Source organism: Nannobrachium achirus (assembly GCF_963921795.1).
Source record: "Nannobrachium achirus genome assembly, chromosome: 11".
Lineage (NCBI taxonomy): Eukaryota > Metazoa > Chordata > Actinopteri > Myctophiformes > Myctophidae > Nannobrachium > Nannobrachium achirus.
The window spans coordinates 66,132,822-66,277,000 of record NC_137820.1 but is presented as its reverse complement, the minus strand read 5'-3'; the positions used below and the strand labels follow the sequence as shown (position 1 = coordinate 66,277,000).

General features: G+C 41.6%; 1 pseudogene across 1 annotated transcript; it reads right to left on the bottom strand.

Moving 5' to 3' along the window:
- Positions 1 to 43,265: 43,265 nt before the first annotated feature.
- On the bottom strand, positions 43,266 to 121,271 carry LOC308294540 (interferon-induced very large GTPase 1-like; annotated as a pseudogene). The gene is made up of 7 exons: positions 121,195 to 121,271; positions 120,749 to 120,945; positions 59,942 to 59,979; positions 57,839 to 57,952; positions 54,353 to 54,479; positions 47,951 to 47,988; positions 43,266 to 47,855 (listed from the first exon to the last, which is right to left on the bottom strand). The product of its transcript is annotated as an interferon-induced very large GTPase 1-like (transcript).
- Between the last annotated feature and the right edge of the window lie 22,908 nt (positions 121,272 to 144,179).

The following is a 144,179-nucleotide window of genomic DNA, read 5'->3' as shown; positions in this document are numbered from 1 at the left end:
GAAGGCCACTGAATTTAGGCAGTTTTTATTGTACACCGGACCAGTGGTCCTAAAAGGTCGCCTACCTGCACGCTTGTACAAAAACTTCATGGTTTTGTCTATAGCAATGAGAATTCTTCTCAGTCCAGCTCTGTGTTCTGACTATTGTGACTATGCTGACAAACTATTAAAATGTTATGTGCAGAACTTTGCTAAGTTATATGGACCCGAGCAGGTAGTTTATAACACACATTCTCTTATACATCTGGCTGATGACGCACGGAGGTTTGGTGCATTAGACAATGTTTCATGTTTCCCGTTTGAAAATCATCTCGGGACATTAAGTAAGTTAGTAAGAAGACCACAAGGCCCTGTTCAACAACTGGTAAGACGTGTGGGTGAAAAAAACAGGCCTTTCTCTCGAGAGGAAAGAAAGAATGGGCCACAAGGACCACATTTATGTGGTCCTACTCTCCCACATGTACTGGCTCGAAAGCAGTACAAGAAGTACAGGCAAAACGGACAAATGATTTCCTGCTCACATGGTAGCAACAGTTATAGAGTTGATGGAAAAGTAGCTGTTGTGAAGAACATCATCGAGGTCTCAACAGGAGATATCTACGCTGTGTGCCAGTTTTTCGAGAAACAAGAGTGCTTTTACAGATACCCTTTAGATTGCTCTCTTGTAGGGATTTCTATGGTGTCAAAACTGTCTGAAGAGCTTCGTGGAGTGGCCATGACGGACTTGACCGAAAAACTTGTACTTCTTCCTGTGCAAGAGGGAAATGTGGCATTCAGTCAGTTGCATGACCTGTGAACTTTGCACTGCAGCATGTTCTACGTTGTTGAATTCCCCGAGGAACGTGCGAAGGATGGGACGCCGCTTGTCGACATCATCCCTTCTTGCTGGTTTCGAGACAAGGAGCAAAAAGAGTGCTATTGGCCGATGACTGGATCCGTGAGCAAGGCGGTGAAGTGCCAAACGAAACCAGATCCTTCATCTTCATCATGGAGGTTATGCCGAGTTCGTGTTCTTGGCATGTCAGGTAAGAAAAGGGTAGAATTATTTAATGCTTTAACTATTGAAACATAGCAGATATACAAGGAGCCGCGCTGCAAGCTTGTAGATCTGCTATTTTTTGAAAAATCGATATATTTTTTTTGCAAGTCTTTGAATATATCTATTTAAAAGTCCCAAATATTTGCTTTTGGGGGGTCCCTGGAACAACATATATTGAGATGGGCGTCCGCGGCCAAATGCATGTAATTTTGGGGGTCCTCGACATGAAAAAGAATCCATAGAATCGGGTCAAAAATATTCAAAGACTTGCACAAATGTTCACGATTTTTCAAAGCAGCTCACAGTGAGCTTGTATATCTGCTATTTTTCAAAAGTTTGTGAAAATGTGTGCAAATATTTAAATATATATTTTTCAACGCAAACCTTTATAACTCAAATCTCTGCTTCTGGAAGGTCCCTGAAACAACACATTTTGAGATGGTGGTCTGGCCAAATACCTGTAATTTTGGGGGTCCTTGACATGAAAAAGTTTAAGAACCACTGATTTAGAGGAAGGACAAGTCTGGTCAAGTCTTGCACACATTTTAGCGATTTCTCAAAAATAGCAGATCTACAAGCTTGCAGCGCGCTGTGAGCTTGTAGCACGGCACTCGGTGCCACGCTGTGAGCTTGTAGATCTGCTATTTTTCAAAAGTTAAAACATACAATAATGGTTAAAGTGGTTTAAATCTAACGCAACACACCAACGTGTTCCAGGTATTTTAAATTTGAAAAATTGCTTTAATTTTCCCATCCCCTGTTTTTGTGTTTTTTTCTTTTGAAGAGACATTGGCAGAGGCACAAAAGAAGCGCAAAAAAACAGAGGGTACATCAGATATCCAGACGGATCCTGAATGTTCCACAAAGCGAGATAGGAGGTAATGCTGTAATATTAGCTGTTAAAGAGTATGTGTGTGTTGGTTGACATGCATTCTAGACTGCACTATGCACAACGGAATGTTCAATCAATCAATCAATCAATCAATCTTTATTTATATAGCACATTTCATACAGCGAGTGCAGCCCAATGCGCTTCACAGATCAAAATACATTTAAAAGCAATAAGGAAAGGAGAAGAAAAAGAAAAACTATTTCACATAAATACCTATAAATACATATATGGCATATAAACATATACATATATATAAATATATATAAACATATGAATATAAAACAGATACAAATACAGACATGAGAATAGAAACATTAAAAAAAAAAGAAATATATGAGAGCGAAATAAAAAGTAAAGTAAAACCTATGTAAATGTTGACTAACCCTGACCCTAAATTATAGATGGATCAATTAATTTCATTTCTTGTTTCTGTAGCTTGGATTTGTTATTCATAATTATATTGTTGCCGTCCGAGAGAAACCTTTAATTGACACAATTCCACTTTGAATGAAAATAGCCAATCTACAAGCCTCCCCAGCTTTGTGAGCATCTAGAGTAGCAATTTTAAAATAGTTGATTTATATGGTTAAACTGATTCTGATATTTATGCTAAAATGTGTGTTTTAACTGCATGTAGGGCATCGCAAAAAATCATGGAGCAGCAGGAAGCAGCGACTTTCATGAGTGATGAATCGGATGAATCGGATGAGAATGAAGTCCCACCTTCACCTCCCCATCAACTGCTGGAGATGAGAGGCCGCCCAAAACTCAGAAAATCCACCCCGACTAAGAAACAGAGGAAGAGCAGTGCCGCACCCAATCGGTCTCTTGAAGATCTATCTATGAGTATGTAAAGTATGGAATTTTAGTGTATTATTTCTTACAAAATTAGAAAAATGTACAGAGAATTTACTTTCTTGAATTGTAAAATTATGTGTAGGAACTCCGAGTCCGAGAAGCACCCCCAGTCCCATACACGAGGACAGACAGAGTTCCAGCCTTCCAAACGAAACCCCGATATACTCCGCCTCTGAAAACGTCAGACCCAGTGGCGTCCCGCATCTGGACAGACAGAGTTCTTGCCGCTCAACTGCAGCCCTGATCAGCCCAATCTCTGAAACCCTGAGTCCACAGACCCCGAGTGGAAGTGGGGCACCAAGACAGATGCACCTCACTGCCCAGATGACTGAAACCCCGAGCCGAGCCACTTCAACCCCGATCAGAGCCACTTCAGCCCAGAGTCGACCCACTTCAACCCAGAGCAGTGCAGCGCCACAGGGGATAGGCCTAGGACAACACGCACAGTTGTTGAAACTCCTGGAGGAGCTCAAAGACACCCAGAGAGTCCATACTAGTATGTTGAACCACCTCCTGAAGCAGAAAGACGGTGTGCCTGGCCTGAACGTGCCTGAAGGAGCAGTGTTCCCGCTCAACACAGCTGAAGATGTTGTGTCCATGGAAACCAAGCTGCGCGACTCAAAGTTCAAAGCTGAAGTTGTAAGTTCAAATCCCTTATTCACTTCAAAATGCACTTGAATTTTCTAAATCTATTATTTTATAATTACATTGGTAGAATGTTAAAGGATATTGCCCTTTGAGTTACGGTTAGGGTTATGTCCATCAATATCTAAGCTGTTCACTTAACACTTATGTTGCAATGATTTTTTCTCTTCAATGTCTCGCGTTGCCATGGTTACCATAGACTTCCATGTAATTGTGCAAGTGTGTAAAAAGTGCACGCCCATGCCTAGATGATGCACCACGTGTGTAGATGCTGTTCACAGCTTTCAAACAAAAAAATCGGCTTGGAAATCCGTTCAGGCATTCATGATTTATCAGCCATTATGTTTTCTACAGATGTAAACAAACATGGCTGCCATGTTTGAAAGAATGGGTTGGTATGGGGGTTAAACATGCAATTTCGCGATCGCGATCATGCCTAATACATTTCTGGAGGTCCAAAAAAAAAAAAAAAAAAAAACGGCCCAAACTCGGGAAACTTGGGGTTGGCACAGCACTAGTACCAATACAAACTCGGGAAACTCGGGGTTGGCACCATATGTGTTAACACCTTCTAAGCCTGGCCGCACTCCCTCGGACTTCCTACTGGGTCCCATCAGCCAATCGTCTATTCCCGTACTTCGCCGTAATTTATGAAATTAATCATAATTTTTTGAAAAATACAGTCGCAGGTCGTGCTCTGTCTCTTTAAGAGATGTTGTGCAATCGGATCACGTCAGAAACGTGATGACGTCATCGGCTGGCTCTGCCACTGGCTCCACGAGCGGCCATTACGTTCCCCTTCACTGTGTGTGCTGCAGCCTGGTTTAGCCCATCCCCTCGTGTTTTTCGACCAGACGACAGGCGAAATCCAGGCTTCGGAATGAGTGGAATACATGGAATTAGATCGATGTGCGTGCGACGAGGACGTAATGTACTTTCGAACGCTGTTTTTTCTCGCGGATTACCCCATCTCGCTCCATGCAAATGAACGGCAGAAATACAGCCAGCAGCAGCTTCTAAGTAAGTGGCCGCCCAAACACGTAGTGTGTGCACGTCCTGCTGGCTTGCACTGAACGACCCGCGCGCGTTGTTTATCATTTGGTGTGTTTGTTTTTTAAAATATGTTTATAAATAAAACGCTGATTGCACGGCAGTACCGGGGTTCAGGGGGTTCTGCCGCGGCTTAGAAGGTGTTTTAAGGACTAATGTTTACATTATAGGAGCTATAGACAACTTTTTCTTGAAAAACAGATGCTAAAATAAAAATGTTTCGAAAATATGTTATAAAAAAGAAGCTTCATACATGTGTTTCTATTCAAAAATGACCACAAAAAGTGTAAAATAATGATAAAATAATCACAGTCACTTTGTTTCTAGTCTTGTTAGACTAGGATGTAAACAAAGTGTTGGCCCGACTGGCCAAAAAGATTATTTTATCAATATTTTATGCTTTTGTGGTCATTTTTGAACTGAAACACATGTATGAAGCTTATTCTTTTATAAAATATTTTCGAAACATTTTTATTCTATCATCCGTTTTTCAAGAAAAAGTTGACTAGCTCCTTTAAGCTGGCACTACTGTTTGCACTTTATTTCCAGTTATTGCATATATATTGTTTTACTTGTTTTATTTTTATTTTTGCACTATACAGTATGTTAACAGTTCCAGCAGACTTTATTTTTCTCAGTTTAACTTTGGACACACTAACTTTGCCACCCCGAGTGCCAAATTTAAAGGGATATTCCACTTTCAAAAAAATGTTTGGTCATTTTATCGTCTAATCAGGCTTTTATGAACACCCTGAACAGATTTTAATTAGCTTGATTCAATATTTAGATAATAGATGTAAATGTTATCAGGCCCTACAGGCTCAGAGCCTCTCCACATAAGCATCCATTGTAACTTCAAACTCATGGTTAAAATGGAGTTTGAAGTTACAATGGGTGTGTGTGGGGAGAGGCCCTGGAGAGGAGGGCAGGATAACATTTACATCAAATATCTAAATATTGAATCAAACAAATTAAAATCTGTTTAGGGTGTTCATAAAAGCCTGATTAGACGATAAAATGACCAAAAGTTTTTTTTTGAAAGTGAAATATCCCTTAAATCTGTTTTGTGGGTTATACAAACAGGGTTTCCTGCAGCACTTTATTGGTTAAATAAAATAAAATCTGATTAAAATCTTTAAATTTTAAAATTAAGTAGAATCTTGGCACGCACACCAGAGCCCCCCTAGCCTACCACCTGGCCAAGCCTTTTTAATGCAGGAAACCCTGAAAATTACACTTAATTTAATTTAGAGATATATTTGTTTTTTTTTTCTTCTTTTAAACAATTTTTTTTGTAAACACAATTTGGTGTATACATTCTTTAGTTTCACACATTTTAACCCATTTTACAGTCCGAGTTTAATAAAAGTTATTAATTTTGTTACATTGTCTGAAATTGTTTTTTCAATCTTGTTCAAACTAATTTTTTTCTACAATGGTTAAATTGAAATTTGCTAAACTTAAGTCACCTTTTGCATCTTAATGGAATGTATTGTTGTTGTAATTATCTTAACTAAAGCCTAAAGCAAGTAGCCCCCATTAGCAGCAATGAAGAGAATAACACCGATTTAGAAATAAGAGCCACGGAGGGAATATCCAGTGATTACCGATGCTGCCAGGGGCCCAGGGCTGGAGAGCCAGCCGCACTTTGGCACTCGCCCCTCCTGGAGAGTCTTCACTCAGTTCACTGCAACCAGCATGCGTCCATCAAGGAACTTCATCCCTATGGAAGGAATAGGCCTACTGTGAGTAGCAGCTGTCTACACTCATTGGTAAGTGTTGGAATTTAGCTGGCATTTGTTTTCCTGCTGTTTTAATTTGTCATGTCTGAGACAGATGCGTAGGCTATTTTAGGCTATAGGCTTAATTTATTTTTCTATTTGTATCAATGTAGAAGTCAACAGAATGATGGTGAAGTTGGTGAAGTTAAGCTTGAGAGTGAGTGAATGGCAAGAGAGCTGTGTGACCCACCTAGCTGTGACAATAGAGCGCATCTAATTAGTTTTCCCCAGACAGGATTTTTTAATGTTGATTGATTGATGTTGTTTAAACTACTCTGTTGTAGTCTGGTGGCATTAGTTGGCAAACTTGGCATTTAAAAGTCAGGGGACGGAACATTGCATTCAGATGACAGTAGCCGCACACTGCTGCCAGTGTTGCCAGGTCTGCTTATAATAAGTGACTTTGCATAGTTGTGGGTTGCTTTTTAGTTTGTTTCTGAAGTGTACTTGCTTATTTGGACTTGCTTTCAAGATTCTTTTTTTTTTAATAGCTGATGTAATAGAGCGGTGGTGAAAATGGATGCTTCTTTTGGGCTTTTTTCATAGACCTGTTTGCTTGTTTTACTCACAGAATATAAATGTGGCAACACTCAGTGATATAAAACAAACACATTGCATATTTTGCTTTTTGATTGGTTGGTTGATTTACTTTATTCAGTTTGCAGATTTTACAATTTAGTTAAATCTATTTAAACGGCAGTAACGGCAGCTATTGTGTTCAGTTTTGTCTAGTTTATTCAACTGCGGGTACACAGCACAGGAGATGTTCATATGAATGCATGGTGCTGCTGGTACTGTTCGAGAGCAGTGGTTCTCAACCTGTGGGTCAGGACCCCCAGGGGGGTCACCAAATTATTTTGGGGGGTCCCCAGATGGTTAACTTAATGTGCAACACTGTTTTATCACTGTTGCTCAACAGTGAAAATGTAAAGACTTTAGTACCTTTTTAAATTGTGAAAATAGCAGATCTACACTGTGAGGCGTTGCATGTGAGCATATAGATCAGCTATTTTCAGAATAGAACCGTGTTATAAAAAATGTAATGCCTCATTGTGCTCATCAGGCTGGGGGGGGGGTTCCCAGTTAAAATATGATTATTTTTGGGGTTGCTGCCTGAAAAGGTTGAACCACTGCTCTAGTGTGCATGCTCAAGAACTGTAGCTTCACTACAGGCTGCACACTGCCTTTCTCTTGTCGACCTTTAGCCCATATAGGCTTATTTGGGTTTCTAACTGGGCCTAATGTGGGGTCTACACAAGAAATCTCACGTCGTAACCACATATGTGCCACCTGTGTTTGCATATATGGGCTTGAACTGGGATCTGAATAGGCCTTACGTGGGTTCCAGCTGGGAAACCACTTGGAGCCCTTAATGGGCTATCACAAGTGTGGCCTACATGGGGCACATATATTTTGCCCAGCTGGAACCCACTTAAGGCACACTCAGATCCCAGTTCGGGTCCATATAGGCAAACATAGTTGGTGCCCACATGGGTCCCAGATACAATTCCCCATTTGGAACCCACCTGAGACCCAGTCAAAAACCCAGGTAAGCCCATATGGGCTAACCCATGCGTGCCCCTCGCAGCAAAACCAGATGGAACCCAAAATGGGCAAACCCAAGTGTGGCCTACATGGGGCACTTATAGTTTGCCCAGCTGGAACCCACTTAAGGCCCACTCAGATCCCAGTTCGGGTCCATATAGGCAAACACAGTTGGTGCCCACATGGTTCCCAGATACAATTTCCCGTTTGGAACCCACCTGAGACCCAGTCAAAAACCCAGGTACGCCCATATGGGCTAACCCAGGTGTGCCCCTCGCAGCAAAACCAGATGGAACCCAAAATGGGCAAACCCAAGTGTGGCCTACATGGGGCACTTATAGTTTGCCCAGCTGGAACCCACTTAAGGCCCACTCAGATCCCAGTTCGGGTCCATATAGGCAAACACAGTTGGTGCCCACATGGTTCCCAGATACAATTTCCCGTTTGGAACCCACCTGAGACCCAGTCAAAAACCCAGGTACGCCCATATGGGCTAACCCAGGTGTGCCCTTCGCAGCAAAACCAGATGGAACCCAAAATGGGCAAACCCAAGTGTGGCCTACATGGAGCAAATATAGTTTGCCCAGCTGGAACCCACTTAAGGCCCACTCAGATCCCAGTCCGGGCCCATATAGGCAAACACAGGTGGAGCCCACATGTTTCCCACATAGAATTGCCCATTTGGAACCCACCTGAGACCCAGTCAAAAACCCAGGTAAGCCCATATGGGCTACCCAGGTGTGCCCCTAGCAGCACCCAGGAGCAAAACCAGATGGAACCCAGAACCCGTGAACCTGTGTAAATGGGCGAACCCAAGTGTGGCCCTCATGGGGTACCTATAGTTTGCCCAGCTGGAACCCACTTAAGGCCCACTCAGATCCCAGTTCGGGCCCATATTGGCAAACACAGGTGGTGCCCACATGGCTCCCGCATAAAATTGCCCATTTGGAACCCACCCGAGACCCAGTCAAAAACCCAGGTAAGCCCATATGGGCTACCCAGGTGTGCCCCTAGCAGCACCCAGGAGCAAAACCAGATGGAACCCAGAACCTGTGAACCCGTGTAAATGGGCTAACCCAAGTGTGGCCCTCATGGGGCACCTATAGTTTGCCCAGCTGGAACCCACTTAAGGCCCACTCAGATCCCAGTTCGGGCCCATATAGGCAAACACAGGTGGTGCCCACATGGCTCCCGCATAAAATTGCCCATTTGGAACCCACCCGAGACCCAGTCAAAAACCCAGGTAAGCCCATATGGGCTACCCAGGTGTGCCCCTAGCAGCACCCAGGAGCAAAACCAGATGGAACCCAGAACCCGTGAACCCGTGTAAATGGGCGAACCCAAGTGTGGCCCTCATGGGGCACCTATAGTTTGCCCAGCTGGAACCCACTTAAGGCCCACTCAGATCCCACTTCGGGCCCATATAGGCAAACACAGGTGGTGACCACATGGTTCCCGCATAAAATTGCCCATTTGGAACCCACCTGAGCCCAGTCAAAAACCCAGGTAAGCCCATATGGGCTACCCAGGTGTGCCCCTAGCAGCACCCAGGAGCAAAACCAGATAGATCCCATGCCCAGATGCCATGTAAATAACATATCGGGCCGAGATGGCAATGTTGGCTGGGTGGCCCAGAGGAGATTGCTCAGTTGTGGCAGAATCATTATTATGAGCTGTTCAATTGTGTGCAAAGCAACTCCTTCATTGTGGGCAACATTGCTGAGAATGAGAACGTGACAGTCTCCCCACAAGAAATCTATGATGCAGTCAGGATGCTCAAAGATAATAAGGCGTGTGGCTTGGACAAGATATCTGCTGAGCATCTAAAATATGCAGGTAGAAAACTCTGTCCATTACTTGCCATCTGCTTTACTGGGTTTTTAACTCATGGCATTTTACCAAATTCTATTTTATCAGTGGTTCTAGTGCAGATTATAAAGGATAAATCTGGAAAACTGAATAGCTCGGATAACTACAGACCAATAGCCCTGGCCAGTATCTTATCTAAGGTTTTGGAGAGGACTATACTGAACAGATTGGAAAAGTTTGTCCTTATCTCGGACAACCAGTTTGGTTTTAAACCTAAACATGGTACAGATATGTGTATATTTGCCTTAAAGGAAATTTTAGATTTATATAATGGGCATAATACAACCATTTTTTCATGTTTTATTGATCTATCTAAAGCCTTTGACCGTGTCAATCACGAGAAATTGTTCCAAAAACTATATAACAGAGGGGTTCCTACAGTTCTAATAAGAATCCTGGCTTTTTGGTACGCACATCAGACAATGTGTGTTAGATGGGGTAACTGTGTGTCTGCACATTTCACTGTAAACAATGGCGTTAGACAGGGAAGTATTTTATCCCCTATGCTATTCAATTTATATATGGATGATTTATCTAAGAAGCTGAACAGCTGTGATACAGGGTGTCGGGTTGGTAATACTATTATCAACCACCTGATGTATGCGGATGATTTGGTTATCCTCTGTCCATATAGTGCTGGCCTTCAACAGCTACTGAGGGTCTGCTCTCAATATGGTTTAGATTGTGACATAATGTACAATGCAAAGAAGAGTAATATTATGATTATAAGAAGTAAGGAAGACAGTAAACTGTCATTTCCTGTCTTCTCTCTGTCTGGTACTGCCCTCAAGGTCTGTGATGAGGTCAAGTACTTAGGCCATTATCTAACAAATGACCTGATGATAGGGACATCTACAGGCAACGTAGAATGTTATATGCACAAGCTAACATGATTGTTCGTAAGTTTAGCATGTGTTCAGCTTCTGTGAAGTCTACACTGTTTAAAGCTTTTTGTACACCTATGTATACTGCCCACTTGTGGCGGCGCTACAGAAAGAGCAGTATGCATAAACTCAATGTAGCCTATAATGATGGCATGCGACTGCTGCTTAGAGTACCACGATGCAGCAGTGCAAGTGAAATGTTTGTAAATATTGGTGTACCCACCTGCTCCGCTGTGTTGCGGAACCTCATGTACAAATGTATGTGTAGGCTGTCTGACTCTGCTAACAGTGTAATTTTAACCTTGACAAACCCTTTACTGAGCTCGGTCAGGTTTGTTTCTAAATTGTGGAACCATTGGCGTGTAAGCTTGTATAATCATTTATGATTTTATGTGGACTATGTCCACCCTTGTTTGTATTTGTATGTTATTTTTATGTTTTTATGTTGCTATGGATCAAGTGTCCTTAATAAAGTTTGATTGATTGATTGGTGGCATGCACTTGGGCCATTTGTGTGTCATAGACCACATCACTGTAGTAGAAATACAATATTTCTAATGTTATTGTAAGGCAACAACTGATTTCTGATTAAGATATTTGTTTTTTCCATCGCACACTTGAGCATTTGGTATTGGGCCAAGGAATGAATGAGGCTTCACCAGGGACGTGCAGAGTATGTTAGAGGGGCAGGGGCTGAAATTTCTAAAAGGGCACTTTTTGTGAAAATATCGAAAATACTAAGCATAATCAAGTCAATACTGGAGATGTGACATAACGGCATGGATTTCTACACAGAGAGGGCTATTCTTTAATAAGATGCTGCATTCAATTTGGAGAGTTGGGACAAGGCAATTCTCTTGAATGCTGCCTTCAGATATGGCATGGAAAGAGGGCATTTGTGTTTCTTTCACCATAGTAACAACTGAATTCATGGTCTGGAGAGGGCAGGGGTTCAAGCCCCTTTTGATGTCTGTGTCATTGTGTGCACGTGTCTGGGCTTCACGGTCATGGATTTTATCAGTGACACATAATAACCCAGGCCTGATGGCACTACATGTCAGAGGGCTCTCATCAGCTGGAGTTGCTGCTGCTGCTGCTGCCAAACAAGATCTGCCTGCAGGGACAGGCAATAGCAGGCTAATGAGGATTGAGTGAGGACAGGTGAGATTGGGGGTTGAGAGTGATTGACAGCAGAGAGGAGTGGAGCCGATCCAATGGGAATAGGCTAGGGCACACATGGGGCAACATACGGCCCTTTTACCGTCTCAATCCGGCCCACCAAGATGCATTCCTGTACTCAAATGTTTATAATATAACAGTGAAACAGTCAACCTTGAGTCCATATTTATAACTTAATGCAATGTGTTAACAGTGACCTATGAAGTGGTGCATATCCCATTAGATACTGTGTGAATGTATAGGCTCATTTAATAGTTGATACGGCATTGAAGTGGATTGTTTTATGCAAGTAATCTTTTTATCGTATAAGGCCAGAGTACGCCAGAATGATACAGTACAGCTGTAAAGTAGTCTGGCATGTCTGTCTTTAACATAATAGAGGGTATATGAACATGACATCATCATCATACCAGGAAGTTATGCGAGAACGCCTACTGAGTGGCAAAACAATACTTTCTGGCCTTGACAGACCATACATCCAAACAGAAAGGTCCTATCTGATTGCATTAAACAACATTAAACTCACTTTGCCACTCGATTTCACATACTTATATACGCATATGCATGCGTATATATCCTCTATTCAGCGTTCATTCAGCGTTCATGTGTTTCAAGTTTCAATTCAAGTGTACAATGTGTGGCCCTTCACTCATGGCCCTCTGTAAATAAACCTTGCCCACCCCTGGGCGAGGGGGAGGGCTGCTGTTACCCTAGATGTTGGTCTGCTAAACAGAACCCAGATCAGTATCACACAGAAATCTGACCTTGAATATTTGGGTATCAACTATTGCAATAAACTCAATTCAGAGACATAGACCTATGCTTTTGCTCAATTTAACCACTTAAACCCTAGTCTAGACTTGTCTTTGCCTTAAATAGCCGATCTACAAGCTCACCAAAAATAGCTGATCTACAAGCTCACAATGTGTTGTATTGTGAAGTGTAGATTTGCTATTTTGTGTCTAATGTGCCCCTAGGCCTAGCTAGACAAAGGACTTTGGGTTCAAGTGTGTGGCTTGTATGTTGTTAAACTACATTCTCCCAGTGTAGCTTTTCCATAGTTAAAACCATTTCCAGGGTCTAAAAAGGGACTAAAAAGGAAATAAAACCCTTACAGTGGGAGTAAATACTGTAGCCTAACCCACCGCAGTCAAGAAAAGATTGGTCAGTTTAAATGGGTCACTCAACAGACATTAGTCCATTGTTGTGTCATTCCTTAATCAATCAAGTTTGTCATGACTTAAAGGGCATTTCACTTTCAAACATGTTTGGGTCATTCAGGCTTTTTTTAAGTTGCATGATTCCGTATTTGGATATCTGATATTGCCTGCCCACAACAAAAACATGTGCAGGTAAAAGGAGTTGTCTTTGTTCTTAAACAACACTTAGTCAAATGTCTTCAGAGCTTGCTTGAGTCTCACACACAACTTGGCAAACTGAACAGAGAGGAAGCTGTGGCTTAAATAAGGCTGGCCTGATTACAGGTGATGGTCTCCAGGTGTGTTTGCTCTGGCAGGCAGAAGCTCCAGCCACACCCACACACAAAACCAGCGGTGTAAAGTAACTAAGTAGATTTACTTAAGTACTGTTATTAAGTATTTTTGAGGTATAAGTACTTTACTTGAGTATTTCCAATGTTCAATACTTTAACTTCTACTCCACTGCATCCAAATATTGTACTTTTACTGCACTATATTTATTTGAAAACTTTAGTTACTTGTTACTTTGCATACATACCGTAAGTGATTATATTATAGATCATACATTAATCCACTTTAGCTTATTTCATACCTAGGCTATTTGAAAATAGCCGATCTACAAGCTCACAACATGTTGCATCGTGAAGCATTGTGAGCTTGAAGATCTGCTATTAAAAAAATAAAAAATAAAAAAATAAAACTTTTGAGTACATTTTGATGCCAACACTTTCGTACTTTTACTATAGTAAGTTTTTGAGTTATGGACTTTTACTTGTAATGGAGTATTTCTATATTGGAGTAATGATACTTTTACGCAGGGGCGCTGGAAGTGGGGTGCTGAGGGAGCTGCAGCTCCCCTGGTGGTGGAAAAAAAATAAGCCTATATATACACACACACAGAGCTATATTAAAACAATAATGTATTTGACTTTGGGGAATAAAATATGTTGGAAAAAAGGTATTTGATTATCACATGGTGACCTAATCACATGGTCACCTTGCCACTTCCGGTCAGAAGGGAAGTCAAATTTAAATCCCGCTTTGATGGCACACCATCTCATTGTTGCAAACTAACACCGTTGTATATGGGGAATAAAAAACAGTAGAAAACTGTTACAAAAATAATACCCGATTTTGTAGTCTGTGCGTGAGTGACTGTGTGTGTGCATGCATGCTGTGTGTTGCACTGTGTGCTAAAATAACTAGTAACTATATATCTCCTTGTTACACCATTGTGCGGGGAGTAAGCACCCGGGGAATAATTGTGTTGTGTACAGTTGTTTCCCTACGCTTCAGCTCAGCAACGTTTCTGTGAGGCTAGAGAGAAAAAGCAAGGTGTTTGTTTGAGCTGATATTTCAATTAGGCCTCTTCAGTTTATACCACAGGCTTGCAATAGCGTATGTGTTTTAAGCAGTTTATTCACAAGTATTATGGAACTATTTACCTTTATATAATTACACATGTATGTAAACAAATAGTTGACAGTATATACATTATGTTTTTATTTGTGATTTAGCCAATATATTTAGTCAGGCAGCTTAGCAGATGCGGCTGACAAAAGCGACAAAAGTTTTCCACATGCTTTCCATCACCATACGTTTCATTTTGGAAGAGGGGCCACGTCATCAAGATGGCAGAGGGCGGCCATCTTGGACTTCAGATATGGCCACCATGTAAAGCCCTTTGCACACAGGACAGTTGCTTTTTTTTCGTTTGCGGCATGAATAAAACGCATTGGATTTGGTGTGCAGGGCTGTGCGGAATCGGCGCTGCGGATCCAGAAAGGAGTCATAAAAGGAGTGATGAGTTTTTTACCGCATGCGACAAGACGCACGAATCGAACTGGTTTCGATCGAGAAAAAAACGCACGGCGGCAGCCACTCGTCGCACGGCTAATTCGGAGCCGGTGTGCATGAGGTCATAAAGAATCATTGTTTTCTTTTTCAAAAAATTATATTGTCCGTTTTATCCGTGCGGTTAAACGCGCCTGTGTGCAAAGGGCTTTATATCCCCACTGAAAGAAATGATCCTGATGTCCAGTAGATGTAATAATTAAATATTTTAAAAGTTACAATAACAAATCAAGTTTGTTCGTATTATATGAAATATCACTTGTTGAAAATACAAGAAAAAGTGCATTTATTCCTCAAAAAGCTTTATTTACTTAAAACCAACCAATCTTGTTCAGTACACAAATTCAACTAATACAATCATGTAATATCTACAGCCAAACTCAACAATCAAAACGTAGTAATTTCTACAGCCAATGAACATCTGTAAAATTTACGTGATCTGCAACTAGCAAGAAGTACACGCCCCTTCCAAAAAGTTTGAACTGAGAAGAAGCGAGAAGAAGCAGGTCGCCGGCGTCGCCATTACAGAGCCTCGGACAAAGCTGTGTTTTATAACTTCAAGGTAAGGATTAAATTAAAAAAAGCTTTGCATTTGATTGAGGTTCAGTTCCGCAAGTGTTTTTAGGATTGTTTCTTAAAACAGCGGTGGCATGTTCTAGCTATTTAGAAGAAAAACCAAAGCAAGCGTGGCAGTAGCTCTGGTCCATGGACCAGAGCTAGCGTGGCAGTAGCTTGTATAGTCGAGTCAAATATTTTCACGGGCCTGGGCTCGCGCCGCGGCTGGAGGAACGGTCGCCCCGGCGCCTCCCCGTCCCCGTTGAATCCTTCTAAGGTTTTTTGAAAAACCTATGTTTCTATGTCAGCAATCTGGCCAGCCAACGTCAAAGAAAAGTCCTTTTAACTTAAATGGAGCTCAGTTAGTCTGTTCTTGAGAGACTACTATGTTAGTGGTGCTCAAACCTTTTCATTTGAAGCCCGCCTAGTTTAGTGCACCCTTTTCTCACCCTTGTGCTCAACTCTTTGCGCAGAATGGAAAGTCATGAGGTTTAATGAAGTATGTATGATTTTACTCTATTCACCGAGATTGCTGACGCCCACCCAATCGGTCCCCGTGGTCCCCGCAGAGACAGGACACCACCACCCAAGCCAGTCGGTCTCCGTGGTCCCCATACAGGTAGAACAGAAGCCTAGCACACACTAACACAACCGTTTGACTTTAATGTAGGGCTGTCACGATTATGACATTTTACATGACGATTAATTGTCACTCAAATAATTGTGATTAACAATTTAATTGTTTTTGTCGTTGACAATTACATCTGTTTGGCTTTTAGGCTTTGAAGTTGCACATAACCTAAATATAAAAAGAAATTACTGACATATTTGACAACTTCAAAAAGAACATTGATAGTGGAAATGGCTGATCTACAAGCCAGCTTGAAGAAAAAGTCAAGCTCTCCTCTTAACGCTGACTGCTGACTCTGTTCTAATGGAACCAAAGGGACCTTTTAGGGTTCATTTGGTTCCATTTGAACACTGTCAGAGTTACAGACTTGCATGGAACAATTTAGACCCCCTAAAGGAACCCACAGAGTCCTCAGTTGGAATCCTCTTTGAGAACCAATTATTGTGTTCAACTCTTTGCCCAATTGTCATGAGGTTTAATGAAGTATGTATGATTTTACTCTATTCACCCAGATTGCTGACGCCCACCCAATCGGTCCCTGCGGTCCCCGCAGAGACAGGACACCACCACCCAAGCCAGTCGGTCTCCGTGGTCCCCATACAGGTAGAACAGAAGCCTAGCACACACTAACACAACCGTTTGACTTTAATGTAGGGCTGTCACGATTATGACATTTTACATGACGATTAATTGTCACTCAAATAATTGCGATTAACAATTTAATTGTTTTTGTCGTTGACAATTACATCTGTTTGGCTTTTAGGCTTTGAAGTTGCACATAACCTAAATATAAAAAGAAATTACTGACATATTTGACAACTTCAAAAAGAACATTGATAGTGGAATTGGCTGATCTAAAAGCGAGCTTGAAGAAAAAGTCAAGCTCTCCTCTTAAAGCTGACTGCTGACTCTGTTCTAATGGAACCAAATGGACCTTTTAGGGTTCATTTGGTTCCATTTGAACACTGTCAGAGTTACAGACTTGTATGGAACAATTTAGACCCCCTGAGGAACCCACAGAGTCCTCAGTTGGAATCCTCTTTGAGAACCACTTATTGTGTTCAACGCTTTGCCCAAATGTCACGAGGTTTAATGAAGTATGTATGATTTTACTCTATTCACCCAGATTGCTGACACCACCACTCCACCCAGTCGGTCTCCCTGTGGTCTCCAGAGACAGGACACCACTACCCAACCCAGTCGGTCTCCCGTGGTCCCCAGAGACAGGACACCACTACCCCACCCAAACGATCAGTCGTCAACAAGTAAACAAGTCAACTACCGAAGGCATTTGTTTCAAGTGTGAACTTTGCAGTTCTACTCCTTCCAACGAGAAGGATTATTTCCAACATCTTGGAGTTCATCTTGAGAAAAAGGAAACTGTGCGCTGTGTCTTCAAAGACTGTCATTATGAGACAACTGTTAAAGGAACCTTTGCATCACATAGGTCTAGAAATCACACAGCACATTCTTCAATTGACTTCCGTGATGAAATTGTGCACAAGTATCAGTCAAATATTACAGATGACATTGAAGAAGCACAATACAGTGCAGAACTCTGCTTCATTAAAGCATTCATATTACACACGCTTGCTCCTGTATGTCTTTCTTGTTTAATACCTGTGACAATGAATCAAGAATGGGAACATACTGAAAGGTTCGACTACCGTTCATGTCTAGGTTGTATTCAACAGGCTGAACTACATTAAAATTTTCCTTAAAAAACTCCTGTCTTTTGTAAGACGTTGCAAGACGACCATCAGCTCTTAAAGCTCTACTAATGGGGTTTGACTCATTAAACTCGTTGACTAAATCAGAAATGACATGTTTCCTCAAGCATAAGTTTATACTCTCTGGACCTGACACGGAAGAAGATATAAACTGGAGCTCCGAAAGTTCACTAATGCACCTGCTTGGCACGTTATCAATGCTTTCCAATTTCAATAAAAGATGGCCTAATTAAGTGTGCCTGCCATGCAAAGCAATGGCAAAACACTTATTGTAATCCGCCATACTTAAGTCAGTCAGTAAGTAATGTTCTTGCAAATTTCGGCACGTAATAAGTGCCGCACGATTTACGCCACCGCCGCAATATATACATCAAAACGTGCGGCTCGGCCGGGAATGGTGTGCTATTACTTTTCTTTCCGATCCGCGTTACCATTGCGACGTAATTCGCAAAAAACGACGCCAAAAAACCCCATTGACTTAGAATGGGGGACTCCGAAAAAAACCCAGAAACTTTGGCGCCACATAACTCTGCCATACTTTTGCCTAGCAACGTCATTTAAAATGTAAAATGCTCACAAAACTTTGGTCTTTTTCCGACCAATAGGGATGAGCTGTAATTGATTAAGCCCCGCCCCCTCTATAACAGGAAGTGCCCTTCACCAAACAGGAAGTGCCTCTATAACTCATGAACCGTTTGTCGTACAGACTCGCGGCTGGTGTCATACTTTTTTTTTTTTCTCAAACATTTTTTTTTTCTCAAAAAAAAGTTTTTTCTCATTTTTTTTTTCTCAAAAATTTTTTTTTCTCAATTTTTTTTTCTCAATTTTTTTTTCTCAAATTTTTTTTCTCAAAAATGTTTTTTTCTCAATTTTTTTGTGACGTGGGTAGAGCTGCGAGGGCCCGGTCATCGCTGCTTGCAGCTTTAATTCATTAATTGTCCATGACCTTAATTGGGACCTATTTCGCCAAACAGGAAGTGCCCCTCACCAAATAGGAAGTGACCCTTGATCTTGTGAACCGTTTGTCATACAGACACGCGGGTTGCGTCAAATGACAAGATTAAGAGTCCTTAAACTTAATTGGGGCCTATTTCGCCAAACAGGAAGTGCCCCTCACCAAACAGGAAGTGACCCGTTTTCTCGTGAACCGTTTGTCGTACAGACATGTGGGTGGTGTCATATGAAGAACAATAATGTTAAAGCTTATGCAAAAAATGCTAATGTTAATAACGCTAATGCTAACACCAACCGCTACACAAGGTTGTACAGACTTAGCGAGCTGCAGGCACACTTAAAATTTCTTAGAAATTTTCTTTTCTAGTTTAAGCTCAATTTCATCTTTTAATATTTCAATGACATCCTCTCGTAAACTGTCATCTGGCAGTGCCACCGAAGCTGTCCTGATGGTTCATGGTGAAAAAATGTTATTAACTCATACCCTGCCAAGCCCGAGGAACCCGAGAATTTTGGGATGTCCCTCCCTGCCACGCCCGAGGAACCCGAGAATGGCCGCCATTTTGATTTTTTTTTTTTTTTTTCATTTTTTTTTTTTTTTTTTTTTTTTTGGACCCCAAAAACGTTAGTAGGCATGATAGCGATCGCGAAATTGCTTGTTTAACCCCCATACAACCCCCATACAACTCAGGTAGCAGACCTCCAAGCTCACAACAGTGTAAAACATAGTGGCTGCTATCTCATGAATGCCTGAACGGATTTCCATTCGGATTCTTTTGTTTGAAAGCTGTGAGCAATGTGGACACACGTGGTGCATTATCTAGGCATGGGTGTGCATGATCCGTGCACTATGAATTACATGGAGGTCTATGGAGACAGTTTGGCAGGATTGGAGTACGAAGGTATTGTTAAATGGCAGCAAATGAGTTAAACCTGACTCATGCTGGTGGTGTTCATAGGACAATATAAGCATTTACAGTATTTTCAGAAATGGCATATAATTACAATTTAAAAAATAAGTTATTCTTTAAAATGTATATTAATATTTATTAAATTAATTCATTTTATTATACTTGTAGAGTTTACTGGACAATTCTTGTAGATTTTACGAATGCAAGACTTTACTTAAAATTTCTTGTATATTTTACTGTGACAAACATTGTAGAATTTACTTGACAATTCTAATAGATTTTACGGCCTTAGATTTACTGCCGTATATTTTACTGGAGAAGATAAGTTGACTACTTAAACAAATTAAGTATTTGATACAAGACATATTCTAGTATAATTTACATAATTCAGTGATGCAATTGGTTGCATGGATTTTCTTTTTTGTAAATGGGAAGATACATTTTTCTCAGTGCCTAAGTGCCGATATCTCAGCTTCCAAGCCACTTAGAAAGTCAATCTTGGTGTCAAAATATAAATGTTCTGAATTAAGAATCACAATAAAGCCATTGAGAATACCAATAGATGTTTTATTTGTGCCAAGATGAAATAAATAGGGTCATTCTGGCAACATATTTAAATCTTTCAACTCTGTTAGCAGTCAGACACATGGAGCACAAATGAACTGCAGTTTAGGAAGGATATCAATGATAACATTCAAATTATTTGTCACATTGGCAACTGCAAAGTTCCGCACAATCCCAGTGTGCCTTCTTGCAGGAGCACCTTGCACCACAACCACTTCTACAACCACATTTTATCAGTTCATTGCTCCACACAGGAAGCCAGACCCGGTTGTGGACATCCAGTGTCCATCCCCATTCTTCTGGACTGGGTGTCGGCTGCTGGGCCAGTTCAGACGTGGCTCAGATCCCAGACTGGTAGGCAACTCACTTCACTGTCTTTGCCAAGACATGAGCCGCTGTCACACACTGTGATGCACGCACAGGATCTGGAGGTTTTTATAGTAAATGTGAATACTAAATGCAAATACTATAGGCTAATACTATTATTATAATATTTTTTTTCTGACATTAAAATAATCTTTGTTTTGGTCTGTAGCAAAAGTGTATTATTTCGTTTTTTACTTAAGTCGAGAGACTGCGCTACCGGCCATATGAAATAAAAGCCTGAAGAGTCACTTAGTGTTAAGGAGAACTCCTAATGCTATGGACCAGAGCTATACTCTCTCCTATTTCCCATAAGGTTCCTTCTGTTTCTCACCCACTTGTCCTTGAATTTGATAAATGTACCTTCCTTTCTCCATCCCAACATTACTGCCATTCTTTTATACATTCCATATTATGGCTTTTGCCCAATTTCCGTTCCATCACTCCACTGCCATTTAAATGGTAAATGGAAAATGTATATAGCACCTTTGTCCAAGGTGCTTGATTTGTGCACTACATTCACCCATGGCAGAGGAAACCATGCAAGGCACCAACCTGCTCACCAGGAGCAGCTAGGGGTTCAGAGTCCTGCTCAAGGACTCTTCAACACCAACTCTGGGGGAGCCTCTGTGTTCTAATGATGGTTTCTCTCCCCCTGAGCCACTGCCGCCCCCCCACTTATCGGTCGGTTGGGCCCACATATGGAACTATCCCATATATGGGCATGTTCATACGTGGACATAGTGGATCCGATTTATAGTTCTGGACAACTGGATCTCCAGGCATATTGGTCGATTACGTGGTTAATGACAGCCGCCTATCTGACTACTCCATGCCGGAGTTTGAAGTTGGTCGGACTGATGGACGGTACTTGACATATGTGAACTGCAGAAACTGAAAAAAAAAAAAGAAAAAAAAAAATGGAGATCCCCCCAAAAAAGCATAAATAACATGCCCAATTCGAGACATTGCATGAATTCCAATTGCTCCAACTGAGCAAATTGGCTATTTGATATGTACTAGAAGCTCGGCCGCCCGGAGCGTCTAGTCGGCACCCTGGGCAACTCGGGAACAATGTAAATAGGGGATGAATGCCCCGCCCTTTAATGCAAACCCCATTATACCTGTTGTCATAGGATCTGTTTTGACCATCTGTTTGCGTGTGTCCATTTATGCCCATATATGGGGATATCTATCTGTCTACGTCCATTTTATGTCCATATATGGAGATCTCTGTAGGACCCGTTTTGACCATCTGTTTGCCTGTGTCCATTTATGCCCATATATGGAGTTATCTGTCTGTCTGCGTCCATTTTATGCCCATATATGGAGATCTCTGTAGGACCTGTATTGACCATCTGTTTGCTTGTATCCATTTATGCTCATATATGGAGATATCTGTATATGTCTGTCTGCATCCATTTCATGCCCATATATGGAGATCTCTGTATCTGTTTGTCTGTGTCCCTTTATGCCCGTTATGGAGATCTCTGTATCTGTCTGTGCCTCCGACTGTGTTGCAGACACAGTGCTGGTTCCCCCTTTAATGCAAACCCCATTATACCTGTTGTCATAGGACCCGTTTTGACCATCTGTTTGCCTGTGTCCATTTATGCCCATATATGGAGATATCTGTATCTGTCTTTTTGCGTCCATTTTATGCCCATATATGGAGATCTTTGACCATCTGTTTGCCTGTGTCCATTTATGCTCATATATGGAGATATCCGTATCTGTCTGTCTGCATCCATTTTATGCCCATAAATGGAGATCTATGCAGACACAGTGCCGGTTCCGGAACTGCGGCGGGGAACGCGCGTGCCGAATTTGAAATAGGGAATGAATGCCCCACCCTTTAATGCAAACCCCATTATACCTGTTGTCATAAGAGCCGTTTTGACCATATGTTTGCCTGTGTCCTTTTATGCCCATATAGGAACATCAGAATACGTAACCATGGCATTTTTTGTTGACTCATGTGGCGTACGTGATCTCAGAGCCTTTTATGATGTGATGTCACAATGAGTCAGCGCTTGCGCCGATTTCATCCGGAACAGCCTGATGTCAACAATCAGCCCCGCATAAGGAGATTCCGAACGTTTCGCGCCGTTTTGGGAAAACCGCGCGTCGGGTCGAGGCACTGCACTCCGCGCCGCGGCGGGGAACGCGCGTGCCGAATCTGAAGCCGGTGGGACGAACGGTTCTCGAGATACGCGGATTACAGACAGACACGCAGAGACTTCTCGCATTTATAGATAGATGGTTAGTGACGTCAGACTAGAGCTAATTGGCCTATATAATGTGGGGACATGATCTCAACCTTTCAATGAATTAGAGGACTAAATGATGATATTGTTGTTGTGAGGGACTTCTCAGACCTCCAACATAGAAGAAGACAAAGAGGGCTACAAAGACAGAGAGACAGTGAGTGCAGAGAGAGATACAGAAAGGGAAAGAGATAAGACTAAAGACTGAACAACGGTCAGAGAAGGAAAGGGGAAGAGAGACAAAAGGGTAGAGACAGGGAGAAAGAGAGAGTCATTAAGAGACAAAGGCCCACACAATGTTCCCATCACAGTCCATGTATAGCAGAAGCTTTGACGATGAACCACCACTCCCAGAAGGAGTCAAGTCCCAGTCTTCACAGACTCAGGTCTCCAGTAGTTCTCAGTGTCCAATGCCTTCACATCTCAGAGGAGCCACAATGACCTCCACTGGCAAATGCTGAAGAATGGACAGATCCCCTCAGCGGCCTGTCATCATATAACCAGCTCTGTAACCAGCCAGAAACAAGGAGACACACGATCTTGCAGTGAGCAACAGACCAAGACGTTACCTCGACCAGGAGTGGAAACACATCAAAGGGATTACACATGGAAGAAACCCCACATAATTATGTAACCAGTGTGACAAGAGTTTCAGTAGGTTAAGTAATCTGAACAGACACCAGCACATACACACTGGAGAAAAGCCTTTCCAATGTAAAGAGTGTGGCAAGAGTTTCAGTTGGTTAGATAACCTGAAAGCACACTGGCACCTTCACACTGGAGAAAAACCTTTCCACTGTAAACATTGTGACAAAAGGTTCAGTCGGTTAGATTATCTAAAGGCACACCGGCGCCTTCACACTGGAGAAAAACCTTATCACTGTAAACAGTAAGACAAAACGTTCAATGAGTCAGGCGATCTGCAGTTACACCAGCGTATTCATACTGGAGAAAAACCATATCACTGTAGAGATTGTGACACGTGTTTCAGTGATATAAGTAACTATACGAGACACAGGCGTATTCACACCGGAGACAGACCCTATCTCTGTAAAGAGTGTGGCAGGAGTTTCAATCAGTCAGGTGACCTGAAGACACACCTACGTATCCACACTAGGGACAGATAGATGGAATTCACAGAGGGCTATGATATCCGTTAGACTGATGACAGGTTCATGGTTTACCTGTGATCCTTCTTTCTTGAGGCACTACAGTGTCTCTCTGCGTTTTTATTATACAGTTACTTTGCTCATTTGTCTCTATGTTTTTTTCTACAGGTAAAAACGTTTGCGTAGTTTTTATGTAAATCCCTACTTTGTCTTACAAAGTTTTGCACACTAATAATATATACAGTCATAACATAGCCAATCTACAACTTGTAGATAGGCAATATGCCTATTCACTATTGTTTATACATACGTGGTCAAACAAATAGTGGCACAGTGTTCTTGTTGTTCCTTTGACTAGATTATTATGTTGGCATATCTTTTGGAATTGTTGTTTAGGCTACATTGTAACTTAATAAACATTGTTTTTCTTACATTCCTGGCCATGTATTCATTAAATGACATAGGTTGTTTAATTGTAACAGTACCCCTGTGAAATGAAGTAGGACTTACTTGATATTATCATCATATTTACAAAACATTTTTTTTTTAACTTCTATGTTGGATGCTCTACACAGGAAAACATTGGTGACTGACACGCAATAACAGGCTGTACACAGCTTTTAGTTGATCACACATGAAATAATGCTCATCAAAAACAGGCACATGTTTAGGCACCATTAACACCAGTATTCTTTCACAAGTTAGTTGTTACTTGTGGGTGAGTGTGACACTTTGTCATTGATTGGTCCAAGGTTTTACCATTCACATGTCATTCATTCAAAGTAATGTGTAAGGATGGTGTTCCACTGTTATTAAATGTCAACCATTGTCATTGCTTTGTCTGAAGAGAACAGTAGTGTGTAATGATGATGGCTCTTTTTTTTACTCTCTTTTTAACATGACCATGTAAGGTGTTGTCCTTCCTCTGTGTGGTGTTTCACTCAAAGCCATTTACCTTTCAAGTCCCTGTAGAGACATTTTCATATGAGTGAAAGGAATGTGTGAAACCCAGTGAATCAAATGATTGAGGTGGAGCACTGCATATTAGCAGTGCACCAGGTGTTGAGTTTTAGAACTACTTCTCTAGAATTAATCAAATCTGCTGATCATATAGGCCTATATATATCATCTCATATACAGACAGCACCGAACACGAACAGCACTGATCGCAGCTCTTGCACACTCTGCAGTCTAGTTGAGTTCATTGTGAGCTCACTTAGTCGTCCTGTCCCCATTTTTTGGCACCTGCAACTAGTCTTCTTTTTTCAGCTACGAATTCCATTAAAACTTCAACTTGTTCAGCTTTACACAGTTATCTTTGCTTGTAGTTTTCTCTTTACCAATTGTTTAACTTTATTGAGATTTTGGAGAAGAAAAACAAACAAACATGGGAAATGAATTTTATCTTGCCATTTATATTACTGCCATATACATTATTACTTGCACCTGCGTAGCGTGAAAGTACTGTGTTGTATCTGTATCTCTCTTTGCTTACGTCATCCGATGGGTTCAGACCACCGTGTCCGTGTCCCGTCCTGCACCTGTCACGCATTGTTGAATTCCCCCATGATGCAACGGGTGCAAGCGGCACGGAAGCAATGGCGGCGCGCAGCAACAGCAGCGCGCCCGGCGCGTTTATCTTAATACGCTGCTCTTATTAGTTATAGTTTATGCCTCAAAATGTGCGCGTGAATACAGCCTGACCAAGCTGGAGAACGGTTACTGGAATATCTCGCCAAAACTCCACTCTATGGACCGGGATACAACAGCAGCCACCAACAAACAGTTCGGCTACGGTTCCATGGCTACATTCATCCACCTTTTGCGTTGTGCGTGGCGACCGATCATCGCAAAAGGAAACGGCGGAGATTACTGTGGTAAAATCATCACTATATGCCTCCTGCTGTCGGGCGACGTCCACCCATGCCCAGGTCCTACACCGGGGCCCCTCTTCACTGTGGCTAGCGAGGCTAACGTGGCTAACGAGGCTAACAATGTGGCTAACAACAACAACAGCCACCGGCAAACGCCGCCAGCTCGGCTCCAGACGCCCCTGCAATCACAACAAGCGGCCACCGAGCTGTTAGCTTGGCTCCATCTACCTCCACCAGTGTTCCGAAGGCTGCTCGGTCTCGACCTGATGACAACAACGGCGACAAGCGGTCCAACGTTACCACCGGCTCCCGAGGATGTGGCCACCGAGCCTAGAAGTCTCATAAAAGGAGCTAGACCGCTGGACATCGGCCCCGCTATACCACCAACGCCTGGAGCTGTGGCCACCGTGCCTAGAGGCCCCGGGCAGCGGGACACCGGCCCGAGGACATCGCAGGCTCCCGAGGCTGACTACACCGAGCCCAGAAGTCTCTTGGAAGGAGCTGGGCCGCTGGACATCGGCCCCGCTATACCACCAACACCTGGGGCTGTGGCCACCGTGCCTAGAGGCCCCGGGCAGCGGGACACCGGCCCGAGGACATCGCAGGCTCCTGAGGCTGACTACACCGAGCCCAGAAGTCTCTTGGAAGGAGCTGGGCCGCTGGACATCGGCCCCGCTATACCACCAACACCTGGGGCTGTGGCCGCCGTGCCTAGAGGCCCCGGGAAGCGGGACAGAGGCCCAAGGACATCGCAGGCTCCCGAGGCTGTGGCCGTCGTGCCTAGAAGTCTCATTAAAGGAGCTGGGCCGTCATCTGGGACATCATCATCATCATCATCATCATCATCAGCTGGGGTGGCCACCGTGTCTAGAAGTCTCTGCACCGGAGCTAGGCCGGTGGTCACCAGCAAGAATAATTCAGCTCTGGACAATGACACAACACGGTCCCCCCCTCACCCGCAACCCCCAAAGCCACCTATGGCTAAGGTAAAATACAGAAACCCAGTTTTTAAAAAACACAGAAAATGTAAATTTTTTAAAACACTAAACCAAGCTAAAATTGTATGGGACCCCCTATGTAACCCAAAGGTTTGTTCTGTGGCCATCTAAACATCCAAAGTATGGTAAACTAGAAGAGAAAATTTCTAAGAAATTTTAAGTGTGCCTGCAGCTCGCTAAGTCTGTGCAACCTTGTGTAGCGGTTGGTGTTAGCATTAGCGTTATTTCATTTGACGCAACCCGCGTGTCTGTATGACAAACGGTTCACGAGATCAAGGGTCACTTCCTGTTTGGTGAGGGGCACTTCCTGTTTGGCGAAATAGGCCCCAATTAAGGTCATGGACGATTAATGAATTAAAGCTGCAAGCAGCGATGACCAGGCCCTCGCAGCTCTACCCACGTCACAAGGCCAGCAGCCAATCAGAAACCAAACAGGAAGTCAGCCATTTCGACTAATTAGTGGCGTTTTGGAGCATTTTTGGCCGTTATCACGGGTCGCACTTTAACGACAGTTTTTTGAGAAAAAATTGTTTTGTGAGAAAAAAAAATTGAGAAAAAAACTTTTTTGAGAAAAAGAAATTTTGAAAAAAAAATTGTGAGAAAAAAAAATCTTGAGAAAAAAAAATGTGAGAAAAAAAAATGTTGAGAAAAAAATAATTTTGAGAAAACAATTTTGAGAAAAAAAATTTTTGAGAAAAAAAAAATTTTGAGAAAAAAAAAATTGAGAAAAAATTTTTTTGAGAAAAAAAAAAATTGAGAAAAAAATGTTGAGAAAAAACATTTTTTGAGAAAAAAAAATTTTTGAGAAAAAAATTTTGAGAAAAAAAAATTTGAGAAAAAAAAAATTTTGAGAAAAAAAAAATTTGAGAAAAAAAATTTGAGAAAAAAAAAATTTGAGAAAAAAAAAATTGAGAAAAAAAAATTGAGAAAAAAAAAATTTGAGAAAAAAAAATTTGAGAAAAAAAAAATTGAGAAAAAAAAAATTGAGAAAAAAAAAATTGAGAAAAAAAGAAAAGGTATGACACCAGCCGCAAGTCTGTACGACAAACGGTTCATGAGTTATAGAGGCACTTCCTGTTTGGTGAAGGGCACTTCCTGTTAAAGAGGGGGCGAGGCTTAATCAATTACAGCTCATCCCTATTGGTCGGAAAAAGACCAAAGTTGTGTGAGCATTTTACATTTTAAATGACGTTGCTAGGCAAAAGTATGGCAGAGTTATGTGGCGCCAAAGTTTCTGGGTTTTTTTCGGAGTCCCCCATTCAAAGTCAATGGAGTTTTTGGGCGTTGTTTTTTGCGAATTACATCGCAATCGGAAAGCGGATCGGAAAGAAAAGTAATAGCACACCATTCCCGGCCGAGCCGCACATTTTGATGTATATATTGCGGGGGTGGCGTAAATCGTGCGGCAGTTATTACGTGCCGAAGTTTCCCCCATTCTAAGTCAATATGGTTTTTGGGCGTCGTTTTTTGCGAATTACGTCGCAATGGTAACGCGGATCGGAAAGAAAAGTAATAGCACACCATTCCCGGCCGAGCCGCACGTTTTGATGTATATATTGCGGCGGTGGCGTAAATTGTGCGGCAGTTATTACGTGCAGAAATTCGTGGCGAAAGACTTAATGACTTAAGTATGGCGGTTTACAATAAGTGTTTTGCTATTGCATAGCAGGCACACTTAATAAGCACAGTGAACTAGAAAATCTGCTTGTAAACTCTAACATTGACTGCTTAGGACTGACGGAAACATGGTTAAAGCGGTCATCCCCAGATGCCTTAGTGAGCATGCCTGGTTACAAGGTGTTCAGAAGGGAAGGGTGGGGGGGCCTTGCTTTATATCAAGAACACCTTACAATGTAAGCAAATTGTATGGCCCACTGAGATCCAGGCCGAATGTGTAGGTGTAGAAATTACACTATCCACAGAGATGAAGTTCACTCTAATTAAGTGTGCCTGCTATGCAATAGCAGAACACTTATTGTAATCCGCCATACTTAATGATAATAATGATCCCACAAATTTCGGCACGTAATAACTGCCGCACAATTTACGCCACCGCCGCAATATATACATCAAAACGTGCGGCTCGGCCGGGAATGGTGTGCTATTACTTTTCTTTCCGATCCGCGTTACCATTGCGACGTAATTCGCAAAAAACGACGCCCAAAAACCCCATTGACTTAGAATGGGGGAAACTTCAGCACGTAATAACTGCCGCACAATTTACGCCACCGCCGCAATATATACATCAAAACGTGCGGCTCGACCGGGAATGGTGTGCTATTACTTTTCTTTCTGATCCGCGTTACCATTGCGACGTAATTCGCAAAAAACGACGCCCAAAAACTCCATTGACTTTGAATGGGGGACTCCGAAAAAAAAAACCAGAAACTTTGGCGCCAAATAACTCTGCCATACTTTTGCCTAGCAACGTCATTTAAAATGTAAAATGCTCACACAACTTTGGTCTTTTTCCGACCAATAGGGATGAGCTGTAATTGATTAAGCCCCGCCCCCTCTATAACAGGAAGTGCCCTTCACCAAACAGGAAGTGCCTCTATAATTCATGAACCGTTTGTCGTACAGACTCGCGGCTGGTGTCATACATTTTTTTTTCCTCAAAATTTTTTTTTCTCAAAGATTTTTTTTTCTCAATTTTTTTTCCTCAATTTTTTTTTCTCAAAAATATTTTTTCTCAAATTTTTTTTTTCTCAAATTTTTTTTTCTCAAAAATTTATTTTTCTCAATTTTTTTTTTTAAATTTTTTTTTTCCTCAAAAAACTTTTTTTTTTCTCAAAAAACTTTTTTTTCTCACAAAACTGTCGTTAAAGTGCGACCCGCTGCTGTTGACCGGGATACAACAGCAGCCACCAACAAACAGTTCGGCTACGGTTCCATGGCTACATTCATCCACCTTTTGCGTTGTGCGTGGCGACCGATCATCGCAAAAGGAAACGGCGGAGATTACTGTGGTAAAATCATCACTATATGCCTCCTGCTGTCGGGCGACGTCCACCCATGCCCAGGTCCTACACCGGGGCCCCTCTTCACTGTGGCTAGCGAGGCTAACGTGGCTAACGAGGCTAACAATGTGGCTAACAACAACAACAGCCACCGGCAAACGCCGCCAGCTCGGCTCCAGACGCCCCTGCAATCACAACAAGCGGCCACCGAGCTGTTAGCTTGGCTCCATCTACCTCCACCAGTGTTCCGAAGGCTGCTCGGTCTCGACCTGATGACAACAACGGCGACAAGCGGTCCAACGTTACCACCAGCTCCCGAGGCTGTGGCCACCGAGCCTAGAAGTCTCATAAAAGGAGCTAGACCGCTGGACATCGGCCCCGCTATACCACCAACGCCTGGAGCTGTGGCCACCGTGCCTAGAGGCCCCGGGCAGCGGGACACCGGCCCGAGGACATCGCAGGCTCCCGAGGCTGACTACACCGAGCCCAGAAGTCTCTTGGAAGGAGCTGGGCCGCTGGACATCGGCCCCGCTATACCACCAACACCTGGGGCTGTGGCCACCGTGCCTAGAGGCCCCGGGCAGCGGGACACCGGCCCGAGGACATCGCAGGCTCCTGAGGCTGACTACACCGAGCTCAGAAGTCTCTTGGAAGGAGCTGGGCCGCTGGACATCGGCCCCGCTATACCACCAACACCTGGGGCTGTGGCCGCCGTGCCTAGAGGCCCCGGGAAGCGGGACAGAGGCCCAAGGACATCGCAGGCTCCCGAGGCTGTGGCCGTCGTGCCTAGAAGTCTCATTAAAGGAGCTGGGCCGTCATCTGGGACATCATCATCATCATCATCATCATCATCAGCTGGGGTGGCCACCGTGTCTAGAAGTCTCTGCACCGGAGCTAGGCCGGTGGTCACCAGCAAGAATAATTCAGCTCTGGACAATGACACAACACGGTCCCCCCCTCACCCGCAACCCCCAAAGCCACCTATGGCTAAGGTAAAATACAGAAACCCAGTTTTTAAAAAACACAGAAAATGTAAATTTTTTAAAACACTAAACCAAGCTAAAATTGTATGGGACCCCCTATGTAAACCCAAAGGTTTGTTCTGTGGCCATCTAAACATCCAAAGTATGGTAAACTAGAAAAGAAAATTTCTAAGAAATTTTAAGTGTGCCTGCAGCTCGCTAAGTGTGTGCAACCTTGTATGTGTTAACATTAGCATATTTGTTAGCATTAGCATGTGTTAGCATTAGCATGTGTTAGCGTTAGCATTTGGTGCCAGTCGGATCCTGCGTTCCTGAAGTAAGGATATGGTTTCTTGTTTTTAAGAAATAGGCTCCTCCCACAAGTTCCGCAAGGCGATTACGTTGTCCCGTCGCTCCCGAGATCGTTTGTGTTTTGTTTGGAGAGGGTCGTTCCCCCTGAAAAACACGTTTTGGCATGAAACGGTTACGTTTTGCACGTTTGTGGTGCCCCCTATGGGTCGAAGTGGAAATGCTTTTGGGTATATGTTCAGTATAGCACCCCCCACTTGTGGTTAAAATTTGGTGTTGATTGGATGTTTCGTTTGTGATTTATGGCTACTTCTTACAAAACGGGCTCCTCCCGCTAAATTTGGAACCCTGTTACGGAAGAACGGTATGGACTATCAAAATATCGTTTGAATATGTTTATCGCATGAGTCCATAGATCGTGTGTATCGATTTTTGTGACATTTGGAGAAAATATGTAGGAAAAGGAGCAAAAAGTGTGTTTTGAAGAAAATTCAAAATGGCGGAAAATCTATCCTGACGAAAATGGGCGTGGCCTATATGAGGAGATGCGTCATGACCCAAGGAATCCAGGGAAAAAGGAATTTTAATTTTCCGACCCACGGTTCAAGAGTTACAGGCCGAAAGGTAAAGTGGACTGTTATAGCGCCACCATGAGGCCAACTGACGAAATAATTTTTTATTTAATCCTTGATATCATTATAAATCTCCTCTCCAAGTTTTGAAACTGTAGCCCCTATGGTTTGCGAGAAAAAAAATATTGAATGTGAGTTTTTGCGATTCCCATTATAAGTCAATGGGTAAAATTAATTCACTAATAAATTAATATCAATTAAACGATACAACTTTTCTCTTAGAAAAGTAATAGCACACCATTCCCGGCCGAGCCGCACGTTTTGATGTATATATTGCGGCGGTGGCGTAAATTGTGTGGCAGTTATTAGCGCACCAAATTTGCAAGAACGTTACTTACTTAAGTATGGGGGAGTACAATAAGTGTTTTGCCATTGCATGGCAGGCACACTTAATAATAAGTTAACATGTGTACAATTTATGAATGAAGCTGCACAAATCATAAAGTGGTTCCATATTGACACAGATTGCTTGTGGGAATATTGACTATAGCCTATAGGCCCATTTCTCGTTTACAAACATTGAGACACAGGTGACTATCATGTAATCAATTCCCACCAATCTCCAAACCTGTTGTTTTGGGGAGTGCTAGTTTCATTGGCTCATTAAGTGTGCCTGCCATGCAATGCAATGGCAAAACACTTATTGTAATCCGCCATACTTAAGTAAGTCATTAAGTCATTAAGTAACGTTCTTGCAAATTTGGAGCCGTAATAACTGCCGCACAATTTACGCCACCGCCGCAATATATACATCAAAACGTGCGGCTCAGCCGGGAATGGTGTGCTATTACTTTTCTTTCCGATCCGCGTTACGATTGCGACGTAATTCGCAAAAAACGACGCCAAAAAACCCCATTGACTTAGAATGGGGGAAACTTCGGCTCGTAATAACTGCCGCACGATTTACGCCACCCCCGCAATATATACATCAAAATGTGCGGCTCGGCCGGGAATGGTGTGCTATTACTTTTCTTTCCGATCCGCGTTACCATTGCGACGTAATTCGCAAAAAACTACGCCCAAAAACTCCATTGACTTTGAATGGGGGACTCCGAAAAAAACCCAGAAACTTTGGCGCCACATAACTTTTTTTTTCTCAAATTTTTTTTCTTTTCTCAAAATTTTTTTTCTCAATTTTTTTTTCTCAACATTTTTTTTTTCTCAAATTTTTTTTCTCAACATTTTTTTTCTCAAAAATTTTTTTTTCTCAAAAATTTTTTCTCAAATTTTTTTTTCCTCAAAAAACTTTTTTTTTTTTCTCAAAAAACCGTCGTTAAAGTGCGACCCGTGATAACGGCCAAAAATGCGCCAAAACGCCACTAATTAGTCGAAATGGCTGACTTCCTGTTTGGTTTCTGATTGGCTGCTGGCCTTGTGACGTGGGTAGAGCTGCGAGGGCCCGGTCATCGCTGCTTGCAGCTTTAATTCATTAATCGTCCATGACCTTAATTGGGGCCTATTTCGCCAAACAGGAAGTGCCCCTCACCAAACAGGAAGTGACCCTTGATCTCGTGAACCGTTTGTCATACAGACACGCGGGTTGCGTCAAATGACAAGATTAAGAGTCCTTAAACTTAATTGGGGCCTATTTCGCCAAACAGGAAGTGCCCCTCACCAAACAGGAAGTGACCCGTTTTCTCGTGAACCGTTTGTCGTACAGACATGTGGGTGGTGTCATATGAAGAACAATAATGTTAAAGTTTATGCAAAAAATGCTAATGTTAATAACGCTAATGCTAACACCAACCGCTACACAAGGTTGCACAGACTTAGCGAGCTGCAGGCACACTTAAAATTTCTTAGAAATTTTCTTTTCTAGTTTTGGTATACCGACCTGCGCGCGCATCTAGTTCTTATCAGTGTATATGTGGACCAGAAATGCATATATACTGCACTAATGTCTCATTTGGCTGAAATAATATTATGAAATAGTGATCTTTATAAACACACAAATCAACACAGCTTAAAAAACAATAATGTTCTCTGAAATGAATATTTCATACATATATGGATGCTCTTCATACACACCATTATGTAATCACTTTCCCTGCAAGCCAAATGACATCATGATGACGTCCTCTGGTGAAATCCAGGTCTGTAGTCCTGGACGCCCACCATAACCACACCCATAGTTTATTTGGAATTGCTGCTATCCCACTGTTGCCAATGTTTACAAGACTAGTATAGAGCAACAGGTTAACGTTCAGAATAAATTGCATGTCTGATATAAATATATGATTCTTGTACAACTTGTTTACACTGTAATTGCAAAAGGTCCACACAGTATAGTAGTCCTGACATCACTCGTTCATGACCTGGTTCCTGGAAGTGATTTCTATATGGAGATGCAGTGTTAACTTTTAGAAGAAGGCTGATTGCACATCTCAAAGGTTGGTGACAGGTGCGTAGGACAACCAAAAAGGTGAAAATGTTCAGAAGGGGGATCTCTGATTAAAAGAAAAGAAAAAAGAAAAATAAATAACATGACGATGATGGGAGTGTCTTTGGGGTTTGGCATTGCTGGTGCAGGCTAAGGGCTGAATGTCCAATGACCTACACTGTGGTGTAACCCAGGACTTTATTTATTTGTATAAATTTAACCACTTGAACCCTAACATCCCTATGATGAGAAGAACATTCACTGAAAGTAGCAAAAGTAGTTGTTCAATGGAACGTGTAGGTCTGCAAATTTTGGGAAGGGTATAGTTTCAAATGTTTTTTTTTTCTTGTTTTTTTTTTTCATTTTAGCAAATGACATTAAGTCAGAAATATACAAAGGGAAAGATATTTAGCGTCCTTGGGAATCCGGTCAACTATGGGTTTAAGTGGTCAATATCCAACACAATGATATACAAAACACTGTATGTAGAAGGGGTCCCTGCTTCATCTCTCTCAGCTGAGAATCTTTTTGAAAAACGTGTTCACCCAGAAGAATTAGTACTTTTGAATGAGAGCTGTGCATGAAAGGAATCTGACTGCTCCCCAGACATATCACACAAGAAAACAGTCATGTTATATTCCAAAGTTTATTAAAAAGAGAATCTCTTTCAGGGCTCTCAGGTGGCACAGATGGTGGCTGCCCATCACTGTGGAGGTTGAGGGCTCCTCACTGGCAGCTGAGTCAGATACAACAGCAGAGACAATACACACTGTGTGTGTGTGTGTGTGTGTGGGTGGGGGGGGGGGGGGGGGGGGGGAGGATATATTGCCATAACTACTACTATAAATTGGGGAGGAAAAAAATCATAATAATTTGATTAAGAATTAATTAGTCGAGTTTTATCATTGCTGTCGGGTAGACAGTTTGTATCTCCATATTTAAAAGTTAAATTATTTTAATCAGTTCACAAGGCCTCACATTATGATGTGTTGTGAAGTGTGTGTTTGTGCCGTCTAAATATTTAACCAAAATCAAGTATTGTAATTAAATTACATTTGATAAAATGACATTTCCTGAAAAGCTTCCACCAGACAGTGATACAGTATAACGTTTCATCAGTGGGTTTGAGGAATGTAAAATGAGTATACCTGTACTGAATTTACATTATAGTAAGTTGGACCCCATATTGTTCTTAAAAATCAAACCTCGGTTCGAAGTGAAGCAGTGAATTTTTATTCTGTGTTCTAGAGCTATGAAATCTGTGTTCTAGATCTATACATTCTGTGTTCTAGATCTATACTTTTTATGTGCTTTAGTTCTATATTTTTATGAATTCTGAATGAATGAATGATTTTGTCTGGAGGGCCAAATTGTCATGTGAAGCTTGACCAATCAAGTCAAGCTTGATTGGTCATGTACGGGACATGTACGGGACAGACAAAGCCACTCCTTGAGAATCTATGGGAATCCTCAAAAAAACATGTACGGGACAGACAAAGCCACTCCTTGGAAGCTCCTTTCACCGCTTCAAAAATAGAAAATACACGTCATAAATCTTCCTCCAGGTTGTGGATTGACCTCAGCTGGGATGCAGATGATCCTCGTTTCCATGACGATGATGATGGAGCCTGAAAATAGCAGATCTACACAGTGCGACTCGTTGGGAGCTTACAGATCTGTTCTTCTCAATGCACATTACAAGTATGAAGTATAATTGAGGCGTAAGTAAGTAGGTGATGGATTCAAGCTGGAGTTTTGCCCCAAGAAAAGCGGTGATACTGTATCATTCTATCATTAATTAGTGTGGTTGCCCTATATGGTAACCAGACTTTAGTACTTGTCCGACTTTATTTCAGGATCAACTTTATTTTGCCAATCTACTCCTCCCACAGTTTTGGGGCCATGCACTTGGGCCGTATGTCAAATTGACCGGCTTCATCGGGACACGTCTGCTTGCAAACATTACATAGTTTAATTTATATATTAATGTATTTGTGAATTATTTTTCTCCATTGACTTGAATGGGAAAATGAAAATAAATAAATAAATAAAAATAACTAATTACCAAATGTGGAGATGACTGACATGATGTCTGACGTCATAGACAACATGAGAGTGACACAATAATTATGTCCATAAATGGACATTCCAAGACATGGGCTTAATATTGATGACATCAGGGATCTCCATATATGGTCATAAAAGTGACAAGTTACTTTTGTCTTTCTGCTTCATTAAAATGAAGATGAATGAAGACATGAACCCTATTGTCCCTAACATGTCTGGGAGGACATTCAGTGAAAATAGACAATCTAGAAGCTCACAAAATGTCACAACACCAAGCTTTCTGAGCATGCACTGTTTTTGGAAAAGAGGTATGGTGTAGAGCAGGGGTTCCCACTCTCAGGGCACCCCATGAATATTGAAACCATGTATGTCCAGAACCGTTCGTTTTGTATTTCTCATCTATAAAATGTACTAAACTAGTGTAAACAGCAGATCTACAAGCACACAACGCCGGCGTTGTGTGCTTGTAGATCGGCTGATTTCACTAGTTTTGTGCGACGGTCTTGTATGATGAAGCAGGGCAAAAGACGTACAGATTTGAAACTTGGAGATACAAGGTTTCTACCCGACAGTGACAATATTATAGCCATTTTGGTTAGAACTGACTGAAAATAACTTTGTACTTCAAGTTTAAAAATTATACAAAATAATATTTTTGTGTCCAAATAAATTCCAAATATTATCAAATGATCTCACGGCACCCCTGGACTAGCCTGGATCCAGCCTGTTTGCTCCGTTCCACATTTTGTATACAAAATGTGGAACGGAGCAAACAGGCTGGATCCAGGCTACCCCTGGACAGCTGTCATGGCACCCCAGGTGCCCTGTCACCCACATTGAAAACCCCTGGTGTAGACTGGAGAAAAAAAGGGGGCCAAGTACAGACCCCTATTAACTAATAGTCCAGTCATTTTAGGGTTAGACCTAGAACAAATTGCAATAGTAGCAAACTCAACTGATTTTGTATCCTCATTATGTCCTTAGTGAGGGAAAAAAAGTCCCAAGGAATCCCATCGGGGCAAAGTTTTGAAAACGACCTATCTACCTTCAATTACTATACATTACAATATAACGGAAAAAATGACTGAAAAAAATCTGCTTTAAGTGGGATATGAGGGGTCAAACTAGGGGTTTTTAATTATTCTGAATCCATTGCAATCATTTGTTTTGCATGAAAAACATTCCTTGGGCTAAAAACGGACCCCAAAAGACTGAAAATTGATGAAAATTGATGAAAATTGACGTTTTGAGTGGCCATTTCTGGCCCAAGGAATGTTTTTCGTGCAAAACAAATGATTGCAATGGATTCAGAATAATTAAAAACCCCTAGTTTGACCCCTCACATCCCACTTAAAGCAGATTTTTTTTCAGTCATTTTTTCCTTTATATTGTAGTGTATAGTAAGTGAAGGTAGATAGGTCGTTTTCAAAACTTTGCCCCGATGGGATTCCTTGGGACTTTTTTTCCCTCACTAAGGACATATTGAGGATACAAAATCAGTTGAGTTTGCTACTATTGCAATTTGTTCCAGGTTTGGCCTAATTTTGGCCTAAAATGACTGGACTATAAGTACACATTGTTAAAGCAGAGCTTACTGTTGCAGAGGAATAACCATATGTCATGGCATCATCAGTTACATCAGACTTAAACACAACTATAGATGTTACTATATTGTCACTGTCGGGCAGAAACCTTGTATCGCCAAGTTTCAAATTTGTAATTTTTTTCGCAAAGCAAAGCCCTGCTTCATCATACAAGGCCGTCGCACAAAAGTCGTGAAAACAGCCGATCTACAAGCACACAATGCCTCGCGGTTGTAAACCAGTTTAAATCATTTTTAAAATGATAAATACAAAACAAACGGTTTTGGACATACAAGGTTTCCACCCGACAACAACAATATGTTACATTACTGAAACGCCTCATTACTGTGTAATTTTAACAGTAATGATCATTTAAATGTTTTTCATACCCTTTATAATGATTCTATAATACAGCTTGTCAAATATGTGTTCTACTGTACTACTAAAGATGCACTAGAATGTGAAAGGTTCAGTATTGTCAACTGACCATTAAAGCTGCAAACATTTGTATGAATACAACTTTATTTGAATCATTCTGTAAGGTATGAGTATGTTAATACGATCTAAATAGTGCATCTGAGTACTAAAGCATGTTAATAGAATATAACTAGTATGGCAGAGTGTTAGAGCAGGGGTTCCCAAACTTTTTTTTCTCAGGGCACCCCATGAATATTTGTTTAATCCAAGGCACCCCTACATTATAATTTTCACTCCCAGCACCTTATATTTATAGCATATCGTCGTTGTCGGGTGGAAACCTTGTATGTCCAAAACAGTTATCATCTATAAAATGTACTAAACTAGTGAAAAAAGCAGATCTACATGCACACAACACCTTACGATGTGCTTGTAGATCGCCTGTTTTCACTAGTTTTGTGCAACAGTCTTGTATGATGAAGCAGGGCCTTGCTTTACCGACAGTGATTTTGTTTTGCGAGGAAAACGTTGAGATAATAGCCATTTTGGTTAGAAGTAGAACGGACTGAAAATAACTTTGTACTTCAAGTTTAAAATGATACTAAATATTTTGTGTACTTATAAGTGTCCAAATAAATTCCAAATATTATCAAATAATCTCGCAGCACCCCTGGACTGCAGTCACGGCAACCCAGGGTGCCCCGTCACCCACTTTGAAAACCCCTGTGTTAGAGTATGCTAAAACGATATCTACCTGTGTGGTAGAGCAAGTTAACACAATATAACTTGTACATCTGTATGCTAGAGTATGTTATTACAATGTGACTAGACAATTTAGTACATCTATAAGATAGAGTATGTTAATACAATATAACTAGAACATCTATACGGTAGACTCTACTGGGTGTTAATGAAATAAACATTAAAAACGTTAACATTAACTAGTAGGCCTACTACTGAGGTGGTTAGAGCTGATCTCTCAACTCTTCCATTGAGCTACACACACACACACACACACACACACACACACACACACACACACACACACACACACACACACACACACACACACACACACAGACAGACAGACAGACAGACAGACAGACAGACAGACAGACAGACAGACAGACAGACAAATGAATAATCCATTCATAACTGAACACACAATGTTTATTTGAAGATTATTCCATGTAAATTACATCAAATGCTGATAAAGTTATTAGGGCTGGGACTTAACTGATTAATTGCGATTAATTAATTACATTTTAATCGCACTTAGTTTTTGCACCACAGAACCTTCAGGTTCATGCATAACGATCATAGCGATGCACCAACCAAGAGACAACAAACGCAAAGGGAGACATAGCCGATCAGAGCGCTTTGCTTGGCCCAGTGGATGCGAAATTTAGATTTAAAACTCACTCGTTGATTCACTCGTACAACAAAATGTGTTTTACTTGAAAAAAAATGCTTCTCTGGTCAAATATTAACACCTTCTAAGCCTGGCCGTACTCCCTCGGACTTCCTACTGGGTCCCATCAGCCACGCCGTCTATTCCCGGACTTTTGATATAAATTATAATAAAAAAAAAAAAAACATCGGAAATTCTTCTCTGTGTCTTTTTGGAGCGATCTGAAAGGGTTAATATGCTCTGACAGTCATTTTCTGGTGCTGGGTGTGATACTCCTAATATCCAGCAGGCCACGCCGTTGACTCACATTCTGGATGGATGGCTGGCCAGGAGGAGCCTCATCCTCTCCCCAGTGTTGAAACTCAGCAAGAAGCTCAAACAAGATGGCTGGTCTTTGTCTCTGTTCGTGGATCGCGGTTTCAATCACGTTCGGGCGCCGCTTCTCTATCGCTCCTTTCCCTGCTTCGCCGCACGTAAACGAATGGAATTGATCTCCCCTCCGCCTCGCCAAAGTAAGATCGCCGACCTCTGCAGGATGAATATGTACGCTGTGTCGAGCACTCCAGTACGTGTTGTTATCATGTGGGCTTTGTTTTTTTAAAACATGTTTGTAAATAAATGGCTTATTTCTTCGGCGCTACCTCTGTTCAGAGGGTTCTGCCGCGGCTTGCAACGTGTTAACATGCGATTAAAATGCGATTAATTAATTACAAAGCCTGTAATTAATTTGATTATTTTTTGTAATCGCATCCCAGCCCTAAAAGTTATAAATGTGTTCAATTGTTACAATGTCTTTCATTCACAATATGTACTGTATAATAGATTCTCAATTTTGATATGAAATCTTCTCAAATGTAGATGTTACACATTTTTCAGTTCAATGTCATTGATCAGGAAACATGACACAAAGCTAACTAAACAGAAAATGACAAATGTTATATACTGTAGATACGATTGTAGATAGATAGATTTGATTTATTCTACAGTGTCAGTGCATTTTTTTGCTCGTTTCCATAAATGAAAAGAATAAAAATGGAAATGTGTTGCTTCATCATCTTGTTTACAACCAAAATGAGGTTATTTTGTTCCTTACATATCCTTGTGCCCAATGATTATAAAAAAGAAAATAAATTACTCTCTTATTATTAATTTAATCTTAATTGTTTTGGGATAACACATTAGCCATAACTTAGGGGGGAAATGCTTTATTGCGACCGTTAGGTCGCAAGTTACTACTATTCTTATACTATCCAAACCTGCACCGGCCGTCAGTCCGTCAGTCATGTCACACGTCACACTTTTCCCCTACTCATATCTCCGCCGCCGTTTCCCTGATCCATGCCAAACTTTGCACACACACTCCTCGCCTACCAAAGCACAACCCCCACCCCTCATTTTTTCACATGGCCCTTTTCTAGCGCCACCATGAGGCCGATTCTTGCAAGACACATTTTTGGACACTGCTCCCACAGATTTTGCCCTAAATTCACGCAAACCGGTACACAGTATCTCTACAGTCATGTCATCAAAATGCATCTGTCCCATCTAGCGCCACCATCCTCTGGACACTGCTCCTACAGATTTTGCCCTAAAATCACGCAAACCGGTACACAGTATCTCTACAGTCATGTAATCAAAACGCATTTGTCCTATCTAGCGCCACCATCTGGACGATTTCTGAAAAACACATTTTTGGCCTATTTGTGTATTCAAATAGATAAGTGTCGCTTATCTCCCGATTAGGGAGTCTTACTGGTACCAGTACCTTGCTTGAATGGACTGTAATAGTTGGAAATCTTGTTTGCTTTTAAAAAATGTAAATGATTTAATGTATGCTTTTTCCATGCTTCAGGAATTTCTCCCCAGCCCCCAAATTTCTGTCCGTAATGATCCTCCAGCTTCTTCTGAAAGTGACATCAGTTTTGATTCATCAGGGGTAATTCTCCAGTTAGCACAGTATGGATCTTTTCGATATTCTTTGGATGGAATGCTCTCCTCTGAACTTTCTGTAGGGAAGAACCTACGATCACTTGCAACCAGCGTTGTGCAGAAATCAATGACAAATTTCACTGTACCATAGGAGCCTCCAGAAACGGCTCTTGTGCGATGAAAAGGGACACTGTGATCGTCTGGACTGTGACCCAAGAGGGTGTTGGTACAAATGGCGCTACAGAAAGGACACTATTATTGCTGTTCCCAGCAATAGTTTGCACAGTTGGTCAATAAGAATTGTGTCAGTCTTCAACAGTACATTTTCCTGGTTGGTTAAAATCTGCCTTCATGGACTTGGAGGTGTTTCTCAATCTCCTCTTTAAGAAAGTCAAAATCATCTATGTCATTAACATGATCATAGCAGTTGGTGACAACACGTAGTTTACTTTTTTACAACACGTAGGTCATCTTTTAACTGATCAGAGAACTGCCTCAACCACGTGCTGGTGTCTCCACTGTATTTTGAGTTTTTTTCTGTTGCGTCATGCACTGCTTGATTCAGAAGATGGTCAATATCCTCCAATTTTTTGGAGGATACAGATCCTCTCTCAAAAGATCTTAAGATCTGTCTCAAAAGATCTTTTGATAAAAAGCTCTACATGTTTCCTTGGATGTCTGATATAGGTCACATAACTGTCAAAGTCCTCTTCTTCAGCCAGTGATTGTAAAACATGTTTCTCCAAGTTCAGCCTATTCCCACTGAAGGGAGGGTGGCTACATTTCATCTCTCCAGCCAAGTCGAGGGCAGTCTTGTCATTGTTGTCATGACAGGCTGAATTGCAGATTCCTTCAGTTTGCGTCAAAGTAGTTCACCAAGCACAGCGGCAGAGGAGTAACCTTCAAAAAAGGTTTTGAATGCTTTATTTTTCCAAATATGCACGAGCATCATTGTTCTTCTGGAATTATTTGTGAGCATTTTGAAAACATGCCTTTGCAATTGTACAGGCATTAAGCAATAGATCAAGTTTAAACTCCTTGAGAGCGATGAGGGATTCAAAATCTTTCACTAGTTTTTCCACATGTTTTGCTACATCATGCATTTGACCAATATGGTAGCTTTCTGTGTTAACAGGTTTCTTCTTAATTAAGACATTGGTTTGTTTCTCAACTTTGGCAATGAGGGCCAAATCTCAATTTGCGATTTTTGCAAAGTTTGCAACACAAACTAATTAGTTTTGGTATTTGGTATAGAACAGGGGTCCTCAAATACACATCTTGAAGGTCCACAAATATTTTTTTGAAACAGGCAAGGGTCCGGAGGAATACAACATAAATTATATAGATATATATATAATGCTGTCCAACACATGATTTGTGTAGTTAATCGCAAGATTAATCGCATAATAAAAAATAAATAATAAAGTATTTGGCGCATTATTTATAATTATACTATACTTTTATTATGTATCCAAGAATAAATTATAAACTCAATGTTATTTATTTAATTATCTTATTAATTATAACCCCTCTGCTGTACATAATTTAAGACAGTGGTTTTCAACTAGTGGTCCAGCTAAATGACGGAGAGTTGGTAACCAAGACCTTGCAGTTCAGTGGAGGTGTGTCTTATGAGCCTGCACACACACACACACACACACACACACACACACACACACACACACACACACAGTCAGTCCATACGTTCAGAGCGCAGCAAATGTTACAACTGTGAATGGAGATTTTATCGGAGGTATACCGCAGTCCGGTCGGAGGTGGTCCGCGGTCCGGACCTGGACCGCGGCCCGCCTAATTGAGGACCCCTGGTATAGCATGTTGTGGTTGTTTGTGAGCCATTCAAAGACTACATGTTCTCCAAGCTTTTGATAGCATCATCTTTTGTATGCGCTTTCCATGCTTTAGGAATCTCTCCGTCGCCCTCAAATTTTTTTCCGTAATGAGCCTCCAGTTGCTTTTGAAAGTGACATACAAACCATTTCCAGTATATCAGTTTTGATTCATCAGGGGTAATTCTCCAGTCATCATACACTCTTCGATACTGTTTGAATGGAATTGATTGAATTGAAGTATTTTTGTACTTTTATAGGAGCCTCCAGAAACTGCTTTTGAGCGATGAAAAGGGACACTGTGGTCGTTTGGACTGTGATCCTTAAGGGTGTTGTTACAAATGGCTTTACAGAAAGGACACTTTTCCCAGCAACAGTTGCACAGTTGGTCGACAAGAATATGTTCAGTCTTCAACCGGACTTCCTCCTGGTTGGTTAAGAAGCTGTTCAAATCTGCCTTCATGGATTTAAGGTGCTTCTCAATCTCATCTTTAAGAAAGCCAAAGTCGTCTATGTCATTAACATGATCATAGCAGTTGGTGACAACACGTAGGTCATCTTTTAACTGATGGGAGAACTCCTTCAACCACATAATGGTGTCTCCACTCATTGTTTTGACTTTTTCTGTTGTGTCATGCACTGCTTGATTCAGAAGCCTGACAATATCCTCCACATTTTTCTTTGTGATACTGAGTACCTTGTTCTGATTGGTGGATATGTATTTCTCAACAGAGTTTTCAATAAATAGCTCTAGTTGTTCCCTTGGATCTATGATGTATTTCATGTAACTCTCAAAGTCATCTTCTTCTGCCAGAGATTGTAAAACATGTTTCTCCAAGTTAACCCTATTCCCACTGAAGGGAGGGTGATTACATTTCATCACACCAGCTAAGTCAATGGCCGTCTTGTCATGGACAGGCTGAATTGCAGCCTCCTTCAGTTTGCTGCAAAGTAGTTCACCAAGCACAGCGGCAGAGGTGTTACCTTTACAAAAGCTACGGAATACATTATAGAATTGTCCCTTTTGGTTTTCCAAATATGTGCGTGCATCATTGTTCTTCTGAAATTCATTGTGAGACTTTTGAAGACAATCCTTTGCAATTGTACAGGCATTAAGTAGTAGATCGACTTTAAACTCCTTCTTGAGAGTGTATGCCATTTTCTTTGATTCAATTTCTTTTTCAAATTCTTTCACTAGTTCATCCACATATTTTGCTACTTCATGCATGTAACAATTATGGTAGCCTTCTGTCTTAACAGGTTTCTTCTTAATTAAATCATCGGTTTGTTTCTCGACTTTGGCAATGAGGGTCCTTATCAGATCATCATAATTAAGTTCAGTTGTTGTTGAACTAAACCTAAAAGCTTCCATGACAGCCTTTGTGACAACTTCAGCTGGGTTCAATTCTTTTCCCTTAACAGCCATATAATCAGAATAATTCCCTCTCTTAGAGATGTCTTTGTAGAAACAACACTCTTTGCGGTCTTGTATGAGAGGCCACCTAAAGCGCATTTCAAGTATATTATCCACATCACTTTGAATGTTTATTTCCGCAAAGGGAGGAACACCTGCAGTGAGCTCAGTAACCCAACTTATCCAAAGACAGTTGAACTCCTTTTCAAGTTCCGTTTCATCCCTTGCCTTGTCGTTTAGCTTGCTGGCAAGCTCTTTGCTCTTCAGTAGAAGCTCGTTCTCATAAACTGTCCTCTTATCATCCATCTTTTTTCGAGCACTCCACTGCTGAATAATTTCTTCTAGCTTCCGTTTGGCTCCTCTCACCAGTTCATCACGGAAATCCTTTATTTTGGTTTCAAATCGTGATTTCCACTGAACCAGTACATCTTTATCGTTATCTTCATCAAAGTAATTTTTCACAGCTTTTTCCACTTCTTCCCAAGTCTTGTTCATTTCTTTGATCAGATCACTGTCCTTAATCTCGTGAAGTTTTCCATTTTCAATTCTATTGTGAAGTTGGTTTTCAATTGTCAACATATCTTGCCTTAGAGCCCAGGTCCATTTTGTATACTCTTCTTCAAGTTTTCTGTACAATGAAATTTCCTGTGTGTTTTTGAAACTGAAAACAAAGTTTTCATTCAGCAGGGCATTCCAAAGATCTTTAACGGTGCTGTTGAATTCTGAAAGTGTCATTCCTTTAGAATTATTTGCTTTTGAGAGTATCAGGTTCTTCAGCTCTTGGATGTTTTCACTATAACCCGGGTTGGGAGGGGCCATGGGTGGACCACCTTCCCAGAGCTGGGAAATGTATGTCACATCTTTTTCTAGATCAAATGTAATGACATCACTGAAGAACTCAGCATCAAACTCCTCCTCTTTGGCAGCCAGCTTGGTCATATCATCAAGGTTTTCTTGTAGGCGTCTCTTTCCCACCTTGTTTTTGTCCCCAGCTTCAATAGCTGCAACATTCTGATGAACAAACACACAACTCGGAGACAGGTTAACCCTCTTCATGCGCATGAAGGCCTGAACAGCAATATGAAGAACGTCTTGCATCTCAGATGGATTCTCTCCAAAGATGTTGATCAAAGTCATGTTTCCCAGACCAATGACAAATGTTGCCAATTCATTGTCGTGGTGATAGGTGTTCTGCCCTGCCAGCTCAGGAGCAGTCCTTCAGTGTCCACAACCAGGATATAGTCAAACTTGAACTCTTTCCGGAACTCTTCTGACACTTTCACTAGCTGCATGAAGGCCCCTCTAGTGCACCTGCCAGCACTCACTGCAAACTGCAGTCCAAACATTGCATTCAGCATGGTAGATTTTCCACTACTCTGGATGCCTAAAACGGATAAAACAAAAACTCTCTTCTCGTCTGCGAGTATGTTTTTCACCTCATCTAGAACACTAGTGATCCATGTTAAAGGCACATGAGCTGCATCTCCATCCATCAGCTCCATTGGCTGTCCTGCTATCATAAGCTCTCTTTAATGTCTTCCAACTCCTTTTGCTTCTTCTTCAGCAGCTGTGATGTGTCCTGCTCTTTAATGCATTTTCTTTTCTTTTTTAAAGCTTCTTTTTCAGACCACTTTTCATCATATGCCTGGTTGATTTCAGAAAGTGTATATGTGAAAACATTATCCAGAAAGAATCCAATCCATTTTATGAAGTAGAGTCTTTGATTCAAACTTGGAGACTTCAGGTTTTCAACAAACATTTCCATCAGCTCACTGGATGGTTTGTCACATTGTTCCTCTCTTATTTTTCTCATTCTTTTTTCTTTTTCACATTTGTGCTTCTCAATGTGTCCGCTGAGGCGGTACTTCTCTTTATTCACTCTGCACCACTCTTGCCACAAATGCCCATGACATGGTAGAAATGTGTCTTTGATCTTTGAAAGATCAGTTCTATCAAGCAAATCCACAATCTTCGCAGCAGCAGATTTCCCTGTTTGGCATTCATGGTCGTCTTCATCTGTTTTGATTCCAGAAACATTTCCCATGCTTTCAAGTTGGAAGGAAGTTTTTGATGTTGACAATATGTTTCTAATGATTACTTTCAATTCTTCAGCCACATCTGACTGACTTCTATCCTTCACACCCATTGTATACTTTCCTGGTTTTATCTGTTTTGCAACAGAGTCATTCTCAGCAAGAAGAAAAATGAGAGGTTTTGGACCCTTAAAAAGAACTGACGCCACTGTCATACTTTTGTCACCTCTTCCCAGAGTAGGTAAGAGAACAACATTGACTGAAGCCTTATCGATCAATATGTTACGCTGTTTATCATGTGATAGAGCATCTCCATGAAGATTACAGAACGCAACACAATCTGAGAAAACATCATTTTGTTTTCCAGCAGGGAGGTACCAGGCAATCTCTGCCATGCCATCTATCAGGCAGTGAGATTTGGTGGCACCTGGACAATTCCTATGAAAGAATGTGCTGTGACGGTCATTGATTAAGGTATTCATTAGCTGAGATTTAGATGATGACACTGAACCAAGTCTGAAAAATGACACCATAGGTGTCTCAGCTTGACAAATGGCCATGTTCCTACATGTGATGGCACCTGAACTATCAGTTACCTTCCAACATTTTCTTATTTGCCTAAATGTCCACAAAGGACACTGAATGTCCCCTGTGACTGGATCAGGCACAAGCAAAGGTAAGGCATACTGACACTGTGAAAGTTTGGTAATCATGTTCTGCCTCAGAAATCTATCTGAGCAGTGAAAAACAGCCATCTGAACTTCCATTGGATGGACAGGACATTGCTTAATACTCTGATCACTGTATACATTGGCCATGCATAGCATATCAAATAAACTTTCTTCTGTGGTGGCCATGTCAGAATCTGTAGTGACTTTTAATTGGTCTTCTTCTGTATTTTCTACGATTACTGGTATGTACCTGGCTCTATGGTCTAGCATCAACAACTTCTGAAGGAATGCATGAGCTACATCTCTCTCAGTTATCTCATGAGCCTGCTTTATGGAAGGACTTATTTTCAGAAAGTCAGCATTTGACAACTTATTTTCATAGTTCTCTTTGAGGTTAAGTCTGAAAAGCAATTTATCAAATTCTGTTTGACATTGGTCCTCTGGGCTGATTTCTTGAGAATTCTTCACAGATGTATCTCCTTTGACAACCTTAAGAATTAACAAAACAATCCAAAATTGTAATTGTCTACTAATAACATCAGATATTGAGCACAAAACATGTAAAACCAACATAGTTGTCTTACCTCATTCTTTTTCTTGTTGCTGTCTTCATCTAGGGAACCTACAATAGTTGTGTCATTAATATACATGTTAAACATTGCAGTAAGCATCTCAATGCTTCTTTATTTAAATGCATGTCATGAAAGCCCATATATTAGGCCAACTGAAAGTCAACTTGAATTATTCTAAATTCTTCCAATATTACTTTTACATATTTACGTTTTATTATGCAATCAGTATGTTCAGTTCTGTTGATTTATTGTGTTGGAACAACAGCATGGTGGGTGGGTTGTGGTGATGAGTACCCGGTGTCCATAACTTCTGGAACATTCAAGTAGTGAATTTTACAGGTTTTGCCTGTCTCACCTGGATCTGCAACAGTACTGCTGGTATCTGAAGACTTGATGTCATCTTCTCCGATCTCTGAGCTTCCAGCATCAACAGCTTTGGGTTGACTCTAAGAAAATGGATACATTTCACATCTGATCTACAGTACAAGTAACTTTGTCGTGTTTTATAAAAAAGTATAATGGCTGTCAATCTGACAATCTTACAAAGAACTCAACACCAGTACTTGAGTAAAGTATAGTGGTCAAATATTACTCAATTAAAAGTGAAAGTCGTTCACTTAAAATTTTACTTAAAAGTACTGGAGTACTTGCTTTTAAAAATACTTAAGTATTCAAAAGTACATGCTGCGATGCGAGTGTGTGGTCTAGCCAACACCAACTCAGGACTCCTTGATCGCTGCCCTCCACACTCTCCTATCTAAAATCAGGGTCTGCAGTGCTGTTAGCTAAGCTGTCATGTCACAGTGCATCTATGTAGGTGGTGCGCTTCTTGCCTTTCCCGGCTTTGCCCATGCTAAAAATACTTAGTATTCAAAAGAGCAAATGGCTGTGTACATACTTTTTATATCCAAAAACACACAAACAATACGTTTCTGACATTTTCTGTTTTAATAGAGTTATCTGCATGATGAATTAATCATGTAGATACATTTTGGGTCCCGAGGGTTCCTACCTACCTAGAAATGTTGTGGAGTCAAAATTGCAATAATTATTCTTTTAAGTGTAGAGCAGTTAAAGTTAAAGGTGGATTTTAGGATATGGACCTTAGTACTTGCTTAATTATATTTAGCTTACACATGTGCCTTGACTCAAGAGCACATCTGTCTCTTTGTCCAGTAAGCTCCGCCCCTTAGATTTTCTGGTCTTAAGAGTCTTACTGGTCTTTGAAGTGTAAGGGGGTTAAAGCATAGACTGTGTAAAAGATATGGACAAAGCGAATCCATTGGTTTCTATGCAGCGTTTTTAATGCAGGGCCTTGCAGGCTGCTACTCCAGGAAGTCATGTGATCAAAGATGGCCGCGGTGTGAATATGGTCTATGGGTCCTTGGCATGGGTGTTGCCATCATAGATTGTAAAGGCATCAGAGGATGCTATTGGCTGCCAGCGGTCACGTGCAACTGCAGGGATACATGGGAGAATGTGGTCGGAGCCTCCCGAAATACAGCACACGAAGAAGAACACAGCCGTCTGCATAGATATATTAGTTGGCCACGCCCCCCCCACCCCCCAACTTTATCATCAATTTTAAAATAAATGGGACCTTATTTTCAAAAAACGCATATCATCGTGATTGAAAGGCAATTTTTAACTAGCGATAGGAACCATAAAGTATGTATGAAAGTGTTAATTAAGGTTAGAAAACGAAAGGGGAAAATGAATGGGGTCCAATGGAGAACAATTCTTTTTGTGATCGGCCGGGGGGGAAAACAGCGTAACTAGCAGCCAATCATAGGAAGTTTTAGTTCCGTATTGGAGTCATTTTAAATCGGCGGAACTATGCCCCTGGGTTAAAGCCATGAGATGGATTGTATGAATGATGGGCCTCTATATTTGCATGTTTGAAATGTGAACATGCTTCATCATAATTATGCTGTTAAAGTGCCCATTGCAATAACATTTTATATATCTTGTAAAAAATGAAAGGACGAGAGGAATTTATGCCCTAGGAACGGTTTTGAGCTTAAATTGAAAAATGGCTTTGAACTTAAATAATGAATTGAACACAAGGTTTGCATGGGTTCATGCCACTAAATACAATTTCTTACCTTATCCTTGTTCTCAGTGCTACCTTCAGTGGAACCTATAGATACAGATTAAACATGTGCTGTAAGATTTACTTCATTTAAACATCAATGTTTTGTTTTACTGGAAATCAGTGTAATAATAGTTGAGATGTTTCATTTCGGGCGGCCGAGCGTCTAGTCGGAATGAATGCCCCCGCCCTTTAATGCAAACCTCATTATACCTGTTGTCATAGGATCTGTTTTGACCATCTGTTTGCGTGTGTCCATTTATGCCCATGTATGGAGCTATCTGTCTGTCTACGTCCATTTTATGCCCATCTATGGAGATCTCTGTATGACCCGTATTGACGATCTGTTTGCCTGTGTCCATTTATGCTCATATATGCGGCCGAGTGTCTAGTCGGCGACCTGGCCAACTCGGGAACGATGTAAATAGGGAATGAATGTCCCGCCCTTTAATGCAAACACCATTATACCTGTTGTCATAGGATCCGTTTTGACCATCTATTTGCCTGTGTCCATTTATGCCCATATATGGAGATATCTGTCAATGTCCATTATATGACCATATATGGAGATCTCTGTAGGACCCGTTTTGACCATCTGTTTGCCTGTGTCTATTTATGCCCATATATGGAGTTATCTGTCTGTTTGCCTGTGTCCACTTATGCCCATATATGGAGATCTCTGCAGACACTGTGCCGGTTCCGGAAAACTCAGACATCAGCTCCACATATGGGCGTCCATTTTATGCCCATACAGTCTATGGAGATCTCTGTGAATGCCCTACCCTTTAATGCAAACCCCATTATACCTGTTGCCCGGTATGAACATATGTTTGCCTGTGTCCATTTATGCCCTAGGAACATCAAAACATGTCATACTGATGACATTCAATACGTAACCATGGCATTTTGTGTTGACTCATGTGGCGTACGTGATGTCAGAGCCTTTTATGAAGTGATGTCACAATGAGTCAGCGCTTGAGTCAGCGCTTGAGTCAGCGCTTGAGTCAGCGCTTGCGCCGATTTCCTCCGGAACAGCCAGGAGATTCCGAACGTTTCGCCCCGGTTAGGGAAAACCGCGCGTCGGGTCGGGTCGAGGCCGGGCACTGCACTCTGTGCCGCGGCGGGGAACGCGCGTGCCGAATCTGAAGCCGGTGGGACGAACGGTTCTCGAGATACGCAGATTACAGACAGACAGACAGACACACACGCAGACATGCAGAGACTTTTCGCATTTATAGATAGATTAACACCCAATATGTTCAGTAGTAAAAATTTGTAGTGTGTTTTAAACTTCTGGAACATCCAAATGCAGGTGTTTACCTGTCTCACTTGGAGCAGGAACAGTGCTGCTGGGATCTGATGACTTGTGTTCAGGTGTTGTGTTGTCATCTTCTCCAACACTAACTGTCATCTCTGAGCTTCCAGCATCTAAATCTTCGAGATCACTCTAAGAAAACCGGATGTTGTCTTTAAACATTTGTACTGTACCTAAGCTTTGTAAAGTGGTTGATAGTCACATTTGTGTCATAACTATTAGTAATAAACAGGAATGCTTGCCATTGACCCTCCAATATAAGGTAACAAACTGTAAACCACTTCCTTCTAACACAATTGTAGGGTTGCATATCCTAGAAAAAAATAATATGTTTTTTTTACACAATTCACTAATATCTCACTAGTATTTTTAATGGAATTTATCTATGTGATTAATTTGTAATATTTTGTTTCATTTCTTCTCCCTGTTTTCAGCAACAGCTGGTGTAGCACTGTTTTCTCTCACTGAAGCTAATGTTTGTTTGTATGTGTTTATTTAATTCTATGCTATTGCCTGTTTGTATAGTCAGGGATTTTTTATAAAACCTTGGGAATAAATTCCTTACCAAACTATTTCTTCATCAATGTGTTCGTAAAGGTGTCTGAAGAAATTGTTTGGTAAGGAATTTATTCCCAGATTTGACAGGTATTCTGCTAATTTTCCCTGACTAGTACTACTGTTTGTACTGAAAAAAAGTAATGACTCATCACTTTTAGCAGATTTGTTTTCTTTTTTTAATATTTCTAGTGGAGTCAATGGGACAGTGAATTCTGTGGGCCTTTACTCATCGGGTGCCCACGATGAATGCAAGGGTTAATTTAATGGTGCCCATGGCAACCAGCCATTTTGCCTACCTTCGAGGTCCTGGCGTAAAAAGTAATCTGAGTAAATGTAATCCAAGCATGTCCTGTTTATTTCGCAAAAATATTTTCTTTCAGTCAGGACCGTTTTTTAACAATCCTGCGCAACAGCGTTTGTGTAACGGCAGGTAGAAAAGGCCGCGTTTTGAATTTGAAAGTGATTTAAAGCCTGGATTAGGCATGCATGTTTGCGCAGCAGCTTTGCATGCATATCTATTAGCGAGACAGCACTTCCCAGTCATGTGATCCCGCGCTGCATTTTGGGAAATGGAGTTGTTTTCGTCACGGCGGTTGTACAGTACAGGTGCTACAGTACAGTATACAATGGGCACATGTAGACATCAAAGAGATTGACGAGTTGACATCTTGTGGGCATCCGATGAGTTAATGACCTAACTAATAGATAAAACAGAAATAAAAAGTACGGCAGAACATCACAGGTCCTCTCCCATTTTGGTTTCTGGGTCCCCGGCTAATTGTACATTTTTATTTTTTGTGTAAGTCATAGATGGATTATACCGGTAGGTATGGGCAATGGGCCACTATATTTGCATGTTTGAAATGTTAAAATTGCTTCATCATATTATGCTGTTCAAGTGCCCATTGCAATAACATTAATAATATTGTGTTAAAAATGAAAGGAAAAGATGAAGCAGTAAAATCGTTTTGAGCTTAAATAATGCATTGGAGTGATTGGACACAAGGTTTGCACGGGTTCATGCCACTAAATACAAATGATCTTACCTTATGCTTGTTCTCAGCGATACCTTCAGTGGAACCTATAGATACAGATTAAACATGTACTGTAAGTACCTCAATTTAGCTTCATTTAAACATACTGTAAGTGTTTTGTTTTGACTGTAAATCAGAGTAATAATCATTGAGGTGTTCAGTGTTCTGTTATTATAGATTGAGTTAACTACTGTTACAGTAGTTAACTCAGTACTGTATGTTCAGTATAATGTAGGTCAGTCAATCTAAGAGAAAATATGGCTTAACCCCCCAAAAAATTATACAAATGGTTTTTCAATGGATTCTGGTAGTAATACTCAAAATCTACCAAAATCTACTATACCTCCCAGAAAGCCGCCATTGTCAAGATGGCATCCCAGATGCTTGCGTGGAGCTTAAAATGGCTATATCTCAAATGGAAAAGATTTTGCAAATATTTTGTCAACTGATTCTGGTACCTCTGGACATGCTTTAGAGCATACTAAAAATAGAGGAAAATATTCCTTACGGAAAGGCTTCATTTTCAAGATGGCGCGTGACTGGCGTCCACGTTGGCTGCCGGGAGCTTAAAATGCCTATAAACTGGGATTTAATATGTAAAAAGTCAACAACAACTATGCACTCGGTGACACGTTTTTGACTTTTGGCATGGTGTTGGGTATGGACTTAAGGTTTTCAAAAAACATTGGCAACAAGTTGGGCTTGCCCCCTAGTGGTCTGTTTGAAATTAATCCATTATTAAATAAGTCTGTACATAGTTGAAACCCCAAATAATTGATGGAAGAGATTTTCCAATGGATTCTGTTACTATTAGGTATGCTAAATAACATCCTAAAAGCTTAGGAGAAACAAACCACTGAAAAGGCATCATTTTCACGATCATTGCAAACAGACCACTAGGGGGTGAGCCCAACTTTGTTTGCTATGTTTTTCGAAGACCTTATGCCCATACCTAACACCATGCCGGAAATCTAAAACTAGTCACCAAGTGCATATTTTTTTACATATAAATCCCAGGTTAAAGGCATTTTAAGCTCCCAGCGGCCATCATGGACGCGCCATCTTGAAAATGAAGCCTTTCTGGAAGGTGTATTTTCCTAAATCTTTAGTATGTTCTCAAGCATGTCCAGAGGTACCAGAATCAGTTGAAAAAGCATTTGCAAAAAAAATTCCATTCGAGATATAGCCATTTTAAGCTCCCCGCAACCATCTGGGACGCCATTTTGAAAATGGCGGCTTTGAGTATGTTATTTAGCACACCCAATACTACCAGAATCCATTGAAAAACCTTTTGTATCAATTTTTTGGGGGTTAAGCCATATTTTCTCTTAGATTGACTGACCTAATGAGAATGTGTAGTGTGTTGATAACTTTTGTATCATCCAAGCAGTGAATTATTGAATGCAGGTGTTTACCTGTCTCACTTGGAGCAGGAACAGTGCTGCTGGGATCTGAAGACTTGTGTTCAGGTGTTGTGTTGTCATCTTCTCCATCACTACCTGTCATCTCTGAGCTTCCAGCAACAACATCTTCGAGGTCACGCTAAGAAAACAGGACTGTCTTTAAAACTTTGTATTGAACTTAAAGCCATACTGTGTAAGATGCCCAACTAGTGGTCATTAGCCCTATAGCAAACCGCGGTCGCGTCCGCGTCTTTCGGACGTTTTTCGTACCTTCAGACCCCCGCGTCTGCCTCCACCTCGCTGAGATCTATCTTTTAAGGGGTCCCTTGTTCCTGTGCGTTCAGTAATTCCAGAGATACGGACTCCTTCACCCTGCCTGGTAGGCGAAATTACCTAGAGAAGGGATGGTACAAACGGGCGACAACAAATATGGCTGCCATAGCGACCCCACTTCAAGATGCGCTGTGATTGGCCGGCAGTTGTATAACCCTCGCTGTGATTGGCCGGTAGTGTGATGACGCAATTTTGGCGCGAGATCCGGTCCACGGCAAGGATCTCAGTTTACATACAGAGAAGGCTTTACAGGCTGAAATTCACGGCGCGGATCTTCTAAAACTTTTGTGATTTAATAGTTAGGAGAATTTTAAGATTTGTTTTATAAAAAAAGTTACATAGTACAACTTTAAGCTTTGTATTGTGGCTGATAATACTATTTTGTCTCAACTATTAGTAATAAACAGGAATGTTCACCATTGACCCTCCAATATAAGGTAACAAACTGTAAACCACTTCCTTCTGACAGAATTGTAGGGTAGAATATCCCAATTAAAAATTGACTGGCAGGTGGACGGGTGGGTGGCTAGACGGCCAGGTGCCAGCTGGGTGGATGGATGGACGGACGGACGGACGGACGGACGGACGGACGGACGGGTCAAATATAACATCCAGACCTGCGATCTGTACCAAGTTTGGCACCAACACTGGGGTATGCCATCAGAATAGCCACAACAGGCAACATTGCCACGCCTCCTCTAGGTTCCTATTGGCTGGGCTTTAAATAGCCATAACTCCAGTTCCCAGCATGCTAAAAGCTCTTAAACGGCCAATAAGGACATACTGCAATTGCTGAAGCCTCAACCCCTCTGCTGTCCTATTGGCTTGGTTTACAGCCAAGCCAATACAGGTTTGTAATGCAGGCTGCCACCCAATAGAGACACACGGGCGCCTACAAATTCACGCCCACAATTGAAACAGCGGCCCCGCTTCGGGTAAGGGAGAACGGTGCACTGCAAGCCAGCCCATAGAAAGTCATTGCAATTCAACTGTGGTTAGCCTAATATTAAAATATTCCTACACGAACTGAAGACTATATTGATTTAAATAAAAATATGTTTTCAAATGTATGGCCTGACCCTGACAACACATCTTCTTGTTTGCTAAATACCGGTACATGATATGTGTCACGTTTAATTTGCCACTTGAATGGATTACCCATAATGTTAACAGAGAAGAGGGGAAACGGCAGACAGAAAACCTGTCGATTTTCAGTGACATCACTGTCTTTACTGCTGTGCGTTTATGAGCGCCGACTTTGAAGATCCCGACCTTTTCAACTACAGAGTGAATTCTCCAGGTTAGTTTTAACCAAAAAATAACCTGCAATACTCCGTTTGGAAGAAGCAATATGCCACAATGTCCCAAAAATAAACAGCCTAATTATACATGAGAGACAAGCGTATCTGGGTATTGAAAACCTCAAGGGATGCGTCCATGACGTGTGTACCATGCGACCACTTAAACTTAAGATTTCCAATGCTAGCACTTTTGACTCACTGATGAAGTATATTGTAGGTAGTGTATCAAGATGACAGATATGCCACTTTAAAAAGGCAAAATTAAACTCATGGGACACTTTATTAGAACACAATAAAAATCGCTACGGCCTCAGTAGTCAACCACTGAAATTATGATATTTCACGATGCCTCTCATTGGGATTACATTGGCAGCTGCAGTGCACCGTTCTTCCTTACCCGAAGTGGGATCGCTATCACAATATTTGTAGGCGCCCGTGTGTCTCTATGTGGTCATGTGATCCAACAGCCATAACTCAAGTTCCCAGCATGCTACAGGCTCCAAACTTGGTGGGTGGTCCCATCAAAGCCCAATTTCATTTAAAACAATGACCAATTCCACTTTTCCTCCTAAATATGTTTTATTTATTTTGAATTGCCCTATTTGTGGGTACAAGAAATGCAGCAGCTAAGACCAGAAGTCGACGGCGTTAGTAGCACTAAGCTCGCCCCAATGCACCACATAGCCTACTCGGCTGCTCTAATCTGTGGTGGCAGAGATTTATAGATTGCCAAATATATGTCACCAAACTCATTTGAAGTGGTTCTCACAGTGCATGTGCTAATTCAACTCACTACAGCTGTCAATCTAACAGCTGAGTTGTCTCCCCCATGCAGCAAATCTGTATGTATGTAACAATTTTTATGTTGCCATTATCTTTAATTCAGATCTTTATAAGACCATGTTTAGAATCGCATCTCTGTTAGAATGAGAGTATAAAAGCTGTATGAAAATGAGGAAAATGTGCCCCTTCAGAGGGCTGTCAGGAGGAGGCCAGAATGCCTGGCTCCTCAAAGATCTATAATGCTGATAAGAATACATCTTTGTCAATTCTTCATTCTTGTGGAACATTAATTAATTTCCATCATACCCTGCCTCCTCAAAACCTCTGGAATAAATCAGGACCCAACTTTGCTTTTTCCCCTCTTTTGCCAATTAGTCGGGGATCCACATGCCCAAAAGCTCAAGGAATAGGGTTGAACCTGTGATGTTCTGCCGCACTTTTTATTTCTGTTTTATCTATTAGTTTGGTCGTTAAGGTCCACAGAATGAGAGGCCTGCTCTGCCGGAAACATCGCGAAAAAAAGTTATGGCCATTTGTATATTCACTGTCCCATTGACTCCACTAGAAATATATTTTAAAAATAAATGAAAAATCTGCTTTAAGTAGCATGTGAGGGGTCAGACTAGGGGTTCTTCGTCATTCTGAATCCATTGGAAGCATTTGTTTTGCATGAAAAACATTCCTTGGGCAAAATATTGGCCCCCAAAAAGTGATGAGTCATCACTTTTTTCCCCACTTTTCACAGTGGGACTGTGAATATACAAATGGCCATAACCTTTTTTCGCGATGTTTCGGGTAGAGCAGGCCTCTCATTCTGTGGACCTTAATGACCAAACTGATAGATAAAACAGAAATAAAATGTGCGGCAGAACATCACAGGTCCTCTCCCATTTTGAGGGACTGGATCCCCGGCTAAATCTACAAGCTTGCAACGCAACACGTTTAAGCGTGTAGATTGTTGCCTTATTGTTTTCCCCCGGCCCTGGCATAGAATATAGAAACTGGGGTTCTAGTGTAGTCGTTCATAATCAGAGTCAGATTATCCTTATATCTTTAATGCGTCAAGTTAAGGGAAACACACCTGGCGGGGAGGCGGCGCGGAGGCAGCGCGGACGCAGCGCGTCAAAACAAACGCCCCCATTATTTTCAATGAATGAACCCACACCGGCGGCGTCAGAGGCACGTAGGTGCGGGTCTGCCACACCGCCCGCCACGCATATACCCCACTGTTCTATTTTTCCAGCGCTGCCGCACGGTGAAAATGTTCTCCCCACCGGGCGATATGTTCTCCCCGCCGGGGGAAATGGATGAGTTGCGTGGCACCTCGCCGTATCCAGTTGGTGTTACCATGCCGCAACGCTGCACAGATGCCCGCGTCCGGTGTGTGCTCCACTTTACACAAGCAGTCAAGCACTGAGATCGGAGATCTGTTTCTCTCCATCTACTCTCTACTCCCTCTCCCTCTGTTACAGAAACATGTTTACATATGCACAGTGTTCAATCGCCTGATAGAGACACTATTTGTTGTGATCAATTAAACGTACCACAACAAAAAAAACAGCCATTAAGTCATTAATAATGTTATAGAACATGACGTCCTCGAGAATAGCAGTTTACCGAGGAAAGAAGCCTATTGTTTGGCAAAGTCCCATGTGCTATAATATCATGTAGGATTTAGCCTACTGGATTAGGCTATAGACCTTATTCACACTGCGGCCATCTTGGATCACATAACCGCATACAGTAGGGTGGCAGCCTGCATTACAAATAGACCAACATATAGACCAAGCCCCTACCGTCATGTTCTCGTGTTACATGGGTTTCAGCAAAGCGACTTATTTAGCCCCCTACAACTACACCAACATTCAGATTTCACAAAGTGCTTATAAAGTCTTGCACCTGTCTAAACATAAATACGGTACGGCATTCTATAATTACCCGTTTCCTCTGTGTTCTTTAATAAGAAGCCTTTTTATCCGATCGCTTTCTGTTTTCCCATGTATTTCCTGGCGTTCCCCATGCGCACCAACCCCACTGAGATAAACAGAAAGCGATCGGATAAAAAAGCTTCTCATTAAAGTACACAGAGGATACAGAATGCCGTATCGTATTTAGACAGGTGTGAGACTTTATTAAGCACTTTGTTTGTGAAATCTGAATGTTGATGTAGTTGTAGGGGGCTAAATAATTCGCTCTGCCCCAACCCATGTAAACACAGGAACATGACAATTGGGGCTTGGTCTCTATGACCATGCGTGAGCTACGATGGGCTTACGATGGGCTAAAATCGCTTTGGGAAACCCGGCCATAGCATTACCGTGAATTTAATGAATCCAGTTACTGTAGCCATTCCAGGCCCTTTTAATCCTTTTGGGGATGTTGATGTTGTCATCTGCCCATTTGTCAATTTGGTCAAAAGAAATTGGTTGAACAGAACTCATATTTTGGGAACATTGCTCCATTGTATACAATGGTTTATGATGCAGGCTGCCACCCGATGTGGTCTTGTGATCCAAAATGGCTGCGGTGTGAATAAGGTCTATATGGTTTGCCTGCGCTGTGTGTAAATCCCTGCATGATAAATTGATAATACACTTGCACATATGGCGTCCTCCTGTCTCCTGCTAGCCTGGCGGTGCCAGCCTCTATCACACACTACCGCCAGGGGGTGGTGTTGTGCGGTCTGGTTTATTAACCAGGCTAGTTTCCTGCTGCCTCGGAATTCACTAAAACATGTTCCTTAAACATCATTGATGAATAAGACTTTTGTTTTTTTAATATTGTGATAAGTTTAATTGATCATATCAATAGAAAATGTAATAGTGTCTCTTACCAGGTGATTAAATCATATAACTACAGTAGGCCTATGTTTTGGATGATCCGACCAGTCCTTATAATAATATAAGGACAATAATATTAATCCCGATGCTCTTTACGTTTTTTAAAGCATTGTTTTTTTGTGCATTGGCAACCAAGGAATCAATGTAAGACATTGTAATGAATTAGCCTAAAACTAAATGAATTTAGCAACTTAGTAAGTTATTCTTTCCCCCATGGGCCGGAGTCCCCCAGCTATGACGTGCTGATATCACTACGCTGTGTGGATTATTGATAGAGATATGATTGAATCAGATATGAAAAAATATATATACTAATCTTGTGACACCATATACGGTTATCTTACCTCATCCTTGTTCTTGTTGCTATCTTCATCCATGGAACCTGCAGTACAGTAATTACAACAATATACAGGTTAAACATTTACAGTAATCATTTTTAATGCGGCTTTTTTAAGATTAGGATTTGTATAACTGAAAGACATTTGACTCATTAAGTGTGCCTGCCATGCAAAGCAATGGCAAAACACTTATTGTAATCCGCCATACTTAAGTAAATACACTAGAAGAGAAAATTTCTAAGAAATTTTAAGTGTGCCTGCAGCTCGCTAAGTCTGTGCAACCTTGTGTAGCGGTTGGTGTTAGCATTAGCGTTATTTCATTTGACGCAACCCGCGTGTCTGTATGACAAACGGTTCACGAGATCAAGGGTCACTTCCTGTTTGGTGAGGGGCACTTCCTGTTTGGCGAAATAGGCCCCAATTAAGGTCATGGACGATTAATGAATTAAAGCTGCAAGCAGCGATGACCAGGCCCTCGCAGCTCTACCCACGTCACAAGGCCAGCAGCCAATCAGAAACCAAACAGGAAGTCAGCCATTTCGACTAATTAGTGGCGTTTTGGAGCATTTTTGGCCGTTATCACGGGTCGCACTTTAACGACAGTTTTTTGAGAAAAAATTGTTTTGTGAGAAAAAAAAAATCTTGAGAAAAAAACTTTTTTGAGAAAAAGAAATTTTGAAAAAAAAATTGTGAGAAAAAAAAATCTTGAGAAAAAAAAATGTGAGAAAAAAAAATGTTGAGAAAAAAATAATTTTGAGAAAACAATTTTGAGAAAAACATTTTTTGAGAAAAAAATAATTTTGAGAAAAAAAAATTGAGAAAAAAATTTTTTGAGAAAAAAAATTTGAGAAAAAAATTGAGAAAAAAAATTTTTTGAGAAAAAAAATTTTGAGAAAAAAATTGAGAAAAAAAATTGAGAAAAAAAAATTGAGAAAAAAAAATTTTTGAGAAAAAAAAATGTTGAGAAAAAAAAAATGTTGAGAAAAAAAATTTTTGAGAAAAAAAAAATTTGAGAAAAAAAATTTGAGAAAAAAAAATTTGAGAAAAAAAAATTTGAGAAAAAAAAAATTTGAGAAAAAAAAATTGAGAAAAAAAGAAAAGGTATGACACCAGCCGCAAGTCTGTACGACAAACGGTTCATGAGTTATAGAGGCACTTCCTGTTTGGTGAAGGGCACTTCCTGTTAAAGAGGGGGCGAGGCTTAATCAATTACAGCTCATCCCTATTGGTCGGAAAAAGACCAAAGTTGTGTGAGCATTTTACATTTTAAATGACGTTGCTAGGCAAAAGTATGGCAGAGTTATGTGGCGCCAAAGTTTCTGGGTTTTTTTCGGAGTCCCCCATTCAAAGTCAATGGAGTTTTTGGGCGTTGTTTTTTGCGAATTACATCGCAATCGTAAAGCGGATCGGAAAGAAAAGTAATAGCACACCATTCCCGGCCGAGCCGCACATTTTGATGTATATATTGCGGGGGTGGCGTAAATCGTGCGGCAGTTATTACGTGCCGAAGTTTCCCCCATTCTAAGTCAATGGGGTTTTTTGGCGTCGTTTTTTGCGAATTACGTCGCAATGGTAACGCGGATCGGAAAGAAAAGTAATAGCACACCATTCCCGGCCGAGCCGCACGTTTTGATGTATATATTGCGGCGGTGGCGTAAATTGTGCGGCAGTTATTACGTGCAGAAATTCGTGGCGAAAGACTTAACTAGAAGAGAAAATTTCTAAGAAATTTTAAGTGTGCCTGCAGCTCGCTAAGTCTGTGCAACCTTGTGTAGCGGTTGGTGTTAGCATTAGCGTTATTTCATTTGACGCAACCCGCGTGTCTGTATGACAAACGGTTCACGAGATCAAGGGTCACTTCCTGTTTGGTGAGGGGCACTTCCTGTTTGGCGAAATAGGCCCCAATTAAGGTCATGGACGATTAATGAATTAAAGCTGCAAGCAGCGATGACCAGGCCCTCGCAGCTCTACCCACGTCACAAGGCCAGCAGCCAATCAGAAACCAAACAGGAAGTCAGCCATTTCGACTAATTAGTGGCGTTTTGGAGCATTTTTGGCCGTTATCACGGGTCGCACTTTAACGACAGTTTTTTGAGAAAAAATTGTTTTGTGAGAAAAAAAATTTGAGAAAAAAACTTTTTTGAGAAAAATAAATTTTGAAAAAAAAAATTGTGAGAAAAAAAAATGTTGAGAAAAAAAAATGTGAGAAAAAAAAATGTTGAGAAAAAAATAATTTTGAGAAAACAATTTTGAGAAAAACATTTTTTGAGAAAAAAATAATTTTGAGAAAAAAAAAAATTGAGAAAAAAATTTTTTGAGAAAAAAAATTTGAGAAAAAAATTGAGAAAAAAATTTTTTTCAGAAAAAAAAATTTTGAGAAAAAAATTGAGAAAAAAAAATTGAGAAAAAAAAATTGAGAAAAAAAAAATTTTGAGAAAAAAAAATGTTGAGAAAAAAAAAATGTTGAGAAAAAAATTTTTTGAGAAAAAAAAATTTGAGAAAAAAAAAATTGAGAAAAAAAATTTTTGAGAAAAAAAAAATTTGAGAAAAAAAATTTGAGAAAATAAAATTTGAGAAAAAAAAAATTGAGAAAAAAAAAATTGAGAAAAAAAAATTGAGAAAAAAAGAAAAGGTATGACACCAGCCGCAAGTCTGTACGACAAACGGTTCATGAGTTATAGAGGCACTTCCTGTTTGGTGAAGGGCACTTCCTGTTAAAGAGGGGGCGAGGCTTAATCAATTACAGCTCATCCCTATTGGTCGGAAAAAGACCAAAGTTGTGTGAGCATTTTACATTTTAAATGACGTTGCTAGGCAAAAGTATGGCAGAGTTATGTGGCGCCAAAGTTTCTGGGTTTTTTTCGGAGTCCCCCATTCAAAGTCAATGGAGTTTTTGGGCGTTGTTTTTTGCGAATTACATCGCAATCGTAAAGCGGATCGGAAAGAAAAGTAATAGCACACCATTCCCGGCCGAGCCGCACATTTTGATGTATATATTGCGGGGGTGGCGTAAATCGTGCGGCAGTTATTACGTGCCGAAGTTTCCCCCATTCTAAGTCAATGGGGTTTTTTGGCGTCGTTTTTTGCGAATTACGTCGCAATGGTAACGCGGATCGGAAAGAAAAGTAATAGCACACCATTCCCGGCCGAGCCGCACGTTTTGATGTATATATTGCGGCGGTGGCGTAAATTGTGCGGCAGTTATTACGTGCAGAAATTCGTGGCGAAAGACTTAATTAATTAAGTATGGCGGATTACAATAAGTGTTTTGCTATTGCATAGCAGGCACACTTAATTAATTAAGTATGGCGGATTACAATAAGTGTTTTGCTATTGCATAGCAGGCACACTTAATAAGCACAGTGAACTAGAAAATCTGCTTGTAAACTCTAACATTGACTGCTTAGGACTGACGGAAACATGGTTAAAGCGGTCATCCCCAGATGCCTTAGTGAGCATGCCTGGTTACAAGGTGTTCAGAAGGGAAGGGTGGGGGGGCCTTGCTTTATATCAAGAACACCTTACAATGTAAGCAAATTGTATGGCCCACTGAGATCCAGGCCGAATGTGTAGGTGTAGAAATTACACTATCCACAGAGATGAAGTTCACTCTAATTAAGTGTGCCTGCTATGCAATAGCAGAACACTTATTGTAATCCGCCATACTTAATGATAATAATGATCCCACAAATTTCGGCACGTAATAACTGCCGCACAATTTACGCCACCGCCGCAATATATACATCAAAACGTGCGGCTCGGCCGGGAATGGTGTGCTATTACTTTTCTTTCCGATCCGCGTTACCATTGCGACGTAATTCGCAAAAAACGACGCCCAAAAACCCCATTGACTTAGAATGGGGGAAACTTCAGCACGTAATAACTGCCGCACAATTTACGCCACCGCCGCAATATATACATCAAAACGTGCGGCTCGACCGGGAATGGTGTGCTATTACTTTTCTTTCTGATCCGCGTTACCATTGCGACGTAATTCGCAAAAAACGACGCCCAAAAACTCCATTGACTTTGAATGGGGGACTCCGAAAAAAAACCAGAAACTTTGGCGCCAAATAACTCTGCCATACTTTTGCCTAGCAACGTCATTTAAAATGTAAAATGCTCACACAACTTTGGTCTTTTTCCGACCAATAGGGATGAGCTGTAATTGATTAAGCCCCGCCCCCTCTATAACAGGAAGTGCCCTTCACCAAACAGGAAGTGCCTCTATAATTCATGAACCGTTTGTCGTACAGACTCGCGGCTGGTGTCATACATTTTTTTTTCCTCAAAATTTTTTTTTCTCAAAGATTTTTTTTTCTAAATTTTTTTTCCTCAATTTTTTTTTCTCAAAAATATTTTTTCTCAAATTTTTTTTTCTCAAATTTTTTTTTCTCAAAAATGTTTTTTTTCTCAAAATTTTTTTTTTCTCAAATTTTTTTTTTCTCAATTTTTTTTTCTCAAATTTTTTTTTTCTCAAATTTTTTTTTCTCAAATTTTTTTTTCTCGAAAATTTTTTTTTTCTCAAATTTTTTTTTCTCAAAGTGTTTTTTCCTCAAAAATTTATTTTTCTCAATTTTTTTTTTTCAATTTTTTTTTTCCTCAAAACTTTTTTTTTTCTCAAAAAACTTTTTTTTTCTCACAAAACTGTCGTTAAAGTGCGACCCGTGATAACGGCCAAAAATGCGCCAAAACGCCACTAATTAGTCGAAATGGCTGACTTCCTGTTTGGTTTCTGATTGGCTGCTGGCCTTGTGACGTGGGTAGAGCTGCGAGGGCCCGGTCATCGCTGCTTGCAGCTTTAATTCATTAATCGTCCATGACCTTAATTGGGGCCTATTTCGCCAAACAGGAAGTGCCCCTCACCAAACAGGAAGTGACCCTTGATCTCGTGAACCGTTTGTCATACAGACACGCGGGTTGCGTCAAATGACAAGATTAAGAGTCCTTAAACTTAATTGGGGCCTATTTCGCCAAACAGGAAGTGCCCCTCACCAAACAGGAAGTGACCTGTTTTCTCGTGAACCGTTTGTCGTACAGACATGTGGGTGGTGTCATATGAAGAACAATAATGTTAAAGTTTATGCAAAAAAATTCTAATGTTAATAACGCTAATGCTAACACCAACCGCTACACAAGGTTGCACAGACTTAGCGAGCTGCAGGCACACTTAAAATTTCTTAGAAATTTTCTTTTCTAGTTTGCTTATACCGTCAGCCATCAGCTAAAGTAGAAGTATACGACCAGCTAAAGACCATCCTCACGGCGTGTGATTTTAATCAAGAAGTAATACTAATTGGTGATACAAATGTTAACTGGGACGATAAAAAAATAAGAAAAAATCTTAAACTGGTAACAGACCACTATAATTTGACCCAATTAATAGAGCAACCTACAAGAATAACCAGTCACTCAGCAACCAAGATAGATTTACTGTTTACAGGGAAATACTATAAGCAGGATAATAACAACTTAGAACTTAAAATAGATAATGTCCTGGTGAAAGATCCCCACACGCTTGCTAGCAACCTAATGCTGTTTTTTCTAAACTCTGTGTATGAAATCACACAATTGTTCAGACCCTCTAAGTTTGTTCCACGCCCTGTTCAAAATGATCTCCCCATTTTTAATTTGGAGGAAGTCACAGAAAACGAGGTGACAAACATTGTCAGATCACTGAAAGCATCCAAAGCTAAAGATGCACATGGGCTTGACACAAACTTTCTTAAAACAAATATTGACTCTCTGGTGGCACCAATCACACATCTGGTAAATATGTCCATAAGAAAATGCACTGTCCCAACTCAGTGGAAAGTTGCTGTTATAACACCTATATTCAAATCTGGCTCAAAAACGGACATATCAAACTATAGACCCATAAGCATCTTACCTGTTATATCAAAAGTGGCTGAAAAGTGGATTGTAAAGTCTATTGTTAAACATCTAGACAAAGGCTACACCCCTCTGCATCCTATGCAGTTTGGGTTTCGAGCCTTCCACTCCACTGAGTCAGCAAATTGCTTATTCATTGAAAAGTTAAAGTGTGCTTTGAACAAAGCCCCATGCGCAATGGCAGTATTTTTGGATTTCAAGAAAGCATTTGACTCTGTCAGCCATCAGGTCCTCTTGTCCAAACTAACACATTTCAACTTGTCCCCAGAGGCCATCAAATGGTCAGCAAGAGCCGTTGGCCGCCGCGTCCACGTCCATGGACGCGGCCGTGGACGCGTCCATGGACGCGGACGCGAAAAAAACGTCCGTGGACGCGGACGCAAACGGCCGGCCGTCCCGGCCGTGGACGAGGCCGTGGATGCAGACGGCCGGGGACGCGGCCGTGGACGAGGCCGCGGACGTGGACGCAAACGGCCGGCCGTGGACGAGTCCATGGACGAGGCCGCGAAAAAAAGGCAGCAAAAAAAAAAAAAAAGTGTCTATTGTATGTATTTTTTGATGGAGAATTCAAATATGACCTTCTTTTTTGCATAGGACAACTCTAACCTGCATCAATTGGTATTTTATAATTGCCAATTGTACCCTATCCATCTCAAAAACAAATTGGATGTCTATTGTATGTATTTTTTGATGGGGAATTCAAATGTTACCTTCTTTTTTAGATAGGACAACTCTAACCTGCATCAATTGGTATTTTATAATTGCCAATTGTACCCTATCCATCTCAAAAACAAATTGGATGTCTATTGTATGTATTTTTTGATGGGGAATTCAAATGTTACCTTCTTTTTTAGATAGGACAACTCTAACCTGCATCAATTGGTGCATCAACCTACTAACTATCTATCTATCTATCTATCTATCTATCTATCTATCTATCCATCTATCCATCTATCTATCCATCTATTTATTTATACTTCACCTTTAGTCCAGAAGAGAGTTCAGCATCAGGAACTTGCACACATGGAACTGTGTCATGACTGTGTCATGGAGCTAAAACAGGGCTATGTTAAATACTCAAAATGACTCTGATGGACCAATCAGGGTGGTGGTGGGGGGAGGGATCAACAATAGACAGAAACTGGATAATGCTTTGTTAACTGTCCCACCTAAGTCCCTGCTAGTCTGAACAAACATCACCTTCCCTCTCATAACACTACTACTACTACATTTATATAAAGCTGCTCTTGCATTTGAATTCAAGTCTGACACAAGTTAAGGTTAATTAGGTAGTATTTCATTTTGCTGGCTTTTAGGGTATGTGTGTGAGTGTGTAGGCTCACAAATTATTATAATTGTCATTAAGTGACTATCTATCTATCTATCTATCTATCCATCTATCCATCTATCTATCTATCTATCTATCTATCCATCTATTTATTTATACTTACTGTTTACATTTTCTATAAATATTTATTTCTATATAAAACTCAGTTGTGTGGAGTTATTGTGTGCCTTTTCTTGTAGCTAAAGAGTCCATTTGTTCACTAGACATTAAGTCAAGGTTACTATTTTGAGTTGAAGCTAAGTGTTTTATTGCTTTGTGGTTTAACATGATTTAAAAGGGAAATTCATTGTTATGCTTACTTTAGAAGACTGCTTTTGCATCCATGAGTTAAAAAGAGAGCCAAGCTAATTCAAAGAGTTAAGTTAAAGGAACACAAAACATGACCTAACTCGCTGCCATTGGACAGACAGTTACAACATAGGCCTACTCTTATCTTTCACCGAACAGACAATTATCATTTGTTTTATCTATTTGAGACTATGTAGCTGCTCTATGGGAAATAGAGCATTATATCAGCCTATTCAATTGATAATGACCAATGGGTGCCAGTTTCTAAGTAGTTAACCATATTAACATAACAATATATGTGGCCTAGACATGGATATTGCCCAATCAACTCGTAATCTACAGAAATGTCCACCACATCACACAGTATAAGACTTAGTAGGCTCAGTGGATTCACCTATGTTAAATCATGTCAGGTTAGTTTGGTTCAAGGTTCAAGTGTAATAATTTATGAGACAAAAATGTAAACAGCACAAATGTACAATCACATCTCGGCTAGAATGATAACATAAAGTCCTGACTACTCCTTGTTATTGTGGTCCTAAATACTACAATGATTAGTTTGGATGCATTGCTTCTATCATGTCCAATTAAAAATAAATACATTACATACATACAGAAATCTGCCTTCTCCTGTATTGTATTAGTGACATTCATTATAAATAGTAAAATAACAGGACAGAGCAAAAAAGGCCTCTGTTGTGTCTTTATCTGATCACATGCAATCAGACACTCACACTGCACAGCAATATATAAACTTTATTACAGGCTCAAGGCCCACAGGGTAAGAAGACAATACATTACAAAGATAATAATTAAAAAAAACAACAACAGAGAGTCTACCGTCTACAGAGAGTCTACCGTTAGTGTCCTCTAACGGTAGACGTGTACCTGACAGAGCTTTCCCCACATTGGTCACAGCAATAAGGTTTCTCTCCAGTGTGATTTTTCTGGTGTGCTTTGAGATGATGCATATCACTGAACCTTTTCTCACACTGGACACAGCAGTATATGGCTTCTCACCAGTGTGGATTTTCAGGTGTCTTTTCAGAGCCGTCTTCAGAGTGAACCTTTTCCCACATTGGTGACAGCAGTAAGGTCTCTCTCAAGTGTGAATCTTCTTGTGTTGTACGAGGCTAGATTTTACAGTGAAACGTTTGCTTTTCTTCGGTGTGAAATCTCTGGTGTACTTTCAGAGCAGCCATTAAACTGAACTTTTCCCCACATTGGACACAGCTGTATGGTTTCTCTCCTGTGTGAATTCGTTCATGTATTTTGAGATAAGACAATCGAGTAAAGCTTTTCCCACACTGGTCACAGCAATAGGGCTTCTCTCTAGTGTGAATTCTCTGGTGTTCTTTTAAAATCCCCTTTTGAACAAATCTTTTCCCACACTGGTCACAACAATAAGGTTTCTCTCCAGTATGTGAACGCTTATGATCTTTTAATTGTCCAGACCGAGCAAAATACTTCCCACATTGTTCACAGCTGAATGGCTTCACTCCGGTATGAATTCTCTGGTCTACTTTGAGATAATAAATTGAGCTGAAGGCTTTTTCCACATTGGTCACAACAGCACTGTCTTGGTTTAACTGAGGACAGCACAGGACAGGGAGAGAAAACACACACCTGATAAGAGCCAGATTCACACATTGATCAGCATTTAAGTAACATCATCATTATTATTGTTGAGTCTGAAAAGAACAATACAATGTGATAGATCTTTACACATCTGACCCATAACATGATTAGCAATTCACATGGTTACTATAATAGGTGAGTCTTCTAGCTTTTTAAAAATGTAATATTTCATTAATTCTTTCTCTTACTAAGTGTAACATCCCACTTCTTAATTGTATATTATTTGGAAAGGGTTGAGTAGCAAAATGTTTGCCATAAATTCAATGCTGAGTTGCATTTGTTTTCCTACATTTTCCCCTTCAATGTATTATTACAATGTATTTACTATTTCTTACTTAGGTCTACTTAACTTTGTATTTTTACATTATTATATTGATCAACATTAACATATAGTGTGTGTTAGTTTAGGTTAGTTGCAGAGTGTCCACAACTGTCCAGAATACACTGTACATAATAGACTCCAGACTTCAAGTGAAGATGAAATCTCTAGACGGCACCAGCGGCAATTCTGATGAACGGGTGGAACCCAAAGACCATCAAGATCTCTGTAAGTCACAGACTGAGTAAGTCTCCAGATAAACTCACACACATCAAAGTGTTTAAACATTACTTTTATCATTCATGACATAATATCATGTTACTGTTACCTACATGCCTTTATATGGGGAGAACCAAGCAACTTTGACCCGGTTATGATTTTGCTTTTAATAGAAAGGAATCCCTTACATTGTTGTATGTTAAATTACTTTCTGGTCTGTTTGTGTTCATTATAACAGCCACAGGAAAGATACATTGTTTCAGATTGTTCCAGAGACTGATGACAGACCCTGGATGTAGCTCTGTCAGGTACACGTCTACCATTAGTGGACACTGGCATGAGTGGCATGAGTGCCTCTTTAGCTCCGGTGGGGCTTTGTGAATGTACTCTCTGTTGTTGTTTTTTTTAATTATTATCTTTGTAATGTATTGGCTTCTTACCCTGTGGGCCTTGAGCCTGTAATAAAGTTTATATATTGCTGTGCAGTGTGAGTGTCTGATTGCATGTGATCAGATAAAGACACAACAGAGGCCTTTTTTGCTCTGTCCTGTTATTTTACTATTTATAATGAATGTCACTAATACAATACAGGAGAAGGCAGATTTCTGTATGTATGTAATGTATTTATTTTTAATTGGACATGATAGAAGCAATGCATCCAAACTAATTATTGTAGTATTTAGGACCACAATAACAAGGAGTAGTCAGGACTTTATGTTATCATTCTAGCCGAGATGTGATTGTACATTTGTGCTGTTTACATTTTTGTCTCATAAATTATTATACTTGAACCTTGAACCAAACTAACCTGACATGATTTAACATATGTGAATCCACTGAGCCTACTAAGTTTTATACTGTGTGATGTGGTGGACATTTCTGTAGATTACGAGTTGATTGGGCAATATCCATGTCTAGGCCACATATATTGTTATGTTAATATGGTTAACTACTTAGAAACTGGCACCTATTGGTCATTATCAATTGAATAGGCTGATATAATGCTCTATTTCCCATAGAGCAGCTACATAGTCTCAAATAGATAAAACAAATGATAATTGTCTGTTCTGTGAAAGATAAGAGTAGGCCTATGTTGTAACTGTCTGTCCAATGGCAGCGAGTTAGGTCATGTTTTGTGTTCCTTTAACTTAACTCTTTGAATTAGCTTGGCTCTCTTTTTAACTCATGAATGCAAAAGCAGTCTTCTAAAGTAAGCATAACAATGAATTTGCCTTTTAAATCATGTTAAACCACAAAGCAATTAAACACTTAGCTTCAACTCAAAATAGTAACCTTGACTTAATGTCTAGTGAACAAATGGACTCTTTAGCTACAAGAAAAGGCACACAATAACTCCACACAACTGAGTTTTATATAGAAATAAATATTTATAGAAAATGTAAACAGTAAGTATAAATAAATAGATGGATAGATAGATAGATAGATAGATAGATAGATAGATAGATAGACAGATAGATAGATAGAGTCACTTAATGACAATTATAATAATTTGTGAGCCTACACACTCACACACAGACCCTAAAAGCCAGCAAAATGAAATACTACCTAAGTTAACCTTAACTTGTGTCAGACTTGAATTCAAATGCCAAGAGCAGCTTTATATAAATGTAGTAGTAGTAGTGTTATGAGAGGGAAGGTGATGTTTGTTCAGACTAGCAGGGACTTAGGTGGGACAGTTAACAAAGCATTATCCAGTTTCTGTCTATTGTTGATCCCTCCCCCCACCAAGACCCTGATTGGTCCATCAGAGTCATTTTGAGTATTTAACATAGCCCTGTTTTAGCTCCATGACACAGTCATGACACAGTTCCATGTGTGCAAGTTCCTGATGCTGAACTCTCTTCTGGACTAAAGGTGAAGTATAAATAAATAGATGGATAGATAGATGGATAGATGGATAGATGGATAGATAGATAGATAGATAGATAGATAGATAGATAGATAGATAGATAGTAGGTTGATGCACCAATTGATGCAGGTTAGAGTTGTCCTATCTAAAAAAGAAGGTAACATTTGAATTCCCCATCAAAAAATACATACAATAGACATCCAATTTGTTTTTGAGATGGATAGGGTACAATTGGCAATTATAAAATACCAATTGATGCAGGTTAGAGTTGTCCTATCCCAAAAAGAAGGTAATATTTGAATTCTCCATCAAAAAATACATACAATAGACATCCAATTTGTTTTTCAGATGGATAGGGTACAATTGGCAATTATAAAATACCAATTGATGCAGGTTAGAGTTGTCCTATGCAAAAAAGAAGGTCATATTTGAATTCTCCATCAAAAAATACATACAATAGACACTTTTTTTTTTTTTTTTCGCTGCCTTTTTTTCGCGTCCTCGTCCATGGACTCGTCCACGGCCGGCCGTTTGCGTCCACGTCCGCGGCCTCGTCCACGGCCGCGTCCCCGGCCGTCTGCGTCCACGGCCTCGTCCACGGCCGGGACGGCCGGCCGTTTGCGTCCGTGGACGCGGCCTCGCGACCACGGACGTTTTTTTCGCGTCCGCGTCCATGGACGCGTCCACGGCCGCGTCCATGGACGTGGACGCGGCGGCCAGTTTACATCATACCTATCAAATAGAGAACAGTGTGTTAGTATAAATGGCATCAAGTCTCCTTATCACACTTGCTCGGTTGGTGTCCCCCAGGGATCAATAGTAGGACCAATTCTGTTTTCTCTGTTTATAAACGATCTACCTGATGTATGTAAAGATGTACATATTCAGATGTACGCAGATGATGCTGTTATACTGACTCATGGAAAGAGCTATGCAGAGGTGTCAACGGTTTTAACTTCTGTTCTGACCAGCGTTCAGGACTGGCTTACAGACTCATGCCTACTCCTGAATGCAAAAAAGACGGTCTGCATGGCTTTTTCCAAAAGACCAGTTGTGATGGAATCATCAAATGTGTTTCTGGGTGGAGAGGAACTTGAACTTGTGTCAGAGTTCAAGTACCTCGGGGTCATGTTAGACTCAACCCTAACCTTTAAAAAACATGTAAAAAAGGTTACAAACACAATCAAGTTCAACCTTCAGAACTTTAAACAAATCAGACCTTTTTTGGCAGTTAGTGCTGCTAAATCGTATCTCCAATGCATGATCCTATCACACATTGAGTACTGTTTCACAAACTGGTCTTGCACAGGTATAACGACTCTCAAACCCATTGAACAGCTATATAAGAGTGCGCTTAAGGTATTCGATAGGAAACCCCACTCATATCACCATTGTAATATTCTTCAGAGGTACCGCTTTTTGAGTTTCGCTAATTTTAAGGTATTTAAACAGGTCAGTATCATATATAAGACCCTAAATGGTCTATGCCCACCTCCCCTAAAGGAATTCATAAAAAGGAAGCCTGATAGAGGACTCAATACTAGAGCAATCACTAGAGGGGATTGCGAAGTACCGTACCGGGTAACCGCTTTTGGAAAAAACACCCTTTCAGTGCAGGGATGTTCAATCTGGAATGACCTACCTCTAACAATAAGAGACTGTTTGTCATTTCCATCCTTCAAGTTCAATCTAAAAAAATGGTTAGTTGACAATCAAACCTGTGACCATGTATAGTTCTAAGAGTACAGCTCATGCCATGTACGTATATTTTTAACAATCCTTTTTTAATGTAGGGTACTGTTAGTAATATGTGTTGTTTTTGTTGTTTTTCTTTTTCTTGGTTCAGGAAAAATAGTATTTGTATGTATGTTCTTAGGCGCCCTCTCCTAATGTAGGGTTACTGTTTGTTGGTATGTATTGTTTTGTCTTCATGTGGGGACTACGGATGAAATTTAGCATTCTTGCTAATTCCGGCTTATTTACATTGCATTCATGTAGTGTTCATTAATATGCATTGTCCCGTCTAAATAAACAAATAAAGTAAAGTAAGTAAAGTAAAAGTGATGAGTTGGACCCCTCTGATTCTTAAATGGTAGAATGCTATATTCTACAGCTGTGCATGTTGTCACAGAATGTGGATGTGTACTTTTTGTTCTGCCCATAATATACTTTCTGGGTGTTTTCTGTGAGCCCACACAGTATGGAGTTTATCATCATAACAGTAGCCTAAACAATGATGAGCGAACCAAGACAGACAGACAGCGATTGGAGTTCCCTTCAGCTGTGAAATGCTGGATATGTGCTTCGCCGTATGACGGTGTGTGTCGAGCATAGCAGACATGCAAGCTCACAAAGCTGTAAGTTCCGACATGTTGTGAGCTTGCAGCTCTGATATTTTCAATGCGCGACACCATCGTATGACAAATACAACTGCACAAAACAGCAGAGGCAGAAAGCAGCAGCAGCAACAAGCTGTCGTGACAGATCATGATACGATTTTAAATGATTATGATTGGTTTTAAAGGTTGTTCTACTTTATCCAAATAATAATAGACCTATTAATAATAGGCTTAATAGGCTTTTCCGACGGTGTGCAGGGTGCAGGGGGATCAACTATGGAGTGAAAATGGAGTGCGATGCCATTGGAAGAACGCACGCATGGCTGTAGGCTATTTACTTCACTGCATGTAATCACGGGTAACGGGGCGGGCGACGGGTACATTTTTTGACGGGCGCGGGCGGGTCTGGTTTAGATTTTTTTTAAATGACAGGTAGCGGGCGGTCCACGGATCTGATTAATGACGGGCGGGGCGGGCACGGGTTGTCAAAATTGGACCCGTGCAGGGCTCTGAGCTGAATAGGTCTTAATCAGATCCCAATATAGCCATAACATTTGTTTTAGCCTTTCATTAACAAGCATGCCATAGACCTTATTCACACCGCGGCCATCTTGGATCAAATGACAGACAATCAGCTCAAACTCATTGTAATTGAAGGTGTGATTTACATGGCTTTGTCTTTATGGAACAGCAGTGTGTAATGATGGTGGGTCATTTGCAATTACTTGCTATGTTGTGTCGATACCAATCATCACAATAATGTCCCTAATTAGCATACTGCTCCACAACCTTATGCATAACTTGGGCACAGAGAGGAAGTCCAAGTCTGTGGACCTCAGTTTCTGTGACTGAGTAGGTTTATGCATAATATTTAGTTGTCTGTGTGTGAGGTGAATAGTGTAAATGGCAGGAAAACATGCAAAATTCTGTTTTATCTGCGTCAAGGGGAATACCAGAAGAGTCGCTGGAAAGAAACTGGCCTGGGCTGATGGTTTATGCCTTTTGATTGATTGATTGATTGATTGATTGATTGACGTATTTATTAGAAGTTTTGGATAGGAAAAGGTACAGTTTCATGACAGTAAACTTCACTGATACAATGTCAACTAAAAGGAAACTCGGGTAAGGCAAGGCTTATTTGCTATTTTACATTGAGATCCTTAATATCCTTATATACCTCTGGACCTTATTCCTAAACTTAACCTCAGTAAAAGGGTGCCAAAACCTAACCCTATACCTAATCTTAACCTCAGAAAGATATGTGTAATCCTAAAGTTATTTCTAACCTTATTCTCAGTAAAACAAATACAAGAATAAAAAGCGACTTTACGGGTTACCATCAAGGGTGGCTGCTACATTAAGACAATGTGTTTGAATGACAAAACACAGTATGACGGCCCATCAGGCCGACGGCCTGGTTTCGGGGAAACCTTTAAAAAGACTGATGCCCCCCCCCCACATGCAACCTCTTTGAATATAAGGCAAGGCTTTCTTTAGTTTGGTGCCATCACTTGGATCTGGGTTTGAGCTGGTGACGAGCTAAACATCTCTCCTCTTGACTATAGTCAGAGTTATCCACACTCAGCTATAGATTTTGGGTCGGTTCGCCTTCTGTATCGAGCTAGCTTTGAGACATGCCTTCACTACAAGCACTGAAGTCGCTGGTCAACAAGCGTATCAACAAGTGTCTCTCTGCAGCTGATGCTGAAGAGATATTTGAGATTGTTGGAAAAATCGTAACAGAGTACGAGGACCAAGCTTTCTGTTCCAAGCAGGAAATAGACAGGCAACGCAGACTACTGGATATGGTTTTAAAACCACACATCAAATTGCACAGATCAGGTTGGTAATCCGCAACAAACTGTTAAATATTTGCATTGATTTAGTAAAGCATTGAAGCTAAATGTCCTTGTTGTAAAAGTATTGATTTTTATATCAATACTTCATCCAGTATATCAATACTGGATGAATTATATCAAAAATATATAATAGTAGTAGAAAAAACTAATTGGAAAGGTTGCACTTGGTAACTAACTGAATGTCTTTGGACAAAACAGTTATTGATGCAAAAAAATCATGTACAAATGAGCAAACAAATGACTCTCTTGTCCTCTCTTGTCTAGATTCCTTCCATCTCTCTGTGTTAAAACAAGAGGTTTCCACTGAACAGCAGGAGTGGAGCTCCAGTCTGGTGCAGGAGGAACCAGAGCCTCCACAGATTAAAGAGGAACAGGAGGACGTACATCAAAGAACAGAGGGTACTGATGGGTCAACACATACATTACTAGCAGTACAAAGTGAAGATGATGATGAAAACATCTCCAGAGAGGCAGAGCCTCTAGCCAGCACATCATTTGATTACATGAAAAGACAAGCTGATTTAGGGAACAGGGGAGAATTCCAGCCATCCACTGATGTAAATGTACTTTCTTCACATTGTTCTGAATCTGACACTGAAGACAGTGATGAGTGGGAGGAGAATAGGGAAGACCAGTCTGATTTATACACACTGAATCCACACAAAACACACGTGGAAGAAGAACGATTACATTTGAGCCACGGTCCGTCAAATAAATGGACAAAACAAACAACATCCACAAGGACTCAAAATGGGGAGGATCCCTGTTGTTGTAAAGTGTGTGGTAAGGACTTTAATTGTAATAGTAGGTTGAATAGTCACATGATGTTTCATGCAGCGGAAAAGCCATATAGCTGCACAGTTTGCAGCAATGGCTTTGTTCAAATGAATGATCTGAAGAAACACATGATGATTCATACAGGGGACAGGCCATACATTTGCAAAGTTTGTGGTAAAGCCTTTGTTCGTAATGCACATCTGAAGGTACACATGATGAGTCACGAAGGGGAAACACCATATAGTTGCAGAGTTTGCAGCAAAGGCTTTGTTCAACAGAATGATCTGAAGAGACACATTCTGATTCATACAGGAGAGAAGCCCTATAGTTGCAACATTTGTGGCAAAGCCTTTAATCTTAATGGAAATCTGAAACGACACAAGGTGATTCACACATAGTTATGGCCCTTTAGTTGTAGAGTCTGTGAAAAAGACTTTCATTTTAATAGGCAGCTTAAAACACACATGGTGAACCATACAGGGTAAAAGATCTACAGTTGTATATTCTGTGGTAAATGCTTTTTGTGACATGACTGTTATATTAAGAAACACAAGCTTTTTTTTCTTCAAAAGAATGGTCTTAAGAAACACGTTTTGATTTATAACCCTATAGTTGCACAGTTGGCAGCAAATATTTTATTCAAATGTGTCACCTAAAAAGGTGCATGATGATTCATACAAGGCGCCTTTAGTTGCGACCGAAGGTCGCATATACTCTGAAGAATCGTGTCGCTTGAGTGTCCGAAGCCTCGTGACCGTCCTTCCGAAGCCTCTGTGATGTCAGTGTGATGTCAGCGAGTTGTGACATCACTTCCTGTACAGGGCAGCTACACGAAATGTGGATAACACTATCATGTCATATGGGACTACCGTCATAGAAAGTAGCCATTGTTAGGCCGGAGTCAATGGCTGTCTGTCTGACTGCCAAGTCTGCCATTGACTTGCAGCGCATGAACGCCGCACTGGAGCGTGAAAACCAACAGGCCTGATGGAAAATGATACATGGCCGCAGGCTTTGTGACGTCCCACATCTTATGTGCTGGGCATACTACTAACCGACGCCAAGGACCTCCAGAGGCCATACAAAGAGTATCTAACCCGAGGCCCCTTACTAAGTAGCATACATTTACAACATACCTTCTCCAAAAACATCAATATTGAACTCCATATGTATATGGATACATACATGTATTTTTATTAATAAAGGATAAAATAAAATAAAAATGCCATAGATGGGCATTCCCAAAAGCAAAATCCCTTTATGCCCATATATGGGGATTTCTGATGTCATCAATCTCTGACCCTAACTAGCTCAAAAGCCTGCTTTACTCTGATTTACACCCTACCTTTCCAGATGATGACCTATTGGGTACACACTTATGTCCAAATATAGAAATCCCAAGGCATCAAACCTAAGCTTGGCTTTACTAATTAACATATGTTTCATGCCCATATATGGAGATCCCTGTCCCAATGTTATCAATATTAAGGACATATCTGGAAATGCCCATATTTGGTAATGTCCACATATGGGCATGTTTTGACATAACATAGTCAGGGAACTCCATGTATGGGCATAACATTGATTCTGTGAGTGTGCCATGATTCTGTGAGTGTGCTGAGCTCCTAGGGTTGATACCCTCACAAAAACATGAACAAACTCCCCCCAGAATGACAACAACTAGAATCGTCAGAGAAACTCTGTGGTTGGCCAGATTGTCAAGAATTGGCGCGACCTCGCCCTTTAGGGCGAGGTTGCATGTCACCCTGAGGTCGCATTCCACCCTTGGGTGTCTTACTAGTAAGTAAATACACATGCCTTCTATTTCACCATTGTTTGACCCAAGTCACCCTGATTCGTTGTTACGGGGTTGTGACACCTTATGTTTTGGTCTATAGCTTCGCTATTCAGACTCAATTTAATTGAAGTTATGATTTATATGGTTTTGTCTGTATGGAACAGTAGTTTGTAATGTTGGTGGGTCATTTGCAATCGAGATGCATGCAGTAGGGTGAGATGTTAAGTCACCAGAGAAAGACCTGGAGTAGAACCCCTGCTTCTACACTTGGAATGGAGTCAGCTTAGGTGGGTTGGGCATCTAGTATGGATGATTTTGTTATTAAATAATACCAAAGCTGGACTTTATGCTGGTTGCCCTGTAAGCAACCACACAAACTAGGTATGCAGTCTGTAAAATAAATGCTTACTTCCATCATGTAATAATAATTAAAGCACAAGATGTGCAGGCTGTAAAATGAAGCAGTGATTGCATTGTATTATTGTATATCCCGATTATGTAATGATAAAGCACACACACGACCGAGACACAAGAGACTATGAATGAGGGCTTGTTTACAAATGGGTACAAACCCACAGCTCCGAGAACATACAACCACAAACGCAGAGACCACAGGGTTACAGAAGACCCCACCAGAGGGCTACCAGTCCTATCTCCTCCTCTTCAATTGACACCGACGCATCCGGCTCCAACCAAGCCCTACGAGATCCTTTTTTGGACCTGGGCCGACGTCCAGTCTACGGAAACTCCCGACCCGTCGAGGAAGAAGACACAAGAGAGCCACACGGGACCCGCAGCAGGAGCCAGTGGAATTGAACGTAATTAATTTATCAAGTAAGCCCATCTCCAGTGCATGCCTTTCTGCACTCAATTATGGCTTGTCGTTTTGTTCTACGACTCATTGTAAAGACTTTAATGTTTTCATTGATCTGCAAGTTCTTTCGTTCTGTACACCTTAGATTCTTCTCACCTAATCAGAGACTTGATATTCACTCTTCAGAAACTCCATCTACTGCCCCCACTGAGGAGGCCACAGAGACTGTGAGAAATCCTGAGACTACACCCCACACCTCCTCCCCTTCAACCACGACCAAAACCAGAATGATGTTCAGAGGTAAATCAACATTCATTCCTCCAAAACATAGAAACTCGTCGGTCGACACCTATTGTAGATTGGTCGAAAAGGATATTACAGACATATTGGGTAAAAAGAGAGAATACAAGATCCAACACAATCTCACAAAAGCTGAACTTGTCAGTCTACAAAAAGACAATTCAATTGTCATACAGAGTGCAGATAAAGGTGGAGCACTGGTAATTCTGGACAGAGAGGCCTACAACCAATAGATTCAGAATCAACTTAGAAATGAAACCTTCTATCGCAAATTACCTGGCAACCCCACTGCAGCGCTCACTACCAAAGTACATGCCGTGCTAAATGATCTACTTGAAAGAGGAGAGATCACAAAAAATGAGCACAACTTCATGTTGGTTAAGTCCCCTATTTTACCTGTTTTTACACTCTACCGAAAATTCACAAAACGTATACTGATATCCCACCAGGGTGACCTATTGTGGCTGCTATAGGCTCTTTAACAGAAAATATATCAGCCTTTGTTGACCACTCTCTCTCAATCCATAGTTACCACTTTGCCCGCATATACAAAAGACTATGGATTTTATTAAAACACTACAAACTGTGCAACTGTGTGATGATAAGGCTTTGCTTGTCACCATGGACATAGAATCCCTGTATACCAATGTCCCCATTCAAGGGGGGTTAAGGGCAGCTGGGTTTTTTCTGTACGCACGCGAACAGAGTATTTTGCAGCCTCATTCACCTAGTATAGTGTGTTTATATGAGCTGATGGAGTTGGTATTGACCAATACTTATTTCATGTTTGGAAAATATTTTTTTCTTCAGGTGTCTGGAGTCAGTATGGGATCCAAAATGTCCCCCAGTTTTGCCTCCATGTATGTCGGACAGCTGGAGCATGACATTATTCTGAACCCTAGTAAGAATCCTTTCTTTGAACATATTGTGAATTATAAGAGGTACATTGATGACATAGCCTATTCTTCATTTGGACCTCTACTGAGGCCAGATTACATGAGTTCCATACCTTTGTGAATACACGTAATGTTCATTTTAAGTTCACAATGGCTTTTGATGCATTAAAAATGAATTTTCTGGACATTAACATTATCCATGAACGAGGTTCCCTGAGCACCAGTCTGTATAGAAAACCCACTGACAGAAATTCACTGTTACATGGAGACTCTTATCATCCGACTCCCTTAAAGAGAAGTCTTCCCATCTCTCAACTGAATCGTATACGTAGAATATGTAGTTCTGACCCTGATTTTCATGTACATAGAGCTGATCTAGAACAACGTTTTCTGCAGAGAAATCATAAAAAAGAATGGGTTACACAAGCTTCTGAACGTTTCCAAAATATCACGCAATCTGAGTGTCTTAACAAAATTAGCACCAAGAGCAGTGACAAGAGAATTACATGTGCCATTCAATACTCTCCTCTATCTAAAGAGATGTCCAATATAGTCAATAAACATTGGCATATTTTATCACCCTCAGACAGGCAAAGTACTCAAGATAAGGTATAGAGGTATAATTTCATGCAAAACAAACAATGTGATTTATATGCTCAAATGCCCTTGCGGGCTGGCATATATTGGAAAAACCTCTAGAGCCCTCAGAACTAGGATCACTGAACATAGGAGTAACATCAGAAACCATGATCAAAAGAGTCCTGTCGCTCTACATTTCAGTGTGTTTAAACACAGTGTTTCCTCTTTAAGTTATGTTGGCATCGAACATGTTCAACTCCCACAACGTGGTGGTGACATTAATGCTTTGCTCTTAAAACGTGAACTTTACTGGATACATGCTCTAAACACCATGTCACCCAAGGGCCTCAATGAAGAAATGGACATCCGCCCATTTCTATGACAGTTCCTGGTCATTATTATTTTTGTGGTCCCCCATTTCCTTGGTCTCTGGGTTCTTATAGTTCGCTTTGTATATATTGTACAAATGTGTAGAATAATGGAGGTGCTTAAGAGGTACACACTTTATGACAGCTCTTCAGCCCGATGTCGGTGTTGTTCACCTATGGATTTATACTCCTTATTTCAACTGTTTTTATTGTATTAGTAGTGGTCCTTGGTGTTAGGGGTCTATATATTTAGTTTTTTTGTACTTAAATACACAGCCGGATCTACAATATGGGCACCTTGGGCACGTGCCCAGGGGCCCTTGGCATCAGGAAAAGAAAGAAAACCCCCAGCCATTACTTGTTATCTAAAAGTTTTTAGTTTTATATAAAAATAAACAACACAAAATCCCTTGACTCGTACAACCGGAGCTTTCTGTTGCTCCAAAAGTGAGGCATGCAAGCACACGCAAAGTTTCTCTGTTATCGCCCACAAAGAGTGAGCTCACTTTTCAGTGAGCTCATACTTCCCTCTGATGTCCTGTGTGAGGGGACACACAGCATACTGTTCATTTTGTATACCAGTCTCACATTGACGAACGCTGCGCCTGTGGTATGCGACTCCACTTTCCCATTTCCACACGCAGTCTGAGAGGACAACTGAAACCGTGTAAATGTTATCCTCCATGTAAGGTGTACTGCTGGTGCTTGTATAGAGTGGATAAACAGATACATCTGGGCTGATGGCTTTGTATGTCCTATAATGTGTTCACCTCTTTGGATTGCAATTTATGAATCAAGTCCCTTCGGTCACTCTCAATATGACCTTGTTTTTCAGATATTTGAGAATAAATGACTTCCTTCCGGTTGAAGAACATACCACAAGGGGTCATCAAGCATGCCATGCACTGCTGTATTTTGGTGAGCAACCTGGCTTGGTTTTCTCTCACTAAGGCTTGCAATGAAGGCAGCCCTGCTTCCAACATACATTCAGCCAGACAATTAGCTCAAACTCATTGTAATTGAAGGTGTGATTTACATGGCTTTGTCTGTATGGAACAGCAGTGTGTAATGATGGTGGCTCATTGGTCAGTGATTGGTCTATAGCTTTTACATTCACACTTATTGCAGTCAATGAACATAACAAAGGGACATCAAGTAGGTTAATTAGGCCCTAATAAATAACAGACAGGAGTATACTGTATCTTAATTCAACAATGTTTATTAAGTTCAAGCAGAAAAAAAACAACTTTATTTTGTTCACAAAATTCCAGTCCAGTCGATGTAACACAATTAACATTGTTTCTTTGCATGTTTGTTCCAACAATTAAAATGACAAATTAAGAATTTAGCTGACACTCTTAATCCAGAGCGACTTAGCAAGGTAAAACATCACACTACATGTCAGCGGTCAACAACAGCCATAATAATAATCAAACTCAGAGTACAGAGAAACCCAACATTTAGGTCAAATTAGATGACTTGTCGATTGATTCAAGGTGAAAATGATCATTTATATTTGCATATGGATTTCTCAGCATACTCTGACTCCACTGACCTCCAGTTATCATTTAAAGTAAAAAGGATGGGTTCGCCCAGCAGACTCAAAGAGAATAAGGGGAAAAAACAGAGGGGATAAACTACTAGAAGAAGAACATACAGCTACTGAAACTCTTGTCACACTCTTCACATATGATATGCTTTGTCTGTCATATGTGTGTGTGCGCATGACGAAGAAGATTGATGAAGTAAAACCTCTTTCACTTTGACTTCAAGGGCAAGGGTTTAAACCCTGTGTGCACTAGCGTATGGCTATTTAAATGAGCTGATTGACTAAAAGTCTTTCCACACTGGTCACACTGATATGGTTTAATTCCTGTGTGAATTTGTTTGTGCGCTTTAAGGTTGGACATGTGAGTGAAGTGTTTCCCACACTGATCACACCCATAGGGTTTCTCTCCAGTGTGAATTGTCTGATAAATGAACATACAAAGGACATACAAAGCCATCAGCCCAGATGTATCTGTTTATCCACTCTATACAAGCACCAGCAGTACACCTTACATTGAGGATAACATTTACACGGTTTCAGTTGTCCTCTCAGACTGCGTGTGGAAATGGGAAAGTGGAGTCGCATACCACAGGCGCAGCGTTCGTCAATGTGAGACTGGTATACAAAATGAACAGTATGCTGTGTGTCCCCTCACACAGGACATCAGAGGGAAGTATGAGCTCACTGAAAAGTGAGCTCACTCTTTGTGGGCGATAACAGAGAAACTTTGCGTGTGCTTGCATGCCTCACTTTTGGAGCAACAGAAAGCTCCGGTTGTACGAGTCAAGGGATTTTGTGTTGTTTATTTTTATATAAAACTAAAAACTTTTAGATAACAAGTAATGGCTGGGGGTTTTCTTTCTTTTCCTGATGCCAAGGGCCCCTGGGCACATGCCCAAGGTGCCCATATTGTAGATCCGGCTGTGTATTTAAGTACAAAAAAACTAAATATATAGACCCCTAACACCAAGGACCACTACTAATACAATAAAAACAGTTGAAATAAGGAGTATAAATCCATAGGTGAACAACACCGACATCGGGCTGAAGAGCTGTCATAAAGTGTGTACCTCTTAAGCACCTCCATTATTCTACACATTTGTACAATATATACAAAGCGAACTATAAGAACCCAGAGACCAAGGAAATGGGGGACCACAAAAATAATAATGACCAGGAACTGTCATAGAAATGGGCGGATGTCCATTTCTTCATTGAGGCCCTTGGGTGACATGGTGTTTAGAGCATGTATCCAGTAAAGTTCACGTTTTAAGAGCAAAGCATTAATGTCACCACCACGTTGTGGGAGTTGAACATGTTCGATGCCAACATAACTTAAAGAGGAAACACTGTGTTTAAACACACTGAAATGTAGAGCGACAGGACTCTTTTGATCATGGTTTCTGATGTTACTCCTATGTTCAGTGATCCTAGTTCTGAGGGCTCTAGAGGTTTTTCCAATATATGCCAGCCCGCAAGGGCATTTGAGCATATAAATCACATTGTTTGTTTTGCATGAAATTATACCTCTATACCTTATCTTGAGTACTTTGCCTGTCTGAGGGTGATAAAATATGCCAATGTTTATTGACTATATTGGACATCTCTTTAGATAGAGGAGAGTATTGAATGGCACATGTAATTCTCTTGTCACTGCTCTTGGTGCTAATTTTGTTAAGACACTCAGATTGCGTGATATTTTGGAAACGTTCAGAAGCTTGTGTAACCCATTCTTTTTTATGATTTCTCTGCAGAAAACGTTGTTCTAGATCAGCTCTATGTACATGAAAATCAGGGTCAGAACTACATATTCTACGTATACGATTCAGTTGAGAGATGGGAAGACTTCTCTTTAAGGGAATTACATGTGAATGTAAAAGCTATAGACCAATCACTGACCAATGAGCCATCATCATTACACACTGTCGATGTAACACAATTAACATTGTTTCTTTGCATGTTTGTTCCAACAATTAAAATGACAAATTAAGAATTTAGCTGACACTCTTAATCCAGAGCGATTTAGCAAGGTAAAACATCACACTACATGTCAGCGGTCAACAACAGCCATAATAATAATCAAACTCAGAGTACAGAGAAACCCAACATTTAGGTCAAATTAGATGACTTGTCGATTGATTCAAGGTGAAAATGATCATTTATATTTGCATATGGATTTCAGCATACTCTGACTCCACTGACCTCCAGTTATCATTTAAAGTAAAAAGGATGGGTTCGCCCAGCAGACTCAAAGAGAATAAGGGGAAAAAACAGAGGGGATAAACTACTAGAAGAAGAACTTACAGCTACTGAAACTCTTGTCACACTCTTCACATATGATATGCTTTGTCTGTCATATGTGTGTGTGCGCATGACGAAGAAGATTGATGAAGTAAAACCTCTTTCACTTTGACTTCAAGGGCAAGGGTTTAAACCCTGTGTGCACTAGCGTATGGCTATTTAAATGAGCTGATTGACTAAAAGTCTTTCCACACTGGTCACACTGATATGGTTTAATTCCTGTGTGAATTTGTTTGTGCGCTTTAAGGTTGGACATGTGAGTGAAGTGTTTCCCACACTGATCACACCCATAGGGTTTCTCTCCAGTGTGAATTGTCTGATGCTGTAATAATTCATCGTTCCTCTTAAACTTGCTCCCACACTGGTCACAGTGGTATGGTTTTTCTCCAGTGTGAATTCTCTGGTGTGTTTTAAGGTTGCCGTTTGTAGTGAAGTGTTTCCCACACTGCTCACAGTGGTATGGTTTTTCTCCAGTGTGAATTCTCTGGTGTGTTTTAAGCTTGCCGTTTGTAGTGAAGTGTTTCCCACACTGCTCACAGTGGTATGGTTTTTCTCCAGTGTGAATTCTCTGGTGTATTTTAAGGTGGTCCCTTCGAGTGAAGTTCTTTCCACACTGGTCACAGCTGTGGTGTTTATGTTTAGCCAAGCTGCTTCGTTCATTTACTGCTGGTAGGACAGGGAAGCTAGAAGGAGGATGCAACACTGGATTTGGAAACAAAAGACAAATGGAAGATAGTTGTTATGTTGAAAAAAATTAATGGTAAAACAGTTTACTTAAAAAGTAATGCATTATAAAGTTTTTACAGGACATTATAACACTTGTTATAAATGTTTATAAGCATGCATGCCAACTTATAACTAATACGTTTTCATGCATTATAACCTCAGTGGAACCGCAAATTATGATCACCGTAACTTAGCTATGTATAGCTAAGTTATAAGTAAGTATCTTATTGTAAGTTTTTAACAATACTTATACATACTCATGTTGTCATACTCATGTTATCAAACAGTATACGTGCTTTATAATTATTAATGCAATACAATAGAAATGATGGAGTGATACTAAAAGCACTTGGATTTTAAAATGATGCAACATGTGTGATATAAAAAAAAAGCATAACTTACCAGGGTATTGTTGGTCTTTGGGTTCTTCCTGTGCATCAGAATTGTTCCTGGTGCAGTCTAGAGAGTTCATCTTCACCTGAAGTCTGGAGTCCACAGTCAGTTCTCGTTGAAATGATTGATATCCTGGAGGAGTTGTGGAGACATTACAACTACATACTCTTCTTATACTAGAGAGCCTGAGGTGGAGCCACAAACTGCTTCAATGATTGGCCAAAGAGGAGAACAATAGAACCATCTGTCCACCAATCACCTCGCTCACTCTAGGTTCAGTCTTACCTTCAACACTGCTTGAATTTCATTATCAAGTGTGGACATTGGTAAAAATACAATTGTAAAAAATACGTTAAGTAGACAAAGTAGGACTAAATGCACAGTATTAGCATTGACATCGAACTAAAGTTTAAATTAAGGTAAACATGTTGATGCTTATCTCATTCATAACACTATACGATTATACAGAATGTTCTCGAAACAAAAATAAGGATACATTTTTATCTTTACATTGTTGTTAATGTACTTGTTTTTGGACTTCAAATGACAAAAGGATTGTTGGAATGGATTGATCTAGTAACTTTAGTAGAGGGTCATTTGAGCTGTGAACTGTATGACAAACTGATGTAATTTAATTGTATTTTTCATATATTAAGACAGTATGTGAAATGATGGACAACATTGTACTTGCTATATCATATTTAGATACCCAAAGTTCAGACTTTTAGGTGAATTATAAGCAAGATTGTGATTCACACCATAAATTATCCTCATGGTTTCACACTAATTAACCTGATTCATTGTTGGGTGGATGTGAGATTTTGTCATTGATTGGTCTATAGCTTTACCATTCACATGGAATTCAGTCATTAGGATGGTGTTCCATTGTCATCAAAGGTCAGTCATTGTCATTGTTTTGTGTGAAGAGAACAGCAGTGTGTAATGATGATGGCTCATTGGTCAGTGATTGGTCTATAGCTTTTACATTCACATGTAATTCAGTAGTGCACAGTGAAGGATCATTCAATGTCACTGTGTTGTCACTATAAGAAGCTTTGACCATAATAGCTGTGCTCCCTCTGTTTTAACGTGTACAGTACTTGTAACTTGTAACTGTACAAGTTACGCTTTCAAAGTAACTTCCCCAACACTGGTGAAAGACATCAGCCAGATATTTTTTGGAAGCACATTTTAATGTAACCGGGGTAAAAAAAGGTTTGACCAGGTTGAAAAAATAAAAAAACTAATGTGTCTTTTGACAAAGTTTATTGAACATTGAACTGTGCTTGCCTCTGGGTTTAAATTGTATACACTTAGTAACTGACAGTATAGCATACACTAAGTCCAATATTATTGCTGGTCTGTTGGATCGGAACAAAATTGCAAAATTTAATTTAATTAAAAAATTACATTTCTTTGTAGCCCTATTCGAGTTAAGCAACACAAAGGATGCCAAAGACCTGTATTCAACATTTTAAACTAACATCACAGTTACATGGATAGCTGCAGGATCATGGCTGTGTGCACAATTAATAAATACACTATGCACAACACTTCACACAAAAGCTAGAAACCATCTCAACAAGGTAGATGAATGGAAACTTATGGATACAAAGTTGACTCTGAGAGTAGAGAAAATGTACAGACGTGGGAGAAGTAACAATTATATGTATCTTGTAGACCAGACATACATCCAGCAAAACATGCACTGATCAATGCCCATGTGCGTCCTTGCGATGTCATTTGGTGGTCGGGACCTCATTGTGGATTTGCGAGCTATCGCGTCAGTCCATGGATGCCCTAATGAGGATTCTGCCACCAAAGTACAGTGCCCACAAGGCTGGTCACATGAGGTGCATGCATTGCTGACTGTATACTGGTTGTTGGCACACAGCCTGTCATACAGTGTGGTGTCCAGAGCCTTTCAGTCTGTCACTGCTGACCGCTGGGAGAAGTACCTGGCCAAGAAATGTCTAATCCGTCGGGTGGTTTGGATTACATCAGATTAGAAATGTCAGCCCCTGCCTCTCTAACATTCTTTGGCAAAAGCTTGTGCCATGGCGTATTTAGGCGAGTGAAACTGCCAGGCCCCTGCCCTTTTACCTGTCTGTAAAAAGTGCCCTCTCCAGACCCCTGCCCTCCTATGGTGAAAGAAATTGATTATATAAAAAAAAAAATAGCAGACCTCCAAGCTCAGAACGCCCAAGGACCCCTTAGCTGAGAGAGAGATGAAGCAGAGACCTCCACTACGTATTGTATAAAATTATGTTCATAGATTTCTTAGACAGCTTAGACATGTTTGACAGCACTGTCATCATATTGGAGTAATGTGTATTGTCAGACATTTAACCACTTGAACCGTCAAATACTTTAGTCTGCTCTTCTTTTCCCTCTACAAACCTCTTTGCCAAAAATAGCCGATCTACAAGCTTACAACGTTGTAAGCTTGTAGATCTGCTATTTTTGGCTAATGTTCCACTCAGAATAGGGATGCTAGGGTTAATGTAAAAAACATGATCCTATCACACAAAGATTTGGCGGCCCCCCTGTAGTAACTCTGAGGACCTCCTAGGGGTCCCGCGGGCCCACTGACGAAGACCCCTGGTGTAGACTGAAAAAAACCTGGCCAAGTACAGAGCCAACTCAGGTCCAGTTTACCAAGTCTAGAGCAGTGGTCCTTGAAGGGATTCCATGGTGGTCCCCTGCTGAATGATTGAACGGTGCGGTGGTAACCAAATGGACCCTTAACGGTCCATTTTACGCTCTCCAGAGTTACATTAAGCATTACTTAATTTACACAACTGAGAATAAATCAATAAAAAAGCATGGTTAGCCTGTTATTTCCTATATCCACATAAATACAGCGTGTGGAATTCAAAATCTTAACCCACAAAAACATAAGCACATTTCTATTGTATTGCATTAATAATTATAAACCTGTATATGACTAGAGGGTTTAACTGGTTAATAGTGGAGGCTCTAAGCCCGAAAAATAAGCTGTTAACTTCAAGTCATGATGCAAAGGTCCCCTTTGGTATGGAAGTACCTTAGGGCCATAGGAAAGAATTTATCCAAAGAGACAAGATAGATCACCCTTCATTTTCTATTTATAGCCATTTTAAAAATGGCCGCAGACAATAATCCCCAATACACCAGACCCCATATCTTTGCTTCTGTTAGAGCTATAATAATAATATTGGTGTCAAAGTGTACATTTTTGGGGTCTAGGAACTCAACTAAACAGGTGTCAATGCAAAAAAAACAATACTTCACTAATTAACATGAACAGCGGGGGGTAAAATATGCAAATTTCATGAAAAAATAATACGTTTGAACAGGTTAACTTACCCCCCCACCCCTCCCCCTAAACTTTGATTCAATTTTCCTTTGGTATGGAAGTACCTTGTGGCCATAGGAAACAATTTATCCAAAGAGACAATTTAGATCACCCTTCATTTTCTATCTATATCCATTTTAAAAATGGCCGCCAACAATAAACCACTATTACACCAGACCCCAACTTTGCTTCTGTTAGAGCTATAATAATAATATTGGTGTCAAAGTGTACATTTTTGGGGTCTAGGAATTCAACTAAACAGGTTTCAATGCAAAAAACCCAATACTTCACTAATTAACATGACAGCGGGGGGTAAAATATGCAAATTTCATAAAAAAGAATACATTTTAACAGGGTAACTTACCCCCCCACCCCTCCCCCTAAACTTTGATTCAATTTTCCTTTGGTATGGAAGTATCTTGTGGCCATAGGAAACAATGTATCCAAAGAGACAATTTAGATCACCCTTCATTTTCTATCTATAGCCATTTTAAAAATGGCCGCCAACAATAAACCACTATTACACCAGACCCCAACTTTGCTTCTGTTAGAGCTATAATAATAATATTGGTGTCAAAGTGTACATTTTTGGGGTCTAGGAATTCAACTAAACAGGTTTCAATGAGTAGGAGTAAAATTTGCAAAGAAAAATGAGTTTTAACAGGGTAATGTTCCTTTTTCTCCCCCTTTGGCAATGAAGTAGGCTACCTTAGGGTAATAGGAAAGAAATTATCCAAAGAGATTAGATCACCCTTCATTTCTGAATACACGTTTTTTTTAAATGGCAGCCATCATTTACACTTACAGCAATACAACACATCCTATATCTTTGCTTCTGATAGAGATATCATTTCTGGGGTAAAATAATCCGATTAAATTGGTTTCAAGACAACAAAAAAACAATAGTTTTCTCATTACCTTCAAAATGGAGGTGAAATAATTAATCACATTTCATTAATAGTTAACAAATCATTTACTGATGCAAACTTGGACACATCATCAGTGTTGTTTCCTGGAGTCACTGGGTGTTTTGGGTCCTGCAAGAGTCAGCCTCCTCATGCGACCCGACTGAAGCTGATCAGACCTCGTTATGTATCCAAGTGGCATGCTTCTGTCCCCACTGCTCTCCCCTCTTAATCTGGAGTCTTTTTCTGCTGCATCCCCAATGTTGCCTATGGCTCTTCTTTGTTGGCAACTGTTATGCACAGTGGCGTAGCTGTGCTTAGGGAGTGACTGGCAAATTCCAGACTGCTAGATGTCAGGTCTCAATCTGGACAGGGAGATGTGTAGTGGAATTTTCAGCTGCCTCTCCAGGTCAACTGTCATCACTCAGTCTCGGGCTGTGGAGAGCAAACCAGCAGAGCAGTTCTTTGGTGTTTTCTCTGACCTTTTCCCTTCCTTGACACAGTGAATGGACTTAGCTGTGGCTTGGGAGTATTGGATGCCCTTGATGCCCTTGCTGATTGCTTAAAGGACCAGGTCACCTCTGGGACAACCAGATCTTATTTTATTGTTGTGTGGGACACGATCAACACAATCCTGAATTATTTTTTGTGTTCAATCTGTGTTTTTAGATATGTTAGTATTTCAGCATGCTACAACTGGTCATATGATGCATTTTGCATGACCAGTTGTAGCATGCTGAAATCGGCTGAAATACTAAAATATCTAAAAACACAGATTGAACACAAAAAATAACTCAGGATTGTGTTGATCGTGTCCCACACAACAATAAAATAAGATCTGGTTGTCCCAGAGGTGACCTGGTCCTTTAAGCGATGGATTTCAGGACCTGGTCGTTCCTCAATAGAAACCGGCCCTCAGGCCTCACCCAGCGCCTTGGAGCAGCTGCTCAGGATATGTTCAGGATATGTACGGTACCTGGGTGCTCAGGATGTGTACTGCAGATATTCCCGTGCCCGTGCCACAAACTCCTCCCTGACTGAGCTGAAACAGAGCCTGAGTTTATTGGTCTTCCTGTACAGCCTGACTTTGCTTAGGCTGCGGCCACAGCCATCTTCATTCAGCCATCATAGATGAGTAGAGGCCAGAGGATTTTTGGGTGCATTTCATGCTGGTAAACACAGGCCTTGAATCTTCCAGGGAGCCCCCTCCAGGTCAGCACTGGTTGCCTTGATGGAATCTCTGTCATTCAGAGTGCGGTTGAAGACATTTCCAAGGCTCATCACCCCTTCTTTTGGATAATTTTTCCCTTACCAGGTATATTCCAGCACATGCCATTGCTCACAGTCTTGGACCATCCAAGGCAATGGCACTGCCAGCATTCCATGCTTTAATGGGGAGTAACACAGCCTTTGGCAAGGGCAAGAAGACAGTCCGTGCGGCAGTCCTTGCCTGAACTCACCTTACCTCTTCAGCTGCTCTCTGGCCCTAGCCCCACAACTGAGATGATCTCCACCCACACACCCATTCTCCAGAAATCTCTCCAGAAGCTGTATGGTGTTTCCGGGGGGAGAGTGTTTTCTGCTGGTGTTTCAGTCCGAGCGTATCAAAGGGTGCGTTCGGAAATGCGCACCGGGTGTGTGCTCAGTGTAGTGAGTGCCTAAACCCAACCGTAATCCTAACCTCAGTAAAACTATGCCTAAACCCAACCCTAACCCTAACCCTAACCTCAGTAAAACTATGCCTAAAACTAACCCTAACCCTAACCAGACCCAGTGCACATTTCCGAACGCACCCTTTGATACACTCAGACTGAAACACCAGCAGAAAACACTCTCCCGTTTCCGGGGATGACATTAGGACTGTGTCCTAATGCTCGACTCTCCCTCTTCCTTCACAAAGGAAGCTACTTTGATCACATGCCACCAAGCAGTGATGCGCTCCATTGGAAGTGCAAGACAGACTGTATTATTGTAGCTATGGGTTCTGGTGTAATAGTGGTTTATTGTCGTCGGCCATTTTTAAAATGGCTGTAAATCGAAAATGAAGATATATTTTCATGAAATATGCATATTTTACCCTCCGCTGTCCTGTTAATTAATGAAGTATTGTGTTTTTTGCATTGAAACCTGTTTAGTTGAATTCCTAGACCCCATAAATGTACACTTTGACACCAATAACATTATTATAGCTCTAACAGAAGCAAAGTTGGGGTCTGGTGTAATAGTGGTTTATTGTTGGCGACCACTTTTAAAATGGCTATAGATAGAAAATGAAGGGTGATCTAAATTGTCTCTTTGGATAAATTGTTTCCTATGGCCACAAGGTACTTCCATACCAAAGGAAAGGTGAATCAAAGTTTAGGGGGAGGGGTGGGGGTGTAAGTTACCCTGTTAAAGCGTATTCTTTTTCATGAAATTTGCATATGTTACCCCCCGCTGTCATGTTAATTAGTGAAGTATTGGGTTTTTTGCATTGAAACCTGTTAAGGTGAATTCCTAGACCCCAAAAATGTACACTTTGACACCAATATTATTATTTTAGCTCTAACAGAAGCAAAGTTGGGGTCTGGTGTAATAGTGGTTTATTGTTGGCGGCCATTTTTAAAATGCTATAGATAGAAAATGAAGGGTGATCTAAATTGTCTCTTTGGATACATTGTTTCCTATGGCCCTAAGGTACTTCCATACCAAAGGAAAAGTGAATCAAAGTTTAGGGGGAGGGGTGGTGGGGTAGGTTACCCTGTTAAAACGTGTTATTTTTCATGAAATTTGCATATTTTACCCCCCGCTGTCATGTTAATTAGTGAAGTATTGGGTTTTTTGCTTTGAAACCTATTTAATTGAATTCCTAGACCCCAAAAATGTACACTTTGACACCAATATTATTATTATAGCTCTAACAGGAGCAAAGATATGGGGTCTGGTGTAATAGTGGTTTATTGTTGGCGGCCATTTTTAAAATGGCTATAAAAAGAAAATGAAGGGTGATCTAAATTGTCTCTTTGGATAAATTCTTTCCTATGGCCCTAAGGTACTTCCATACCAAAGGAAAGTGAATCAAAGTTTAGGGGGAAGGGTGGGGGGGTATGTTACCCTGTTAAAACGTGTTATTTTTCATGAAATTTGCATATTTTACCCCCCGCTGTCATGTTAATCAGTGAGGTTTTGGGTTTTTTGCTTTGAAACCTATTTAATTGAATTCCTAGACCCCAAAAATGTACACTTTGACACATTTTTAAAATGGCTATAAAAAGAAAATGAAGGGTGATCTAACTAGTCTCTTTGGATAAATTCTTTCCAATGGCCCTAAGGTACTTCCATACCAAAGGGGACCTTTGCATCATGACTTGAAGTAAAATGTGTCTAATGCTGCATTCACACTGCAGATATATAGTTGAACGTTTAGCTTGCTTGGTCAATGTTATCTCAATGGAAACCAGCTTTAAAGATACAGGACACACACAAGACAAAGCTTTGCAAGCTTTAAAGCTGGTTTCCATTGAGATAACATTGACCAAGCAAGCTAAACGTTCAACTATATATCTGCAGTGTGAATGCAGCTTTATAGCCTCCACTATAAAGTTAATGCGGACTTTGTTTTTATTCAAGCAAGCAATACAAGTAACAACCTGGATTTAAAATACTCATTTTGCGAACAATCTATTTTTGATAGAAACAGAATCTCGCTGAAAAGCTCCAAACTGTTCATTTTCTATTTTGCATCCTTTTGAATTGTGTTTTGTTTCCCTTGCTTTTGTTTGAATGTGTAACTTCTCTGTGCAGCACTGTGTGATTCCATGCATGTACCAAGATGAACATGCACACACACTGCCCACTACCTCCAACTAGCACTGGAAGAGCAAACACAGAGGCTTTAAATAGACAAAGACTAACTAGACACAGGTGAACATTACGACAATCAACACATGATTGGCTGTTGAACTAATAGGTGACCTATATTAGCAAAATAGAGACTAGTGAGACAAGGTAGCAACACCTAGGGTGGACAGGATGCACTAGGAACAGAACTACACAATAAAAGTACACAGAAAGGTTTCCCCTTTCTTTTGTATTCCTTTTGCTGTTGCAGCAGGAAAAGTAGTATGAACTCCTAACAATACTGTCAGTAGTTAATATTACAATCACATACTGACTGTTCCGTTTTGAGGTTTTATTGTTTGTTTAACTTTAATTTGTAAGTTTAAAACATTCAAAAATGAAGGTTTGGTGTTAATGTTGTGAGCTTGTAGATCGGCACACACACACACACACACACACACACACACACACACACACACACACACACACACACACACACAGTATATATTAAAATAAACAATACAACTGGAGCTTGCTGTTGCAAAAAAAGTGAGGCATGCAGAGTACGCAAAGTTTCTCTGTTAGCGCCCACAAAGAGTGAGCTCAGATCATCAAACTCAAGTCCATACTTCCCTCTGATGTCCTGTGTGAGGACACACCAGTATGTGCAGTATGTTTGTTTTCTATACCAGTCTCACATTCACATGTACGCTGCTCCGGTGGTATGCGACTCCACCTTCCCATTTCCACACGCAGTTTATGAGAGGACAACTGAAACAGTGTAAAGGTTATCCTCAATGTAAGGTGTACTGCTGGTGCTTGTAGTGGATGAACAGATACATCTGGGCTGATGGCTTGGTATGTCCTATATTCCCTCTTTGGATTTAGTTTATGAATTATGTCCCTTCGGTCACTCTCAATTTGATCTTGTTTCTCAGATATTTGAGAACCCAATAGTCATAGAAAATGTCAAATAACTATTGTGTTGCCGTATAATGTTTATCACAGGAGCAGCAATTAGTTTTAAATCAGTCCTTAAAGTTAGTGTAAGTGATATGTCTTAGTGAAGACCGATTGAAATATTGTTTCTATTGGTAGTTTAAAAAAATCTGTTAAATGTAGGTAGGCCTACATGTAAGTATGTCATCACCATTGTTTGACCCACGTTACACTTGTAGCACCCCTGTAGCCTACCATAGTGAATAGAGTAACAGGCGTTTGAGATTCTACATTTAACCCTTAAAATATACTGTCAACCACAAGGCTCAATAACTACAAAATAGTCCTATTTTAGATAAATCATCAGACCACACTTTAAGGGTATTCAAATATACTGAAAGGTTATTTATGTATTTAATTTTTTTACATAAAAAAAATGTTAAAAAACATACAACACAAACGTGTAGATAAATGTGGTTGTGTGAAACCTTATCATTGATTGGTCTATTGCTTTGTTATTCAGATGTAATTCAGTCAGACATTCAGCTCAAACTCATTGTAATTGAAGGTGTGATTTACATGGCTTTGTATGGAACTGCAGTGTGTAATGATGGTGGGTCATTTGCAATTACTTGGTCTGTTATTTTGTTGATACCAATCATCAGAATAATGTCCCTAATTAGCATACTGCTCCACAACCTGTTGCATAACTTGGGCTCAGAGAGGAAGTCCCAAGTCTGTGGACCTCAGACAGGCCAAGTTAGACGGCCTGGTTTCTGAGAAAAAAAAAATTGAGAAAAAAAAATTTTGAGAAAAAAAAAATTGAGAAAAAAAAACATTTTGAGAAAAAAAAATTTTTTGAGAAAAAATAAATTTATGACACCAGCCGCGAGTCTGTACGACAAACGGTTCATGAGTTATAGAGGCACTTCCTGTTTGGCGAAGGACACTTCCTGTTACAGAGGGGGCGGGGCTTAAACAATTACAGCTCATCCCTATTGGCCGGAAAAAGACCAAAGTTGTGTGTGCATTTTAAAGTTTAAATCACGTTGCTAGGCAAAAGTATGGTAGAGTTATGTGGCGCCAAAGTTTCTGGGTTTTTTTCGGAGTCCCCCATTCTAAGTCAATGGGGTTTTTGGGCGTCGTTTTTTGCGAATTACATCGCAATCGTATCGCGGATCGGAAAGAAAAGTAATAGCACACCATTCCCGGCCGAGCCGCACATTTTGATGTATATATTGCGGGGGTGGCGTAAATTGTGCGGCAGTTATTACGTGCCGAAATTTCCCCCATTCTAAGTCAATGGGGTTTTTGAGCGTCGTTTTTTGCGAATTACGTCGCAATGGTAACGCGGATCGGAAAGAAAAGTAATAGCACACCATTCCCGGCCGAGCCGCACGTTTTGATGTATATGTTGCGGCGGTGGCGTAAATTGTGCGGCAGTTATTACCGCACCAAATTTGTGGCGTCATTATTATTATCATTAATTAATTAAGTATGGCGGATTACAATAAGTGTTTTGCCATTGCGTTGCATGGCAGGCACACTTAAAAAAAGGATAGGCTTCGTCTAGAAACATTCTTCGACTTCATGTTGTTCAGATAGACTACCTTGATACGGACTGGGAAAGAAAAAAAAGAAAAACAACAAAAATGATAAAAAGGGATGCAGCTGCAATACAGTTAGTGTGGTTACAAAAAGAGTGTAATATGCTCATGTAATTATGTCTTGTATGTTCAAAAATGAGACAGAAGCGTTGCCGTAGCCCTGTGCTTCATTCAGGGGCAACGCTGCAGGAATCTTAAACATTAAGTCTCGATGTCCACCGCTCCTGCTGGTTGCCACTGTCCAGTCGCGTGGTCGATCTTGAAGCACTGAATCTCCGGAGATTTGCAGAATATATTCTAAAGTCATTTAGAAAAGAAAAAACAAAACAATGGAAAGGTCATGGGTTTAAAAGGTGAGAGGGGGCTTGAGCTACTCCCCCTCTCCTACTCTGTGCTCTGGGCACCATAACTGTCACGGGATTCGTTTGATGTCGAGGTTAATGTAGTACCCGGGTAAATCAGTCGGTAGAGCTCTCGCCTTTGTACCGCAAGGTCATGGGTTCGATTCCGGGCACCGCCAACCCAACCCCCTTTTGCATATCCTGTCTATGCAAAAATGATTCAAAGTGCCAACACTTCTCTCCTGTGGAATGTCCATTTGTTGCAGTTGTGTGTCTGAGTTGTTAGTTTGCTGGGGCCCACTTGTGCGTGGGTCCCGGCAAGCAACCTTGTGTCGCTACATCAGCATGTTTTTTGTGGGATTTGATCTAGTCAACCATTAACTATTGATCCGTTGCTGTGTGTGTGTGTGTGTGTGTGTGTGTGTGTGTGTGTGTGTGTGTGTGTGTGTGTGTGTGTGTGTGTGTGTGCGTGCGTGTGGCTGGAGGGGTCGTATCAGGACACAGTGTCCTCTTGTCTGGGCCTAACATTAAGATTGTTCAGGTCAATGACCCCTTAGCTGAGAGAGACATGAAGCAGGGACCCCCATTACATATTGTATAGATGAGAGATGAAGCAGGGACCCCCACTACGTATTGTATAGATGAGAGATGAAGGAGGGACCCCCACTACATATTGTATAGATGAGAGATGAAGCAGGGACCCCCACTACGTATTGTAGATGAGAGATGAACAGGGACCCCCAGTACATGTTGTATAACATTCACAGATGTCATGGATAGCTTCTTAGACTATCAATGTTTTTGTCCATTCCAAGCATTTCACCCTGAATACTTAGTAAACTTCACCTTTGGCTTTGTACTTGGTCTGCTCTTTTTTCCCTCTATAGTCTACACCAAACCCCTTTGATGAAAATAACTGATCTACAAGTCCACACCACCTCTCGCTGTGAGGCGTTGTGGACTTGTAGATCGGTTATTTTCGGTTAATGTTCCCCCCAGAATAGGGATGTGAGATTTCAGTAACTCTGAGGACCCCCTCGGGGTCCCAGACCCCCTGCTGAACTGTTGAAGACCCCTTGCTGACCAGAGGGATCTGAACCCTCCAAAGGACAGACGTTCTCAAAGTGGGGTCCGGGGACCCTCTGGGGTCATTGAAGCGGTCCCCAGGAAGATCGGTTAACATGCCATTTAAAGGACAACTTAATTACAACTTAAAAGGACAACTGTAATTAGAGAAAAGAAAAAGTGAGTATTATAATGTTTTCATTTGCTTCGTTCTATTGTTTTATCGCGTTTGTTGTGCTAAAATGTGGGGCAGCAGTTTCGTTATTGTTATTTACAGTAACACTTCTAGTCACATCCAACCATGAAAGGTTGCGTTGTATCTTGGGATTGGGCTTATTCTGTGTAAAATGACATATTTAGCCACTTGTACGCATGCCCCCAACCATTGAAATAAGAATCTCTAAAACAATAGAAAGAAGTAAATGAAAATTGTTTAACACTCATCTTTTATATTCTTTAATTACAATCTAAAATATGAACTCTTGTTGTAAAAAACTAAAGTTGTCCTTTAAATCAGTGTAACAACTTTCACCTTATAAGTAGGCTACTTTGGCTGATTGAAAATAGCAGATCTACAAGCTCACAAGGTGTCACAATGTGACCTTGTAGATCTTATGTTTCTGAAACAATTAAATATTTTAATTTTGGGGTCTATGGACAAATACACACGGGGGGGGGGGGGGGGGGGGGGGCATGTGTATTTGTCCCAAACCCAATTGTGATGAAAGATATTTATGGAATAAATAAATTAAATATATATATATATATGAATATGTGAAAGACAACTGACTGACTTCTATACTATATGGACAGTTTGTTCTGCATGTCACTATGCTGGAGAGCATCTTCAGCCTCTAAAAACCCTCTCCGATCACCTACAGTCCACAGACTTGGAGCTGGCATCTGTGTTTGGGATTCCTTGACATGAAAATGTTTGTTGTTTGACTGACTAATAATAAGAAAACAAGAAAAGAAAATTTCTAAGAAATTTTAAGTGTGCCTGCAGCTTGCTAAGTCTGTGCAACCTTGTGTAGCGGTTGGTGTTAGTGTTTCGTTTTGAGAGGGTCGTTCCCCCTGAAAAACACGTTTTGGCATGAAACGGTTACGTTTTGGCATGAAACGGTTACGTTTTGCGCGTTTGTGGTGCCCCCATGGGTCGAAGTGGAAATGCTTTTGGGTATATGTTCAGTATAGCGCCCCCCACTTGTGGTTAAAATTTGGTGTTGACTGGATGTTTCGTTTGTGATTTATGGCTACTTCTTACAAAACGGGCTCCTCCCGCTAACTTTGGAACCCTGTTACGGAAGAACGGTATGGAATATCAAAATATCGTTTAAATATGTTTATCGCATGAGTCCATAGATCGTGTGTATTGATTTTTGTGACATTTGGAGAAAATATGTAGGAAAAGGAGCAAAAAGTGTGTTTTGAAGAAAATTCAAAATGGCGGAAAATCTATCCTGACGCAAATGGGCGTGGCCTATATGAGGAGATGCGTCATGACCCAAGGAATCCAGGGAAAAAGGAATTTTAATTTTCCGACCCACGGTTCAAGAGTTACAGGCCGAAAGGTAAAGTGGACTGTTATAGCGCCACCATGAGGCCAACTGACGAAATTATTTTTTATTTAATCCTTGATATCATTATAAATCTCCTCTCCAAGTTTTGAAACTGTAGCCCCTATGGTTTGCGAGAAAAAAAATATTGAATGTGAGTTTTTGCGATTCCCATTATAAGTCAATGGGTAAAATTAATTCACTAATAAATTAATATCAATTAAACGATACAACTTTTCTCTTAGAAAAGTAATAGCACACCATTCCCGGCCGAGCCGCACGTTTTGATGTATATATTGCGTCGGTGGTGTAAATCGTGCGGCAGTTATTACGTGCCGAAATTTGCAAGGATCTTAATTACTTACTTACTTACTTAAGTATGGCGGATTACAATAAGTGTTTTGCCATTGCGTTGCATGGCAGGCACACTTAACTAAAATAAAAAGTATGTCATGACGTCACAGGTAAAACCCTATTCTTTGAGCTTTTGGGCCTGTGGCTCCCCGGCTAACACCTCCCCATAGCATGTCTACAAGCAGCTGATATTATCACACACTGATCAAAGTCACAACTTCAACATTGGGCTCTTTATTTAAGGCCAAACATGTGAGCATTGCAGTCATGGAGGACGCAGGATTTGTGTGTGAGAGTGTTAGAATGCTCCAGTGAAACTATTTGATTATGTAAAGTGATTTTAACAATTTGATTAAACCTGAGTTACTGATCCATATTAATCAATAAGTAGTTAAATAACACTCAACTCCTACAAATTTACTCGCAATTTCAATGCTACTAAACCCAGGTTGAATGTAAATATGACTAGAAAAGAAAATTTCTAAGAAATGTTAAGTGTGCCTGCAGCTCGCTAAGTGTGTGCAACCTTGTATAGCAGTTTTACATCAGCATTTTTATCATTAGCTTTAACATTAACATTTTTTTAGCATTAGCATTATCATAGATTTGTTTTCCTTTAAACATTAGGCATTTGTTAGCATTAGCATTTGTTAGCATTAGCATTAGCATTTTTAGCATTAGCATGTGTTAGCATCTGCATATGTTAGCATAGCATTAGCATGTGTTAGCATTAGCATTTGTTAGCATTAGCATTAGCATTTGTTAGCATTATCATGTATTAGCATGAGCATGTGTTAGCATTAGCATTTGTTAGCATTAGCATTTGCTAGCATTAGCATTCATTAGCATTAGCATCATGTATTAGCATTAGCATGTGTTAGCATTAGCATTAGCATTTGTTAGCATTAGCATGTGTTAGCATTAGCATTAGCATCATGTATTAGCATTAGCATGTGTTAGCATTAGCATTTGTTAGCATTAGCATTTGCTAGCATTAGCATTCGTTAGCATTAGCATATGTGACCGCTCGTGGTGTTTTCAGACACAACGGGGCCATGGTCATTTTTCTACTTTTCACATTTTCCGAAAGTACAGAATCTAAGCTTTCATATGATGTATCATTATTAGAAATTTGACAAAATTTGAAGAAGATACGGTCATTTGAAACTTGTAAGTCCAGAAACACCAAAGCAAAGAAAATGCCCTTGAAAGGTTTCTCTATTTTAACACCTTTTCAGGTCCCAGAAAATGGGAGTGACATAGTAGTTAACCCCACCTCTAACCACTCCCCCACTAGCTGTCAACTGTCTGTCAATATTTAAAACACATTTCACATTAAGACAGACCTTCAAGCCAGTAGATCTAATAATACTCATAACTCATGAATGGTATTTAAAGCAGGGGTTCTCAAACCATTTTAGGCTGTGACCCCCAAAATAAACAAATAAAATGACATTAAGCTAATCATCTGGGGACCCCAAAATATAATTTGGAGACCCCACAGTTTGAGAACCACTGGTATAAAGTAATTAAGTACATTTACTTAAGTACTCTACTTAAGTATAATTTTGAGGTATTTGTTCGAGTATTTCTAATATCTTTACTCCACTACGCTGTGAGCTTGTAGATCTGCTATTTTCAAAGTATTATTTTATAGCCTATACATATTGAAAACATGAAATGAATAATGAAAGATGCCTACTTCATGAGTAGGCCTACTTATTTCTGTTTACTTTAAGTACATTTTGATGGAAATACTTGTATACTTTTAATCAAGTAAATTCTGAATATTTCTCCATTATAGTATTGATACTTTTACTTGAGTAAAGATCTGAGAACTTTTCCCACCACTACTCTTATTTCTTTGCCCAAAGACGCGATTCTCTCTCTCTCTCTCTCTCTCTCTCCAAAGCGATGGTCACTTTACCAGTCACTCCTCCCCTCCCCCCCCGCCTCTCTCTCTTTTCTCTCCATACAGAGTGATGCTCACTTTACCAGTCATCAGTAATTCACCCGTCATCTCTCTCTCTCACGGAGAAGGTAGCGACGCGACAGGTTTTGTAACATGAATGAGACAGAAAGAGGGAGCTCAGTGGTCATGTGAAACGGTGCATGCAATAAGAATAAACTTAATCTGACGCTGATTATAAACCAATTGATCCCCGGATCTTTCTATGCTAGATTGAACCACCGAGTCTTGACAAAGAAAGAGAGAGGGAGGGGGAGGGGGAGAGAGAAAAAGAAAGAAAGAGAAACGCTCCTTGCAAAAAAGCGACTCAACTCCGCAGTCAAGCCGGACTTTCACTTCCTCGTACAACGTGTTGCAATGCATTCTGAAACTAGCTGATCTATAAACTCACAACACGTTGCATTCGCAACATGTTGTGAGCTTGCAGATCAACTCTTTTCACCACGCTAAAACGTCTCACTTTTTCGATCTGAGTGATCGCCACTGTGGAGACAGGCAGCTGTCCTGTTGTGTTCCTGGTACATGATTCAACGCATTATAACAAGCGTGCTGACACAAAGTGAGTAGCAAACTTAGCCATTAAAAAAATACATTGATATTGTTGTGTTTACTGTTAGAAACACGTGTGCTTATGGGCGGTGCTGCGGCGGTGCTCAGCCAGGAGGGAGAACAATAGGCGAGCCGCGAGACCAATCGCAAGCACTCTATTTAAATACGTGGAAGAATGTTACACCCCCAAACAACCACGGAAAATGTCTTAAACAGAGCCATGTTTAAGATTTAATTTTAACCATTTAGTGAACCTAAAACGCCTATCTCTTGTTATAAAAACCTCCTACAACATTCAAACTGTTTTATTATGGCTAGAAACGAAAACCCCCCAAAAATAAAATCGAATGCATTTAGCTCTATTGTAGAAATCCATTACCCCCGAGTTGTGTCTGAAAACTCTGTGAGTGGTCACATATGTTAGCATTAGCATTTTTTAGCATTAGCATTTGTTAACATTAGCATGTGTTAGCATTAGCATTAGCATTTGTTAGCATTAGCATTAGCATTTTTAGCATTAGCATTCGTTAGCATTAGGATATGTTAACATTAGCATTAGCATTAGCATTTGTTAGCATTAGCATTTGTTAGCATTAGCATGTATTAGAATTAGCATATGTTAGCATTAGCATGTGTTAGCATTAGCATTTGTTAGCATTAGCATTTGCTAGCATTAGCATTCGTTAGCATTAGCATATGTTAGCATTATCATTTTTTAGCATTAGCATTTGTTAGCATTAGCATGTGTTAGCATTAGCATTAGCATTTGTTAGCATTAGCATTCGTTAGCATTAGCATTCATTAGCATTAGCATATGTTAACATTAGCATTTTTTAGCATTAGCATTTGTTAGCATTAGCATGTGTTAGCATTAGGATTAGCATGTGTTAGCATTAGCATGTGTTAGCATTAGCATTTGTTAGCATTAGCATTAGCATTAGCGGTTAGCCGTTGGGACTGTGGGACCACCCACCGAATTTGTGACCAGTAACGTGTTGGAAAGTGGAGACATGGCTGTTTAAAGCCCAGCCAATAGGAAGGCAGAGGGGGCGGGGCTTAAGCATTTACAGATAGTTCCTATTTGCCATGTAAGTACACACATCGAGTTTCGAGACGGTACCATGCTGCAAACTGGAGATAAAGCTGTTTAAAGCTAAGCCAATAGGAAGATAGGGGCGGGGCTTAAGAGGGGGCTGGGCTTAAGTAATAAGTCCCTATTGGCCGTTTAAGTCCAGACACCAAGTTTCAAGACGGTACCATGCTGTGAACTGGAGTAGTGGCTGTTTAAAACCCAGCCAATAGGAATACAGAGGGGGCGGGGCTTAATCAATTACAGCTCATCCCTATTGGCCGGAAAAGACCAAAGTTGTGTGTGCATTTTAAAGTTTAAATCACGTTGCTAGGCAAAAGTATGGCAGAGTTATGTGGCGCCAAAGTTTCTGGGTTTTTTTCTGAGTCCCCCATTCAAAGTCAATGAGGGTTTTTGCGCGTAGTTTTTTACGAATTACGTTGCCATGGTAACGCGGATCGGAAAGAAAAGTAATAGCACACCATTCCCGGCCGAGCCGCACGTTTTGATGTATATATTGCGGAGGTGGCGTAAATCTTGCGGCAGTTATTACGTGCCGAAATTTCCCCCATTCTAAGTCAATGGGGTTTTTGGGCGTCGTTTTTTGCGAATTACGTCGCAATGGTAACGCGGATCGGAAAGAAAAGTAATAGCACACCATTCCCGGCCGAGCCGCACGTTTTGATGTATATATTGCGGCGGTGGCGTTAATTGTGCGGCAGTTATTACGTGCAGAAATTCGTGGCGAAAGACTTAATGACTTAATGACTTAAGTATGGCGGATTACAATAAGTGTTTTGCTATTGCATAGCAGGCACACTTAATGATAAAGCACACACAGAGAACATGTAGTGGTGAAACCTTTATTAAATCAAACAAACATCATCATTATTTTCCCCACGTATGAAGAGGGTTCTTTGAGTTTACAATGCAACTTTATAAAGACACAAAACAACGTAACAGAATATTAACAAGTAATCGAACTATAGGAATCCAATGGAAATTGAAACAAGCAATATACTTTCTTGAAACACGTTTAAGCAGACCTTACATTATACTGTACTTCCCTGTACATGTCTTTGAAATAGTTAATAAAGTATTCAATCAATCAAAAAAAGGTGTGATTTCAACTGTCTCTGTTATCTACCAAATGCTCTGATAATCTAAGAATCCAAACACACACATGTCAACACAGTGAACAGCTACACCATTATTACATGTTATAATATTACATATTACATGAATATGACTTGTTAAATTCTGACAAATGTGGACAGACTCTGTTCTACTGTTCTGGAGCAAGCAAAGCACAATCCATCAAAATAAAATAATGTTCAATTGTGTGTATTAAATGATCATTTGTCGTCTGTGTGAACTAACTTAAACTAAATGCTTTCCCCCGTATGAATTTTCATGTGTGTTTTTAGATGACTTGTTTTAGCAAAGCTTTTACCACAAACTGCACAAGAAAATGGCTTTTCCCCTGTATGCGTCCTCATGTGTGATTTTAGATGACCCATGTGAAGACAGCCTTTACCACATACTGTACTAGAAAAAGGCTTTTCGCCTGTATGAGTCATCATGTGTCTTTTTAGATCACTAGTGGTAGGACAACCTTTACCACATACTGTACACGAAAAGGGCCTTTCCCCTGTATGACTCTGCATGTGTGTTTTTAGAACATTCCTGTGAGCAAAGCTTTTAGCACAAACTGTACAAGAAAATGGCTTTTCTCCTGTATGCACCCTCATGTGTGTTTTTACATCACCCTTTTGACTACATTGTTTACCACAAACAGTACAAGAAAAGGGCTTTTCGCCTGTATGAGTCTTCATGTGTGATTTTAGATTACTTGTGTTAACACAGCCTCTACCACAAATGGTACAAGAAAAGGGCTTTTCTCATGTATGAGTCATCATGTGTGTTTTTAGATGACCCATGTGAAGACAACGTTTACCACACACTGTACAAGAAAAGGGCTTTTCCCCTGTATGGATCATTGTGTGAGTCTTCAGATTTCCCTTTTGATTAAACATTTTGCCACACTCAGTACAACTAAAACTTTTCTTCCCTGTGTGACTCCTCATGGATTGAGTTTGTTTTGATGATTTCAGGTCCTGGGACAGCTTGCACTGTCCTCCCACATGTTGTGTCTTGTGTGATTTCAGTGTGTTTAAAGCTGACTGATCTCCCCATGTCTCCTCGGTCCGTGTATACGTCGGCCACTGACGAATTTGTTTTAAATGTTTTAACTTTTAATTCAGAATACAGTCCAAAACAGTCCCAAACGGCCCGTTTCTGAATCCTGTTTGGAAGTGGCAAAACAAAACTTAGAATTAGGTATTGTAAGAACAAAATAAGACCCGGTTCGAGCTTCTCGTTGCTGTGGTTCAAAACAGAATGAAGGACTTGGAATGTGGTCCTGCTTTTACTCGAGAACAAGCGATCGGTTTTGATACACGCTGCTCCTACCTCGCCCCCTCCCTCCCTCCCTCCCTCCCTCGCTCGCTCGCTCGCTCCTCCCTCCTCCCTCCTCCCGCTCCCCCTCCTTCGCCCCGGAAGCAGTCTCCAACTTTGGTCTCACTCTCCAACGACGGCGCGAAAACTGCAGTTCTTCACAACTTCGGTTCATTATCATTGTTAACATGGAGGAGTTAGAGTACGTGTTATACCGAGGAAACCTGCACCAAACCTTTTCGGACCCCGATATGACCACCGAGAAGATATCTCTGGTGTTCCAGGTACTGTAACTGTATGTTTTTTATGCGCCACGTTGTTTGCTTATCGTGATAAAATTAATCCATGGATTGTAGCTACCGGCTAAAAGCAGTGCTTTTACGGCAAACGCCATAACCACGTTATGCATCATACCCCTTAAAACAAATGGTAGATACAGAGTATCTGTATCTACCATCCACTTTGAATGGGAAAATATCTGGAGAAAGAGATTTTTTTTATCTGTTATCTGGCCCCGTGGGAATGGGCCTTTAGCCTGTGTACCCCCACTTGCAGGCTACACCAGGGACCCCCATCACAGGGCTGTTACTGCTCTAGCAGTGATTTACTGCTCTAGCAGTGATTCTCAACCATTTAATTTCAAGGACCCCCAGTTTCACATGCCATAGTCTACACAAGAGTGTTGCCAGTGGTGTAAAGTAACTAAGTACATTTACTTAAGTACAGTTGAGGTATTTATACTTTACTGGAGTATTTCCAGTTTTCAGTACTTTTACTTCTACTCCACTACATCTCGGATCCAAATATTGTACTTTTACTCCACTACATTTATTTGAAAACTTTAGTGACTATTTACTTTGCAGATATACATTATAATATTATAAATCATACATGAACCACATTAGCCATATTTTATACCATGGCTATTTGAAAAATATCCAAGTGTGAGCTTGTAGATCTGCTATTTTCAAACATTTTGTACTTTTACTTTTGGTACTCTAAGTACATTTTGATGTCAGCACTTTCATACTTTTACTCAAGTACATTTTGAATTCCAGACATTTACTTGTACAGAGTATTTCTATAGTGCAGTATTGTTACTTTTACTTAAGTATAGAATGTGAGTACTTTTTCCAACACTGAGTGTTGCCAAATGAAACCATTTGGTTCTATTTGTACATTCTCAGAGTTACAGACACCATAAGGGTCCATTTGGTTCCTAGCTAGCCATCTAGCTGGGGACCCCCTGCAAAGTACCGCTGGGGGTCCCCAGACTTTGATAACTAATGCTGTAAGCATTAATGGGAATTTTCATTCTTTCTAAACAGGTCATTCCGAGTACCGTATACATTACGGATCACACGAACACAGCCATATTTGCAGACCGGGAAACAAAAAGTTTTCCTGGCTATAAACTGGTGCATCTGGGGCACTATGAGGTAGGCTACATTCAGTATTTGTTTGTTACCAGACACCTTTACAAACACATTGACTAAGAAATACAGGGTTAGGGTTAGGTGCACATGGGGTGATCACTGCCTGCCTCCTGTGAATTGTTTTATTTTTGTTTATTTTTTGTTCTCTTTTCTTTATCCCCGACTAGGTTCATGGTAACCCGGACCCGGCGCTAAGCCAACAACTCCCTCCACCCACGCGTGCTGTTGGGTTGCCATTTTCTTTTCAGCGAGGCAGGCCCTCTTCTGCTGCTGCTTCAGCAGCACCCACTGAAGCAGCAGTGGCACACACATCTACTCCACGAGCCAGGGCCAACCACCAACCAACCAGATCATTCTTTAGGTTAGTTATATGTACTGATATAGGCCAGTGTTTCTCAAATGGAGGTATGTGTACCCCTAGGGGTATGCAAAGGTATTACAGGGAGTACTTGAGGCAAAATGGAACATATTTTACTGTTGTGTTTAATGATAGATTGTTTGAATTGCACAGCTGTTACTGAATAGATTAAAATATGCTACTTATATTTTTAAGCGGTGAAAGCCACTTCCAAGGAGTGGCTTTATGTGTCCCATGTGTGTCCCCCACGTCCATATATGGTCATTTCAGTCCAGAATGAACAGGTTTTATCTGTCCGTAAATGTGTGTCCCATGTGTGCCCCCACTTCCATATGTGGTCATTTCAGTCCAGAATGAACAGGTTTTATCTGTCCTGTACGTCCAGAATATGTGTGTAGTGTCCGTCCCGGTCTGATTGGATGATTAAAAATGTCCAATACTTTGAGGATTGGTCAACCTTCACATGACAATTCGGCCCTCCAGATAAAATCATTCAGAATTCTGAAGCTCTAGAACACATACCGCTTCACTTTGAACCGAATGTATATACAGAGTTCATAGCTCTAGAACACATAGAATAAAAGTTCACCGCTTCACTTCGAAGTTTGATTTTTAACATGCTACTAGACTGTGTTAACAAAACAATTATGAAAAATCAAACCTCGGTTCGAAGTGAAGCGGTGAACTGTTATTCTATGTGTTCTAGAGTTATGAACTCTGTGATCTATACATTCTTTATATTCTGAATGAATGATTTTATCTGGAGGGCCGAATTGTCATGTGAAGCTTGACCAATCCTCAAAGTATCCAATCATCAGACCGGGACGGACACTACACATATTCTGGACGTACGGGACAGATAAAACCTGTTCATTCTGGACTGAAATGTCCATATATATGGGACACAGATTTTGTTTTTGAAAAAACCTATTCATTCTGGACTGATATTCTGGACGTACGGGACAGATAAAACCTGTTCATTCTGGACTGAAATTACCATATATGGACATGAGGTGACAGACATTTTGTTTTTGAAAAAACCTGTTCATTCTGGACTGAAATGACCATATATGGACATGGGACACACATTTTGTTTTTGCGAAAACCTGTTTATTCTTGACTCTTCACCGCTTCAAAAAATTTTTTTTTCCATGAACAAAGGATCTCACACTGTTCTTGCTTAGCAACTCACGTTTTATTCTGTAGGAATAATTTGTGTTTTTATGCCCAGGCCAATCTGGATTGGGCAGATTGTGGACGGCAACCTGTTCACTCAAAGGACGCTGGAGATTCGCCTTGCAGAGGCCGATGCAACCTTGGTGGGCATCAAGGCGAAGTTGATGGCCATATTGGGCAGCGATGAGCCACTTATCCTTGTTGACAACAAAGGATATGAATACATGGACTCAGAGGTTACACAAAGTAAGTTGTATGGTCAGGCACTTGCTTACAAATAGTGGATTAAAGTGAATGACGATAATTTCAAATATACTTAATAAATATTGTCTGCATGGATTAAAGTTTTCAGTCACCACGACTTTCAATCTTTTGGATCTCATAGAATTCAACATGTCTTCTCTAGCAGCATGTGATGCACCGAAAATAGACAATCTATAAGCTTACAATTGACTTAGGACTTGGTCTAACAAAACCCGTTCAGTCTTGAGACTTAAATTTGCTTTAATCCATGTGTCTGATTCCCAAAGGCCCAGATTATTGGGATTCGAATAACAGGATCGTCTATTCCTTGACTTCTACGGAATTTGAACAGTTACAGAATGGAAGGATGGCCAAATTGAGGTAATCCATTTGACATCCATTTGACAGTTTGCCTTCAGGCAAAAACACAAATATGTAATTTTTATTCCTGTGAACATAACTGTTTATTATTTTCTAATCTGTTTTTCGGTCAGCATAATTGTAAACAAATGTCATAGGTTGAAACTTTTAATTATAGAAAAGCTAATGCCCAGGTGCACCATTTGGGAGGGGGAAATCTAGAATCCTATTTTTTCTTTTTCCTCATTCAAGGCGAGCGCCCGAAGTCCCTTCACCGCAAGACATCAGTGCTAGGATTTTTCAGGTGAAAGAAGCAGCCGAGGGCCTGCAAGGTGTCACATCTGCACTGAACCAGCTGTCTGATCTGGCAAAGATCAAACGTACAGCAGCCAGTCTGCATGAAGCCTTCACCTGTGAGATCTGTCATGGTATGTATAATATATGCCAGGGGTTTTCAAAGTGGGTGACGGGGCACCCTGGGGTGCCGCGACGGCAGTCCAGGGGTGCCGCAAGATCATTTGATAGTATTTGGAATTTATTGAACTTGAAGTACAAAGTTATTTTCAGTCAGTTCTAACCAAAATGGCTATTATCTCAACGTTTTCCTCGCAACATAATCACTAAAATATCGTCACTGTCGGGCAGAAACCTCGTATCCAAGTTTCAAATGTGTACGTCTTTTGGTAAAGCAAAGCCCTGCTTCATCATACAAGACCGTCGCACAAAACTAGTGACAACAGCAGATCTACAAGCACACAACGCCTCGCATCGTGTGCTTGTAGATCGGCTGTTTTCACTAGTTTAGTACATTTTATAGCTGATAAATATAAAATGAACGGTTTTGGACATACAAGGTTTCCACCCGACAACGACAATATGCTATAAATATAAGGTGCTGGGAGTGAAAATTATAATGTAGGGGTGCCTTGGATTAAAAAATATATTTATGGGGTGCGAGACAAGAAAGTTTGGAACCCCTGATATATGCAACTGTAGGTTGCATATATTCAAAATCCTGACCTAACTTTAATATTCAAAAGATACCAAAAAATGTTACCATTTACTGTACATACTGTACCAAACGTGTTCCCGTCCTGAGGTGTAAAAACACAAAAAGGGGTTCCTGTCTGCAATGTGTTAAGCTCATCTGTGTGATTGGGTCCTGGTGTCTTTCATCTTCCTCTTAACAATACATTTAAGAGAAAGTACACCAGTTACTATTAGTTTTGGCTCTGTGGTGGGCAGGTGACAAATGCTTGAAACAGACCCATGTTTGCCACCTGCTGCGACTTCATTGTTGGATGTCAAACATGTGTGCGTCAGTCTACCTCAACTTTGTGTCCGAGGTGCCAGGTAGAGGGTTTGCAGGCTAATGTACATCAGCTTAAGGGGCTTGATCGGGTCTTGTCTACCCTCAGGAACACACAGAGAGAGTAAGCTTTGTCATTGAACTGTCCTGAAACTACCTGTGTTCTGCACCCACCCATCTTTATTGATTGATTGTCTTTATCTTATTTTGTACATCTCTGCTGCACCAGCAGGCATAAGGTCTCTTGCAACTTTGTTTAACAAGTCAAAGAGATGCACTTTATTCTTCTTGTTTGCTTGTTTAGTTTTACACACCTGTTCAATGTTTTGTGTAGAGAAAAGCTGAGTTCCAAAGTTGTGTTTATTTCATTACTATGAAACCTAAAGAGCACTAAAGGGGGTGGGGGTCACATTTAATTTTCTTTGCACAGTCTGTTAAGTTGTACACACCTGTTCAATGTTTGGTGTGTAGAGAAAAGCTGTGATTGACATTTCAGAAAAGTCTTCTACTTTCTGTGGGCGGCAATGGCCCAGGGGTAGAGTGGCCGACAGATTCACCAGATGGTAAACACAAGGTTACCAGTTCAATCCCGGGCTCCCCCTGAGTTGTTGTCGAAGTGTCCTGTATAGGTCACTTTAACAGTGTCCCTATTCTGGGGGAAAATGGCCAATCTACAAGCTCGCACCACATTGTGGTGCATTGTGAGCTTACAAAATAGCTATTTCAGTGTGATTTGGCATGAATGGGGAAGATGGAGGTGGCCAATGAAGTAGGTTGGTGACAAATGCTTGAAAAGGAATCTGAGTCTCCACAAAGCTTGTCAATGTACTGTATAGAACCACAAAGTGCTCAAAAATCTCTTGGTAGATGGCTGTGTTGACTCAGGACTGATATTGACAATATTCATTTTCAAGTGATTGAGGATTTGTTTAGTGCTAAACACACTTCAATTTCTTTGTTTTCCAAATGTTCCACATCAATGTGTTCTTTGAAAATATTTTTCTTTTATTTTGTGATGTGATGTTCACCTTGTGGAAATGGCACTTTAAAAACAATTGTTTTTACCTCAAGTTCCACATGAAGTTCAGCTTGTTCAAAGTACATTTTACCTCAATGATGGCACAATGTTTACATTTTACAATTTAATGTTTTACATTTTGATAGGAAGGATTTGTTTAGTGCTAAACACACTTCAATTTCTTTGTTTTCCAAATGTTCCACATCAATGTGTTCTTTGAAAATCAATATTTTTCTTTTATTTTGTGATGTGATGTTCACCTTGTGGAAATGGCACTTTAAAAACAATTGTTTTTACCTCAAGTTCCACTTGAAGTTCAGCTTGTTACCTCAATGATGGCACAATGTTTACATTTTACAATTTAATGTTTTACATTTTGATAGGAAGGATTTGTTTAGTGCTAAACACACTTCAATTTCTTTGTTTTCCAAATGTTCCACATCAATGTGTTCTTTGAAAATCAATATTTTTCTTTTATTTTGTGATGTGATGTTCACCTTGTGGAAATGGCACTTTAAAAACAATTGTTTTTACCTCAAGTTCCACATGAAGTTCAGCTTGTTCAAAGTACATTTTACCTCAATGATGGCACAATGTTTACATTTGATTTTACAATTTAATGTTTTACATTTTGATAGGAATAAATGTTATATTTGCATGTACTCTGCCTCTTCATTGACGATTTCAAATCACTTTGTTACCATTCCTCTATTACTAAAACATAACACTGTATTAGGTTTAAGCTATTTGCACCTAGTGGAGTAGGGCTGGGGTTAAATGCCATAACTCTTAAAGAAAACTACATCGAGAGACATAATTCTCACCCAAATAGTGCATTAAAGTGGTTATACTTACATTAGTCGTAACCGTGTTCATTTCAGCAAACTGGTCAAACTAAAACCGTGACATCTGGTAATCTGGTAGTGATGCACTGGAGTTGCAGTTGTTTAAGATTGTTTATTGCAAAACTGTTTATTGCAAAACTGTTAAAGGCTTTACAGAAACACTTAAATGACTTTTATAAACAAATTACTTAAAGCAGGGGTCTTCAACAGGGGGTCCTTTTAATCTGTGATAGGAAACCTTTTTCTCTTTAACCCATATTCTGAGAAATTTAGCTGAAAATAGACGATCTACGAGCTTGTAGATCTGCCATTTTTGGCAAAGAGGTCTTGTGTAGAGGGGGAAAAAGAACAGACTAAGTACATAGTGAAAGGTCAATTTATTGCTTCATCTTTCTCTCAGCTAATGGGTCCTTGGCCTGAAAACGTTGAAGACCCCTGACTTAAAGTTTACTGCATCTTTGATAATTACAGGTCACTATGTAACAAGTCAAACACATCTTCTGGTGCTATCTATAAGGGACCTAACAGCATCTTTAAATGGGTCATAATAATCGTGAACCACATTTTGGTATAGAGACAACAGTTCAAACTGAGAACCAAACTCTCTTTCAGCCCGTTGTCGGGCTTCTTCTGAGGGAAATGGATCACGTCCAAAAACGCTTTCTCTTTTTAAGGCTGACCCCAACTCCTGTTGGTACATGTCGGCTGCAACGGCACCAACAGGCAGAAGGTCTTCTGGAACTTTAGCAGGACACCCGCCTTGAGCCAGTCCATTTGGTACTCCCCTTCCTTTAGAAAAATGTGGTGAGATTTAAGTGGTTACTTACATTCAACTAGAAAAGTCCTGCTTCTATTTTATAGTCAGTACTGGATTCAGTTATGAGAAAGGCATGATCATAATGCAGATAGTAAAATTCAATCAATCAAACCTGGGATTCTGTGTTCGTTCCACGCCTGTATGACATTTTCAATGCCAATTCTGGCCAAGAGGCATGTCAGGTTTGAGACACAGTACTTTGAGGTGTTGTCCTCCATGTCCAGCTCTTCTTGGTCCTGCAGCTGTACCAACGCTCTCTTTAAAGGGTAGTTGACTCTGGCATTCACCTCTGACCACATTCTCTCTATCACATGGTTCTGTGCAGGTTTTAAGAATAGTGTCAGTCAGTCTTACATCATTGGAAATGCTTATTCAGTGTTTGTGTGTGTGTGTGTGTGTGTGTGTGTGTGTGTGTGTGTGTGTGTGTGTGTGTGTGTGTGTGTGTGTGTGTGTGTGAGTGAGTGAGTGAGTGAGTGAGTGAGTGAGTGAGTGAGTGAGTGAGTGAGTGAGTGTGAGTGAGTGAGTGAGTGACACACATCTATCTACTTTACTTCATTCACCTTTGTAGAGGATGTCTGACGGTAGGGCAGCCTCTGACGATTGTGTCTGTGTTCTGACAGCTTTTCCTGGACGTACAATGTCAGATAAAATTATTTCCCGCAGTCAACTCGAACCTGAATGAATGAATGAACGGATTATTTTAGTCTTAACCAATGTACAAGTTTAAAAATAGACATTACAATTGGTTTAAAACAAAAAAACAATACTCTACCTGGTCCCATAGTCCATCAGAAAGCACAGCAGGTCTGAGGGAAATCACAAACATACAGTATAACTATTATACATACAGCATTATTTGAATTCATAGATCAACAAAGTGAAAATAAGAATTTTATAATGTCAAAACTGGATCAATAATGGTACAGCTGGAAAAATAAACCGTGGTGTCATTTATTTAATGTCATTAAAAAGTTACATTTGTCTTTCACAAGTGTTTTGGACCCTTATGGGTCCATTTGGTTTCATTTTACACTCAATAGTTAAATTATTATTAAACATCTGCATTCATTTTGCCTGTTATCTCTCGTCAATACAGCATGGAATTGTGGACAAAATCATATCCAACAATAACAAAATGTTCTTTAGTTTTATCTCTAAGGCTAAATCTAACTCCCAACACAAAGGTGGTGTGGTCCCCAGGTTGATTCTTAGTGAGGGTGGTGGTCCCTGATTCATAATCAAACCCCTGCTTTAACCAATCAAGCTGGGAACGTGTTTGTTTACTTACCATTTATTACCATTACTACTAGCAAGGCACTGATAAGTGTTATTTTACCTGTACACTTCCTCATAAATGATGATGTTGTTCTTTATTGGCATGGTGGAGTGACCGACAACCTTCTTGGAGAAACCATCTATAGCCATTACATGGGTAACTCCGAACATGACAAGCTTCTCGTTTTGATCAATATGCAGCTTGTGGCCCATATATTCTGCATGATATGGTATGGGGTTGAGATTTCGGGCACCCTAAAATATAAGAATAACATTATTATACAACTTGACAATCCCCACAACATCATTACAGTGTCGCCCTCCCATTGATTGATTGATTGATTGATTGGTTGATTGCAGAATTTATTAGGAGTTTGCAATAGAAAAATTTACAGTTACATGACAAATCACTGGTACACGGTCAACTAAAAGGAGATCCTAGAAAGCCGAGGCTTATTTCCACAGGAACCACACTTTAAGTATCTCATTATAACATTGAAAGACAGACAAATTGTTTTCTGGCTAGGGGAAACACTGTTATAAATAATACATTTTTATTGAAATATTGAAAAGACATTTGCCAGTAGTCCTACCTGCTGTCTTGCAGTATGGTAGGGTTGATGAATACTTCTTAAGACATTGCCCACTCTGACTTCAGCAGCTTTAATCCCCTTTGATGATAGATACCCAGTCATCATTTTTCGTCCAAACGACGTCCCAGTCTAGGTGGAATATATTGTGTGAAATACATTTATATAACTTTAACATATAGAAAAACGAGGTTGACATCAATATAATAAATGTTTTTTCAATATGAAAATGCTTGATGGTTTAGGATAGCGGCGTACTTCAGTGGCCTACTTCAACTTCTTAAAATTCAGTGTAACTGCAATTACGTCATAGTCAAAGTCACATATAGGAGCAGTTGCACTGCTCATTAATATAATAATAATAATAATAATAAACCTACCTCATTTATACCTTCAGCGACAGCAAGTTCAAGTTGGCTATCCGAACAGTAGTCCCTCACAAGCCCCTGCCGAGCACACCACCTCCGCACATTCCTGTCGGAAAACCCCCGTGCTATGCCAAACTGTGCACATAATGCAGCGGCGATATCGCCACAAGACATTCCATTTCTTCTTTTGTCAGTAATAAAATCTGCATGTTCATTCAGCGACATATTTGAAAACATGTAAACAATCAGTTCAGATCCTGCGCCTAAGAATGACGTAGCATCATATGATTGGCTCTACGTCTGCGTAAAGACGTAGCACGTTGGCGCACCGTCTGCGCGATGACGTGGCATGTTGTGATTGGCTTCTTTTCATTTGTTCTAAACTTTATTTAACACTGGAAAATATAGAACTGGAACATACAGATTGATTGATTGATTGATTGATTGAAGAGTTTATTAGAAGTTTGCATAGGGAAAAGGTAAAGTTTCATGACATTACAGATTCACTGGTACACGGTCAACTAAAAGGAGATTACACAAGAAAGCCTTAGCTTGTTTAAATTGAGATCCTTTTTTAAACTCATAACATTGAAAAGCATACAGTTGGAACACAGTACTCTGCAGACAGTAGCGTTTAAATGTCACAAGAGAGACCTGGAAATACTGACTCAAGGAGGATTATGGCAATGCTTAAGATTACAATTACAATTTGAAAAATGTGAAATAATATAGTGCAATATAATAATGTACCAGACTTCATCAACAGTAGCAATCAGGCCTGGAAATTCCTCATTTTAGGGTCAAGGTCACTTGGCCTTTGGTGTTGTCCATTTTCTGAGGGCAAATGCCCAAATGACAGGGCAGGAAGGCCATAGAATGAAACAAGATTTTAGTCTATTCAGATAATTAATTGAATGTAAGGGTTAAGGATTTAAAATGTTATATGCAGACTATCCACAGTGAAATAAATACGTTACAATCTGATTTGTGCTCAGCCATACCCCAATCAAAGTCAAGGGGGATTTGAGAATTCAGAATCTCAACAAAAGACAAGAAATAGACACTGGTGTCTACATCAGGGGTTTTCAAACCGATCTACAAGCTCCCAATGTGTTATAACGTGTCACTGTTGTGACCTTGTAAATCTGCTATTTTTGGTGAAGATAGTTGGTGTAGATGTAAAAAGAGCTCATCAAGTCAGTGCAAATCACAAGTGGTTAAACTACTTAAAGTGATATTGATGAGTATTATCAAATTATTCTGTGGCATCCCTGGACTGGCATCAAGGCACCATAGGGAGCCATAGCACCTACTTTGGAAAACCCTGGTCTACATATTGACAAGAAAGAGACAGCAGTGCTACAGTCAGCTGGGGCATTAAGGCCACTGTGGCCTCAGAGCATGCATGCATGCCTTTCTGTCAGACATACAGTTATAGCTATGTATTTCTGCCCTATGATGAAGCAAGCAGTGGCAGAAGACCCCAATCTCCCATTGACCTATTGGTTGCTGGTGTCAGCAGTGATGATAATGATGATGAGAGGGAAGGGAAGAGGATGAAGTGGAGTTTGATGATGAGATGAAATCATGTAGATTACTTCATCTAAGCCTAGCCGAGCTATGAGGGCCATAGGGCTCTGCGTAGCTCCTGTTTCTATAGCATGAGGCAGCTTGGTGTACAAGTACACCCCCTGGACATGATGCTAGTACAGGGGAAGTTGGGCAACTCAAATTAAGATGGCTTATGTTGCACTCAGCAAAATACCAAAAATCCAAGCGCCACAAAGGAAATATATGCATGTTTTTTGCTGGACGTATACAAAATATATAACATAAACATATTTCCTATGCACGTACAGTATGAGCCTAAATATGGCATATGTGGACACATATGCCATAAGCTATTTATATACCGTAAACTATTTATGAGACATATTTGCAGCAGTTATTCTGCATAATACTTTCCTGAAATGTTGCCGACTGCAACTCTTTGTTAGTTGCAACTGGTTGCGAATCATTGGTGTGGACTGGGATCAATTACAGTAACATTACAGAGGTTCACTGGGGTCTGTTTTGCTTTACTGTAAGCCCCATGCATGTGTTTTCAATTGCAGTTTATTATAGATCAGTGGGCCTGAAAACTCAAAGGTGACTTTATTTGTAATGGTGCTAGAACAATATAATATACAAATATTCTAACATACAGTACATTTTATTGGTATGACCATGACGGGCTGCAGACATGCCACAGCCCTGGGCCTGCGAGTAGCCCTGCGCTAGTATCTTAGACCGGGTTTACACTGACAGCCTGAATCTGGACTGAATTAGATCTGTGCCAGATCAGATCAGATCTACAAGCTCCAATGTGTTGTGACACATAGGAGCTTGTAAATATGTTCTGATCTGATCTGGCACAGATCTGATTCTGACAGCCAGTGTAAACCCTGCCTTCAGGATTTGACCTATCCAAAATTTTAATCAGGGAGAACAGACACCACAGACACAATCAAAGGCAGCCCTACATGAGAGGGTGAAGTAGTACATTTATATATAACTCTTTCAGAGCTCCAGTTAGGTTTCTTTAATGTCACCAAAATATGTGATTGACCTGTTACAAAGTGATTTGAAAAAGTAAATAAAGAGGCAGTGTACTTGCAAATGTAACATTTATTACATAGAAAATGTAAAACATTAAATTGTACCATCAATGAGGTAAAATGTACTTTGAATAAGTACTGGACAGAGCACTGTAAACATTCACCATCACTGAGGTAACATGCAACACTGAGCCTAGAGAGCTCTGTATAGCTCACTTTAACAGTGTCCCTATTCTGGGGGGGAAAAATTGCCAATCTACAAGCTCGCATCACGTTGTGGCGCGTTTCAGTGTGATTTGGCGTCAATGGGGAAGATGCAGGTGCCCAATGAAGTATGTTGGATTAAAGTGTTTAACCTTTTAATCCTTTTTTATTATTTTATTTTGTGATGTTCACCTTGTGGTTCAGCTTACACTAGCTTGGTTTGAAAATGTTTGTTTAGTACAAAACATACAATTTTACATTTTAGGCATTAACCCGTTTCGACACCAAACACACTTTGACAACAACTCTGGGGGAGCCCAGGATCGAACTGGGAAACCGGTCAATCTGCCAGCCACTCCATCCCTGGGCCACTGCCGCCCCCAAGGAATAAAGTAGTCAATTGAAATGTCAAACACAGCTTTTCTCTACACACCAAACATTGAACAGGTGTGTACAACTTAACAAACAGACAAAATTAAATGTGACCCCCACCCCCTTTAGTGCTCTTTAGGTTTCATAGTAATGAAATAAACACAACTTTGGAACTCAGCTTTTCTCTACACAAAACATTGAACAGGTGTGTAAAACTAAACAAGCAAACAAGAAGAATAAAGTGCATCTCTTTGACTTGTTATACAAAGTTGCAAGAGACCTTATGCCTGCTGCAGCAGAGATGTACAAAATAAGATAAAGACAATCAATCAATAAAGATGGGTGGGTGCAGAACACAGGTAGTTTCAGGACAGTTCAATGACAAAGCTTACTCTGTCTGTGTGTTCCTGAGGGTAGACAAGACCCGATCAAGCCCCTTAAGCTGATGTACATTAGCCTGCAAACCCTCTACCTGGCACCTCGGACACAAAGTTGAGGTAGACTGACGCACACATGTTTGACATCCAACAATGAAGTCGCAGCAGGTGGCAAACATGGGCACTTCAGTTGTACCTGTAGACAGTGCAAATAAAATGTAATGTGACCCCCCACCCCCTTTAGTGCTCTTTAGGTTTAATAGTAATAAAATAAACACAACTCTAAAGGACAACTTTGTTTTTTTACAACAAGGGTTCATATTTTAGATTGTAATCAGTGAAAAGAAAAAGTGAGTGTTAAAATGTTTTCATTTGCTTCGTTCTATTGTTTTATCGCGTTTACTGTGCTAAAATGTGGGGCATGCGTACGCATGGGGGCATGCGTACAAGTGGCTAAATATGTCTTTTTAGACAAAATAAGCCAGCAGTTCCTTTCGGTCCAAAACACTTCTAGCCCCCATCCATCTTGGGAATGGGCTTATTCTGTGTAAAATGACATATTTAGCCACTTGTATGCATGCCCCCAACCACTGAAATAATAATCTCTAAAACAATAGAAATAAGTAAATGAAATAATTTTAACACTGACCTTTTATATTCTTTAATTGCAATCTAAAATATGAACCCTTGTTGTAAAAACCTTAAGTTGTCCTTTAAATCGAACTCAGAACCTGAGTAACATATTAAACCTGTTCCATGTCCTTGAGAGAAGACAAAACACTGTCAAGACCGTTGACTGGGAGTACTTTGGCTCTGCAGAAAAGACAATGATTTGCATTCAACAGCCATTGCAGCACACACACTCTGCATCCAACGAAGGACTTGCAGCATGTAGCATACATGGGCACTTCCATTATGCCTGCAAGATTTCAAACAAAGAATACATTGATGCAGAAAAGCATTTTAGTAATTAACTCAAGTCTATTGCACTTAGAACTGCCGGCTCACTAATCTGAAGACACATCTATTCAGATTCCACCTGAGCCGTAGCACTTCCCTAGCCTCAATTTAGATGGCATGTTATGTAGAAAGATGTCATAGTATGTGTAATATGCATAACTTTAAAGTACATATATATTTATGTTTTATTCATGAAAAAACTTCCCATCTGGAATGGGTTAATGCCTAAATGTAAAATTGTATATTTTGTACTAGAGTAGACAAGTACCTTTACAGACGGGGCAGGCAAAGGCCTCTTCCATAGGGCCATGCAGACTGGTTACTGTGTTCTTGATCTTTGCCAGTTCAGACAGCTGGTTGAGGGTTGATGTGATGGCTGGGATGCCCTGAGCTGCTTCTTTCACTTCGTCAATTTTAAGAATGATGTTTTGTGCCCTCATGCAGGCATCAGAGACAGACCTTCGGCTGGAACAGAATAGAAATAACAGTGCACACCACAACAAGTGCACACCACAACAACTGCTTTGTTTACAGTCAATTATACAGTCAACCTATGATATATTATTTGTTTACAATTACACTGAGACTGCCAGTGTACACAGATTGGAAATAAATAAAAGGTTATGTACAAACTTTAACGAATAATTGAAATAATAATAATAATTTAAAACTATTTTTTTTCCATGGTTTTTGCCTTCAAATCAAAAGGATTACCTCACTCTGGTCATCCTTTCATTCTGGAACTCCTGAAACACATCTGCAGCCACGGCATAGATGATCCTGCTTCTCATGGTCCAATAACGTAGACCTTTGGGAATCAGACAATATTTATTACGTTCTATATTTGAAAAAGCCATTAACCACTTAAACCCCAGCATTGGCAAAACCCCAGCATTGGCTCACAACACGACGCATCGCATTGTCAGCTTGTTGATCAGCTATTGCTATTGTCAGAGGATGCTTTCCCTTCAATAAACAGAAAAGGTCTAGTATTGAGCCCTGAGGGACTCCAGATGCCCATATGGGGTTCGAGTGATCATACACACTTACTTCTTGACTCCTCATCATCAAGAACTTCTTGATGTTTGCTGTTCAGCAGGACAAGTGGCTCATCGCTGCCTAATACATCCTTGACCTTTGCGGTGATTTGCTCAACGCTGGCATCAGCCTCCACAATGCTGGCACTATACATTTGTTCAAATAGGGGAGTTATATGAACACCCAAATAAACAAAGCCAGAGGGGGACCAGCGAAATGGGAACGGGTCAGGGGCAGGTGGAATGTTTTGGAGGGAGCCCAGTGGCATGGCCTCTGATTTGGAGTAGTTCATCTTATATCCTGAAAAGGATCCAAACTTAGTAATAACATCCATAACACCAGGAACAGAGAGATCTGATTTAGTTAGAAATAACAGGACATCATCAGCATATAAATTAATTCTATGCTCTCTCTCTCCTATAACAACCCCAGAAATCACAGATGATTGGCGTATAGACTGGGCAAACGGCTCTATAGCGATGGCGAAGAGCAGCGGACTCAAAGGGCAACCTTGGCGACTAGAGCGTTGCAAAGAGAAGTTTTTAGATCTAAGGCCGTTTGTAAGGACCGCTGCCTGAGGGTCATTATATAGAATTTTAACCCATTTGATAAATGTGTCGCCTAAGCCAAAAGTATCCATCGTATGAAAGAGATATGGCCATTCAATGCGGTCAAATGCTTTTTCGCTGTCAAGCGACAGCACTAGGCCGGGCTCGTTAGTGCTATGCATGTATTGGATAATATTAAGAAGTCTCCGTACGCTATCAGAGGAGTTACGAGCCTTGATGAACCCTGTTTGTTCTCGTCCTATGATATCAGGGAGTAGTTGTTCGAGACGTAGCGCCAATATTTTAGACAGTAATTTTAAATCAGAATTTAATAATGCGATTGGCCTATAGGAGGCGCAATCGTCAGAGCATTTCCCCTTTTTAAGGATTACTGTGATATTTGCCTCCCTCAGTGATTGGGGGAGGATCCCTGTTTCAAATGAATGGTTTATCATGGCCAAATAGGGGTCGATTAATACACCTTGAAACTTCTTTAGAAATTCACATCCATAGCCGTCAGGACCAGGAGCTTTACCAGATTGAAGATTTGTAAGAGCAACGCGGATCTCCTCCTTTGTGATGGGAGCGTTGAGAATAGCCCTCTGCCTATCTGAGATCACAGGGAGGTTAATGCTGGAGAAAAAGTCATCCATATTTTGGTGGGCATCATTACTCTGTTCTGATCTGTATAGATTTTTATAAAATGTAGCAAACACATTATTAATTGCTTGAGTCTCATATGTAATATTGCCAGCAGGATCTTTAATTGAGACAATGGTCTGTGATGTTTCCCTTTTTTTTGCCAAATAAGCCAAATATTTTCCTGGTTTATCCCCTGATTCATACAAGCGCTGTTTGGCAAATTTAAGACTTTTATCTGATTTCAGGGACATCATGGATTCAACAGCAATACGAGCAGCACTCACTTGCCCCAATTTGTCATCAGAAGGAGTCTCCAAATAGCTCTGTTCAGCTTGTTGGAGTCTATCCTCCAGCTGTGTTTCTTGTGCTGCCCTCTGCTGCCGCCTGCTGGCCGTATAAGAGATGATGATTCCCCTACAAAAAACTTTAATAGTTTCCCACATAATAGAAGGGTTAGGTGCAGAGCCAATATTTGCCTCATAAAACGTATTAAATTGAGAGGTAAAGTGAGCAAGGAAAACATCATTATTCAAGAGGGTAGAGTTAAATCTCCAGGATCTAGAAAATCTATTTATCTCACGAAAGGAGATTTCTAAATAAATAGGTGCATGGTCACTCACAATTATACTGCCAATTTTGCATGATGTCACAGAGCTAAGCAAACGCTTAGGTGCAAAAAAGTAGTCTAAGCGTGTGTGACATTTATGGGGATTACTGAAGAACGTGTATGCTTTAGAAGAGGGGTTAAGTGTCCTCCAAACGTCAGCAAAGTCAATGTCATTACATATTGAGGCAAGCGTTTTAGCCCGACCACTGGGTGGTATGTTAGACGGGGGACATTTGTCCAAGAGGGGGCTCATATGAACGTTGAAATCCCCTCCCACATATTGATAATCTGCACTCAGTTCCACAAACTCTGAAAATGCTTTGGCTAAGAAACCAGTGGGATATCCTGGGGGACAGTAAATATTCATAAAAGTCACAGATTTGCCAAACAAAATACCCCTTAGAATGACATATCTGCCCTCATTATCTTTTATAACATGTGTGGATCTGAAGGCAACATTCTTATTGACTAAAATAGCAACCCCCCTGGTATTAGATGCATAAGATGTCATAAAGACATCACCAATCCAGCTATGTTTTAGTTTAAACAGATCCTTACTCTCCTCCAAATAGGTCTCTTGTAAGAAAGCAAAGTTAACATTCTCTTTTTTCAGAAAGCTCAGCACCGTTCTCCTCTTAATTGGTTTATGCAAGCCCCTGACATTCCAAGAACATATTTTAAGATTATTCAATGACATCCGTCATGGAGAAAATATACCAAATAAATGAAGAGTGTCCCCTTGGCGATGATATAATCATGAAAACATTACATGGCATCACAGTCTTTTGAGTGTCCAAAAAGTAGGTATTGAAATCTAATAACAGTACAGCAAAAAAGTGTCCGTTCCACATGTCGAGCGAGCAACACACACATAAACACACACACCTATATACAAAAGGAGCTGGGAAAAAGGGGGTCTCAGCGTTAGCCACTACCCATAAGAAAACGGGTCTACAAAAACAAATTACCTTCCACAAAATAAACTCTTGAAACAGGGCTCCTTCAATGAGAAGCAGAGGGGAAACGTTCCCCAGGACAAGGAAAGAAAAATAACAAAGAAAAAACGCTAGCATAAACAAGCAGCACATTTGTAGAATGTCCCCGAGCGGTGGCTCGCCCCATAACACATCAGCTTAAACAAAATGGTGTCCCATTTATCATAATAAAATAAAATAAAGATAAAACATAAAACGTAACTGCCTTAACAATTATCTTGTTTAGCTTAAAGTTATCACTGATCCAAATAGCAAAAATAGTGCACCCAGAGACACAAGCTGGGGGATTCAGCCCAGTAAGCCACTAGAGTCAAGAAACACAATAGCCTCCTGTGGGGTGTTACACAACGTTACCTTACTATTGTGTTTTATGCGAAGCACCCCATTGTGTAGAGTAGAGTAGTCGACATTCTTGGCTCTTAGCTGTTTCCTGACGTCATCGAAGCTTTTGCGCTTTTGAAGAGTGCCTTGTGAAAAATCAGAATAAAATGAAATGGACGATCCCTCGTAGGTCGGCTGCTCTCCTCTCTCCGCGGCGAGTCTGGCTGCATCCATCACACGTTTCTTGTCCCTGGAGTGGTGTAGCTTGAAAACAACCCCACGGGGTCGGTCGCGCTGTTTGGGCTTGTTGATTTTAGGACCCAGGCGATGGCACCGGTCCAGTTTGATGGACCCAGCTTTGGTCTCGATGTTCAGCAGCTTGGGTAACCAGGTTTCAAAGAACTGCAGGCAATTATCTCCTTCTAAGCCCTCTGAAAGTCCAAAACAGCGTATGTTGTCACGCTTATTTCTGTCCTCGAATGAGTCCAAGCGATCCACTGCATCTTTGAGTTGTTTTTCGAGCTGCATCACACGGCCATCGTAAGAGGCGGTCGCAGTTTCCACCGCTTCCACCCGCTCTTCGACCTCATCCAGTCGTTTTTCAGCGACTTGTAGCCCACTCACAACCTTCTGAATGGACTCCACAATTGGGCTTATTTTTTCATCAATTTTCTTGTCGATCGCCTGCGTGATATGCGCCGTCATTACCTCGAGAGCTTTGGCTGTTGCTGGGTCGAGGGCGAGGTTATCCATCTCCTTGCCACAGCTAGTTTCTGGGATGCTAGTAGTATTAGCAGCGCTAGCTTCGAGGGTGGAATCTCCTTCTTTGTTAGCTTGTCGCGTCGTTCGGCGTTCTTTTCCACTCATGGTTTCAAATGAGGTCGGCCAAATCCGTTCCAAAGTCATAACACGGCTAATTCACATGAAAAAGGCAGTTTTGGATAAAAAAAAAATACGATAAATGGTCAAAATGGTGAAGCGAGCCACGGAGCACGTCCTCTCCCTACGCCTGCATACCCGGAAGCCAGCCTCCACAATGCTAATTGAAACCTTCCTAGTGGGGAACAGTTGGCCGTCCACAACCGTTGACACACAGATTGGCCTGGGTAGAAACATCATACCTGCATTTACAATCCCAGTAATACACATACACTTATATGAATGAGGTAAGATATTCACAGCATACAGTATATTAGTTATATGCTGATAATACCCATTTAGGCCTAACCTATACTGTACATACTGTAAGCCCCTCCCAAACAGCAAAATGTGTTCCCGGCCTGAATGGGTTAAGGCCTTGTAAGACCCCCAAAGAAAAATACCATTAATGCATCAAAAGTAACCAACAGACCATGCTAAAATGAGCTTGAGATTGTAGATCTGCTCTTTTCACAATATTCATCTGTTGAACAGAGTCAAACAAAGTTGGGGGTCGCAGTTCACACCCAGTTCAAACATTATTAACTAACCTGGTGAATGATTTGGTTGGTAACTTGGCCCTCTTGGCTGTTGGAGCTCCAGCAGACATTTGAGTTGCTTCAGTGGGCACTGCAGCAGCAGCAGAATAGGGCCTGTGCTGATGACCAGCAGTAGCGTGTGTGGGGGGTTGGCCTTGCAACGGGTCACCATGAACCTAGTTAGGAGGGAGAAAAAAAGAAAATAATTCCTTCAAAAAAAAGATTCACCAATGTGTTTGAAAAGGTGTCTACTACCAACACATCTCACAAAATACTGAAGTTTCCCTAGGGGAATCTGCAATGAATTCAGAATCATGAAACAAAAAATAATAATCTGACCCCCACATACTACATATAGCAGCAGTGGCTCAGGGGTAGAGTTACAGGCAGATCAGTTGAATGGGTACCACAAGGCCAAATGGGTAACACAAGGTTGCCAGATCGAAGTGTCCTTTAGCAAGACACTGAACCCCTAATCGCTCCTGGTTTGGTGCCTTGCATGGTTTCCTCTGCCATCAGTGTGTGAATAGGTGAGTGTGAGACACAATCTCTGTGAAGAGCCTTGGATAAAGGCGCTATATAAATGCACCATTATAGCAGAATAAAATGTCAGTTTTGCTTGCATAGAGTTCAATAATGCTTTTCTGATACTAACCTCGTAGTGACAACGGTGTTGCAAACGAATGGTTGCAAAACGCCCATTTATCTCTGGAAATATGGCTCTTTTTTGGGTTTTTTTTTTTTTCAGCAGCCCACACTTTGAAGATTTTTCACCTGTACCCCGGAATTAGTCTACTCCTCCCGTCGCCCCAACCCCCAACCACTTTGGGGGCGTTGGTTAACACAAATGGGGGGCGCGACCTAGGGGGCGGGGCGTAAACCACCGGGCACGCCGTTCAGAACGATAAGGTGCCCTTGTGTATGCGAGTTTCTTTCGACAAAGCAGAAGGAGGCGCACCGTTCTCAGCGGCACTGCAATGCCGTCGATGCGTGGAGTGAACGGAGCAAGCCCCTGTTTCAACTCCCGAGTCCAAAAATCCGTTTAATATGTAGTCCCCGTATAGGGGACGTATCAGATATTAAACTGATAAGAACAGATACTACACTTGATCTTAGCCAAAAGGCCGAGAAGCGATAACCCCTTAACTGACTGCCTGAACGACCGCAGCCTCTGCTGATGCTTTTCTCATCCGGTCTGACACCCGCCAGTCCCCTCCGCGTTAGCGTGACACTGGCATATGAGGCCTAGCGGCTGCTGCCTTACTTGCTTACGGCCATACCACCCTGAACACGCCCGATCTCGTCCGATCTTGGAAGCTAAGCAGGGTCGGGCCTGGTTAGTACTTGGATGGGAGACCGCCTGGGAATACCAGGTGCTGTAAGCTTTTTCATTTTGCCAGACTGAAGGAGCAATCGTCGTTTATGAGTGGCCGTGACAGAAGCACAAACGATAGCAAGGGCCTCTGCTGGCCCATTAAGGCCTACCGGCTGCGGTTGACTGTCGCTTACGGCCATACCACCCTGAACACGCCCGATCTCGTCCGATCTCGGAAGCTAAGCAGGGTCGGGCCTGGTTAGTACTTGGATGGGAGACCGCCTGGGAATACCAGGTGCTGTAAGCTTTTTCATTTTGCCAGACTGAAGGAGCAATCGGCGTTTATGAGTGGCCGTGACAGAAGCACACACGATAGCAAGGGCCTCTGCTGGCCCATTAAGGCCTACCGGCTGCGGTTCACTGTCGCTTACGGCCATACCACCCTGAACACGCCCGATCTCGTCCGATCTCGGAAGCTAAGCAGGGTCGGGCCTGGTTAGTACTTGGATGGGAGACCGCCTGGGAATACCAGGTGCTGTAAGCTTTTTTTGTCCTTCTTTTTTTCCTTTTGGCAGACTGTTGTCAAAGTGAAATATTGGACAACTTAGAGAAGCACCAGGGGGTGCCCACAGCGTAGAAAGCCCCGTTGGGCAGCAGGACACAGACCTAGACTTTACTTTGGCTCCAACTGGCCGACTGGAGTCCCCTTAGGTTGCCCCATTTTGGCGTGGGGAGCTCCCCAAAACGGCCACAATGCTTTGCCAAAAAGCTGGATTCGTACCACCAGGTCCCCGGCCTCGGTGCGCCCGCAGCTATTGGTAAAGGTTCTGGGAGGGTGGCTTAATAGTGGGTACCCGGGTTCGGCTGGAGAGCCGGGTTGTGAGTTTGACTGGGTTGTGGGCGGGCACCCCGGCTGGGTGACAAGGCTCCCCGGGGCCCCGCGGAGAGCCGGGCAAATCGGCACATGCAGGTTTTTCTTTTTTTCAGCAGCCCACACTTTGAAGATTTTTCACTTGTACCCCGGAATTAGTCTACTCCTCCCGTCGCCCCAACCCCCAACCACTTTGGGGGCGTTGGTTAACACAAATGGGGGGCGCGGCCTAGGGGGCGGGGCGTAAACCACGGGGCACGCCGTTCAGCACGATAAGGTGCCCTTGTGTATGCGAGTTTCTTTCGACAAAGCAGAAGGAGTCGCACCGTTCCCAGCGGCACTGCAATGCCGGGTCAATGCGTGGAGTGAACGGAGCAAGCACCTTAAGTGGTTCATTGTTGCACCCCTAGGAACTTCCAATATGTACTAAAGCTATTACGTTGTCGGCAGGATTCGAACCTGCGCGGGGAGACCCCAATAGATTTCTAGTCTATCGCCTTAACCGCTCGGCCAAAAAAGGGGTTAAATGGACTACCTGGGGGGGGAAGAAAGGGGAGGAAAGGGGGAAGAGGGGGGAAAGGAGGAGGGGAAAGGAGGAGGGGAAAGAAGAGGAAAACCGCGAGGCCGCGTGTTCAAATCCGGGCTGGGACAGATTGACCAAACTGGTTCTGGTCGTGTTTGGGTCGAAATAGACAGTTGTAATCAGGAAGGACGACTCTTCCTTACCTCGATAAATTACTGATCAGACAAACAAAGACACTCTTGCCAGGATTCGTACATGGAATCTTCCACCCAAACAAAGGACCGCAAGAGTCATGTTCTGCTGTTTGTTAACGCGAGGCCGTGGGTTCAAATCCGGGCTGGGACAGATTGACCAAAATGGTTCTAGTTGCGTTTGGGATGAAATAAACAGTTATAATCAAGAAGGATTCATACTTGTTGTTTACTTTCCGCTGCAAGAGTTACGTTTTGTTGTTTGTTGTTTTTTTTTCTCCTCGTTGTTTTAGATTTTTTGAGAAAGAAATGTACAACAACACTTATAAAGCACCACAATAAAACAACAATATCACCCATGATATGCAATGTCTTTTCTTTTTGAGTTACCTATTTATCATCGTTTGCATTTATTTTCTTTAATTTATTGATACTTGATATATAAATCAGTTGTGTGATTATGTCTCCTGCACAGGCTCAGAATCTCTATGCTCAGTAGGTGCGTACTGCGGGTGTGTGTGCAGACAACATGTCCTACGGTATATCATTTTTGTCGGGTGGAAACCAAGTTGTATGTCCAACTCCAAAACCGTTCGTTTTGTATTTATCATTTTACAAATTATTTTAAACTGTGAAAATAGCTGTATTTATCATTTTACAAATTATTTTAAACTGTGAAAATAGCTGATCTACAAGCACACAACGCCTCGCACCTGCTTGTAGATCTGCTATTTTCACTAGTTTTGTGCGACAGTCTTGTATGATGAAGCAGGGCTTTATGTGCTGTGCATACACACACACACACACTTGCATAGTTGGGTGTGTCTTTTAGGTAACAATGGTCATTAAGTGCCTGTTCATCTGTAACGTCACGTGAATAGCCACTATTTAATGGTTTTGCATGTTTGCTGCTCCAGATCTTGCCCTGATGAAGACCTTAAGGTCGAAACATGTTGGTTTTTATAGAATAAACTTTGTATTAACTTTAAGCTCCTCGTGACTTTTCAGTGCTCGGATCTCTTCCTTTTTTAACACTGATTCTGGTTGTGTCGAAATAAACACTATTCCCACTTCAACAAATTACCGATAAGATATCGGTAGCCACTCTTGCCAGGACTCGCACCTGGATCTATTCCCACTTCAACAAATACCGATAAGATATCGGTAGCCACTCTTGCCAGGACTCGCACCTGGATCTTCCACCCAAAGGATGGCTGTGTTACTTTCCACCACAAGAGTTTTTTTTTTTTTTTTTTTTTACAGCAATAAGCAATGTACAACAATGTCAACACCAAAATAACACAATATTATCACCCATAGGATGAAACAATATCACCCATAGGATGGCTGTGTTTACTCACAATAGTTTTGAACGAAAACACAATATCAAATATAAAAAATATCAAAACCAGAATATTTAAAACACTTCTAAAATAAAACAACACATCTAAAAAGGAAAAACCAAACACTTTTAAAATAAAACACATCTAAAAAGAGCAAAACTAGGGGTTTGCACTCTTCCATTCCTCGACACTAAGGCCAGATGCAGGACAGTACCACTTGCCCTTTACCTGAGTGTGGCCAGTCGACTTGTTCTTTGGCAGATTACAAACTTTGCATTTGTAAGACTCTCTGGTGACTCGCTTCTTTGGAGGCTCTCCGCTCTCCATTAGCTGCTGATCCTCCCGAGTTGCCCTTTGCCGTCTCCACTCACGGCGGCGATTTCGATCGGATTCTGAACCGTCCTGTGGCTGGGGATTGGGAGCAGGAGGTGGCTGATGAGAAGCACCCCCTCCCTGAGACTGGAGATTGGGCGCTGGCGATGGTCCAGACCACCCACTCTGATGCAGAGGGAAGGGAGCAGGTGGTGGCTGGAATGGTGTCCATCCAGGATACTGAGGGTTGGGAGCCATTGATGGATGGGATGGTGTCCATGCAGGATACTGAGGGTTGGGAGCCGTTGATGGATAGGATGGCGGCCATCCAGCCTGATATTGAGGGTAGGGAGATGGCGTCCATCCAGACGGATGCTGAGGGTTAGGAGCCGTTGATGGATAGGATGGCGGCCATCCAGCTTGATATTGAGGGTCGGGAGCCGTTGATGGATAGGATGATGTCCATCCCGCCGGATCCTGAGGAGTTGGAGCAGAGTGCTGCGGATTATAGGAGGGGCCCGACTGAGGGAAAGCAGCCCACCCAGAGTGCTGTGCTCCATGCCAGTCGTGTGCCGCTTGGGTAGAACTCCCAGTGTCTGTGTGTGCAGCAAAAGACACTGTTCGGCCTCTGACACTGCGACGCTGGCGGATTACAGCTTCACCCTCACGGTTTTCTGGCTCATCGAATACCATGAGTCCATGTTCATGTTGAACAGGCGCAGATGGGGGATCCCTGGCCTCCACGAGGGATTCCTCAGCTGTATGGGTGCCTGGAAGCTCCACACCTTTAAGCAAGAGCCCAAGGGTAGTCGTCTTCTGCTGCTTTCCCAGCCTGGAGGAGCACAAATATTTTGGGGGATTTAGAATGCATTTAGAATAAAACATATTCAAGGGAGGTATCTGGGAATAAGGAAGTAACTCACCATTTGCTCACTGTTGAGATGTTGATAAGTACCAGCACCAAGTTGGTAGCCTGAATTTCCCTACAGTCTTCAATCAGTTGCCTGATGTGACTATAGGTCAAAACAATTGACTGGGAAATCGGCAAGACTTTGCCATCGCGGTCCTTTGGCCTATTTCTTTTTAGGGTGAACTCCTTAAAAAGTTTTAGGCAGACGCAGGCAGAAATCCTGTTTTTATCAGGAGGGTGGGGAACCTGCTTGCCAGCCATGAACATTCTGTGGACAGATTAATAAATATTAATATAGGCATGCCAGGGTTAAATAAATGAAGTGATTCAGTGATGCACATCCCAGTGTGTATACTTTTTAATTCAGCACAGTCAAGAGTTGGTAACACGCCTGTAGGGTGGGCTGTTCTCTTGGTAGTCACTGACAAACACACAATGACATATCGTCATTGTCAGGTGGAAACCTTGTATGTCCAAAACCGTTTGTTTTGTATTTTTCATTTTTAAAATGATTTAAACTAGTGAAAACAGCCGATCTACAAGCACACAACGAGTAGATTGGCTGTTTTCACTGCTTTTGTGGGACGGCCTTGTGTGATGAAGCAGGGCTTTACTTTGCGAAAAAGTGTACACATTTGAAACTTGGAGATACGAGGTTTCTGCCCGACAGTGACGATATGAAATATAACACATCCCCGGGTGTTAATTACCTTTCAGATGATTGCACACTAGGTGCAGAGCCACTGCGCTTTCGCGATGCTCTCCACATTCCAGAACAGGTGCTCTTCTTGGATTTGAGGCCATATTTTGGTGGTACCTGGTCAACAGCATCCAAACTGTTGTACAGCCGCAATATCACCTCCTTTTCAATATTAGACAAGGCTGTGATCGTGCGGTTGAGACAGACCAGGTACTCTGCCAACTCCTCAACCTTGTCATACCCTGGTACGCCACTTGAATCACACTGAAGACAAACGACAAGACAAAACAAACTTCTTAAACCAACTCAGACAAGCAGCAAAACATTTTTTTTTGATGATGTTCATATACTGGTTAATTTACCCGAGCTGATGGGCTTTGGCCACCAGGCCCAGTGTCCATACTGCCAGAGTCATCATCGTCACTCTGTCGAGTAGGGTCGAGGTCGAGTAGGTCAGACTGTGAAGAAGAGAACAGTAATATAAAAAACCTTAAGTAGTACAATTTAACTGATAGAATTACAGTAATATAAAAAACCTAAAGTAGTACAATTTAACTGATAGAATTATCAATTATTAGACCATGTCATATGAATTGTCCATTGTGAATGGCATGTTGACTACCTGTGGGATATCCTCCTCCTGAACGTCCCCTTCCAACCGTGGCAGACTGGCAGCAGGGTCACTCTGCACAGTGTCCAGCAGCTCACTTTCAGACTGATGTAATAAAAAAAAGAAAAAAAGAAAAAAAGTCAATACAATTTACTGATATAATTATCAGTTATTACACCATGTCATATGACTTGTCCATTGTGAATGGCATGTTGATTACCTGTGTTAAGATCGTGTCAGTGATATCCTCCTCCTGAACGTTCCCTTCCAACCCTGGCAGATTGGCAGCAGGGTCACTCTGCACAGTGTCCAGCAGGTCACGTTCATACTGTGAGATGACAAAAACAGTTATTAAAAATAAACCCCAAGTAGTACAATTTTAATGATAGGATTATCGGTCACTACACTAAACCAGAATTGTCTGACGTGAATGGCTTGTTGTCCACCTGTGGCATGAACGGATCAGTGTCATCCTCCTCCTGAAGTTCCCGTTGGATCTCTGGCAGAATGGCACCAGCATCACTCTGCACAGGGGTCAGCAGGTCTCCTCTACCAGTCTGGTTCAGGAGGTACTCGACCCCAATGCGCTCACCTGCCAGTAAGAGAAGCGGGAAACACACATCCACACAAAGATTGATGTATCATTGATTGCAATTGCAAGTTAGGTCACATAGATAATGTCTTGTTTCCTCTTTTTTCCTTGAAAATCTTACCAGTGGGTTTTCTAGGAGGCATGAATTCCGGCAAGAGGGGCTGTCCAAGGACACTGCGGCTGGCATCATTGACGTTGCTCATCAAATGAATGTCGTACATTCTTGTGCCAGATGAATGAACATTTAGCATTTGTTGAGCACGGTCAATGTTCCACCGAGCTGTACCCTCCAGAAGATACATCTGCGTATGCAGAGCATTGGATCGCGTCCCTTTAAGACAAAAATATGTAGTTAGTTTTAAATCTTGTGTCAAAAAAGAAAAGGAGAAAAAAAATGACATGAGAATGTTTAGTACCTGGAATAAAACTACACTGGTGCTTATGAAAACTCTCCAGTGAAGAGGAACCTCGGGCACACCTCAGCACATCGAGGGTCTTGTTTCCTTTCTGGACCGTGACTCCAGTCTTGGTGTAGAGGGGAACGCCCACAGGATCCTGGATGCAGCCCAGGTGTTTCTGCTGTGCCTCCCAGACATTGGACATGCTCTCCTTGTTGATCAGGGGAACGCCTGCTGAGTCAGTCAGCTCCCAGGAGGAATCCAGCAGCCGCTGGATTTGCTCACGGCATTTCTGGACACCGTTGGTTGTCCGGCGGCAATATTTGGCCTTCTCACTCGAAGTGATGTTCCTCAAAACCTCAGCGTCTGTGGGAACGTGACCTGGAGTTTTTTTAACAAGCTCCGATTTTTTTGCCTGTTTCAGGCGCTCGTAGTCGTCCTTGTCCCACTCAAAGATGCAGGCAGTCAGGCTGTGACAGAATGTGCCATACAGTGGATGGTGCTCAGTTGTGCAGCCACGTGTGAAACGCCGCATGAAATGGAAAGCGTCCAGTTTTACTGCTGGTGTCCATGGGCGAAACCATCTGTGAACTGGCGTTACACCTGTAAAAACACAAGATAATTTGGACATTTACAATGACATTCCAGTCTCGATGTTATTTCTGCAGTGTGTTCACAGGATGTGGACATGTATATAGACAAGAGCTAATAAGGTAAGGTTTTTCACAGGATGTTGCCACTTTAAGCCACAGTCAAAAATGGGCCAGTATTAGGATGATGGTAGGATTAAATGTGTCAACGATTACATGGGTTAAAACATTTTTAAAAAATACTCAAAATAAAATGTGATATCAAAACAAGAACACATACCCGTCTCGCTGCAACAATCTCGGTCCACATAAATGGCATCTGGGGGTTGCTCCCCAGCATCCTTGTAGCGCTGGACGACGCCCTGACACAGCTCCTCAATGCCAGGCCCCTCACCGGTGGTCAAGACAGAATTGAGAACTTGCCCAAACTCGTTCCCAATATTTGTCATCCACGCGGCGGTCTCTCCAATGTCACCTGCCAGCTTTTTTGTGATCTATATAGAGATGAATACAAATGAGAGAAACAGTTGTAAAGCATAATTCCAAATAAATATTGTAATGTATGAAGCTCACATATCCATGGCATGAACCCATAATTTAATACTAAAAGTATAAGTTAGTGTCACATGTAGTGTCACATGTACCTTCTTAGTAGAGTCCAGTTTGAGGATTCTGCCAAAGGTTGATGTGATCACACCTTTCATTTCGTCCCGATGTACCAGCACCTCATTGCCATGTGCAGTTTCAAACCACTGGGCCAGGGGAACGGGGGTATAGGGCGGTGGTGGAAGGTAGTCAACCTTTTGGCCCGTCAGGGCACAACCTTTTTTGTGGGTTTTGCAAGCCTCCAGATAGTTGACGCTCCGCCTTGCCCACTCTTGGCTGTGGTTTTCCTCCAGCACTTGTTGGGCGTAGCTGGAGCTGTTCCCCAAAGTCCTGGGCTTCATCAGTGACATACAGCTCCTGTCCAGAGCAGCTTTAGAGGTTAGGACAGCTGGAAATATGTCTCGGTGTGAGCGATCGAGCCTTTTCAAGATGTCCTGGTTCCACGGGCAGGAAGGGACCTTGCATTTGGGGCACCTGGGTTGGTCTCCGCCCACCAAGTAATAGCGATCCTGGAAATCGATGACCTCTCGAGCCTTTGGGTAGATACCAGAGTGGGTCATTGGCGTGTTACACCCAGGGCACTTTATAGCAAACTGCCACATCCTCATTGGTGCCCAGTAGAAAAGGCGCTGCCTGAAATAATGGGTGGGGTCGGGGGGTGACGCTGACTTCTTCGCTGGCTTTGGTGGATGATACCAGTTCTGGTCCGGTTGCTCCTGCTTAAGGACCCCAGTGGAGTGATAGAGAATTTGTGCAATCCACTCCTGGTCTGCTGGCCTAATGACTTTTCTGAACTGTTTAGGCAAAAAGCTCACCCAGTCCACTTTGGGAGGCTGCAGAGGGAATGACAGCAGTGCAGGAGCAGCAAAACTGTATGATGCAGCTTGAGGTTGAGGTGCTGCTGGAGTCAGTGCTGGTGTGGGAGCAGCAGGAGGTCGAACACTCGCAGCTTGAGGTTGAGGTGCTGCTGGAGTCAGTGCTGGTGTGGGAGCAGCAGGAGGTCGAACACTCGCAGCTTGAGGTTGAGGTGCTGCTGGAGTCAGTGCTGGTGTGGGAGCAGCAGGAGGTCGAACACTCGCAGCTTGAGGTTGAGGTGCTGCTGGAGTCAGTGCTGGTGTGGGAGCAGCAGGTCGAACACTCACAGCTTGAGGTTGAGGTGCTGCTGGAGTCAGTGCTGGTGTGGGAGCAGCAGGTCGAACACTCGCAGCTTGAGGTTGAGGTGCTGCTGGAGCTGGAGTCAGTGCTGGTGTGGGAGCAGCAGGAGGTCTCAATCTGGAGCAATCTGAAATGTGGTCCACTAGCGCTATTGTTCCACAGACGTCAGTACCACAGCGATCGCATTGTTCTGGTGTGTGAAAGTCTGAATAATGAGCCTTCTGTGTATCTGCCGTCAGCAAAGTCTCGCATGCAAAGCATTCAAAGGTGAAGGCGCCACTGGATGCCGGCTGGCTGGCTGCACTGCTGCCAACACTGGATGACGGCTGGCTGTCTGCACTGCCGGGGACACTGGATGACGGCTGGCTTTCTGCACTGCCGGGGACCCTGGATGACGGCTGGCTTTCTGCACTGCTGGGGACCCTGGATGACGGCTGGCTTTCTGCACTGCTGGGGACCCTGGATGACGGCTGGCTGTCTGCACTGCTGCCAACACTGGATGAGGGCTGGCTGGCTGCACTGCTGCCGACACTGGATGAGGGCTGGCTGGCTGCACTGCTGGCGACACTGGATGGCTGCTGGCTGGCTGCACTGGACGCTTGAGGAGGATCTGACTGGAAAGAAGTTTAACATTTTCAAAACTTGATTACATCAATGTACATAGGAGTGCCAGCAACCCAGTCTGTCCCCTGCCACTATGGAAGAAATGCCAATGTCTAAGAGGGATATGCAGGGTAATGTCTATGGTTAGGGTTAAGATTAGGTAATTTTGTCTAGAGAACATTTACATCGAGTTCAGGAATGCTATGTTCTTGCACTTTGTGAGGGATAATTTGCCTAAATGGAAAAACTAAAAACTAAAATTGGGGGAAGAATAACATAAACTGGAATATAACTTTAACACTGTCATGAAGTCATATCAGACACTAGAAATGTGTCCGACCACCACCTCTCCCTCCCATGCATGCACAGACACATTTTTAAGTGAATAGTTACTTTAAGTGAATAGTTACTATCAGTATACTTTAAAACTGAAACTGTGAATTTTGCTTACAGCGTGATATCCACAAGTGCAGTTGATTTTCTTCCCAAACATGTCCATATAATTGACAGGAGCGTTGAATCTTTTTGGGGTCATGGGACATTTCTTGATCCGGTCTAGGGTGCCCACCCATTGGCGCTTCTTCGGATGCGTTCCTGGGGTAAACCTGTACTGTCCCTTGGCGTACAGCATCATGACTCCTCTCCAGTGCGCATCGGTCGGTGTCTTCTTTGGCACTACAGATACAAGGGTCAAAAATGTCAAATGAATTAATTCCTCCAATGCCACAATCCCAGACATTAAGACATTTTCAGGGTGAAACATAAGTTTTTGCATAAGCTGGGAGAAGAAAAGAAATAGTAAGGATAACAGATTACATACAATAGATTATGCATTGGCAAACATACAATAGATTATGCAGTGGCAAACAAAGGATAAGTCCAAATAGGATCTCCACAAAGAAATATTCAATAAAGGTAGGAAAAATAATTAAATACTCCCAAGAGAAAACGAATAACTTTACACACTCAGTTACCCATCTCTACAGGAGAGCACAATTGACACTATACCTTGAGGCGCACGCATGCACGCGCGCACACGCACACCCCCCCCCCCCCCTGGCTGACAGCCAGCAGTTGAATGAGAGAATGACATGGTTTCTCTGGCCTTATTGCACTCCTCACTTAAAATCTACCACGACCCCCAAAAAATGTGCTGGATGACAAATCTATGCCAATATGATTGATATCAAGGGGGGGTTGTTTGTCCCCAGTTAAAATATGATTGTTTTGGGGGTCGCAGCCTGAAAGGAACCACTGATCTATGATGTTATTGTAGTTATTATAAAGAAAGAAATAAAAAAAGAAGAAGAACAAATCGGGGAGTGTGGTTATCAGGCTATAATAGACACTGCCACTGGAGTGGTCATTTTCAACTCTAATAGGTGTTACATTTGATCGTATAGTGCAGGGGTCTTCGACGTTTTCAGGCCAAGGACCCCTTAGTTGAGAGAGAGAGATGAAGCAGGGACCCCCACAACTTTTTCATAGATTCCATATAGTTTCACCGTTTGACAGCACAATCGTCAGTGTATTTTGGAATCACGTCAATTTGTGTTTTCAGAACTTGAACTTAATAAACTTGAAAATAGCCGATCTACAAGCTCACAACGCCTCCTGGCAGGAGGCGTTGTGAGCTTGTAGATCTGCTATTTTTGGCTAAAGTCCTCAGAATATGGACGCTAGGGTTCAAGTGGTTAAAATAAAAAAGGAGAAACAATCTTTTCTATCACACAAAGATTCGGAGGACCCCCTGTAGTAACTCCGAGGACCCCCTAGGGGTCCCGGACCCCCTGTTGAAGACCCTTGGTACGGTGGATTCGATTTTCTTTCTTCGTGAACTTTTTTTAAGTCCCAATAAAATGATATGTCAATTAATTGTCGCTCAAACCATTTCCCCTCTAAACCTCGACTTTTTATAAAGTGCAAAGACAGGGTGAAGCAACGTGAACTTTAACGTCGCCCAGTTGGTATAAAGGCAGTAATAATGATTGCAGTTAGGCCTGTAAAAATCTAAAGCATACTGTACTGTAGCCTACATAGAGTGGTTTCAACTTTTCTGAGCGTGTCCCCACTACGACCCCATCCCCCCACGACGAGCGTCGCGGGGGCACGACGATCGATCGACCTAGCTGTGTTTTTAATACGTTTGCGTCGTGTTTTTACAGATTTTCACGGGCATTTTCCTTCGGGGACAATAAAGTTTATATCATTGTTATTGTTAGAGACACAGAGAGAGAGAGAGAGGGCCGTGAAGATGCACCAGATCCTGCTAAATGTGTAACGGTCACTGCTGGTAGATGATGATTCGCGCGACACTCCAACGTTGACGATAGGCCTACTAAGTTTAATACCATTATTAACGATGTAGCATTTACCCTAGAAGTCTGCACGTTTTCCTTTCAAACGAAGCACGCGTGCACAGTTCGATTTTGTGTTTTCTTTTTCTTTTTTCCGCTCAAGAAGACGACAAACTTACTTTTGTTTTTGTGTCCGTGCTGACGTAGGCCCGCAGGATGACCCAGACCGCGGAATCCTCCGAGGATCGTGGAAGACGCTGCTCTCTGATTAAAACTCTTTTTCTTTATTGAGATTTACTCGCGATCAGTACGTGTGTGCATGTGTATCATACGGCGACCCAAACTTGTCTGGCCAAACATCAGATCAACACACGGCTGCGCAAGGTAGCGTCGCCCCCGCCCCCTCCCCCCCCCCCCCCCGTGATCAGCCTCCGAGAGCTGATTGGCCCGCTTCCCCCCTTCGCCCCGAGCGCCGATTGGCTCTCTTCCCCCTTTCCCCCTTTCCGACTGGCCCCTTCGCATTGGCCTTCCATTGCGTTCGCATCTGCGTTCGGATTCCCTTTGAAGTGTTCGGATCGGGTTCGCATCCGCCCGGGAAGCGAACGGGGCGTTCGGAACGGGGTTCGCAAGCGTTCGCATGGGGGTCGCTTCGTCGGGCAGGCTGTTCGGCGGCAGGTACGGCCACGACAACCATTGCCCCATTAAGTCTTCAATTAAGACTGCAAGATGGACGATTTTGATGATTTTCTATTATTCTGAAATGTTTTAATAATTAAAATACTCAAGCTCCAGGATGTCAGGTTGGTCGGGCCTGGTTAGTACTTGGATGGGAGACCGCCTGGAAATACCAGGTGCTGTAAGCTTTTTCATTTTGCCAGACTGAAGGAGCAATCGCCGTTTATGAGTGGCCGTGACAGAAGCACACACGATAGCAAGGGCCTCTGCTGGCCCATTAAGGCCTACCGGCTGCGGTTGACTGTCGCTTACGGCCATACCACCCTGAACACGCCCGATCTCGTCCGATCTCGGAAGCTAAGCAGGGTCGGGCCTGGTTAGTACTTGGATGGGAGACCGCCTGGGAATACCAGGTGCTGTAAGCTTTTTTTGTCCTTCTTTTTTTCCTTTTGGCAGACTGTTGTCAAAGTGAAATATTGGACAACTTAGAGAAGCACCAGGGGGCGCCCACAGCGAAGAAAGCCCCGTTGGGCAGCAGGACACAGACCTAGACTTTACTTTGGCTCCAACTGGCCGACTGGAGTCCCCTTAGGTTGCCCCATTTTGGCGTGGGGAGCTCCCCAAAACGGCCACAATGCTTTGCCAAAAAGCTGGATTCGTACCACCAGGTCCCCGGCCTCGGTGCGCCCGCAGCTATTGGTAAAGGTTCCGGGAGGGTGGCTTAATAGTGGGTACCCGGGTTCGGCTGGAGAGCCGGGTTGTGAGTTTGACTGGGTTGTGGGCGGGCACCCCGGCTGGGTGACAAGGCTCCCCGGGGCCCCGCGGAGAGCCGGGCAAAACGGCACATGCAGGTTTTTTTTTTTTTCAGCAGCCCACACTTTGAAGATTTTTCACCTGTACCCCGGAATTAGTCTACTCCTCCCGTTGCCCCAACCCCCAACCACTTTGGGGGCGTTGGTTAACACAAATGGGGGGCGCGACCTAGGGGGCGGGGCGTAAACCACCGGGCACGCCGTTCAGAACGATAAGGTGCCCTTGTGTATGCGAGTTTCTTTCGACAAAGCAGAAGGAGGCGCACCGTTCCCAGCGGCACTGCAATGCCGGGTCGATGCGTGGAGTGAACGGAGCAAGCCCCTGTTTCAACTCCCGAGTCCAAAAATCCGTTTAATATGTAGTCCCCGTATAGGGGACGTATCAGATATTAAACTGATAAGAACAGATACTACACTTGATCTTAGCCAAAAGGCCGAGAAGCGATAACCCCTTAACTGACTGCCTGAACGACCGCAGCCTCTGCTGATGCTTTTCTCATCCGGTCTGACACCCGCCAGTCCCCTCCGCGTTAGCGTGACACTGGCATATGAGGCCTAGCGGCTGCTGCCTTACTTGCTTACGGCCATACCACCCTGAACACGCCCGATCTCGTCCGATCTCGGAAGCTAAGCAGGGTCGGGCCTGGTTAGTACTTGGATGGGAGACCGCCTGGGAATACCAGGCGCTGTAAGCTTTTTCATTTTGCCAGACTGAAGGAGCAATCGTCGTTTATGAGTGGCCGTGACAGAAGCACAAACGATAGCAAGGGCCTCTGCTGGCCCATTAAGGCCTACCGGCTGCGGTTGACTGTCGCTTACGGCCATACCACCCTGAACACGCCCGATCTCGTCCGATCTCGGAAGCTAAGCAGGGTCGGGCCTGGTTAGTACTTGGATGGGAGACCGCCTGGGAATACCAGGTGCTGTAAGCTTTTTCATTTTGCCAGACTGAAGGAGCAATCGGCGTTTATGAGTGGCCGTGACAGAAGCACACACGATAGCAAAGGCCTCTGCTGGCCCATTAAGGCCTACCGGCTGCGGTTCACTGTCGCTTACGGCCATACCACCCTGAACACGCCCGATCTCGTCCGATCTCGGAAGCTAAGCAGGGTCGGGCCTGGTTAGTACTTGGATGGGAGACCGCCTGGGAATACCAGGTGCTGTAAGCTTTTTCATTTTGCCAGACTGAAGGAGCAATCGTCGTTTATGAGTGGCCGTGACAGAAGCACACACGATAGCAAGGGCCTCTGCTGGCCCATTAAGGCCTACCGGCTGCGGTTGACTGTCGCTCATGGCCATACCACCCTGAACACGCCCAATCTCGTCCGATCTCGGAAGCTAAGCAGGGTCGGGCCTGGTTAGTACTTGAATGGGAGACCGCCTGGGAATACCAGGTGCTGTAAGCTTTTTCATTTTGCCAGACTGAAGGAGCAATCAGTGTTTATGAGTGGCCGTGACAGAAGCACACACGATAGCAAGGGCCTCTGCTGGCCCATTAAGGCCTACCGGCTGCGGTTCACTGTCGCTTACGGCCATACCACCCTGAACACGCCCAATCTCGTCCGATCTCGGAAGCTAAGCAGGGTCGGGCCTGGTTCGTACTTGGATGGGAGACCGCCTGGGAATACCATGTGCTGTAAGCTTTTTTTGTCCTTTTTTTCCTTTTGGCAGACTGTTGTCAAAGTGAAATATTGGACAACTTAGAGAAGCACCAGGGGGCGCCCACAGCGAAGAAAGCCCCGTTGGGCAGCAGGACACAGACCTAGACTTTACTTTGGCTCCAACTGGCCGACTGGAGTCCCCTTAGGTTGCCCCATTTTGGCGTGGGGAGCTCCCCAAAACGGCCACAATGCTTTGCCAAAAAGCTGGATTCGTACCACCAGGTCCCCGGCCTCGGTGCGCCCGCAGCTATTGGTAAAGGTTCCGGGAGGGTGGCTTAATAGTGGGTACCCGGGTTCGGCTGGAGAGCCGGGTTGTGAGTTTGACTGGGTTGTGGGCGGGCACCCCGGCTGGGTGACAAGGCTCCCCGGGGCCCCGCGGAGAGCCGGGCAAAACGGCACATGCAGGTTTTTTGTTTTTTTTCAGCAGCCCACACTTTGAAGATTTTTCACCTGTACCCCGGAATTAGTCTACTCCTCCCGTCGCCCCAACCCCCAACCACTTTGGGGGCGTTGGTTAACACAAATGGGGGGCACGGCCTAGGGGGCGGGGCGTAAACCACCGGGCACGCCGTTCAGAACGATAAGGTGCCCTTGTGTATGCGAGTTTCTTTCGACAAAGCAGAAGGAGGCGCACCGTTCCCAGCGGCACTGCAATGCCGGGTCGATGCGTGGAGTGAACGGAGCAAGCCCCTGTTTCAACTCCCGAGTCCAAAAATCCGTTTAATATGTAGTCCCCGTATAGGGGACGTATCAGATATTAAACTGATAAGAACAGATTTTTTTTTTTTTTTTTTTTTTTTTTTTATTAAACAATCTTACATACATCATTTCAAACAAATGCCTCATAAACAAACAAAAACATCATCTACTTTCAAATCCAAACTCAAGATAATAATTCATAACTCATAAAGTCCATTTCAAAAACAATCACATCCAATCACTTCCAACATAGAAGATATGCTTCTCCTCTCCCTCTGGAGGTTTTCCCCTCCTTCCCTCCTCCGCCCTTGCAGGCGACATCTCCCCACTGGGAACTGGCGATGGGGGGGAGAAAAGGCAAGCAGGTTGGCCTGTATCATAGCCCAAAACCTCCACCCTCCCCCCCTCCACTCCTTCAACAGTCCTCTCCTCTCCACTCGCCAGAGAGTCCATTTCTTCCTCTGTCTCTCCTTCCAGCCTCACCTTCTTCCCTCCATCAGTCCTCGATACATCCCCAGTACCATTAAAGGCCTGGGAGCCTGTCCTTGCCCCATCTTTTGCTGCTCCAAGAGCTGCAGCAGGCTTTGAAAGGGCCTCCTTTCTCCCACTTGTCTTCGGGCCCTTCTGGCCTTCCTCCCCGACTGGAGAGAAAGACCCAGCTTCACCTGCCTTTTCACTCGTTGCTCCTCTCCTAGGCCCACCACCACCTGCCCCACCCCTTCCAGGGCAGTTCTTCAGCAGGTGGTCCGTGGACCCGCAAGCATGGCAACCTTTTGGCCTTGTGCAGTCTCTTGTCAAATGCTCCTTTGAGGAACAGAATCTGCATACTTCTCCACCTCCACAGTCCGTCTCTCTGTGCCCACTCTTCCTGCACCACTTACAAAAGGGAGGCTGGCGACGGTAGGACAAGTAGCCCCTATCAGCTCCTATGGTGAAGAAAGCGGGGGGGTGGGCTAAACCATCATGACCTGCCGGGTCTGCGTTCAAAGTCATAAAGAACATTCTCTTCCCAGTCCAGAACCCCGTCTTGTCCATCATTTTTCTATTTCCTTGAGGATACACACGCCCAAAACGATTCAGAAATACCATAATGTCCTCAACTGCCACATGTGGATTGTACATGTGTACAGTAACTATCCTCATGTCCATAGGTGTCAGCTCTGTAACTGCAACACCTCGCATAATCTTATCTGTACAGCTCTTGAAAATCCTATGCACTCTCTTCATA